The sequence below is a fragment of the Bos mutus genome, chromosome 13 (genome assembly GCF_027580195.1).
Source record: "Bos mutus isolate GX-2022 chromosome 13, NWIPB_WYAK_1.1, whole genome shotgun sequence".
In the NCBI taxonomy this organism is placed as follows: Eukaryota; Metazoa; Chordata; class Mammalia; order Artiodactyla; family Bovidae; genus Bos; species Bos mutus.
In genome coordinates this window covers 46,776,426-46,917,960 of record NC_091629.1, presented here as the reverse complement: position 1 = coordinate 46,917,960, position 141,535 = coordinate 46,776,426, and the positions used below count along the sequence as shown (strand labels likewise).

The window sequence follows — 141,535 nt, the reverse complement described above, 5'->3', positions numbered from 1 at the left end:
AGTGGATGGCTCCTCTGCTACTTGAAGGACTCCTGATGGCTCCAGCCTGCCAGTTGCTCCCACTGAGAAAGCCGGGGCTAACCACACCATCACTGCCAAGCACCTGGCCAGGCTTGAGAAGGAGACCCCCACTTCTACTGCCTGCTGGGACAGACACATGGGTGAGTCCAAGACCTCCCCTTCCCCCATAGAGATGTAGGACTATGGCGCTCAGCTCAGAACCCATTCTGTGGCCACAACTAGGAACCAGGATAAGGATCACCCTCGTCAAACAGAGATTCAACTTCTTGCTAGTTTATTTTTTTTGTTTTTTTCCTGCACGACACTGCTTGGGGGATCATCAGTGATGGAACCCATGCCCTTGGCAGTGAGAGCACGGAATCCTACCAACTGGACCACCAGGGAATTCCCTCACGAGGTATTTTTGAGCACTTGACCCAGGAGGCAGTGACAACTGAGATACAAGGTGACCACATTTGGGCCACCTATGGTGGAAGCGAGAAAGTGATGAGACTGAGGATAAGTGCTGCGGCCTCATAGGGTGTAGCTATTTAGTGGTTGACAGCTGCCTAGATCTTAGTGTTAGGATCCCGGGAGATCCAAGGGACTTCTAAACTCTGAAATCAGCGGATGCCATCTCTCCCCTTTTTATAAATCAATTTTCTTTTTGCTAACTACTGTGTAGGGAAGGTTGCTGTTTCTTGCAGCCTAACAGTGTGCTGTGCTGTACTCGGTCGCTTCAGTCATGTCCAACTCTTTGCAACCCTATGGACTGTAGCCTGCCAGGCTCCTCTGCCCATGGGATTCTCAGGCAAGAATACTGGAGTGGGTTGCCATGCCCTCCTTCAGGGGACCTTCCCGACCCAGGGATTGAACCCATGTCTCCTGCTCTCTTGCATTGCAGTGGGTTCTTTACCCACCAAGCCACCCAGGAAGCCCACAACCAAACAATCCCTAAAGACAAAACTTGGCACAAGAAGTGAGGTTCCGGATAAGAAGACTTCAGAGACAACATGGACCAGGCTGTGGTCTTGAGGCATACGAGGGATTTCCAAAGAGCCCTTCGCTAAAGATTGGGAACTACAAGCCCATGAGGTGTGGTTTCAAAGCAACTGTTAAACTTTCACTTGCAATCTCATGGGACTTAGATCATCAGAGATTAAAGCTAGAAAGATTTACTTGGGAACTAAGTATAAGAATAGGAGATTATGGTGAAAGGGTGAATTAGGAGTTTGGGATTAAAAGATACACTCTAAATAAAATAAACAACAAGGACCTACCGTATAGCACAGGAAACTGTAATCAATACCTTATGATAACATACAATGGAAAAGAACCTGAAAATATACATATACATAACTGAACCACTTTGCAGTACTCTTGAAACATTGTCACTCAACTATAATTTTAAAAACAAAAGAAGACTATGTGAGACAGCAGACAGGTGACATGTGGTTTGTATTAAATATATATTCTAGACCCCCAAAGGTGATCTGAAAGGGATTAGGCACCTCTGGGGAAGGCAGTGGGCTTCCAAGTGCCTCCTGTATCACTTTGCAAATCTAAGAACCTCTAAGGAACTGACTTGGTGGCAGGTGCTAGCTTGTCCAACAGAGGTGAGTTTGTTTCTTCTGGAATCTCCTTGGAAGGAGCTCCGAGGAAGGATGGGATGACTTACCTGTTTGGGAACTGGAGCCTCCAAACTGAGCAAGATTGGTACTAAGCAGGGAGCAAGGGAGGAGGAGAGCCTGCAGAAACATTCCCATGATCGCTCTAGGCTCCTATGGAAGCAATGGTTGGTCAATAGGACACCACTGATCTGGGATCCAGGAGCCTGGCCATCTCATCCAATCTTCACCATCACTTTCATTTGGGGCTTAATCAAGCCACTCAATTTCTCTGAGCCTCCATTTCTTTATTTGTAAAGCTGAAAATTTTACTTGCCCTACCTCTTGAGAGGGAAACATGACCTTAGAGAAGCACTTTTGAATGTGCAGTAAATTCTTTGGCACACGTGAATCTAATAACAGTTGGCATTTACCAAGCTTGTTATGTGCAAAATATTGTGCTAAGGACTTTGTCTGCATCACCGTATTCATCTTCACGAGAACCTTATAAGTTCTATTATTATGCCTTTTTTTATGGTTGATAGTTCTATTTTATTTACCTGATTAATAGCTAGTTCTTCCACTGAGCAGGCTTGCACACATAATGTTTCATATTTGCCTGTTTAATGCAGGGTGGGGTAAATGAGGTGCAGAGAAGTAAAATGACTTGCTCTGGACCACACAGCTGGTAGATGGCAGTCAGAGTTCAGACTCTGGCGGGCTGGCCCGGAGCCCACACTATGGCGTGATGCTTCAGCTGGTCAACGTGGTGGAGGCAGTCACCGTTTACATTTACATGTGCCAGGCCCCATGCTGGGTGATTTCCATTCACCATTTCGCATAATCGGATCCTCAGAACAATACTGAGAGGCACACAGTATTAACTCCAATTTGCAGATGAAGAAATGGAAGGGAAAGGATTTGCTCAAAATCACTTGGTTGGTAATGATAGCAAGAATTGTGAGAGATGGTTATTGCTTGAATCCACTCTCTAATACTTGGGCTAGGGGATGAGGAAGACAGCATTTTCCAAAGATAGCCACAACTATACATTTATCTCATCTTACGTGTTATTACAATACTCTGGCCAACTGATGTGAAGAGCTGACTCACTGGAAAAAACCCTGATGCCGGGAAAGATTGAAGGTAGAAGGAGAAGGGGACGGCAGAGGATGAGATAGTTGGATAGTATCACCGACTCAATGGACATGAGTTTGAGCAAACTGCGGGAGATAGTGACAGACCAGGAAGCCTGGGGTGCTGCAGTCCCTGGGGTCACAAAGAGCTGGACGCAACTTAGCAACTGAACAGCAACGTATTATTACACCTGGGCTTCCAGGTGGCACCAGTGGTAAAGAATCTACCTGACAATGCAGGAGATGTAAGAGATAAAGGTCCAATCTCTGGGTGGGGAAGATCCCCTGGAGAAAGAAATGACAACCCATTCCAGTATTCTTGCCTGGAGAAGCCCATGGACAGAGGAGCCTGGTGGGCTACAGTCCATGGGGTCGAAAAGATTCGGACATGACTGAGCGACAGTATACACATGCTATTACAATATTACTGATACTCTCCCCACTGAGAGGTGGAGTTATCTTTCCTCTCCTTGGATGGAGGGTGGGGGCTGCGATAGGGAGAGGCTGGTGACTGCTAAAATGAATGCAGCACTACTGAAGTGATGCCCTGTGACTTCTGAGTGAGTGAAAGTCGATAAGTCATGTCTGAATCTTTGGGACTACATGGATTGTACAGTCCATGGAATTCTCCAGGCCCAAATACTAGAGTGGGTAGCCCTTCCCTTCTCCAGCGGATCTTCCCAACCGAGGGATCAAACCCAGGTCTCCCGCATTGCAGGCAGATTCTTTGCCAGCTGAGCCACAAGGGAAGCCCCTGTGACTTCTGAAGCTAAGTCATTAAAGAGACAGAACTACTCACTCTCTGCAGGCACTTGCCCTCGAACCTAAGTCCCTGTATTGTGAGGAAGCCCAGGCCAAACACAGAGCCCATGTATAGGAGCTCCAGCTGATGGCAGCAACTCCCTCACTGGAGTTGCCTGCCTGGCTCCCAAAGGCATTTAGATATTTTTCAAAATAGACTTTGTGGAACACACACACTGTGGATCCATCCTCAGGACTGCCGGTTGAGAAGTCAAGGCCAGACCTGTGACTAAACTGAGCTGGATGGAGGGGAAAGGGACACAGGGTCAGTATCAGAGGGCAGTGGGTGAGGGCGGACCTCGTTCACCCTGGGGGAGGGGGGAAACAGATATGGGATGGTGGGCCTGAGCTCTCCCATGATGGTTGCTCATGACGTCTGGAACATCAGTGAAGGATTCCAGAAAGAATGGGCTGCTGCGCTTCTCCAGGCCTTGGGCTGATCCTGGTGGAGGCACAAGTAGGTCCCCCTGGAGCCATGCCACAGGGCGGCATGCACAGCCATTGCCCAGGAAAGGGGACTTGTTTGGGGGCTGAGTGCACTCCGGGGGTAGGGGAGGCAGATGAGAGGAGAAGCTTGGGTTCCTGGGGGATTTAATTTGATTTAGAGAAATAGAGAAAGCTGATAAATATCACATGGGTGGATCTCACAAACACTACTTTCAGTAAAAGAAGGCAGTCTGATTCTGCTTACATGAAGTTCAAAAGCAGATGAGACTTACCTAAGGTGACAGAGGTCAGAAGACTGGTCACCTCTGGAGGGCAGTACTGAGCAGGGTAGGGCATAAGGGAAACTTTTGGGTGGAAATGTCTTGTCTCTGAGCTGGGTGTGGTTACAGGTAGATACACATACGTAAAGAATCATCAAGCTGCATTCTTTACTGCATGTAACGTAAACCTCAATTAAAAACATGAAATTAGAACTTTCCTGGCAGTTTAGTGGTTGGGACTCTGCACTTCTAATGCAGGGTTCAATCCCTGGTCAGGGAACTAAGAATCCACATGCCATGTGGTGGGGCCAAAAAATAATAAAATAAATTAAAAAAAATTTTTTTTAATATGTGAAGTAAAGAAAGATGGTGGGTAGGCAGGAGGGGTGATCTTTGCTCCCTGAGGGCTTTGCTGCGATGCTTCCTGGGCTCTGGGGCATTAGTTTGTCCCTCTGACTCTCTCTGAAGTCAGGGCACATCTGACATTGTGTTTTCTTTCTTGGTAGCACCTAGGAGGGGGTTGTCTCATACAGCCAATGCACCTTCACTAGCAGGCCGCAGGTGAAGGAGGCAGGAATTATTCCTCATAAGTAGAACAAATGGAATAAGACAGCTAGGACTATCATTGCTGTTTGCAGACACTCAGTGTAACAATCCTCACCCAGCCCCTCCCCTCGGCATCCAGCTGGCAGGAGCTCCATCCTCCTTCTCACCTGGGACAGGTATGAAGCAGCCCAAGCAGCCCTGGGAGGTGGAGCACCTGTTCTCTTTGGGGCAAACAGTGGGGTCCATGGAACAGCTGGGCCACGTACTGGGCACCTCCTGAGAGCCAGGCCCTGCTCAGCACCCACCTCAAGTCATTTCCAGTGTCCCCTCCTCCCAGGTGGAGGATGTTCTGTGTCCTTAATATTTACCACACATGAGCAAAACAAACACAGAATGTCCATGAGCTGACAGATCTTTGGTCTCTGGACAAGTGGGCTTTGAGTTCCCTCAGGCATGATGTTGGCTGTTTCACAGGCATGATATATTAAAGGTTGAAGGAAAACATCTAAGGAAAAATGTCTATTCAGGTCTTCTCAGTTTTTAATTGGATTACTTCTTTTTTGGTAATAAATTGTGTGAGCTGTTGTATATTTTGGATATTAACCCCTTATCAGTCATATGATTTGCAAATATTTTCTCCCATTCGGTAGATCGTCTTTTTGTTTTGTTAATGGTTTCCTTTGCTGTGTAAAAGCTTTTAGTTTGGTTTGGCCTCATTTGCTTATTTTTGCTTTTATCTTTTTTGTCTAAAGGGATAGATCCAAAAAGTTACTGCTATGATTTATGTCAAAGAGAGGTCTCCCTATGTAAGTTATGAAGGCAACCTAAGTGTCCATAAATAAGTGAATAGATAGAGGATGTCACACACCCACACATACACACACACACACACACGTATATATGAATATTACTCAGCCTTAAAAAGAATGGAATAATGCCATTCTTAGTGAAACAGACTGGAGAAGGCAATGGCACCCCACTCCAGTACTCTTGCCTGGAAAATCCCATGGATGGAGAAGCCTGGTGGGCTACAGTCCCTGGGGTTGCTAAGAGTCAGACACAACTGAGCGACTTCACTTTCACTTTTCACTTTCCTGCACTGGAAAAGGAAATGGCAACCCACTCCAGTATTCTTACCTGGAGAATCCCAGGGACGGGGGAGCCTGGTGGGCTGCCGTCTATGGGGTCGCACAGAGTCAGATAGGACTGAAGCGACTTAGCAGCAGCAGCAGTGAAATAGACAGAGAAAGACAGATGCTCTGTTATCCCTTGTATGTGGAATCTAAAAAAATAAAACAAAGGCATGTATATAACAAAAGGGAAACAGATTCGCAGACACAAAGAACACACTAGTGGTCACCAGTGGGAAGCAGCAAGAGAGGGGTAAGGTAAGGATATGAGATTAAGGATTAAGATATACAAACCACTATGCATAAAATAGATAAGCAACAAAGATATATTGTACAGAGAAGAGAAATAGCCATTATTCCGTAATAACTTTACATGGAATACAACCTATGAAGTTCTGAATCACTACGTTGTACACCTGAAACTAATATTATAAATCAACTATACTTCAATTAAAAAAAAAAAAAGGTTGAGGGTTCCCATTTTGCAGACCTAGAAACTGAGGCAGAGAAGGCAATGGCACCCCACTCCAGTACTCTTGCCTGGAAAATCCCATGGATGGAGGAGCCTGGTAGGCTGCAGTCCATGGGGTCGCTAAGAGTCGGACACGACTGAGCGACTTCACTTTCACTTTTCACTTTCATGCATTGGAGAAGGAAATGGCAACCCACTCCAGTGTTCTTGCCTGGAGAATCCCAGGGACAGGGGAACCTGTTGGGCTGCCGTCTATGGGGTCACATAGAGTCAGACACGACTGAAGCGACTTAGCAGCAGCAGCAGCAGCAGAAACTGAGGCCTTAGGGTCGCCTGGCAGGTCAGTGATGGAACCAAGACCTGAAGCTGGGTTCCAGCTCCTTCCTTACCTCCACCTGGCTGCTCTCCGGGCTTCTGAGTGTGGGGACTGCAGCACCCTTAGCTGGGAAGTGGCTCCGGTCACCCAGGACCTGTGGGCCTCCTCTGCTTGATCACAAAGTGAGAGCCAGGAGTGGAGATGAGCTTAAGTAGTACGAGGGCCAAGGGGTGGGCCAGGGATGGAGGGGGTGGGCAGATGGCCTGAGGAACCTGGGCAGGGCTCTGGGGAGGACTGGCCACTTCTGGTTAATACCAGAATAGGGAGGGAGATGGTGCAGAGCCATGGCTCTACCCTGGAGGCCTGAGGAGGATAAGGCCAGGAGACTGTCCACACCAGCAACCTGGATGGGAGTTGTGACTTCCTGAAAACACCACAAACCCATACGTGTATGTGCCTACACACCTGTGTGTGTGCTCTGGGTGTGTGTACACTGTGTGTGTATGTGTCTACAGACTTGTCTGTGTGTGCACTGTGTCTGAGTATGTGAACATGTGTGTGCACCTCTGTGTGTGTGTATGTGTGGTGGGGCTCTCTGGTGTGCTCATGTCTCCAAGGGCACATCCACTAAGTTCTGGGAAGAAACCACAGCTTTCACCTGATTCCCCAAGGCAACCTTCGCCCCCTGGGAATTTGCTCCTTACTCCAAGGCCACTCTCATGAAGTCTCAGTTTTCTTGGAGAGAAAAAATCGCTGACTTGGGGAATACTATCAGCCCTTCTGTGAGTGTCCCATGGTTCCTCAGAGAAATCTCAGAATTCCTAATGGGAACTGAGGAGACACTCCAAATTCTTGAGGGATGCTAACCTCTCCATGTGAAATCTCCCTATTTCTATAAAATAGAGGTCTTTTATTTCCTTCTAAACAGAATTCTCAGTGTTTCCTGACAACTGGGTGTTTCCTCAGAAATACCATTGTTCCATAAGCATGTCAGAAATAACAAACGCTAGAGAGGGTGTGGAGGAAAGGAAATCCTCCTACACTGTTTGTGGGAGTGTAAATTGGTGCAGCTACTATGGAGAACAGTATGGAGGTTCCTCAGAAAACTAAAAATAGAGTTGCCATATGATCCAGTAACCCCACTCCTGGGCATATATGTGGACAAAAGATACACATACTCCAATGTTCACAGTAGCACTGTTTACAATAGCCAAGGTGTGGAAGCATCCCCAATGTCCACTGACAGACGAGTGGATAAAGAAGACGTGCGCCACTTCTTTGCAACACCACTGACTGTAGCCCGCCAGGCTCCTCTGTCCATGGGATTCTCCAGGCAAGTACATTGGGGCGGGTTGCCATGCCCTCCTCCAGGGGAGTATTCCTGAACCAGGAACTGAAACCTGCATCTCTTACATCTCCTGTATTAGCAGGTAGGTTCTTTACCACTAGCGATACCTGGGCAGCCCCCACAATGGAATATTACTCAGCCATAAAGAAGAATGATGGACCTAGAGATTATCATACTAAGTGAAGTCAGTCAGAAATAGATGAATACCATGTGGTATCACTTTTATATGGGATGTAAAATATGATGCAAATGAACTTGTGTACAAAACAGAAACAGACTCACGGACGTAGAAAGCAAGTTTATGGTCACCAGTGGGGGAGGGGTAAACTAGGAGCTGGGGACTAACAGATACACAGGACTGTATATGAAATAAACAACATGGACCTACTGGATAACACAGCACAGGGAGCTATATCAATATCCTGGAATAAGCCTTAATGGAAAAGAAGATGAAAATGAATATATATTTTATATATAAAACTGAATTACTTTGCTGTTCACCAGAAAGTTAACACAACATTGTAAATCGACTATACTTCAGTTTAGGAAAAGATGCATGGGCGAAAAGAAAGAAAAAGAATGTCAGTGTCTCTGAAGAAGCCATACAAATCCTGTGGGAATTCCAGGGAACTTGTCAATGTTCTAAGGAATCTAGATGTACCTGGGAAATTCTGGTTCTAGCTGAGGGAAGAACTACAATTTCTCTGGACATAGTAGTCATGCCAGCTCCCAAGGGGGCACTGAGGGAATCTGGGAGCCCACAGGCTGCACCTGGCGTCTACACCAGGATCTGAGGGTCCCCTGGGCTAGGAGCAGGACCTTGAGTGTATCCCTTTCTCATTTCTGGGTCTCAGGTTCCCACTAGGTACTGGCTTTAGTGGTGCCTCCCTGATGGACAGGGTGGGTAACTTGCGAACTGCAAAGGGTGGTACCCCCTGAAGGGGCTGTTGTGACCACGAGGATGGATGTCTCTGTTACTGTTCACTCCTCTTCACTGGGGGTCTCCCGGGGCCCATGCCCGGTGGAGAGGAATCAGAGGCAAGGCAAGTCAGAGGCCCCTGACCCCCATGGGCCTCTCCTCAGCCCATTTTCTTATCCCTCCCAGGCATCCAGGCTGTCCCCAGTGCTCTCAGGTGCCACTGCTGTGGGAGCCTGGAGTCGGTCACAAGGACACGTGGGCTAGGCGGGCTGCCAGGAGAGGACTGGCTGATCTGCGAGCTGCCTGCAGGCTCTTGGCCCATTTCACACCTCATGCAGCAGAAGGAAGACAAACAGCCCCACCAGGGTGGAATGATGCCAGGCCTGAGGGGTGAGACAGCGTGACCAGGATGAGTCAGGGGTGAGTGCACACAGAGGAGCTAGGCAGGCCCCTGGCTGAGCCCCTTCCACCTTGGACGCTGCAGTTTGCACCGTCTGTAAGAGACGCATCAGGGGCTGGAGACGGCCATCTGGGAGGGTTATCCACTGACAGTGGAGCAAAGCAGCCTGGCCACCTGCCACCCCCACCTGCAGTCTGTTCATGCCCAGGGTCCAGATGCACCACTGGGAAGAGGAGGGGGGCTCCCTTTCCCTTTCTGGGGGACTTATGTGGGGCATCACTCTACAGCCTTGGAAGACACACTGTGCTTTTTAATCAGACCAAGAGTAAACTCCACAATTCTTTTTGTTTGTACTGAGTCATAGAATTTTTAAAAACCGTGTACTTCTCACACCCTTGAAGCAGAGCATACAGATAAGTGCACACAGAGAAGCAGAGAGCTGCGGGACTTGGTGTAAAGTGAACCTTCCCACGTGCTGTGGACTGAATTGTGACCACACCACCCCTCAACTGATATGGTGATGTCTTTGCTCCTGTGCTCAGAACATGACTGTATTTGCAAGCAGGGTCTTTAAAGAGATGATTAAGTTCAATGATGTCATGAGGATCGGCCCTAACCCAGTAAGAGGGGCATCCTTGTGGAGCCAGGGTGCTCCATTCAGTACTCTGCGATGACCTGTATGGGAAAAGAATCTAAAGCCAAAGTGGATATGTATACATCCAACTGGTTCACTCTGCCTTACAGCAGAACATAAAACAGCATTGTAAATCGACTATGCTCCAATAAAAATTAAGGAGAAAAAAAGACTGGTGTCCTTGTAAGAAGAAGAGGTTGGTGCTAAGAGAAAGTCAAGGCAGGGAACATGAAGGGTTGACAGGAAGGGAGAGAAATTTTAGACACAGAAGTCAGAGAAGGCCTCACTGAGAAACTGACTTAGACAAGACAGCACAGGGTAAGAGAAGCAGCTATAGTTATATCTAGAAGGATGAACAATCTGGGCAGAGGGACAGCAGTTGCAAAGGTCCTGGGGTGGGAAAGGTGCTGGTGTGTTCGAGGGATAGTTGGGAGGCCAGCAAAGCTGTCTTGATGCTGACAAGTGGGAAAAGAACAGAGGATGAGGTCGAATAGTCAAGGAGAGAGACGTACTTCTTTGCATCCACAATATGATCCACAATGAGAAAAAAATTTTCAAATCTCCCTTGAATTTAAGGCACTAAATATTTAAAATAATCTTTTAGGGACTTCCCTGAAGGTCCAATGCACGGGTGCTGGTTCAATCCCTGGTCAGGGAGCCAAGACTCCACATGCCTGGCAGCCAAAAAATCAAAATATATAACAGAAGCAATATAGCAATATTGTAACAAATTTAATAAAGACTTTAAAATGGTCCACATCAAAAAGTAAAATAATCTTTTAGATTATTATTGTAGAAGAGGAAAACATTTTTCTCTACACTTCTAGATTCTTTTGATTGGTCTATTAATTAAACTGAAATAAAGTAGATTAACAGAAGAAAAATGAATTTAATTATGTCTGTGTGGGAGTTCCATAAAAATATGAGAAGGAAAAGGTGAAAGTCGCTCAGTCATGTCTGACTCTTTGCAACCCCATGGAATACAGTGGAATTCTCCAGGCCAGGATTCTGGAGTGGGTAGCTGTTCCCTTCTCCAGGGAATCTTCCCAACCCAGGTCTCCCTCATTACAGGCGGATTCTTGACCAGCTGAGCCACCAGGCAAGTCCAATACTGGAATGGGTAATCTATCCCTTCTCCAGCGGATCTTCCCAACCCAGGAATCGAACCGGGGTCTCCTGCATTGCAGGCAGATTCTTTACCAGCTGAGCTACCAGGGAAGCCCAAAAATATGAGAATCAAGGCCAAATACAGCAGCTGACACCTCTGTGCCATCCTGAACTAAGGAACTGGATACTGGCCTGGGGTCCAAAGTGGAGGAGAGTAATTCGCAGGACAATAAGGAGAGGAGATGTTTGCTAGTTAGATGTATACCCTGCCATAGAGTTAGGTCATTCGGATAGAAGTTATCTCTGTGGGACTTCCCTGGTTGATCTAGTGGCTAGGACTTTGTGCTCCCAATGCAGTGGGCCCGGGTTCGATCCCTAATCAGGGAACTGAATGCCACACGCCACAACTAAAAGTTTGCATGCTGCAACTAAGAAAAAAATAGATCCCGTTTGCTGCAATGAAAATCAAAGATCCTGTGTGCAGCAACTAAGACTTGGCATAGCCAAACAAATAAATTAATTAATTAAAAAAATAATAGTAGATACTATTTTTTTTTTTTATTTATCTCTGATAATAGCTCTCTCCTTGAGCCAGGCCCCCTATTTAAAATAATTAAGGGAGAGGTGAAAGTTTTTCTTGAGTCTGTCTGGTGGACTTGATTGTCTTCAGCTCAAAATAATCTACACGCCAAAATGGGTTATTTGAGGGTCACATATTCTGCTCCCCTTTGAGCTTCGCTGGTGGCTCAGTGGTAAAGAATCTGCCTGCAGTGCAGGAGACCTGGGTTCAATCCCTGGGTTGGGAAGATCCTCTATAAGAGGAAATGGCAACCCACTCCAGTATTCTTGCCTGGAGAATCCCATGGACAGAGGAGCCTGGCAGGTTACAGTCCATAAGTTTGCAGAATTGGACATGACTGAGTGACTAAAATACTATAATCTGTTAAATTTTTAAATGACAATTTAACACAAAGTAATATTGATTGAGAAATGGATGTTTTAATGAAGTGGATGGCTTTTTCCCAATTAGCTGTTTTACTTGTGAATTAATTTACTCATTGCTAGAAAGCAAGGTTCAGCACCCATCAAAGACCCAATTTGCATCTTCAGAGAGCTAAGTGCCACGAACAATTCTGTATACTTTTTCAGCAAATAAACAGAGAGGCATGAAAGGAGTTTTATTAAAATTGTGTTGCTCAATTCTTTGAACTGCTTTCAATGTATATGACAAAAATCATGAGGGGATGTATTATCAAAAAATGTTTCTCAATAACTCCAAGTAGGTTAAGACTAGGAGCAATAATAACACTCCTCTTTTGTTAAAAGCAAATTGAAAACCACTTGGCTTGTTACCTGGACATTCCAGGATCACTCACAGCCCATTTATTCCAAGCCCTGGAGGTGATGTTCCAAGGCAAAGCTCTTGAGTAGGAACTGGGGCAAAGAGAAAAATGTTTTATAATGAAGTTCCAAAGAGTCTGGGCCAGGACTCAGCCTGGGCAAGGGTTTCCAGGCTCCAACTTGGCTCCCCAAGCAGTAGAGCTGCCTAAATTCAAGGGATGGGAGGGAGGGGAGGCTGTCCTACTCATGCACCCTGGAATATAGCAACTGCTTGGAAAATGATTGTTATATAAAGGATCAGATGTGTGGCTCCATACAGGGTTCAGCTCAGTTCAATTCAGTCGTTCAGTCGTGTCCGACTCTTTGCAACCCCATGAATCACAGCACGCCAGGCCTCCCTGTCCATCACCATCTCCCAGAGTTCACTCAAACTCACATCCATTGAGTCAATGAGGGTAGGGAAACCATTTACCACAGATTGGGACTTGAATCCACATGCTGGCATTTGAACTCAGTCAAAACCCTGCTTGGGACTTGAACCCACATGGATGGGACTCAAACCCAGCCAAAACCCACAGTACCCAGTTTCAGAACCTAATGAAGCTCAGGTTTTTGATGTCTCATCACAGAAAGAATTCAGTGAGCGACAAAGTGGTAGATAAGAAGTGGATTTATTCAGATACAGAGAGAAGCACACTCCACAGACAGTGTGAGCCATTGCAGAAGGCGAGTGCAGCAGCTGCGAAATGTGGCATGGTTAGTTTTTTTTATAGGCTGGATAATTTCATATGCTAATGAGTGGGAGGACTATTCCAACTATTTTGGGGGAGGGGCGGAGATTTCCAGGATTTGGGCCACAGCCCACTCCTTGGTCTTAACAGTGCCTTGTAACTGTCATGGGACTTGAACCCACGTGCTGGCACTCGAGCCCAGCCAAAACCTCCGAGTGTGTCATTTCACGTGCTGATTCAGGATCAAGGTCTAATCTTGGCTGCCATCTTCGTCCCATTTGCTTCTAATCAGTTTATGTTGTGCCCTCAGGCTATGTCTTTCAAAGTTGTGCCCTGCCCCTTTCTCTCCTGTTATGGTAGTGTCAGGAGCTGGGAGACTTTTCTTGGTCCAGAAACCAGGGAACAAAGACTGAACTTGCATAGGGACAACAGAACAGTTTGAATGATCCCAGCAACTCGGAGGGGGTGGGTGGAGCGAGACTGAGATGGAGGAAGAAGGCAAGTAAAGGAAGAAGAGAGAGCTCTGACAATGGTGCAGTCTGAGCAACTAGGGGAAAGATGCAGAATTCCCCAGAGGAAGATAAATGGTCAGCTAACAGCAGAGATGGCAGCATTCAGGTTGGAGGTAGGGTGGGGCGTGGGGTCAGCTCAGGGCTCAGAGCAAAAGCTCTTTATCACTGACCCCACAGATACCTAAGGCAACTGCCTGGTTTGTTCTTATCAAGCCCAGGCCATGCCGGCTTCTGTATTTGCTCTTTGCAGAGTCACCTCTTGCCTGGAAAGTGACTGGGGCTGGGAGTTGAAGGCTGGCCAACTCTATCATATTTGGTTCATTCCTTGATGCAGGAGAGAGGGACAGACTTAATGCCTTGGGGGGGGATCTCTTGGAACACCCTACAAAGAGGTCAAGCCCAACCGAGTCCAAGCCTAACCCTGGCACCTGCTTGCTCTTTCCCGCCTCAGTGTCCCTGACTGCCCAATGGGGATGATAAACGAAAGCAATATTCCTCAAAGTCTTTCTGGCAGCCTGTCTGAAGCGTGTTATATTCAGACTCCAGTCCCCCATCCCGAAGCTACTGAGTCAGAAGCTCTGGGGAGTGGGAGGCCTGGGAGCCTGCATCTGTACACACTGCCAGGGTATTCTGTGCTCACCAGGATTTGAGCTGCAGTGATGATAGAGAAATAGCTTTGACATGGACTCAGAAGACGTGGTCCCAACCCTGCCACGCTACTCCCAGCGTGTGGCCCTGGGCTAGTCCCTTTGCCTCTCTGGGCCTCAGTTTCCCCAGATCCAAAGTAGCATCTCTTAAAATCTGCCAGAGGGGTGGGGTTGCATTTCTTGAGCACCTGCACCCACACCTGGGTTTTTAAGTTGACTGTGACATTGAATCACAGACACTGAGTCTACTCCAGAAATCATCTTCAAAATGGGAAGTTTAATCATTTGAGAGGGAGACTGGACAACACTGGTGGAGTGCCTACATCCAGTCAGGGAGCCTCGGGGCCTGGCAGGAAGGAGGTGGTGACTGAGAGCACCGGTTGGCGTTCTGTGCCTAAGCTTAGACCTCGGGGCTCAGTATTGGGAAACCTCAGGAGATCAGATTGGGTGGACATCCTCTTCACAGAGGGAAGTCCTGGGAAAAAGAAATGCCAATATCCAGGTGACCAGGCCTCTCTGAGTGGCCTCCTCTCTTTCTCCAAGCCCCTGATTGAGGCTCCAGCCTTTCCTACTGTGGCCTGCCTTGTCCGCTTCGGTGTGTCCAACACCAGCACCAGGTTCCTCCCCTTCCTCAAGAACCTTCTACAGCTCCCCACCTGCCAAACTCTTTGGCCAGCCTTCCACGCCCCCATCTCCTGCTGCTTACCTGCTTCTATCAGACCTTTTTCTCTTCTCCAAACCCTCTGGGCTTCCTTACTTCTGTGCCTCTGCTCACTGCGGTGCAATGGAAGAGAGCCAGTGAATTTCAGAGGTGGTAGGGCCACTTTCAAGGCTCTGTGACACTGTGACATTTTGATGAAACTGGAAGGACTCTTGTGAGTGATTTGACTAAATGAGTCGAACAGAAATGACACCATGTGACTTCCAAAACTGGATAATAAAAACATTACTCAGTTTCCATTCTGTGCCTTTGAATCCGGAATGGGGACAGGCTGTCCACATGCAGGTGTTCTGGCCAACAGCCACTGTCAACTGCCAGACAGGTGAATGAAGAACACTTCAGGTGAGTCCATCCCCCAGATATCAAGTCACCCAGCCATTATTCCCAGTTGAGGGCTCACACCTTGGAACAGAGATGAGCTGCCCTGATCCACAGAATTTATGTGGTAACTAAAACTCTAATATCACTTTGCTGACTTGTAGTCAAAGCTATGGTTTTTCCAGTAGTCATATATGGATGTGAGAGCTGGACCATAAAGAAGGCTGAGTGCTGAAGAATTGAAGCTTTCGAACCATGGTGCTGGAGAAGACTCTTGAGAGCCCCTTGGACAGCAAGGAGATCAAACCAGTCCATCTTAAAGGCAATCAACCCTGAATATTCATTGGAAGGACTGATGTTAAAGCTGAAGCTCCAATACTTTGGCCACCTGATTCGAAGAGCCAACTCACTGGAAAAGACCCTGGTGCTGGGAAAGATTGAGGGCAAGAAGAGAAGGGGGTAACAGAGAATGAGATGGTTGGATGGCATCACTAGCTAAATGGTCGTGAGTTTGAACAAGCAACAGAGAGATAGTGAAGGACAGGGAAGCCTGGTGCTGCAGTTCATGGGGTCACAAAGAGCTGGACACAACTTAGCAACTGTACAACAACAACAACTAAAATTGTGCTTTATGACACAAAGTTTTGATGTGGTTTGTTACTCAAGATTAGTAGCAGAAACATCTATTAAGCAAGCTCTTTGAGCGGGACACCTCATGGAGTTAACTGAGAAGTCTCATTGCATGTCCTGCCATGAAATCTTCTGCCTGCTCCCCAGTGCTTCAGGGAGCCTTCTCACTCCCATGCATAAAGCTGGAATCCCTGTAATTTTGAGGAGCATCCTCGGTTTATCAGGGAACCCTCAGAATCATCCCAAACTGGTGAAGATGCTTAATAAAGCCTCTTCACACTTTTAAATTTAAAATAACAGTTTATTTGGCTTTTGCCATTGTCAACTCAGGATGCATTGATGGTTTGGTCCATCTACCGTGAGCAGAAGGAAGGGGCAATGTGATCTGAGGCCTGAACAGTCAGGCCAGGTGTTGAAGATCCTCTCTTGAGTCAGCAGGGCTAAGCCCACCAAGCCTCACTCCTCTGTTATATACCTGTCACTGACCCAGAAGTCCCAGTGTTCTAGACCACCCATTATCATTTGGACGATCCACCCCAAGCTTCTCTGCCCAAATTCTCATCTGATCCAACCTTATCTCCTTTTCCTTCCCTCATCTTCCAAACCTTTCCAACTTCTCACTTTGAAAGAATGTCTGAGCATATCCTTTGACTTCTGAGAAATCACAGCCAATAGGAAATGAAATGAGTTGCTTATGACCCCCAAATGTACCCACCTACAAACAGTTCAATTCTTCCAAAAATTAAATAGCAGAAAAACAAACTTGTTGAAGGATGTGGGTGTTCTAATGTCTGAGAAAGATGTGAGGGACATATGGACGGCTTCACTGCCCCTTCACCTGCACAGGACCAGCTGTGGGGCTGGAGAAGGGGGTTGGGGGCAGACCCTGCAGGACCTTGTGAGCAGTGGTGAGGGGTCTGTATTTCGCTCTGGGTAGTACAAAAAGTCCATAGATGAGCTTGAAGCAGAGAAGGTAGGTGATTGGCCGTGCAATTTAAAAGACCCAACCCTCTGGCGGCTGAGTGGAGAATGGTGCAAGATTGGAAGGAGGGAGACCAGTGAGGAGGCCAGAGCAGGGGTTCATAGGAAAGATAATGGGAGGGGAACCAAGGTGGAGGTAGAACTAGAAACAATGGATGAATTCATAAGGATTTATAGGAGGTGGTTCTAACACTGGAAGTAGGAACAGAGCAGCCTTAGCCACTGGCCTGGGAACCAACTTCTGGTCACCCTCTTGAGGCACTGCCCTTTAAGGTGGGACTTCCTCCCCTCTAACCCTTCCCAAGGCAGGCTGGACAGGAAGTTCCACCCTACTTCTTTCTGAGCGCACCTCCCAGGAGCTAAGGTTTGGGTGTTTCCAAGAGACCAGGAGAGAAAGAGACCCTGGATCCTGGGGAAGGTAATAGATTGTGAAGGTCCCTAGAGGGGTCTCTGATGATGCTTCCTCCTCAGACAGGCCTTCTCTGACCACGCAAAGGTGCGTCACCCTCTCTCTTCCCTCCTTGATATGTATCCATGTTTATCTTTTTAACCCTCAAGACCATCTCAAAATAGCCTTTTTGTTTGTTAATTTACTTATTCTTGTTTTCTTAGAATTTATTGTTAAAGATCTGTCTTGTGGAGTAAGACTGAAGCTCCAGGAAGGCAGAATTGGTAGCCACTTAGTGAATGAATGAATGATGCAGTCAGGAATAAACCTAATACATTGGGTTACAATAGACTAAATAATAAATATAAACTAAATAATTTAACTCTCTGACATTTAAGTGAAAGAGAAAATAAGACATGGAGGGAAAGTTCTTTTTAAAAATCACTGGGAGGAAGATACAAAAGGACTTAAAAAGGACTTCAATACTTCTTTGCCCCTCAAGGCGATAAGCTGGCATCAAATAACTGCTAAAACTGCTCTAAATGTCCTCTGTGGCTCTAATGGAGCTGTTTGGAGGAAAAACTCCTGCCTTCCTCTAGGAAGAATCCCTTAGGCATCTCTTGCTAGCAATGCCAAGTACCCTTCCTTGTTCTCAGTTTAGCTGATCAGAGGTGCACAAATTAAACAGAAACTTCAGTAGAGTTGGGAGGCCAGAATGGGGAATTCTCACATCCCATGACAATAGGAAGAAGAAAGACTCCTCTTCTCTCCTGGCAAGGACTCAGCCAATGAAAAACCATGGACCCTTTGTTTACTACAGCCCTTGCAACTTCTTTTCCCCCTCTATAAAAGTGTTCTCCTTCTCTTGCCATGGGGGGACATGCACACAGGTCACCATGGTTGCAGACCCCAAGTTACACTTTTCTGCTTGTCCTGAATAAGCTCATCTTTGCTGAAGAAATAACTGGCAGTCTTTTAGTTCTAGGTCAACAGAGGCAAGAGGGTCCCAAAGGCTCACACTCTAGAAATTCTAACCACAGCAAGCAGAAATTAAACACTTACTGTGTGCCAGCCTTGGTGCTAATAAGCACCTCAGAAAACAAAAAATGATCTCATTTAAATAGCCTCACACTCATTTTAAGGTATTATTATTATTATCCATTTTACATATAACAAAGTGCTAGTCACTCAGTCACAGCTGACTCTTTGCAACCCCATGGACAGTAGCCTGCCAGGCTCCTCCATCCATGGAATTCTTGAGGCAAGAATACTGGAGTGGGTTGCCATTCCCTTCTCCAGGGGATCTTCCCAACCCAGGGATCGAACCCGGGTCTCCCTCATTACAGGCAGATTATTTATCATCTGAGCCACCAGCGAAGCCCACTGATAAGAAAACTCAAGATTAGAAGGCTAAAGGGCCTCACTAAGTCAACCAGTGACAGTGATGGAATGTGAACCCCATTCTCCTGACTCCAAAAGTCTTGCTCTTTAATGACCTCCTGATGCCAGAGTTGAGGCTGGTGATGTATAAAGCTGTCCTGTGGCAGGGAAACCTCTCTGTAGAATGCTGTCTGATTGTTTTCAACATGAAGAGATTGGCCGTTTTCCTCACTGTCTGGCAGAGAAGGAGCTTTGGGGTGGGGCTTGGGGAGCAGTTGCTCTGAGCAGACCGTACATGGCCAGAGTCTAAGTTTCAACGGACATACAGTCATTGGGCTTTATTTCTAGAAAAAGAGTTTGTTTGTAAAGAACCCATCTGGGAGCTTCCTTGCTCATTTTGTGGGCTGCTGCTGCATCCGTGCCTCCTCAGCTTGGACCTGAAGACATGAGATGCCTAGTATTTCTGCAGAATCTCTATGGCAACAGGAGCCTCACTGCCCCTCAGCTCTAACCACAGATAAGACCTGTGGTTAGACATAGAAGACCTTACCATGCTCAGGCATATACCTGGTTTCCCCTTCCTCCTGATCATACTTCCCTACCCCTTGAAGTCAAGCTAGATCATGTGACCTGCTTTGGCCAATGAAGTGTGAGTGAAAGCGATGCTTCCTGGTGGAAGCCTGGAAGTGCTGGTGCTTGACTCCCTCCTTATGCTTTCTTTGCTCTGGGGACTGTGCAGATGTGGGGACAAATTCAGCCCAGGGCTTCCCCCCTGCAGCTTATGAACAGAGACAGTGTGGTAAGTGGAGAGGGCTTGAGCCTTGCAGTTAAATCATCAGGTTTAAACCCCAGCTCTGTCATTTTGCAGCTGTGCAACCTTGGGCAAGTCATTGCAATTCTTGATGCCTCAGTTTCCCCACCTGCAAAATAGGAACTATCCTGATATCTACCTCATGGTGCTCTCATGAGGTTAAATGAGATCAAATCCCAAAGTCTCAGTGCCAGGCTCAGCAGGTAGCAAGCACTCCATAAACATCTCTCAGGAGGATGAGGCAGGAGGATATCTTATTTTTGCCTCTTTCATCTCTCCCCTGGGACCTGAGATACACCCATCCACCACCCTTCTGGCTGGTGGTGGATGGGTGTAAATCACATGCTGGGAACACAGAGAAGATGGGGAGGGGAGAGGGCAGGTGAAAGCTGAGAAAGGAGTGGAGACCTTTGTCATCTTGGCGAATGGGAGTTAGGCCAGAGGGCAGCCCTCCGGCAGTGTGCAGTCAGTCTAATGACTTTGAACTTGCTACTTCTGAGTGCTGACCCTCCCCGTGCGCTGTGGAGTTGGGGTGGGGGAATTGAGGAATGAGAGATCAGCCAAGCTGAGAGCTGAAGAAGGCAGTGAGAACTGAATTAAGGTCCCCCCTTGCCCATCCACAGGGTCCTCAGAGGTGTCTGGCATTTTTCAGTAATGGACTGAACCATCTTTCATGAGGCTGTAGCTACATCTGCCAGATGCCCCCCGTGAAGTCTCGAACAAGGAAAGAAACACCCAGACCCTGAGGGAGGGTCCTTTGGGGAGACTCGCCCCAACTGCAGGGAAAGAGGAATCTTTTATTGAAAGCATAAAGTTCTCAGCTTGGGGTCTGGCGTGGAGTCTGAGAGGCCTCGGTCTTCTAGGAGAACTCTATGCCCCTGCCGGGGGCTGACCATGGATGGGATTGTTCGTCAATGGGGGCAGTGGTTGGAGGGATGGAGAGGGACCTGTTGAGGAGCTGAAGAGACTTGGAGCTGGGGACCGTGTCAGGCCAAGGCTTTCCAGGACTGGTTCCAGCTTCTCCCCAGGCTGTAGCAGCATCTCTGCCTCTGTCATTCAGGTGCTCAGCACCAGAAGGTCCTTGGAGAGCAGAACACAGAGCTGGTTAGTGAATGGGGCGGCTTCTGGCTACAGCTCAGCAGACAGCCGCCTGCCTTAGGGTCAGGCCAGTCGCATTTCTCGGCAGCAGTAACTCTGAACAGTGGAGACAGCTGGGGTCAAAGGGGCCTGAGAATCACCCTGGCTGTGTCCATTAGCTTGCTGTGAGCAGGGGATCTTGGGCAAGACACTTCCCACCCTACCCCTCATTTCCTTCTTTTCCAAATAAAGAGAAGCAGGCCTGAGCCCCTCTCCAAACTCTTCCAAACTCCAGTTTTCATAATTAAAAAGATCTACAACAATAATAAAAGCAACAGACTTAATTCATAGCACAAATGAATACCCATGTGTCCATACTGGTATAAGTAATTGAGTAAATAAATAAATGAGGGAGAAGGGGTAACTTTTCTTTACAGCAGAACACCAACTAGTAAGTGTGAAAGGAATTGAAGAGATAAAAAAAATCACCATTCAGGCAAACAGCACAGCAATACTGTTGAAGGCAAAAATCATTAATGAATGACAAAAGTAGTGGGAAAAGTGTGGTGAGAAACAGGATATTTGCATAGTGTTGAAGTTTAGGCCCCATGCGATATTGATTAGTTATAAAGGGAGAATGTAGCAACTTGGTGGAGAAACCTGGCAGGATCCACCTTAACCACAAGAGCAAAGCTGAACACTTCCGGGAAGGAGATGCTGACGTCACGGGCCCTGACTTGGTACCCTGACAAGGGCACAGCATTGTTTGGCAGCATTCTTGCCAAAAATACATAACCTCATCTAATTATGAGAAACTATCAGTCAAATCCAAATTGAGAGACATCCCACAAATCCAGCCCAGCTCATCAGAAATGTCAAGGTCACAAAACACAAGGAAAATTGAGGAACCGTCCCAGATTGAAGGGCGCTAAGGAGGTGTGACCACCAACTGTGAAGTGGAAGCCCGGATCCTGAGCCAGACGAAGGACATTCGTGGGAAAGCTGGCAGGTGAGGCCTGTGGATCTGTACTAATGTTAACTTCCTGGCTGTGATCGTTGTACTTGGACTACAGCAGATGCTGACACTGGAGGAAGATAGGTGAAGAGTGTTCTGGAACTCTCTCTGAACTATTTTTGCAACTTTTCTATAAGTCTAAAATTATTTTAAAATAAAAAGTTAAAATAAATGGCTAGACCCATTTAGTAGTAGTAATAAGAAGAAGGACTTCCCTGGTGGCTCAGACAGTAAAGCGTCTATCTACAATGCGGGAGACCCAGGTTCGAACCCTGGGTTGGGAAGATCCCCTGGAGAAGGAAATGGCAATCCACTCCAGTACTATTGCCTGGAAAATCCCATGGACAGAGGAGCCTGGTAGGCTACAGTCTATGGGGTCGCAAAGAGTCAGACACGACTGAGGGATTTCACTTTCACTTTCCTTTCCTAATAATAATAAGAAGAATAGCTACCATTTACAGAGGGCCTATAAGACTCTTGAGAGTCCCTTGGACTGCAAGGAGATCAAACCAGTCCATCCTAAAGGAAATCAATCCTGAATATTCATCGGAAGGACTGATGTTCAAGCTGAAGCTCCAATATTTTGGACACCTGATACAAAGAGCTGACTCATGAGAAAAGACCCTGATGATGGGAAAGATTGAGGGCAGGAGGAGAAGGGAATGACAGAGGATGAGATGGTTGGATGGCATTATCAGCTCAATGGACATGAGTTTGAGCAAGCTCTGGGAGATGGTGAAGGACAGGGAAGCCTGGTGTGCTGCAGTCCATGGGGTCAAAAAGAGTTGGACACAATTGAGCCACTGAACAACAGAGAGCCTACAAGAGCCTCTGAGTCTTTCTCTTTTTTTCTGAATCTTTCTTTAAACCAGTGATTTTTCACCTTTCAGACCCAACACCCATTTTTCATTTGATTATAGGACTTCATTACTTCCTTTACTCTGAAATGAATCTCATAGATTACATAATTTACTGATACATATATTTTAAAAGCCAGTATAATTCTTTTACTGGAATATACAGAAGAAATAAAAGATAAGTAATTTATAACAAAATAATAGGTATTGAGTCAGCCAAAACATTAGTTTGGGTTATTCCATAAGATGTTACGGAAAAACCCAAATGAACTTTTTGGCCAACCCAATTATTTTGATATAAAATGCTCAAGCGTGATTATTCAGGAAAGAAAATTCATCCCTACACATTTTAAAATTCCCTTCAGGTTGGGGAGGTGGGTTGCAATACAATCTCGGGTGAAAACCCCTGGTCTGAGCTATCTCTGTTACTTCAGTGCAAATCCTGCCTCTCACTAGCTGAGTGACCTTGGGCAAGTGGCCTACCCTCTCTGATACGCAGGTCCTTTACCTACGACATGAGGCCAACATTGACCGGAGCCCTAAGACAGTGCAGGGCGCACCACATGTGCTCAGTAAATGGTAGAAATGATGACTGTGGTGACGATGGGGACGTAAATTTCTGCCAGTCCTGTTCACATTTCCTAACCCATTTTTAACAAGTGAATGATGACCGTTAACACTGAAATGCTGTGTCTCATTTAATCTCTCACTGTCAACTCCGTGAAGTGGGTGGTGGTGTTCCTCATTTCAGATGAGGAAACTGAGGCTCAGAGTAGTGCTGAGGTCCTGCAGGCGCTCAAGAGAAGGGACGACGACTGGCACCCCTAAGGACACCCCAGAGCCGGCGTCTGACCCACATTGCCCATTCAAGGTCACTGCCACCTCTCTTGACTCTTCCCCAAAGGTGGGGGTGGGGTGGGCTGTCCCCTGGTCTGAGGCCCAAGCCTGGCATGAGTGTGAGGAGCTGGGCTCTCAGCACACAGCTGGTGGCTATGCAAATAGGTGCTACCTTTTGAAAAGGACTTCGTCAATCTGGGATCATGTTCGGGGATCATGTTCTAAAGAACTGAATCCTGGAGTCAGAACCAGTTTGTGCACCAGGATGTACACTGCACCTTCTTTATTACAGTGATGCTGATAATGACAGACACTTCTAGAATGCTGACTCTGCGCCAGGGGCTGTACAAGGCCCCTTATGTGCAGAACCTCTTTTATCCTAAATGCAGCCCGGTAGATACACACTATGATTAGCTCCTTTGTATAGAGGAGATAACTGAGGCCCAGGGCCACCCAGCTGGAAACTGTCAAAGTCAGGATTTAAACCCAGGCCAGTGGACGCCAGGACCCTTATTCTTCAACTCCAGTGCTCTACTGACCGACCCCCTGGTCAAGCCATGTTTAAAAATAAAATTCCAGAGAGATTGGAATGAAAAATAACAAAATGTTCTAAGGGATAATTTCTGGGTTGCAAATATATCTAGGAAGATAAACATGTGTTTGTTTCATCTTTTTTGTATTTTTTGAATTTCAGATATTGAACTTATGTGTATTTTGGAAGTGGTAACAAGATCCCCTCCATAGCACCTGCCATGATTCCAATTAACAATTATTCAGGAATATTTTCCCAAAGGCCCATCTACCCACTGGTTGAAGCTTTGCAAGGGCCAGGGTTTTTGTTCACTACTGTTTCCTCAGCCCCTTGGGCATTGTCTGGCACATATTAGGTGCTCAATAAAAAAATTTCTGATGAACTATGTCACACTTTCACTTTGGGCAAGCCCTTTACTGCTCTGAGCCTCAGTATTCCCATCTGTGAGATGGGGGCAGTGATGAGAGCTTCATTTAAGGCTCCTAGCAGCTTTGTTTCTTATTCCCTCAGCCCCATCCTTTGAAGGTAGAGGCTGCTATTGTCCTGCCCTTCCCTTCCCTTCTCTTCTTCCTCCCAATTCCTGGGTTTGCAGAGGAAGGCAGAACAGAGCTCTATCTCCCCTTACCTCCAAGATGTCAATGTCTGCGTTGCTGAAGTCGATGTTGAGGATTTTGGGAAGAGGGACACCGGAGCCCAGCACAGCTGTGGGGGAAAAAAATGATCAGGTACAATCAGCGTGGCCAAGAGGCAGCAACCTTCCCGAAGCCTCCAGTATTACGTCTTTCATGCCTCCAGGACTTTGTCCTTGCCCGTCCTTGTGCTGGGAGCACACAGCCTCAGCCTTGCCTGCCTGCTGAGTTCTGAGCCTTCCCCGAAATTCTGTTTCGATGCCACCTCTGTGAGGTCTCCTACCCACCAGCCTGAGCAACCCTGTGCTCCTGCCACTCTTCCCGAACAACTGCATTTCGGAAACCACAGCATACTAATGCCCTGTCTTCGCATCTGTCACCACCACTAGATTGTGAGTTTCTTCCGGCAAGGACTGTGTCCCCAGCATCACCCAGACCTGGGTGGAGCACAGAGGAGGAGACAGAGGTTTGCTGAATGAAGGCATGGAAGGAAATACATGGGACCCCAACAAGTGACCTCCGTGGAGGTCTAGATCGTCAGAGCCTAAGCAGACCTGCTGATTAACATTCTAGAAAGAAAGAAGGAAGGGAGCCAGGAAAGGGGGTGAAGCAGGTGGGAAACACGGGACTTAGTCCTCTGACTCCAGCAGGATTTTTCAGAGGACTAAGGACATTGTGAATCTACCCCCGAGGGACCTATGCAGTATTTCCCAAACTTGCTTGGTCATGGAACCCTTTTCTCAGAGTATCTTGTGGGACTGATTTTCTACAGAACCCTTTTTGGGAATCATAGATCTAACCCAACCTCTCACTTTTGAGAATGGTAAATCGCAGTATAGTGAGATTGAGGGAATTGCTGTCAAGTTCACAGCACCTCCTAGTGGTGAAGCCCAGGAGAGCCTCTCCATCTATTGGCTCCCAGGTCAGCCCAGCCCCATCCATCTCCTGACATCATCCTCTCCTACCAGGGAATGAGCATGGGCCTGGTGACCAGCGCTTTTCTGTGGTTCTGATTCAGTCTCCTCTGGTGACAGTCCCCTGAAAAAAGGTCTGATTGACATCAAGAGTTCTCCAAATGAACTGAGCTGGTACAGTTGATGCCACCCCTCTTCATTCCATCTTCCAGGATGCAGAAGTGGGGAGACAGAGGTTGGGGTCCAGCAGCAATGAGACAAGATGGGACCTGGGGTCCTTTGCTGCAGTTCTTGCACCTGGACACACCTCTCCTCAAGCAAGAAAATACAAAGAAACTGTATGGGACTAAAAATAAGAGTTGGGGCAAATTCTGGACAAAAGATACAAATAAACCGAAAACCTGCTGCTGCTACTGCTAAGTCACGTCAGTCGTGTCCGACTCTGTGTGACCCCATAGACGGCAGCCCACAGGCTCCCCATCCCTGGGATTCTCCAGGCAAGAACACTGGAGTGGGTTGCCATTTCCTTCTCCAACGCATGAAAGTGAAAAGGGAAAGTGAAGTCCCTCAGTCGTGTCCGACCTCTAGCGACCCCATGGACTGCAGCTCACCAGGCTCCTCTGTCCATGGGATTTTCCAGGCAAGAGTACTGGAGTGGGGTGCCATTGCCTTCTCCCCAAACCGAAAACCTAACTGCCATCTTTAAAGAACTGCCAGCTTTAAAGAGCCTGGACCAAAGAAGAGGAGGTCAGGAACAGAAGCAGGATACTGCACATGCCCTGTACACACAATACCACCTAAGGGGTGGAAAAACCACTTAGGTCACCCCTCCAGCCTGACCACTGGACCACCCTTACCCTCACCACATATAAGAAGCAAGCTTGCCCCACTCAGGGAGACAGTAAGCAAGGGAACCTGTTGTTTGTTCTTGCTCCCCCCCTTGCTGCAGCAGGGACCCCAGTAAAGCCTTGCTTGCATTTCTTGTCTGGCCTCTGATCAATTTCTATTGATTAAGGGGGCCAAGAACCCTGGTTGATAACAGCTTGAGGGCTGTGGTTCTTGATGGAGCAGCTGAGCCAGCCTCCAGTGGCCCCAGGGCTCAACAAGGAGCCACAGAGATGACGCACCAGGCTGTTTGATCTATTTATAAATTCGGGCAAGAAAACCCTCTAACTGACTATGTAACTGTCTAGGGGGTTAGGAGGCTGGGAATATTGGTAACAGCAACTTTAGTTCTGTCTGAACTGATCGAACTTTTTACATTAATAAAATACACATGTGGTCCCTGCGCAAGTAAAAATAAATACACAATTAAAGATAAGTCAGAAAAAATAAGTCAGGAACACAGCCATGTGAATTAAGTTAAAAATGGCTAGGAAGGCAAATTTTATGTTTATATATGTATATGTATCTATCTATATATATAGATATATGTATATATATCTTACCACAGCTGAAAAGAAACCCAATGAAAATAAATATAAAAATGTTAAAAACCAAAAAAGAGGAGTTTAGAAGGAAGTGTACCCAGATATTGGGATTAATTGCCTTTGGGAGGTGAGATTTTGTTTTCTAACCTCTCTGGACTTTCTAAAATGTACACACACATAATTTTCACATATAATCAGAAGTTCACATAGATAATCAGAGAAATCAGTCAAATAAGGCGGGGCAGGGAAAGAATACAACAAAAGCAGCAAATAAAGAAGTTGATGGAATCTTGGGGCAATATTTGCATTTAGAGGCTGAGATAAATAAGCTTAGAGTGAAGGTCTCGGGAATGCTATTGAGGTGGAACAGCTGTGCATCAAATATGCCCAACAAACCAGTAACCCCCTGATCCACAGGCCGCGCACCCCTGGGGCACCCTCTCTCACCATTCATTGCAGGCATGAACGCCAGGTCAAAAATCTTCCCGACCAGCACCTCCAAGAGGCCAACCTGCAGAGGAAGAATGAAAAGGCAGAGATTCGCTCAGGTCTAAAGGGATCTTTGAGCCCCCACCCCCACCCCAGCCCTGTGGCTGGAGAGGAAGCCGAAGAGCATCTCCAGAAGAATCTGGGAGCTGCAGCCAGAGCCCCTGTGATTCCAGCACCACCAACCCCAAGGCACATCTGGTCCACCTGCTCCTTGTACAGATGCGAAGGCTGAGGTCCAATTGCCGGCAAGTTCTGGCCCAAGGCTCATGGTGAGGCAGAGACCGAGGGAGATCAGGTCCTCCCAAGGGGCAAAGAGCACGGGGCCTTTGGTAGCTTGGAAGGCCCTTGCGCTTTGTGACCAGCACTGCAGGTCCCCACCCCAGCTCAGCTTCCATGGACTTCCAGGCAGCTTCCCTCACCTCTCTGACCCCCAGTTTCCTCAGCTGTAAAATGGGCCAGCAAGTCCGGCTTGCAAGGAAGCAGTGAGGATTAGGAGCAGATCATGTAAAACGCTTGGCCTTGAGCCTTTTCATATAGCGTGTGTACATGCTATAGTTGTGCCCAGCTCTTTGCAAGCCCATGGACTGCAGCTCGCCAGGCTCCTCCGTCCATTCTCCAGGCATGAATACTGGAGTGAGTTGCCATGCCCTGCTCCAGGGAATCTTCCTGACCCAGGGATCGAACCCATGGTTCCTGCTCTGCAGGCAGATACTTCACCTCTGAGTCACCAGGGAAGCCCTTTTTCATATAGAACTGCTCTTCACTTCTCTAAACCTTGCTTTCTACATCTGAAAATGTGAGTGGGCAATCTTTACCTCAGGGAGTACTTGTCCAAACCAAACATAAGCTCTTCTGTGTAGAATACCTGCCACGGCATGGTGCCACGTGATACCATGGTGACAGAGCATGGGACTCAAGTCCCAGCACTGCCTCTTACCTGGTGGCTCTGTTGCTAAAGAGTCTGCCTGTAGTTCAGGAGACCCGGGTTCAATCCCTGGGTCAGGAAGATCCCCTGGAGAAGGGAATGGCTACCCACTCCAGTATTCTTGCCTGGAGAATCCCCATGGACAGATGAGCCTGGAGGGCTACAGTCCATGGGGTCATAAAGAGTTGGACACGACTGAATGACTAACACACTGCCTCTTACCAGCTCTGTGACCTTGGGAGGGTCGCTTAACTTCTCTGTGTTTGACTCTCTTATTTGGAAAGTGGGCCAATAATTGCACCCACATCATAAGTTTGATTTGAGAATCAATGGAGAAAGGCTTGATTTCAAAATAAATAAGTAAATAAAAGGTTAAGGTAGTGCCTGATGTCAATTTCTATTGCTCCAGAAATATTTATTAAATATCCAATTAAGTATTGGTGTCTTTTTCCATTTGGCGTCCAGAGATTTCCATTCTAGTCTGAGCTCTGCCCCAACCAGCTGTAAAGCACGTCACTGCCCCTATCTGGGTACCAATCTCTCCATCTATAAAATGAAGCTGATGATACCAATCCTATGAGTTGTTTGGACAAGAAAAGCTCCATGACTGTCTCTGCATAAGTGGAAATCTCACCCAAACTTGCCCCAGAAAGCAAGCATCAATTTCATTGTCAATTTATAAAATCAGTCGGTTCAGTTCAGTCACTCAGTCGTGTCCAACTCTTTGCAACGCCAAATGGGCATTTTCAAAGTCTTAGGTGGAGTGGGGGACACAAGAATGAAAAAACTGATGAAACAGGACCAAATTCTCAGCCATTAAAAAGAATACATTTGAATCAGTTCTAATGAGGTGGATGAAACTGGAGCCTATTATACAGAGTGAAGTAAGCCAGAAAGAAAAACACCAATACAGTATACTAACGCATATATATGGAATTTAGAAAGATGGTAACAATAACTCTGTATACGAGACAGCAAAAGAGACACTGATGTATAGAACAGTCCTTTGGACTCTGTGGAAGAGGGAGAGGGTGGGATGATTTGGGAGAATGGCATTGAAACATGTATAATATCATGTATGAAACGAGTCGCCAGTCCAGGTTCGATGTATGATACTGGATGCTTGGAGCTGGTGCACTGGGATGACCCAGAGGGATGGTATGGGGAGGGAGGGGGGTTCAGGATGGGGAACACATGTATACCTGTGGCGGATTCATGTTGATATATGGCAAAACCAATACAATATTGTAAAGTTGAAAAATAAAATAAAATAAATTTAATTAAAAAAAAAAACAAGAAAAAAAAAAAATTCTAGAATATAAGTGTCTCAGATTCATGGATCTTTAGAAAGGCAGAATTCTAGAACGTGGAGGTTTCAAAAGAAGTTCAAACCTGTTTGCCTTACAGACAAGGAAATAGGCTGAGTGGGTAGGTATAGCTAAGGTCACACAAGAGTCAGTGGCAAAGCTGAATCCCCCAATCCATGAAGGAAGAGGTCCCAAAGGTCATGGCTGCCCCAACTGCCACCCACCCTGGGGTGGAGGATTTGGGCCAAGTGATCCCCATGGGGGCAGTTAGAATGGGACGCCACAGGCATGGTAGAAGGAGCTGTGAATCAGGACCATGCCCCTCACTTGCCTTGTGGGCCTCAAGTTTTCCCATCTGTAAAACGAGGCCTGACAGCCTATCAATGCTTTGGAATTCACCGACATCCCAGTCCCCAGCCAGCCTCACAGGGTGCCATTCCCAGACTTGACTCTGGGGCCTGAGCTTGGTACTTACATCAAAATTGCCCACGTTTGAGGTTCTGAGGTTGAGGCTGGTCCTGCAGATGAAGAAAACAGCTCGTTAGAAGGAGCTATTGGGACTTCCCTGGTGACTCAGAGACTCTGAGCTCCTGATGCAGGGGGCCCGGTTTCAGTCCCTGGTCAGGGAACTAGATCCCACATGCCTCAGCTAGGAGTCTGTATGCTGCAACCAAGAGTTCGCAGTGGACGGCAACAAAGACCCAGTGCAGCCAAATAAAGAAAGAAAGAAGTAGCAATTGCCGAGAATCATAAGAGGCTCACATTTCAGTGTAAGGAGACCGTCCACCAACATCCTCAGGGAGCCCCTCTGGATCTGGGGGAGTTAATATGAGTAGGGCTGGTCTCCATTACAGAGTATTAACTATGTGCCAGACACGGTGACATGCGCATAAGGCTCGTATCACAGCTATGTGTCCTTGGCAAAGTACTTAAGTTGCCCATGCTTCAGTTTCCTCCTCTGCAGAGTGGGTGTCTATAAGCACTAAATAGGGTAATTCAAGTAAATCCCATAGAATCACCCCTGGTACCCGGTGAGTGCTATGCCTGCATGAGCATCATCACTACCTGGCAAGATCCTTTAGGAATTCCACGAAGGAGGAACCAAAGGCTCCCACGAAACCAGCCAAGGCCACAGAGCTGGGAGAGGGAGCCCTGGACTCATGCCCTGAGCAGCATTCATGGTTGCTGTGCTGTTCTGAGCAGGGAGGCCCGAGCCTGGGTTCAAGGTCTTTCTCTGCATTGTGAGGGCTTCAGTCTCGCTGCACCTGAATCTCACATGCAAAGCAGCAGTCCCACCTGAGAGAGGCTGGACCAGATCTGCTCATGGGCAGAGAGACATTGGAGCCACTAGCCTCTAGGTGGGAGACAAACCAATGTGAAACAATAGAGGCTTCTCAGGAGAGAAGACTCTGCTTCAGAACGTAGGAGTCCTTCTCAACTTCTCCTCCTATCCCTCCTTCTTTCATGACTGCTCCATCCAGGACACCCAAGCTCTTTCCTGCCCCTGGAAGTTTGCCGGCTCTGCTCTCGATGACTGGAACCCCCAGCTCTCCCCACGGCTGCCCCCTGCTCCCCTTCCAGGCCTCAGTCTCAGACCTCGTTAGATACTCCTGAATGGCTCCAATTAGCATCACAGTAGGAGTAGCTCTCACTGTTGAGGTTGATAAATATTTGTTGTAAAAGACAAAAACCTTACAATGAACTAGGCACACGCTGCAAGTGTTACATACACTCTCATCTGTCTTGAAGTGGGACCCTTGAAGACAATAATAACAATGATAATAACCCTTGCAGCCATAGGCTGATGTCAAGAATTAAATGAATGAAGACACCTTGAAGGCTTAGCTCAATGCCTGGCACATAGAAAGCATCCAATAAATAACAGCTATTATCATGAGTCCTATAAGGTGGAGACAACGATGCCCATTTTAAGATGAGAAAACTGAGTTTCAGAGAGGCAAGGTCACTTGGCTTACATCACACAGCCAGTCGGGGGTCATGGAAGGATCTGAACCCATACTGCTGGCTCCACAGCTGGTGCTTGTAACCATTCGACACAGCTCCAAATCAGACAGACGTGGGTTGGCTCACAGCCGCCCCCCGCAAACGCTCTGTTCTCATATTGTGCCTTCCTTGAGTAAATAAATCCACCTCTCTGAGTCTTAGTTTTCTCCTCTTTAAAATGGGAAGATAATAGCCCTGCTTCTGCAAGGCTGAATGGCATTAGACACAGAAGCAGCCAGCACAGAGCCCGGCTAACCACCAGCAGCTGGTGCAGTAGCAGCTGCAGTATCGTTACCGCCCATGCTGTTGTTGGCAGCAGGTCCTTCCGTGAGGCTCTCGGCTCCACCCTCCTTGCCCTGCTCACGCCAGTGGTTTTGGCAGTTACGGCCCATTTTCCCCTGTGCCATCCCTTGGATTTACCCAGCAGCCAAGTCCAGAGACCTCTAAGCCCTCCCTGTGAATTGGCACCAGACATAAGAATGCCAAAGAAGTCTTTATGAGAAGCGAGAACCCTCAGCAGCAAACCCTCTTACTTGTCCAGCTTGGCGTCAATCATAAGCTTATCATTCTCCACGGAAAACATGGCCAAGAGTTCTGTGTCCTGGAGGAAAGGGAAGGTGAATGGAATGTCACTGCCATCATACAGCAGTCATTGCTCGCTGGGGGCTCCCTGTGAGACCCCCAATAACACCCAATGTAATGGATTTTCCCCACCTCTGGAGGGAAGGAGTTGGGAATCATAAATTGCCTGCATTAACTGTTGTTCACAAGTAAGTCACAGCAAAGGCTGGAGGAACATTCTTCAAAAAGACAACAATCATAGGAAGCCAATGATTGGCACGGGAGTCGGGGATGTTTACTGAGTTTCTCTGAGCTGTCTCAGAGGAGGCGGGCATGGCCTGCAGCCTAAGAGACCTGCTTCAGAACAGTTGTTGTAAATGCAATTGGATATCATCACTGTCAGTCATAACTGCCCCCCCCGCCCCCGCCAAGAGAGAGCATAAAAGGTCCAGACTCATCCCCTTCTCTAAGCAGAAGCCTTGTTGTCAGAAGATCCCTCTTTTCTTCTTGGCCCTCCCCTCCCCCCAAAATAAAATAAAACAATTTTGTCTTGTGAGGAAAGGGAAGCTCCCAGCAATTTCAGGTGATGCTATTAGTAAAAACAATAATTAGGATGATGGAGAAGAAGCAGGAGCACTGGATTATATGGCAGAGACCTATCCAGGTATGGGAAATCCTCCTGGGGAAATGGCACTTGAGCTGAGGCCTGAAGGGTACGTATGAATTGGCCAGATGGAAAAGAGGGTGTGAGAATGATCCAGGCAGTGAGAAGGGCGTGTGCATTAGAGCTAGGGCAGGAAAGGGGTTGGCAGAGGGACAGAGAGAAAACCAGAGTGTGAGGAGGGAGGGGACTCCTGGAGGCTGGAGTTGGGGTGGGGCCAGACCAGGCAGGGCAACATAGGCTGGAGAGGAATCAGGGCTGATCCAGCGGGCAGTGGGGTCACGGCAGGGTTCTGAGCTGGATCAAATGTGTGGGCTATTGATGAAAAAAAATTCCCACAAGGTAGGGACAAATCAACAGGGGACTGGATGAGGGGCAGCCATCTCCACTCCTGGGTGAGAATCAGCCCTTTCAATTTCTCATCTGACAATGCCCAGTGTGGATTCCATGTGTGCTCCAGCTGAGAACACCCACCTCCCAGACTAGAGGTGGCTCACCACGTCTCCAGCCCTGGGAGGAGAGACTGGGAAGATACAGCAGACAGGACAGAACCCTAAGTGCCTGAGCCTGAAACTTTCACCAAGGAGGGGGAAATAGCACTCAACACAACTGAGCACATTCCTTCCACAAATATCTACCAAACACCTGCTGTGTACCAGATTCTGCGCCTGGCCCTGGGGATCCTACAGTGAATAAAATGGTCTGTGTCTCTGCCCAGTAATAAACTAACCAATGAATTCATTTAATAATATCACATTAAGGCTATGAGCAACGTAAAGCAAGGGAGACAGAGAGAGAGATGGGAGTGGTGGGAGCATTTGAGACAGGTGGTCTGGGAAGACCTCTCGGAGGAGGTGACATTAGATCAGATGGAAGCCAGGCTGTGAACCACACAGATGTCTGGGAGAAGAGCATTCAAGACAGAGGCAACAGCATGTGCAAAGGCTCCAGGTGGGACTGTGCCTGGCATGTTGGAGGAACACCGAGGAGCTAAAAGGTGACCAGAGGATGCTCAGGAAGGACTTTATGAACGATAGAGGATGGGCTGTGTTTAAATTTCGATCAAAGGAGTAACATCATTTTAAGAGGATTCTCCTCTATGAAATAATTTTGGAAGTTGTTGTATTTGTATCTTTTCCCTTCTGGGTACCAGGGACAAGAAAGCCAGAACCATCCGTCGTGTTCCCCTTTCTTCAGCTTCTAGTAGAAAACATAACACATAGTAAGTGAAGTCACTCAGTCGTGTCCGACTCTTTGCGACCCCATGGACTGTAGCCTACCAGGCTCCTCTGTCCATGGGATTTTCCAGGCAATAGTACTGGAGTGGATTGACATTTCCTTCTCCATAGGTGCTCAATAAATATTGCTGAATGACTGACTGAGGACTGCTTTGCCATAGGGTGTGGTACACAACCTTTGGGAATAATACCAGCCAGCACTTTGGCTTCCTTCTGGTGTTTCTGGTACTTCTCTGAGCATCTCATTAACACCCTGCTGCTACTGCCATGGGGGAAAAAAATCAAGCCAAAGGTCACACAGCTATAAGTGCCCTTAAAGCTTGGATTTGAATCAGGTCATCTGGCCCCCAAATCCAACTCATAGTCACTGTGGTGGGAACCATGGGAAGGTGTCTGCAGACTCCCGGAGACCGCCCACCCCCACTTACCACATCGATGAGGCAGATGGTGGTCTCGACATCATTGGGCTGGGAGACCATGACCTCAGAGGTGGCAAACACCTTCACCAGCGCCTGGTCCTTCTGCAGCGTCACCAAAGGTGGGTTTGGCACCTGGATCCTGATGGTGAGGGGGCGGGACTCGGGGTACTGCTGGAACACCTGTGGACAGACACCAGGTGGGGTGAGCAGGGCCATCCACGGTGGAGGGGGACTCGGGGGTCATCAGCCAACCTCTAAGCACACAGCAGAGGGTCCCACACTGGATCCCTTCAGAATCTGCAATATTGCTTGAGTCCTACAAACCACATGCAAAGCCTCCATCCACTGTGGGGTTTGGCCAGGGGCTGTCTTCTCCAAGCCTCTCACAAAGAGATATCGTGAGAATTCAATGTAATGCCAGCAAAGCTTCAAACCCAATACCTGACACAGATACTGTGGAAATGCTCAAAACCTGGTCCTTAGGGAGGTGGGGTCCTGGGGGGCTGGGGAGGTGGGATTGGGAGAGGACACTGAGCTTGGTGCTGGACATTCATGATTTCATTGACTCATCACAACTCCATACGTTGCTTTTCTTCTCCGTGTTACAGATGAGAAAACTGAGGCTCAGAGGGGGAACATCAAGCAAATTGTCGAAGGCCAACAGGAGAGCTGAAATTCTAGGCCAGGTATGTGTGACTCGGGAGCCCAGGGCCTCTCTCCCTTCCTACTGACTCCGGATGCCCCACCTAGAATGAGAAAGTCTACAATTCCACGTGCCTCGCAGTGAAATTCCCAGAGCAAGGCACAGCCTGCCCCACCCACCTGGATTTGCTGGGGCCTCTGGAGACACACGGTGGGAGGGATCAGAGCCTGTTCGCTGCTCACTGATTCCTCCAAATTGGCTAAAGGAACCAGTCATCAAAAGACCAGCCCGATTAGCAAGCGGGGGCTGGGCAGGGAGGCGCGGCGCGGGCTGCATCGCTGAGAGTAAGAATCTGGCCTGAATACCCTGAGCACTATCTGAGCGAAATAATTTGGGCTAGCAAACCAGACTGTGGGATATCTACCATGCGAAAAGCCAGCCCTAACCTAAGACACCGCCAGCCCGCGCACGGAACAAAGGACTAAACAGAGGTAGCCGGCTGCAAACCTTCCCCCTCCGGTGACAGGCAGCCAGAGCCGGAAGGGGGCAATCGCAGCCCCAGAGAGACATTATCTATAAAACTGGCTTCTTTGCTAACTAAAACTTATTGGGGGTCTGGACTGTCAACATCTGCCTGAGAAGGTGCGCCGGTTTTACACTCAGATAACCAAGTGGCGGGGAGGCGATAAGTCGCAGCATTGGCGCTCGCCAAACACCTCATCACCTGAGCTGCTCGGACCTGGGAAGAGCACAAAACGCAGCCCCAACTGAGTCTGCGCCTCTGAGGACTACCTGAGTGCCTGAACCTGAGCGGCTTGGACCTAGGAGGTGCATGCAACCCAGGGCCAGCCTCGGATTGTTCCCGGCGGAACAACCTAGAGCCTGAGCAGTGTGGGCAGGGAGGCTACACGCGCCGTGAGCGGGGGCAGACCCAGTGTGGCTGAGGCACTGCACGCCAGTGTCATTTGTTTGCAGCATCCCTCCCTCCCTCCCCATAGCGCGACTGAACAAAGAGAAGAAATACAGCTCCACCCACCAGAACACCGACACAAGCTTCCCTAACCAGGAAACCTTGACAAGCCACCTCTACATACCCATACACAGCGAGGAAATGCCACAATAAAGAGAACTCCACAAACTGCCAGAATACAGAAAGGACTCCCAAACTCAGCAATTTAAACAAGATGAAGAGACAGAGGAATACCCAGCAGATAAAGGAACAGGATAAATGCCCACCAAACCAAACAAAAGAGGAAGAGATAGGGAATCTACCTGACAAAGAATTCCAAATAATGATAGTGAAATTGATCCAAAATCTTGAAATTAAAATGGAATCACAGATAAATAGCCTGGAGACAAGGATTGAGAAGATGCAAGAAAGGTTTAACAAGGACCTAGAAGAAATAAAAAAGAGTCAATATATAATGAATAATGCAATAAATGAAATTAAAAACAGTCTGGAGCCAACAAACAGTAGAATAACAGAGGCAGAAGATAGGATTAGTGAATTAGAAGATAGAATGGTAGAAATAAATGAATCAGAGAGGATAAAAGAAAAACGAATTAAAAGAAATGAGGACAATCTCAGAGACCTCCAGGACAATATTAAACGCTACAACATTGAATCATAGGGGTTCCAGAAGAAGAAGACAAAAAGAAAGACCATGAGAAAATACTTGAGGAGATAATAGTTGAAAACTTCCTAAAATGGGGAAGGAAATAATCACCCAAGTCCAAGAAACCCAGAGAGTCCCAAACAGGATAAACCCAAGGAGAAACACCCCAAGACACATATTAATCAAATTAACAAAGATCAAACACAAAGAACAAATATTAAAAGCAGCAAGGGAAAAACAACAAATAACACACAAGGGAATTCCCATAAGGATAACAGCTGATCTTTCAATAGAAACTCTTCAAGCCAGGAGGGAATGGCAAGACATACTTAAAGTGATGAAAGAAAACAACCTACAGCCCAGATTATTGTACCCAGCAAGGATCTCATTCAAATATGAAGGAGAAATCAAAAGCTTCTCAGACAAGCAAAAGCTGAGAGAATTCAGCACCACCAAACCAGCTCTCCAACAAATACTAAACGATATTCTCTAGACAGGTAACACAAAAATGGTGTATAAACTCGAACCCAAAACAATAAAGTAAATGGCAATGGGATCATACTTATTAGTAATTACCTTAAACGTAAATGGGTTGAATGCCCCAACCAAAAGACAAAGACTGGCTGAATGGATACAAAAACAAGACCCCTACATATGTTGTCTACAAGAGACCCACCTCAAAACAGGGGACACATACAGACTGAAAGTGAAGGGCTGGAAAAAGATTTTCCATGCAAATTGGGACCAAAAGAAAGCAGGAGTCACAATACTTGTATCAGATAAATTAGACTTTAAAACAAAGGCTGTGAAAAGAGACAAAGAAGGTCACTACATAATGATCAAAGGATCAATCCAAGAAGAAGATATAACAATTATAAATATATATCCACCCAACATGGGAGCACCGCAGTATGTAAGACAAATCCTAACAAGTATGAAAGGAGAAATTAACAATAACACAATAATAGTGGGAGACTTTAATACCCCACTCACACTTATGGATAGATCAACTAAACAGAAAATTAACAAGGAAAAAAAAAAACATGTATCTATAAAGTTCACTAAAGCAAAGCACAGTAAAACGAGGGATTGCAAATTTTTATCCTCTACACTGTGAGAACAAAAATCTTCCAGAGCAAAGCTTCAGAAAAAAAAAAAAAAAAAAAGACCAGCCCTCATATTTACTAAATAACTGCTTTACCAAAAAAGTTTAAGGAAGATTTTTCTTAAATATGTTAAGTGAACATAAATATATGGAAAAAGTCCCAAAGTTACTTTAAAAATAAACCAATCTAAACATCAGCTTTTCTATATCCAGTGCAGCAGGGTATGTCCTGATCCTAAGAAGGCGTTCATTTTCCTGACCACATTCAGGTGAAACTCTCCTGGAAAACTCTTGATCTAACAGCTAATCTAATAAATATAACCAATTGACCACTCAGTGGACTCACCTTTGGGCAAATTGCCTCTCAACAAATTGATAATTAGGCGCATTGGCTTTTCACAAAAGGGTTTTCAGGATATTTCCACAGAGGGGCCTGGTGTCCCAACCACCTCCACCCCAACATGCAGAATCTCCAAGAATTCACAACTCTCCATTCTCAGGAACCCTGAGAGGTTACCCTGAATTCTCTCCACAGCAGCAGAAAGCTCAGGATACCTATCCTGGCTCTGGTCAAGCGTCTCCTGGTAACTCCAGGAGACATTCCTCTGTGTCTAGCCTCATTCCCTCCCTGCTACAGGCCCAGCGCCATAGGATGGCCTGAGTCTTTGCTTCACTGAGCTCAGCTGGGCTGCCGCCACATGGTGTGGCCTCTCTGAGCTGGTTTCCCCACCTGTAAACTGGGTTTCTCTTCCCTTCTGGTCCCATGGATGGGGGGAGGATTAAAACCACATGAAACTGTGGATTCTTAACAACTTTCACGAACCATAAAGTGCAGTGCACGTAAGAAGTGGTCCAATAAATGAAGGTCCAGTTGATTGAGGGGCCCGCCTGCCTCCTGGCAATGCCACGGTTTGTGCCATTAATGGTGCCCTGCCATTCAGCTTTCAACCACACGAGGGCGATAGTGACCATTTGTTGAGCGCAGTTTCCTTTCCTTTGAATTCCACCCAGAACAGGATGGGACAGGTAGACAGGAGATGAAAAATGTCTAAAATGGCTGTCAATTACAGAAATCCCTGGCAACTGTATAACACCATGTAAGAAGCTCTTTGCTGCCAGGTGCAGGGTAGCAGGCCTGGAACCAGAGCTAGGAAGAGAACTGGAATCAGAAAAGCCTTTGTTCCAACTGGGTATGGCAGCTGATCCAAGACTGCATTTGCATCTGCTCTTTTTAAAAAATAATAATAATAAGTTAACAAGAACGATCATAGTTAACATTTATCAAATGCCTACTCTGGGCCTAGATTCAAATCCCAGAGCTGCGGTCACCTTGTCGGGTTGGCATTTTTGCCCGTTTTTCCAGGTGAAAAAACCGAGGCTCAGAGAGAAGTCATTTGCCTAAGGAAGCATGGCTGGGATGTGCTGAGCTGTAATAAAATTCATGTCTGTCTGCTCCAAAGATGTGGCTCTTTCCCTCTAGGCCTCCATGCTCTCCAACCCCCACCCCAAGCTCGGTATCAGTATCTTTATGTGCATCATCTCCTTTACCCTCCTGGATGAACCTGTGTAATAGCTATTAGCATCCTCCTTTGACTGAAGAGGAAACTAAGGCTCAGAGATATTAAGACTCTTGCCCAAAGACACACAGCAAGGAAGTGACCAGGCTGGGATTAGATCTGGGCAGGCCTGTCCACAGCTAGAGCTCAGATGTTTTCCACTTCAGCCTCTGCGCCCACACACCCCCGGGGGTCTGGTCTCCAAGCCTTTCTCACTGTACTTTCAAGGCGCAGGGAGAAGGTTGGAACACCCACCCTAGTGCTGAGTGTCTTCCCTTCCTGCCCAGCTCCTGGGACAGTGAAAGGGAACGTGGGGCTGAAGGCGAGGGGAGGCACCACCCATACGTACCTTGGGAATCAGGGCTCCCAGTGTGGACGTGGTGAGTGGAGGAAGCTCTTCAAACTGCAGGGAAAGAAGAAGGGTTGTGTGGGTCCCCGAGGCTATGGAGACAGACAGGAGTTGCCACCACAGTGATTAAACCTCTGCCCCTCTCAGACAACCAGTGGGGGCATGTCCTCTCCCTTCAAGGCCTCTGGGGAGGCCCCACAGGTCCAATAAGGGCTACCATGCAGAGTGAGGTAGCCGTTTGGGGGTTAAGTGGATGGGGCAGCCGCTGAAGCTTCCACAGACAGGACTTCTCAGGGCAGGAGGCAAGATCTGAACCTTTCTCCTCTAAAAATGTGAGTCTTTATGAAAACAAGATGGACATCAGCGGGTCCAGGTGTGAAACCCAGTGTCCATCAAGTGCATGATGCCGCCATATCCCCGAACTACCTGTGCTATTATTTAGCTAATATCTTCCTTAAATGACTAACTTTTAAAAATTATCAAATACTAAGAAATGGAAAGCCAGTACCACTTGACAGAAGGTGATGGCATCTGTAAAACTAAATGCAATAAAAACAAAACAATGACCTCACTGTGCGTGGATACCATTGTCTGTAGAGGGGGGAGTTCTGTTCTCCCTGAGTTAAAAGAGGACACCCAAAAGTTTAAGAGAGGGTCACATCATACTGGCACCAAACGGAGACTTTCCTCTTGGTAGAGTCAAGGTTGACATAAGGCACATGATGGGGTTATTTTGAGAAACTCTTGTTCTTAAGAGATACACACTGAATTTTATGGAACAAAATGTGATAACTCCAAACACTCAAGCTGTTCAACAGCAGATAGAGGATACGTAGATAGACAGATAGATAGATTGACAGACAGATAAAGATAGGTGGATGGATGGATATGAAGCAAATGTGGCAAAATATTAACTGGTGAATCTAGGTGAAGGATATTATGACATTAATTGTATTATTTTGCAGCTTTGATGAAGGCTTGAAATGTTTTAAAAGAAAAGATTTGGAGAGAAAATGACTCTGGAACATACCTAAAGGTGATATTTTATTCTTATGTCTCTTAGTTATGCACTATCAATGTTTACCAAGCAAAAGGATTCAAAACACTTGTACTGAGATACAGACATATGGATTTATATTATGCTTTTTTTTAAGGTTTGGAATAAAATTATGTAGAGTTGGATAGGGAGCAACGTTTCGACGTTGTTTAGTGTCATGAGTTAAGGGGTGAACTGTCCATAGTCCTTGCTTTCAAGCCATTTCCCAGGACACTGGGGACTAGAGAGAATCAACAGTGGGCTGTGCGCTGCCCAGCCGCCCCTTCCTGGGGGCCATGACTCACTCACCATGCCATCGGTGATGTCAATATCTAGGGCCCCTTGCTTCTGCAGGAGAGTCAGAACCGAGCCCAGAAAGTTGGCAGAAATGGCCAGTTGGGAGTTGGTGTTGTCGCCCATGGGGGGCAATTCTGGCATCTTCTGCCTGGGAGACAAGGCTGGCCGCCCCAGTGGGTAGTCGATAAGATCTCCTCCAGCTTCTCCAACCAAAGTCTGGGGAAGTAGAGAAGAAAGAGGTCATGGGGGGCGGGGTGCAGAGAGAAGAGTGGAGGACAGGGGCTGAAGGCTGGAATGAATCCCTGCATCTGCCTACAGGCAGCCTTCCTTGGTTAAACCCACTGGGTCTGAGTGACTTTCATGTATGGTCCCAAAAATTCAATTTGTGATGGAATAGCATCTCTTGATGAGATGGTTAATGAGCATCACCAACTGGATGGACATGAATTTGAGCAAACTTCAGGAGACAGTGGAAGACAGAGGAATCTCATGTGCTGCGGTCCATGGGGTCACAGAGTCGGACACGACTTAGTGACTGAACAACAAGCATCTCTTGCAGTTCCTGCTCTATGACCAGTTATAACTAAGCCATGGTTCAGTGCCATATATTTGAAACAGAAGAATGAGAGCCCTCCACTAGCAATGCAGCAAGTTGATGCACCTGTACCATATACACCAGAGTATCTACTCTTTAAAGGCCAGACTACTCTCCATAGCATAAAAGCTGTTGTGTGGTCTGCCTCATCTGGAGTCACTCTGCCTCTCTCACCCGCTTCCTCGATGCAGCCACCAGGGTCTTGTCTATCTGTACCTCCACCTCAGCCCCCCTACCATCTGTAGGTGCTTCCTGCCTGCTGTTTCCTCCCACACTCTCTTCTTTTGTTCTGTCCCACTCCTTCGGCTGGTCTTCAGCTCAAGTATCACCTCCTCCAGGGAGTCCTCTGTGACCTCCCTGGGTAAATCATATCCCCTGCTTTAGGCTCTGATAGACCAGGAATCCCTTTCGCAGAGCTCAAAGTCTCTAATCGTTTGAGTGATTCTTAGATGGCCCATCCACTCCGGTAGATGGTCACCTCCCTCAAGTCAGGGATCTTGTTATGTTCACCACCAGTCCCAGTCCAGAGTCTGGCACGCAGCAGCTGATAAACATCTCCTGAATCCTCTGTGCCTGTGGATATACTCCGTGTGCACATATACGTGTGCACAGGTGTGCTGTGTCTTTGAGGGCATGGGTGTGCATGCTCTGTGTCTGATGCAGGAAGTGGAAGGCACTTGTCTGTGTGCAGCCCAGGGTAAGTGTGTGTGTGTGTGCATGCGCGTGCACAGTTACGGGCCTGATTGAGCGGTGTGCTTGAGCTAGTTCACATCAGCTCACAAGAGCCAATTCCAGGCATGTCTTTCCAACCCTGTGTTTAGTGAGTCATGTTAGTAGCCTGAAATTGGTCAGGGTAGGGGTACTTACACCATGGAAATCAGCAAACATTACAAATTAGGACTTTTTTAAACAACTATGAAGAATCAGGTGTTAATATTTACCAGCACACAAATAGCCAGATTCACTCCTCCAACAAACCCAAGCCCATAGCAGCAGCTCCCACAGCTAGAAGCCAGACTGCCTGCTTCAAAGCCCAGGTTCACATTTATTAGCTGTGTGACCTTTGGCAGGTGGCTTAACCTCTCTGTGTCTTACTTTCCTCAGTAAGAGTGCCTGCTTCGGGGTTAATCTACATAAAGTTCCAGGAATGTGCCTGGCACACAGCAAGCACTAGGTGAGTGTTGGCTGTGACTGAATTTCCCAACACAGCTTCTTGAAGGTCCTCATCCAAGCAGGAAAAGGTCTTGCTCAAATGCTGCCTCCCAGGCATTCAGTAGCAGCCCTGATGGTGGGGGGTGGGGTGGGGGGGCTCCGGGGGGTGAGGGATCAGGGGAGGTGGGGTCCTCGCTCACACTTCGGCCTGTATGGAGAAGGCCACCTCCCCCACCCGAGCCCAGGCACTTACGTTGAGGTCCAGCTCCAGGAATTCCCCAGTCACGAGCGGGAGGCTGGAGAAGGTGTACTGGACACTTCCCAGTATCCCCAGAGGAATCAGAGCTGCAGGCAAAGGTGGGGTCACAGGAAGCTCCCCACCCACCCAGACACCTTCTTTGTGACCTGAGGGGAGTGGGCAGCAAGGTTCTGGCTCCAGACACCATGGAAAGAGCAAGCATTCTGGGTTCAAACCCCAGCTCTGCCTCTTCCTTGCTGTGTGATCTTGGTCAAGACACTGCACCTCTCTGAATCTCCATTTCCTCCCCTGTAAAATAAGCTTAATAGAACTCCTCAGACAATATTGGTGGTTGGGGGTGGGCAATGAGATTCTACATACTGATAAGCTTTGTAAGCTGTGAAGTGCTGTACTGGGAAGAAATTATGGGGCTCCACAACGTGGCGCTTAATTGAGTTTGGCATTTCTCTGACTGCTTGTGATAAACGGCCCTAACTTCTAGGCTCTTCCAACCCTGTACGGTGGTAGAGACTGTGCACTGCCCAACAGGTGCTACCATTATGCTGTGATCTATCTGGATGGAGGACCCTGGAATCATGGAGTGCACGACCTGGACAACCGCATGGGGCAGACTTGCCTTCAGGAATGTTTACTCTGAAATCCTGGATCAAGGGTGAGTGTCACAGCCTGAATCTGAAGACCTGGACAGTCTCCACAGCATCTGTCACTCCCTAACCTAGTGATAGTCACTCCAGTCTCTCTAGGGCTTGAGACCAACTCCCTGATTTTAGAGATGAGGGAACTGGGAAGAGCTTCTCCAAGTCCACACGCTGCCTGGGGGCTGGAAACCCAGCGTCCCAACACCATCCAGAGCCGCAGCGCCTGGGGGTCCAAGCAGGAAGCTCCTCCCTCTGGGGCTTGCGGGGGGGGTGGGGTGTCCAGGGACAAGAGGAAGGGCCAGGCAGCCCCTCTCCCCTGGCGTCAGACGCACAGCACAGCGTGCACCACACAGGGCCCTCCTCCCAGACGTTGCTGTGTCCCCGGTCCCTTCCGAGGGCTGGGCCCAGATCAGGTGCTAGAAGATGCTGGTTGAATGAAGCAACAAAGGAAGGACTTACAGTCCACGAGACCCAGCTGGTCGTTGACAAGGCCCAGCACCACGTCCACGATGGGGCAGAGCTGCAGGGGAGAAAGGGCATGGAATCCTGGTGACCGCTCAGGGCGTGGGGGATGGTGCACAAGTGAGAACAATGATAATAGCGACTGTACTGACTGCTTTTCTGTGCGTGGCCCTGTCCTCCCTGCAGCCCTGTGGGGAAGGCTTTCTCATGATCCCCATTTTACAGATGGGAAAACTGAGGCTCAGAGAGGTGATGTGACTGCCACCCAGCTTGGAAGTGCTGGAGCTGGGTTTCCAACCAAGGACTGTATATATCTCAAGCCTCACCTCTTTATCCCCTCACCAATCTGTCCCTCCGCATTCCTTAGGGCCCTTTTCAGACCCCCAGGGACGCGTCCCAGCCCCCTGGGTCCCTCTCTCCTTCTGGGTCACCTGTGTGCCTCCAGGAATGGAGGCTGCACGGGCCCCTCACTCTGGGGAAAGTTTGTACTTCCTGCTCCTGGTCCCGGGATGGGTTCTTACCAAGTCAGGGAGGACATTGGCCAGGACTCGGTTTACTAAGTTGTCCACAAGGTTGGGGAGTAGCCTGAAGAGAGAGCAAATCAATGACAGTTCAACCAAACGGTGGAATATTACACAACCATGTAAAGGTAAGCAAAAGGAAACTCTTCGTGTTTGGCACAGAAGATTCTCCCAAGAGACCAATGATGAGAGAAAAGCACAAAGCAGTGTTTCCAGTATGTGCTCACTTGTGTTAAAAGGACAGAGGGGATGAAATTGACATTCATGCTTGCTTCATTTGTTTAAAAAAATTGGATGGAGAATCAAGAAACAAATAACCAAGGAGAGCTCTCTGGGAAGGGGGAAGATGGGAGATGGAGAGGCAGGGGCCCATGCCTTTTGATCATTTTATATTTTGAACAATGTACCACCAGATATTTTTCCTTGTGAAAATGTGAATTAAAAATCTGTGAAGTTTCTGGGTATCCTTCCCCCTCCTCAACTCACCAGAACACCAGGGGCTGATTTTTTTCTGCCTCCACCCACCCTGGAGCAGAAAGGCTCAGAGAAGCCCACATGAATAGGAAATTTGGGGCTCAAATGCAAATTTGCCTGTCCCTTCATCAGTGAATTTCTCTGATCCCACAGTCTAGATAACATGAGGGCTGGATAAGAAAGAAACTGATGAGACAGGAGAGGAAGGATTAGGGGGCTTCAGAGAGACCAAGAACAAGGATCTCTCAAGATGAGGGCCAGGGAATGAAAAGAAAGGAACTCAGTTCTGAATAGCCCTGATGTGCCCTCATCAGAGACCATCATCAGGGGGCAGCGTACCAGCCAATATCCAGACACTTGAAAACCCCTCTGGACACAAGGTGTGCACTCTGCCAGTTTGTGAGTAGAGTGTAATAGAAAAAACTCAACATCTGATTAAGATCACAGGAACAGCATCAACTGGGAAATTTCACTGTGAGTTGGAGCACCATTGAACACAATACCCATGTTATTCAAGTAACATAAACTCTTAAAATGTGCCAGATTTTCACTAGGTGTTTTACACTCACCATCTTAATTCCAAAGGGGAAAAAATGACCCCCATTTCACAGATAAAAAAAGTGGAGCTCAGAGAGAGCAACAGAGCTATCCAAGGTCACACAGCAAGCAATAGTGAAGCTGAAGAGGTTTGAACCCCAGCCTGCTTCCAGAGCCTCTGCTCTAAACTATGATTGGCCAAAGACAGATCACTCTACCATCTGCCAAGGCACTCCACAGCCCACTGGTACTCACCCTCGCAGCAGCCTGACTTTGATACCTCCCAGGAGGGTATCACATCGCTCAACGACCAGCCTTGGGTAACCCGTGCGGTCCATGGTCAGCCGGACTTTGGCCGTGATGTTCACCTCCACTGCGATGTCCAGGAACCCAATAAGACTAGAGGAGAGGAGACCATGGTACCAGGGAGACAGTGAGTCAACGCCCAACCACCACATTGCACCTTGGCCTTTGCCCTGGCGGTTCCTGCCATCTACTATGCTGCTGGTTCACGTCTGGGGTCCCAAACCAGAAGGCTTCCCTGGACCCTCAAGTCATCTGTGAACAAATCTATCCCCACTTATGAGAGCTTCAAAGGCTGGGAACAGAGGCCAATAAATGAACCTATGTCCAAATTTTGGTTTCCAAGGTGACCACCCCATCATATTGCTTTGTAGGTATGACTTCCTCCCATGGGGATAAATCAGTGCAAAGGTCCACCACCTGAGGTCCTCTAATGAGCACCAACTACTTGGCAGACACTATTCAGGGAGACCATCTGTCACAGTGGCTGCAGCCACCTGGGAAAGGATAAGTCTTATTGTGCCCATTGCAGGTGAAGACATTATGGCTCAGTGATATTAGAACTGGCCTGACTTCACACGGGTTAAAAGAGAGTCAGGATTTGAACCCAAGGGGCCCCCAGACTCCAACCTCCCAGGATCTTAACCTCTGCATAGGCTGCCTTCACTGCTTGCTGCTCAGGAGATGACCTGAGCCCAAAGGTATAAGCCACGTGCGTGCTGATGACACCTCAGGTCTTTTAGTCCCCACATTATGGACAAAAAGGAGAAATAACCTGCCCCAGATCTCCCAGCCAGGATGTAGGGTGGCAGGGACCCCTCTGGAACCAAGGACACACACCTCTTCCCGTTGATGGCCACGCGGGTGTACAAGCTCAGGTAGACGCCCACGCCAGGCAGGAGCCGCACAGACACCCGAGGGAGAGTCAACTCCACAATGCGTAACCTGCGGGGGACCAAGAGCAGTGAGAGGGCTGCCATCTCCAGTGCCCGGCACCCCACTCCCAGGGACCGTCCTCCCCGTACCCCCCTCCTCTGCGCCCCATTCATTCTTCTCAGCTCTAGAAAGACCTACGATTCATGGATAGAGTTTGGAAAACACAGAAAAATTAAAGGCAAAAAATATGCCATGACCCAGTCTCCCACTGCCTGGAGGTCTATTGTTTATATTTCCATGTATTTGCTTGGATCTTTTTTTTTTTTTTTTCTCCCAGTAAAAATGCTACTCCTTCTGCCTGTCCCTGCCCGGCTTTGCCTGATTTCTTCCCACACATTCTTTAGATTTCAGCTCTAGGTTTTCTTCCTCCGGGAAGCCTCCCCTGATCTCTCCACTATACACCTCCTCACTTCTTCATGAACTTCTTAGCACTGTAAGTGTATAATTGTTTCCAGGCTTCTTCATTGATGCCATATAACCCACCAGCCTGCAAGCTCCATCAGGACAAGAGATGTGTCTTGTCTTGGCTCACCATGAGGTCGTGCCCCTGGGGACAATAGAGCACCCTGCATGTAGTTGGTACTCTAAATATTGGTCAAATTAAATAGTGAATATGAGGAGGAGGCTGAGCATAGTTGAAATTATAATATGTATGCGCAATCTTGGGTGTTTTCCACCTCGACTATATTACTATGACCATTCTACAGAGGAGGAAAATGAGACTCAGAGAGAGGAAAAGAATGGCCCAAAGTCACAGGCTAATCTAAAAGGCTGAGCTGGGACTCAAACTCAGGACTTTTAACAGCAAGATCCCAAATCATACAAGACTCAAGACGTCCAGTCCCGAGGCCAGGTCCTAAAGTGTATGAGACACTGAAGACCATCCTAATTCCAACTCCAGGCCCCTGGGGGTGATTATTCTTGTTCAGAGTTCATTAGGGAGCTTGACAGGGAGACCCCAGCCTCTCCTTACCCGGTGATGCCCTGCACGGTGCTGATGATGCCGCCCTCGCCAAGTACGCCCAGGACGCCCCCTCCTCCAAGAAGTCCTCCGTCTCCAAGGAGACCACCTCCGCCGAGCAGCCCACCTTGGCCTGCTAGGATGCCGTCAGCTGCCAGCATGCCCCCCGTGCCCAGCAAACCGCCTGGGCCCAGTGCCCCAGTGGCTACACCAGGCGGGATCTCTCCAGGCCTCAACTCTCGCCGGTGAAGTCTGCCCACGGGCGCCGCGCCTTCAGCAGACCTGTACCGCCCGTGGTCCCTGTGGCTGCCGTGTGCATTCTCAGCATTGCGGTAGTTGCTGGTTCGGAGGTCCCTGACGCTTCCATCGGACTCAAGGATCTCACCATATCGGTATTTGCCCCCCAACTGAGCGGTGTTGTCACTGGCCTCGACGTGACCATACTTGTAATTACCGCCCAGCTGGTGGCCATTGGTATACTTTGGGGGCGGTTCTCGGACGTGAAAGTCATTGTAGGGAACACCACCGACACCTCGGGGGAATTCAGCGCGTCTGTAGTCATCGTAACGATGTCGGCCACCACCCAAAAGACCACCACTGCCACCCAAGAGCCCACCACTGCCACCCAAGAGCCCTCCACCACTGTGGCCTCCACCACCCAGCAGCCCCCCACCACTGCCACCCAGCAGCCCCCCACCACCGTGGCCTCCACCACCCAGCAGCCCACCATCACCACTGCTACTCCCACCACCAAAAAGCCCCCCATCACTGCCACCCAGGAGCCCTCCACCACTGCTGCTACCGCCACCCAATAAGCCTCCTCCAACTCCGCCCAACAGGTCACCACCCCCTCCACCCCCGCCACCGAGCAGGCCCCCCAGAAGACCACCTCCCCCACCACCTCCACTTCCACCAAGCAGACCCCCCAGGAGAGGCCCACCACCATCACCACCAGCTTTACCCATGGGCACCTCTCTCAGGGCTGAGCGAAGAGCATCACTTTGCTGCAAGGTGCCCGAGATGGCTGCGGAGAAGCAAAGGTCTCATTCAGAGGCTCGTTCCCCCTCCGGTCCCCAGCACTGCTCGTTCCCTAGTCCCCTTTCCCACTGGTAAACTCCTGAGGTCGAATGGTAAGGCTCCTCTGACCAGCCCTGACATCCCCGTGAGCTCATTAGCTGCTGGCTTTGACCTCTCACACATTAACCGGATTTCAACATTGTTCAGCCAAACCTGGGTAGATTTTCTTCATGATCCTTCCTTCCAAGCACTCCACACTTTACAGTGTAAAAAACAACAACAACAACAAAAAAACCCTACTTCTTTGTGCATTATTCAAATTTATTCCTGGAAAACAGTCAAGGCCAGAATTATTGTCCCCATTTGATGGATAAAGAAACTGAGGCCTGTGACACTGAGGAAATGACCCCATTTTTTTCATTCTATGACAACTTTGGACAGGAATGAGGGCAGGGGACATGTCCTCATTTTCCAGATGACAAAAGAGAGACCCCCAAGAACTGAAGGCAGGATCAACGACAGCTCCCACTTTTGAGTGTTTTCTATGAACCAGGAACTGTGCTAAGTTTTCAAAAGGTCATTCATCTCATTAGATTCTTGTATCAGTCCTCCAGGATGGGGACCATAATGACACCCTCTTCACAGATGAGAAAACTGAGGCTCAGAGAACTCAAGTCATGGACTTAAGGTCATATAGCCAATATCTGAACTCTAGGAAGGCTGACTCCAAGACGCAAGCTCTTAATCGCTGCTTTCTACTGCCTCAAGCATACACTCCCCAGCATGGTGCCTGGCCCCTAGCAAGTGCTGAGGAAGTGTGAGCTCACGGAAAAGATGAAACTAAGGCCCAGAGAGAAGCCACCCATCCTTCTGATGTAGAACCTGCCAGTGAACAAGAGAGTGCTTGGGAATTTCAGAGTTGGCTGGACTTCCCTACCCACCGCCTGCCACCATTCACTCTCTGCAGGACTGGACTCACCGTTGCTCAGCACGTCTTTGGTAACCCTGAGGACGGTGTTTGTATCTTGGCGGACACCACACACAGCCGCCACTGACAGAGCAGCCACACACCACGCCGTCCACATGCTGGCACTGCTTCTCTGCTAAGGAGACAGTGGGTCATAGGGCCATGGCTGGGTGTTACCACCCTGCCCAGCAGCTGGAGTTAGCACCACCCCTTCAGCCCACCAAGAGTCACATCAAGACCCTGAGGCCCAGAAACAGGGGAAATCACCCAAGGGCATAGAATAAGGCAGGCCCAGAGTTCCTGATGCCACCTTCTGAGCTTTTCAAATTGCAGTCAATCTGGACATATCATTAACTGAACTGTTCCATAACATAGATGTTTCATTAATATCTCCCCAGATGAAAATTTACAAATGGAGCTTCAGGAATAGAGAAAAAATACTCTACTGGGGATTCCAATCAAAATAGCAAATTAGTAGAAGGCAGACTCTGGGGAAATTTCTCCAGAGATTTCTAGAGAAATCTACTCATCTGTTTACCCAACCACCCATCCATCCATCCTTCCATTCCCCCATCCACCCATCCATTCACCCACTCATCAACCATCCATTCCCCCTCTTATTCATCCATCCATCCATCTATCCATCCTTCTTCCCATCTATCCATCCCACTATACATGACCCAACCAACCAGCAAGCTGATCTTATATCCATCCACCTATCCTTTCTTCCTTCCTTCCTTTCATACATCCATCACCCATACATCCTTCCATCAGTCCATCCACCTGTCAACACATTCACCTAGCCACACTTGCATGCATCCAGCCAGCTAGCAAATACCCCTTCCTATCTCTTTGGAGGAGACTGTTCCATCATCATGTCATTAAGATGAAGGGCTCTAGATCAAACCTCTCTGGATTCTAATCCTTAGAAAAGAGATTTGACCTTTTGAATTACAGCTTCCTAGTCACAATCATGGCTTCCCAGGTGGTACCAGGGGTAAAGAACCCACCTGCCAATGCAGTATATATAAGAGGTGTGGGTTCGACCCATGGGTTGGAAAGATCCCCTGGAGGAGGGCATGGCAACCCACTCCAGTATTCTTGCCTGGAGAATCCCATGGACAGAGGAGCCTGATGGGCTGCAGTCCATAGGGTCGCAAAGAGACAACTGAAGTGACTTAGCACGCACATACATGCAGTCACCAGCACATCATATCTGGTACATAGCAGACACTCAATAAACAGTAGCTATTTTGGGGGGACTATTATTTCACACCCCTAAGAAGTGGATGTGAAGTATTATGAGATTGGAGGGGTGAAGCATGCATTTGGGGATGAGCAGGTCAACCCCTAGAAAATTTTATTTTGCTGCCTTCATGTCTAATAAACTTCTATTACTCCACCAAACCAGTCTACCCATTCACCAGCCTCAGAGAATCAGAGCAGGACATGGTTCCTTCCAGGCCAAACTATGAAATTGTTGGCCTCAACCCCCTCCACATATGCACCCTCTTCCCTTTCTCCTGTCTCCTACATCCCCTGAAGTTCACACAGCCCCTCCATTCTTTCCCTGCTCCCCTAGGAAGAATTTCATGGGAACTCATTCATAGTAGAATATTATGGTATCATATATTTAAGAATTTTTTCCCCCTGGCTTCCTCACCTCATCCTAACCCCACTGCCCAGAGAATTCTCTGTTCAAAGAGGGATCACCACCTTCAGTTAAAAAGATGGGCATCAAAGGAGGGATTTCTGGCATCAGCAAACAGCTAATGAGTGTCAGGGAGGTAGCAAAGGTCCCGGGTACCCAACCCCAACATTCCTGGGGAAGATGAGTGCAGCTCTGCTCACCCATGTCATTCAAGGGACTCAGGCCCTTCTGTTGATCCCTGAGAGGTCTCCTGCCTATGCCCATGTTGCAGACAAGATCACTGAGGTTCAGAAAAGGGTCACCCAGGCAGGTATCCAGTCTGGGACACACTTCATTGCCTCCCCAGACCTCGGGCTCCCCCTGCCCAGACTCTGAAGAGGGAAGGGGGCACCTCCTTACCCCCCGGGAGGTCCCTGCAGCTCGGTCTTGAGAGGTCCTGTTCACTGGGCCCTCTGCTTCAGCTGAATCTGGTCGCAGGCTGGCCTTATATAGCAGCCAGAGTCTGATCCCTGACCCAGGGAGGGAAACACCATGTAATTATGAGAGACCGGAATCTAGATTTGCTCCTCACATTGGGCACTGAGACTCAAAACCACAAGGGTTTGCGGTTTGTGGCTAATTCTGAGAACTTGTTCAACTCCACATGGTGTCACAGGAGCTGGGGTTTATCGGCCCCTGGCCGTTTGTAGCTAATTCTGAGAACTTGCAACTCTGGATGGTGTCACATGAGCTGGGGTTTATCGGCCCCTGCTCTGGGCACATTCCTAGAGACCCTAGCAAGGACCCCAGATGGGGGAAGTGGAAGCACCCCCAGAGGCATCTAGTTTTCAGCTCAAAAGCAGGCACTGCCCACTCCAGCTGGCCAGGGCAGAGAACCATACCCAGACTCAGCATCAAGCTGACCCTGGTTCAGCTTCACTCGACCCAGAACTCGCTGTGTGACCTTAGGTCAGCCACTCCCCTGTTCTCTGCCTCTCATCACATATTTCCATCTGTTAAGTAGGTAGAATATCTGCCTCACAGGACTGATTTGAGGATTCGAGGAGATAAACTTGGACCTGACTCTTCAAACTTGGGGCAAGTGTGAAGAGAACAAGCAGACTGGCTTCTGTTGATCTGCAGAAGTTTTTCTCCCAACATTTCATTATGAAATGTCCACACATCCAGTGAAGTTGAAAAAATTGTGCAGTGAGCACCCATATACTTGTCAGATTCTACCCACCGGCTACATCGACCATTAGTATTTTCTTGTACTCTTGCCTGGAAAGTCCCATGGACGGAGGAGCCTGGTAGGCTGCAGTCCATGGAGTCTCTAAGAGTCGGACACGACTGAGCGACTTCACTTTCACTTTTCACTTTCTTGCATTGGAGAAGGAAATGGCAACCCACTCCAGTGTTCTTGCCTGGAGAATCCCAGGGACGGGGGAGCCTGGTGGGCTGCTGTCTATGGGGTCGCACAGAGTGAGACATGACTGAAGCGACTTAGCATAGCATACTTACTTTACTATGTATCTATTCATCCATTAATCCATCTTAAAAAAAAAAAACATATTTCAAGGATTTCTCTGGTGGTCCAGTGGCCAAGACTCTGCACTCCCAATGCAGGGGCCCTGGGTTCGATCCCTGGTCAGGGAACTGGATCCCACATGCCACAGCTAAGAGTTCGCATGCCACGTCTAAAGATCCCGCATGCCATGACTAAGACCCGGTGCAGCCAAATAAGTAAAAATAAATAAATATTTTTAAAATGTATTTCAAAGAAAGTTGCAGTTAACAATATATTTTCCTCTAAACACTTTAACATGCATGCCATAACGATCATCTTCTTTAGATGTAGAATTTACATACAGTGAAATTCATAAATATCAAGTGTTTATTTAAATAGTGACAATGTTATACAGTATGTCGCTTGCACCCCTATCTTAACATATTTTCATCACCCCAGAATTTTCCCTCCTGTTCCTTCTCAGTCAGTGCCTGCTCCCACCCCTCAGAGGCAGCCACTGCCCGCTCCAAGACCTGCTAGGACACAGACCAGACCTCTCCCTTGGCACTGAAGGTGGATCTGCCTTCCACACCGAGTGGCACCCATTCCTCTCACCACCACCGCCCCCAGCCTCCCTGTCTCCCGGCCTCTGCACGTGCCCTCTCTGCCAAAGAACACCCTTCCCCAGATTCTGCTAGTCACACCAGTGCAGAAATGCCAGCTGCTCTAGAATGCTGTGACAACCCCCAACTCGGATGCTCCCTCTGGACGCCCAAGGCCCTCTGCCACCCCACTGAGATGGCCTTGCTCTGGGCAAACCAGGCCTGTGCCCCACTGCCAGCCCAGCACAGGCACAGATGCCAGTGTAGCAAATGAATGAATGAATGAACGAATGCTTTCAATCACTGCACACAACCTGGGGAGCAATCTGAGTCCTCCTTGCTTCCTGCCCCCAGGCCAGGCCTAGGTCCTACCTTCGTGTTTCTTTTTTTACGTACTAGCCACACCCCATGGCACATGGGGTCTTAGTTGTCTGACCAGGGGCGAACCCATGCCCCTGCATTCAAAGTGCGGAGTCTTAACCACTGGACCACCAGGGAAGACCCCCTACCTCAGTGCTTAATTGATGACATCTCCTCCTTCCCCATGAAGCCCACCTGAGGAGCTCTCCTGGGTGAGGGGGCATTTCTCTCCCCCACCGAGGTCTGCTCTCAAGCCAGGCTGAGCATAAACAGGCGTTCCCCTGAACTCTGCAGGGAGATGCGTCCTCCCTGCTGTCTGAGGGCTGTGGGGCCTCTGAAGGCAGGCATCCTGCCAACCTCGCCAGTGGCACCACTGGAGCCTGAGCCAGCGCCTCTCTGGGACTCACTTTCCCATCTGCAGCGGGTGCTTTAATGGAAAACAGACTTGGAGCCAGAGGCTCGGTTTGAATTCTGCTGTCTGTTTTCTCCAAGCCTGTTTCTTTGGTGTCAAGATGGTGACCAGAGTGACTCGGCCTCAAAAGAATGTCGTAAAGGTCGAGTTTAATCTTGCAAAGTGGTGAGAACAAGGCCCAGCACCCAGTAGGTGCTCAGTAGGTGGTATTTTTACTCTCATCATCCTGGGTCCCTGTTGGCGCCACAAGGCAGAAAGTTGGTAAAACCCACAGGAGTGTGAGCGGGTGCCTGAACCCAGGCCCTGGACCAACTGATCACCTGTAAGGGCTAGGAGGGTTCCAGGGCAGAGACCCCAAGAACCACACACGCCTGTGTTCCCAGATCCCATTTGGCCTCTCAGCTCCGGACAATCCCTTCTTCTCTGGGCCCTCAGTTTGGGCATCTGAGAAATGGGCAGAATACCACACTTCTTCAGCAGGGTTTCCAGGATTGCGGAGGAAATGTCTGGAACATGCCTGGAGCTTTGTGGGGCAAAGAGGGCAACCGCGCCTTTCTCCACCTGCCCGTCCCTCCCGCCAGAGAGCAAGGATCAACGCCTACTGTGAACTGTAGAGGGCAGTGCACACATGGAGGTCAATGCTGTCTTCAGCCCGGAGACCAGCCAGGTCCTGGTGGTCATGAGGCCAGCCTTCCCCCCAGGGCCCCGAGAGGATTAGTGTAGCTCTGGCGCCGAGGAGATCACCTGGGCTTAGCAGCCAAAGGGCACCTTTGTCTGGAGCCGGTGGGACCAGGCCCTGGGAGGCGATTCATCCTGAAGGTGACTCAGCCTGCAGGGGGCCTTGTGGGGGCTTCATGAAGTGGGGAGTTGGGACCAGGAAACAGACCCAGCCTCACTACCAATCCCTCCAACTCAACCCTTGTTCCCCTTATGAACTGTCGGTTCGCTGCTGACCGAGGGACTTCCTGCACATCTGGCTAGTTTCATTGCCCAGCCTAAATGTGGCAGTTCAGAACCTGGGCTCTGGAGTCAGGGGCCTGGGCTCAAGTGCTGACCCTCATCACTTCCTGGCTGTGTGGCCTTGGGCAAGTCTCTTAACTTCTCTGGGCCTCAGTTTCCTCAACTCTAGATCAGATCAGATCAGATCAGTCGCTCAGTCGTGTCCGACTCTTTGCGACCCCATGAATCGCAGCACGCCAGGCCTCCCTGTCCATCACCAACTCCCGGAGTTCACTCAGACTCACGTCCATCGAGTCAGTGATGCCATCCAGCCATCTCATCCTCTGTCGTCCCCTTCTCCTCCTGCCCCCAATCCCTCCCAGCATCAGAGTCTTTTCCAATGAGTCAACTCTTCGCATGAGGTGGCCAAAGTACTGGAGTTTCAGCTTTAGCATCATTCCTTCCAAAGAAATCCCAGGGCCGATCTCCTTCAGAATGGACTGGTTGGATCTCCTTGCAGTCCAAGGGACTCTCAAGAGTCTTCTCCAACACCACAGTTCAAAAGCAGCAATTCTTCGGTGCTCAGCCTTCTTCACAGTCCAACTCTCACATCCATACATGACCACAGGAAAAACCATAGCCTTGACTAGACGAACCTTTGTTGGCAAAGTAATGTCTCTGCTTTTGAATATGCTATCTAGGTTGGTCATAACTTTCCTTCCAAGGAGTAAGCGTCTTTTAATTTCATGGCTGCAGTCACTGTCTGCAGTGATTTTGGAGCCCAGAAAAATAAAGTCTGACACTGTCTCCACTGTCTCCCCATCTATTTCCCATGAAGTGATGGGACCGGATGCCATGATCTTTGTTTTCTGAATGTTGAGCTTTAAGCCAACTTTTTCACTCTCCTCTTTCACTTTCATCAAGAGGCTTTTTAGTTCCTCTTCACTTTCTGCCATAAGGGTGGTGTCATCTGCATATCTGAGGTTATTGATATTTCTCCCCACAATCTTGATTCCAGTTTGTGTTTCTTCCAGTCCAGCGTTTCTTATGATGTACTCTGCATATAAGTTAAATAAACAGGGTGACAGCTCTAGAGTGAACGTAAAAACAGTTCTGAGAAAGAAGGGTTGATTCAAGGAGATGATGACAAAAGTATCAAAAGTCCTTAAGACAGTGTCTGCAGTTAGGAAGCATACAATAAACACAGCAAGTATTATTTTTATAGCACAGTCATGAAAAGCCCAGGCTTTGGATTAAGGGGAAGAAGGATCTGGTTCAAACCCTGGCTCTGCCACTTAGGAGCTGTCCAATTCCATTTCTCTGAGCCTGTTTGCTCATTTTTAAAATAGGGCGATAACACCCATTGATTAGGGTCACTATGAAACCTAACTGAGCAAAGGGTCATCAGCGTCTAACACAGAGGCTGGTATACAGTAAGCGCTCGGTAGAGGTTGGCTGTTTTCATTGCTACTCTGTGCAACCACAGGACTCACCAGGGTGAACAAAGACCCTCCCTCACCTTGACCTTGGGGAGCTCTTGGTCAAGCGGGAGAACAAGGTGAGGCAGGGACAATCCAGGACGGCGAATACAATAACAGAGCCTGCCTAGGGTCTGTGAGGCTGGGGGCACTCTTCTCTGTATTCTGGGAGGACTATCTCATTTCATCCTCAAACGACCCATGAGTGAGTCCTACAGACATGATTCCCATTTCACAGACGAGGAGCCCGAGGCACAGAACCAGCTCTGCTTCCTCTTCATGCTCCAGGAGGATCGGCTGAGGCCACAGGCAGCCTTGACGCCAAACCTGGGAGCCTGGATGGTTTTCTGCTGGCCCAGAGAACCCAGCCATGGAAAGTCTGTCAGTGGAGGTGAGAGATGGTCAGACGAGGTCAAGGAAGGGCTGAAGGAGGACAGGATGGAAGAGAGGAGAGTGTGAAGAACAGGACAGGAGGTGCAGTCCCCATGAGAGAGGAGGAAGGTGTGCTGGGGTCTGGGTGGAGAGGCAGGAGCAGATGAAGGCAGGATGAGAAGGTAGAATAATGTGGCAGTAACATGAGCTAACAGGAACTGATGGGTGAGTCAACATCCTGAGTGCTGGTTAACCCTCAAAACCAAATTAACCGTCATCCCCAAGTTACTGATGAAGAAGTTGAGAGTCAGAGAGAGTCAATGACTTGCCTGAGGCCACATGGCAGCTGGGATGGGATGTGAACCTGTGTGCGTGTGTGCTAAGTCACCTCAGTCGTGTCCGACTCTTTGTGACTCTGTGGACTATAGACCACCAGGCGCCTCATTCCATGGGATTCTCCAGGCAAGAATACTGGAGTGGGTTGACACGCCCTCTTCCAGGGTATCTGCTCAACCCAGAGATGGAACCCATGTCTCTTATGTCTCTGCATTGGCAGATGGGTTCTTTACCACTAGCACCACCTAGGAAGCCCTGGGATTTGAACACAGGCAGCAAAAATTCAAGCTACTCATATAATCACTGTATTGTCCTGGATGGGAGTCAGGAGACACTGGAGGTGAGAAAGGAGACAAGCATAAATCCCACATGCCACTCAGCACTGGGTCCGGCACGTAGTCCAAACCAATAACTGCAGGTGGGTGGAGGGGAGGTAAAGAGAAAAGAAGGGAACCGGGAGGAAGAAAGGGTAGAACAGTGGATGGATGGACAGATTGGAGGATGAATAGATGTGTGAATGGATGGGTGGGTAGATGGGTGGGTGGTGGGTGGATGGATGGGTGAGTGGTGGATAAATATAGATGGAAGGGTGAATGGGTCGGTGGATGAATGGATGGATGGATGGGTAGATGGATGAGAGGATGGTCATTCCCATTGGTGCATAAACCTCTAGACGGGTTCCAACTCTCCTTGGTTCCCCACTGCACCCCCTAGATCCACTAATCCAGTTCCCAAAACTTAACTGGCACCTTTTCACTCAGGTCCACCCATTTGTACCAACTTGGGGCCATTCTCCAGAACCAAGGAGGCCCATCTTGAGCAGCGGAGAGGAGTCCCGGCAAGAGAATCAGGATCCCCAGTTTCCCATCCCAGCTCTGCTCCTGTGCAGCCTCGGCCAGCCAGGCTCCTCTCTGGAGTCAGTTTCTCCACCCACACTATGAGCATTCAGCGTACTTTGTCCTGAAGTCTGTCCTGAGGTGTGTCAATGGCAGGTGTGCAGCTGTTAAGTGACCCCTCCAGGGCAACACCTTCCAGGAGTCTCACCCATCTCTGCTTCCTGGAGTACTCCCTGGAAAACTCTTACTCAGCCTTCAAAATTCAACTCGGACATCGTTTCTGAGAAGTGTCCCAAAATCAGAGAGACCGAAACAGACAGACACAAACTCAGACAGGCTCAGAGAGACAGGGTGAAAGATGGAGGCGTTTAGAAAAATACAGAGAGGACGGGACTTCCTGGTGGTCCAATGGATAAGACTCCATGCTCCCAATACAGGGAGGGGGCACGAGTTCGATCCCTGATCAGGGAACTAAGATTCCACATGGCACGCGTGGCATGGCCAATAAAAAATAAGAAGAAAAGAAAAGAAATAGACGGGAAGGAAGTGGGGAGGGGGACACAGAGAACGCCACACAGAGGCGGAGGAAGGCAGGACAAGACACAGAGGTTGCCAAGGTCAACCAGTTATGTTTGGGACATGAAGCTACAATGACTAGGCCCCAGGTCCCTTCACCTCCCAGGAGCCCTGCTTGAAGCTGGGGAGAGCACCAGAGGCAGAGGCCAAGGCAGCCCCAGTGTGACTGGAGAACAAACCAGCCAGGAGGTGCTGAGACGAGCCATTTATTGAAAGCTCAGGACATGCCAAGGAGGCCCTAGATCTTTCTCCAAAGCAGAGTCTTGTGGCTAGCCCTGCAGTCCCCACTCCAGACTGGGGACAGAGCTGCAGGGCCAGAGCACCTGGGGGGCCCTGGGTGGATAAGGGACACTTATACTGTCACAGACACAGGCTAGAGCCTGGGAGGAAAACTGAGGCAGATGGGCAGGTGGGCAGGATTCTGGCGGTCAACACAGAGGGATGGCAGCCCTCTGTCAGCCTCAGGATGGCACGGTCAGCACCACGGCATTCTGCAAAGAGCAATGGCTCTAGGTTAGGTCCTCTGAGCCCTTGTGCCCAACATCCCGCTACACCTCCCACCCCTGCAGCCACTCTGCGTCCCCCACCCCCAACACCAACCCCGTGCCCTGGGGTGAGCACTGTACTGGGAACACAACTTGCACTTACTAAGTGAACGAGTGAACAAATGAATGAACGATGAATAAATGACCTTCAGTGTGGGAGAGGGCACTGATTTTAGAGACTTTAGTTCAAGTGTCATTTTTCCTGTGAATTTATTGTGTGACCTTGGACCAGAAACTGGGCCTCCTACAGCCTTGGTCCTTATCTGAGAAGTAGGTCCAGGATTCCCTGATCTGCCCACCTCCCAGAGCTGTTCCAAGACTCAAAGGCGTACTGGACTGAAGAGGATTGTGAGACCATGTCCATACTCAGCAGGAAAAAACGCCCTGATCTGTCAGAGAAGGCTGCCACAGGCACAGCGCAGGGGAGAGACAGAAAGTGTACTTGCTACCCCTGGACGAGGGGAACTGTGATTCTGTGAGGAAACCTGAGATCCCATCCCACAGGCCAGTCCTGTGTCTGAATTCAACAAGAAAGAGCTCTGTGACTGCTTGCCAACATCCGCCTTGGGCAAGTAAGGAAGGAGCGCTAGAATGTATGTCATGTATTTGCCATTCCCAAGTTAGGTAGTTTATAATCCCTGAGCAACCTAGAAAATGGGCAGCGACAGACCTTGTCAAAGGCAGAGCAGTCCCCTCTCCAGAGACAAGCTTTAGGCCCATCAAGGCTTACCCTCCCCACCATGGGAAACTCACCTCTATGATTGCCAGGGCCGCATTGGTAAAATTGACATTGAGAACCTTAGGCAGGGGGATCCCAACATCTAGGTTCACTGTGAAAAGGATGTGGTTGAAAGCAAAGATATGTGAGGGGCCAAGGCGGGACCTGCTGACCCTATTCCACCACTTTGAGCTAGCCAATTCTCTTCTTCGAGACTCAGGTTCCCGTGAAACTCCTACTCATCCTACTAAACCCAAACAAAAATGCCCCTTTTCTCTATTGTCTTAAGGGGTTCCCTCAGCAGAGCCTCCTTGAGGTTCTCTCAGTCTCTTGCACAATCTGGGTCATTTATATTCTATTCATTTGTTTATACAACTATTTCCATCTGGATTGTGAGCCTGAAGACACGATCCACATCAGATAGCTCTTGACACTCAGAGTTGGGCATGATGCAGGAGCAATCCATATTGTTTGATTGGAAACAATCCTAGTTTCTGTATCTTAGAAAGGGGGATCAAGCCCTCTCCAATCTCAGTGTCTATTAAGAACAGTAGAGAATGATCAAATCACTTTGCTGTACACTTGAAACTAACACAACATTATAAATTAACTATACTTAAATTTTTTAACAAAAGAGCAATGGAGAGAGGCAATGGATTTGGCAATCCTGAGTTCAGACACTCCGTGTCCAAGAAGACACTTAAGGCTTCGCTTACCATTGAGCTTTGGCACGTAAGCTAGCCGGACCACACTGCTGAGCCATTCTTCTAAACGGGATGCCTGCAACAGAGCATGCAGAGAGGCTGGAAGGGGTGGCTTTGCAGGGAGCAGTACCACCCTTCCCGGGAAGAAAACTCCAGAGGTCCAGCTGCCCCAGCCTCCCCACAAGCCTGACGACATAGCTCCTAGTGGGCACAGGAACTGCTGGGGTGGGCAGTTCAAGAGTGACTCCAAGGGGACTCTGATTTAGGCAGGCTTCACTCTGGGCCCCGTGAGCTTGAAAGGGCTGCTCTCCTGGAGGAAGGATCTGGGGGGCCTGGTGGGGGCCTGTGTCTGAGAAAGAGGGAGGAAATGAGCACAGCTCCAGTAATTCTGTGTGGTCTGACCTTAGATTCCTAGGAGTTGAGAAACACTTAGAATGATCTAGAATCTGAAACCATCATGAAATTCTAGAACCTTGGGACTTTATAAGAAGCAGGAAACTAAGGGCTCTGTGAGTCTCTGAAATGTTAGAACCTTCTGAGTTCAAGGACCTTATTACTTGTGTGAAGTTCCAGAATTTTGAGCCCTTGTGAGGTTCTACACATTTACAACTTTGTAAGGTTCCAAGACTGAAAGATCATGAGATTCCCTTTCCTAAGACAATGACTGTTTGACAAGTGAGTGCACGTGTGTGCATGCACACACAGAGACACACACCAGCCGGGATGTTTGTCCACTCCGTCTTTTGGGGGCAGAGCCCAGACTGGGACCAGCTCAGTCATACAGCCTGACTCATCCTGCTTCCTTTCCACCCCACCTGTAGACCCTCACCACCGCCAAACTGCCCAGCCTCCCAGAACTTACATCGAAGGTATGGGCAGAGGAGGACACCAGCTGGACGCTGAGCCTGGCAGAGAGAAGAGAGATGTTGAGAGGCCCCAGCACCCACCAAACCCCAGCCTACCCCATCCCTAGCTCTCCAGGATCAGGAAACAGGGTTACAGGCTCAACTCTGCCTCCATTCAGCCTTGACTCAGGGTCTCAGTTTACCCACCTGTAAAATGGGCTTGGAGGGAGCTAACCTCCTTCTGAAATGTCATGACTGCCACCTCCAACTCCACGGCCCTGGAACCTTGATCTGACTCCCACTTGTTTGACTGACGCTCTCTGAGGAGTAGCCCTCCCATAGACTGAGCCCTGGATACAGGGTGCTCTGCACCCGACAGCTGCTCACTAACAGCAATAAACCACCAGTGGATCACAGCTGGCCCACATAAAGGTCCAGGGCCAGAGCCCGGACACACATCTCTTCTCCTGCAGAGCTGAGGCTTCAACAGCCACCAGGAAGGGGAGGTGAACCCTGGCAGTGGGTGAGGTCTTTGTCAAGTATAGAAATGGAGTGGCGGTGGAGCCTTGTGGGGAGGGGGAGTGGGAGCGGGGGCAGCTGCAGCCTGAGGGGCCGGCAGGGATCAGGTGAGCACCGGGTGCCTATGGCCCAGGGCAAGCAGATCTCAGAGTCCCCTGGGAATACTCCTGCATCCTGCATCCAGGGGTGGGACAGAGAGGCCCCAGGCCCCAGGCCAAGGTGAGAGTGCTGGGCCTGGAGGACGGAGGCCTAGACAGAGCCTGGCTTCCAGGGACAATGCACTTTTGGAGGCTGGGCTTTGCAAACTGTCAAGTGCTGTGCATGCATAAGGAAGGATTGTCATCAACCTCACTATCTCGGTTAGTATGATTATCATGAGGCCTAGTTACCAGAGGTGGATAGAAACTAGAGAAATAGCTGCTGCTGCTGCTGCTGCTAATTCGCTTCAGTCGTGTCCGACTCTGTGTAACCCCATAGACGGCAGCCCACCAGGCTCCGCCTTCTCTGGGATCCTCCAGGCAAGAACACTGGAGTGGGTTGCCATTTCCTTCTCCAATGCATGAAAGTGAAAAGTGAAAGTGAAGTCGCTCAGTCATGTCCGACTCTTAGCGACCCCATGGACTGCAGCCCAGCAGGCTCCTTCGTCCATATAGCTAGTCCACGTGAATAACAAAGCATCTGACCACATTCAAGGGCAGGTATCTCCATGGCCTGCCTCTAGGGCTGAAACTCAGAAGTCTGGACTCCTCTGCAGCAGGTTTATCTCCAGGGCCAGGTTTTGAGCAGGTGCAGTGGAAGATGCCCTCTCTGGAGGCGATTCTCTGAGCCCTAGTTGCCTCATCTGTAAAATGGGCCAAGACCACCCCTTCCCAGTAGGTTCCAGAGGCAAGGAAGACTCTGGCAAAACAAACACCTGCAACTCAGTTGCCTCTCAATAAATGATGGGGTTTCTGCTAGTCCCTAATTCTTTTTTTAAGTCTTTATTGAATTTGTTACAACACTGCTTCTGTTTTACGTTCTGGCTTTTGGGCAGTGAGGCATGTGGGATCTTAGTGACTCAAACAGGGATCAAACCCACATCCCCTGCATTGAAAGGTGAAGTCTTAACCACTGGACCACTAGTGAAGTCCCCCTAATTCTTGTTCATAAAGACAACACCCAGGATCCCACGTTACCGTTCCAGGGATAGCGAGATGTGCAGCTTGGTAGCCGAGGGAGCCAGCTGGGCATTTAAAGTCATCACCTACGTGAGAAGAGCAGGCAGAAATTATACCAATTCGGCAAAAGGAGCCTGAAGACAGGTAGGTCTGCCTTGGCCAACAGGTGACTCTCCACCATTCATTTCCTCCACTACCCCTTGCTGATGTGTTAGTGTCCATGCTGGGCTACGAGGAAGTCACGTGAAGGTTCTGGTGCTCAGAAACCAGAGTACTAAGGGCTGTCAGTGTTGGATGTGAGGGAGTCCTGGGGTGGCAGGAGCTTGGACAGACCCTCAATCCTGCCTGCAGTGGGTGAGGGAAGGCATCACCCACGAGGTGACCCCTGTGCTGAATCCTGGAAGACAAGGAGTTAGCCAAAGGAAGGGGAGAAACGTGGTGGTCTCTGCACAAACAAGGGCAAGGTGGGGGAACCTGGCAGCCCTGAGTAACTGGCTTAGGGCACAAGGCTGGGAAAGCAGGAGAGTGAGGCCGGGGGTGGGGGACGCAGCAAGGAGTGGTATGTGGCCGTGTGGGGCCAGGGCAGAGTGAGCAGGGTAGGGACTGCCTCTGCCCAGATGTATGGTTGGGGAAACTAGCAGAGGTGGGGTGGAGGAGAGCAGAATGGAGGTGGGGGGCCGGGGAGAGCTGGAGGGTCATCCAAGAGGTATCTGAGCACAGGGTGGCTAGGGGGCGGGGCCAATTCCTGAGATCCTGCGGAAGCACCCAGGACACGTGTGATGAGGGAGCAGGCAGGAGTCCGAACAGTCAGGTTGACAGTGGGTGAGGGCTTCCTGCACGGTGCCCTATGGGATCCCCCACCCTGAGATCCACAGCCTGGAGCGGGTCAGGCCTACTCAGAACCCCAGTGCCTGCTCCCACCCCTCAGCCGCTCACCCCATTCAGCTGGAACAAGGCTTCATGGGCCCCCTGAGGGAAGTAGGACAGCACATGGATGGTAGTTGGGATGGAGACCGTGGCCTTGTGGTTCTGAAGCGTGACTGTGGGCGCTTCCTTCACCCGCAAGGAGAGCAGGAGCTGCTGGCCTGGAGGCAGCTTCCGCAGGGCCTGGAGAGAAGCAAGGGCAGAGCAGGGGGCATGGGGGCATCTTAGATGCCCCACTAATAGAATCAGCCGGTCAGTCAGTCAACAAACACTCACTGAGCACCTAGTGGGTACCGGTACTGAGCTGGGAACTGTGGTAACAGCCTGAATAGGTCTGGTCTCGGCCCCCTGGAGGCTGACATTATGGAACAGCCCAATCAGAGTCAAAATCGCCCCTAGGACACACTTCATTAGACAACGTAAAAAAAGAAAAGAAAACAAAAAACCTTCCTATGCCCACAGTCCCACATGATCCATCTTCTGCCCTTGTGTCTAGCCTCCCACCACTGGCCCCTATTCTCTTCTCTCTTAGACTCACTGACCACTCTGCTGTTCCTCCAAGCTGCCAGGCACACTCCTACCTCAGGGCCTTTGCACTCGCTGTTCCCTCTGCCAGAAATGTCTTCTCCAGACACCTTCACCGTTCCCTCCCTCCCCTCTTTCAGCCTTCAGCTCACATATCACCTCCCCAGTGAGGCCTTTGCGAGGTACCCTCCTCCACCTTCTGACATTGTATATATTCTGCTTATTCATTTGTTCAATGTCTGTCCCTCCCATCACAATGGCAGCTCCTGGAACACAGAGACTTTTATCTACTTTTCACTGTCTGCCCCTTGCACATGCCCAGCACCTGGCACAGGGCTGCTAAATAATTCAGATTCCCACAGCTGGAAAGAAGCTGTTCAGCCCCAGTTGGAGGAATGGTAAAGCTGAGGGCCAGGCCCTGTAGCCACGTACTGACTGATGCCCACTAGTCAAATCTCCCTGAATCTTCTCCTTTCTCTTACTTTTCCAAGGTCACTGCCCTGAGTCTTCTCTCTGGGGACAAGAACACTGAGACTAAGATGAAGTAAGGCAGTTGGCCGAAGAATTGATGCTTTTGAACTGCAGTGTTGGAGAAGACTGTTGAGAGTCCCTTGGACTACAAGGAGATCCAACCAGTCCATCCTAAAGGAGATCAGTCCTGGGTGTTCATTGGAGGAACTGATGCTGAAGCTGAAACTCCAATACTTTGGCCACCTGATGAAGAGAACTGACTCATTTGAAAAGACCCTGATGCTGGGAAAGATTGAAGGCGACAGAGGATGAGATGGTTGGATGGCATCACTGACACAATGGCCATAGGTTTGGGCGGACTCCGGGAGTTGGTGATGGACAGGGAGGCCTGGCATGCTGCGGTTCATGAGGTCACAAAGAGCTGGACACAACTGAGCAACTGAACTGAACTGAAGGCAGTTGGAGGGAGGGGGCTAAAGTCATTTGGAAAGAAACTCCTGTCCTCTGCTTGACAGAGGAGCAACAGGCCGAGGACAAATGCCCAGTTGACTTCTGGTGCAGTTAAACCCTGATCCTTTTCTCTCTAAGCAAAATCTACTATCAGGAAAGGATATGGTGTTAGTCAATCACACTTCAGTGTGAATTTGAACTCAACATTCAATTGTGACTATCTGTAGAGCTGTATTGAGAAAGATTCTGGAGTCCATTCAGGGTCATCAGGAAAGACCTACCATGAATAAAGTCCATGAGAGGGTCACTCACCTCAGGGACCAAAGCTGCCAGATCTGTAGTTGTCAGTGGGACATTGCTGGGAACCTGGACCGGAGACCAAATGGGAAGGGGGGTAAACACAGAGCCGAGATAGGGATCCCTCAGCACCAACAGTAGCTTCCTCCCACCCAGCTACATACATGCGTCTCCACAGACACTCATGTTCCTTCTAGTAACCAATGATGAGTGCTTACTACATGCCAGACTCATGCTAAGGGCTTTCTGAGCCTTCACTCATTCCACCTTTATAACTGCTCCAGGAAGTAGGTGCTATAATTACTCCCATTTTACAGATGAAAAACCTGAGGTTCCTGTCCAGGCTCATAAGCTGGTTAATGGTGGCACCAGGCTTTGACCTTTTAAACTTCCCTCCCAATTTGAAAGCCCAGGAATCTGACCCCACATATTTTTGCTTTTTACCCCAAAATATTCTCAAATACTATAAATTTGTTTCTATCATTTACAAATTAGGACATTTCATATAAATTTGCAGTTTCTAACTTAAAAAATTGGAAAATCTGGTCACATCTGGCTCCCAGCTCAAGGCCCTATTCCAACCACCCCACAGGCCTTCAGCATGCTCTTTGGACCCCACATATAGGAAGTGAATGATCAACCCCTGCTCCCTTAGGCTGAGCTGCAGATGAAGGGCCCAGGTGGCTCAGAGTTTACTGCCTTTGGACAGGGCTGAGACCAAGAATGCCACTGGGTAAGACTTCTGGGCTGGGGCTTCCAGACATCTGTGAGGGTGTGAGAGGGGCCAGAAGGGAAACAGACATCTCTGAAACTTCAGAATAAATGTCCAATGTCCAAATGTCGTGAAGAGCATAGTCGGTGACATCATTGACTTCCCTAAGCCCCAAAACTCCATCAGGGTGCCGCCCAAGGAGGACCACACATCCCAGGTGACCGCACCTCTGTACCTCTTTAACGGTGTTTGGGCTCTGTATACCTTTGGTATAGTCCAAACTGAGTTTTCTTCTCTTCAACTCAAATATGCTCTCGAGAAAGTAGTAGGAATGTTAGCCATTCACACTTTAGTAAAAATTGAGCATTGACTACAAGAGCTCATCTGGTGCGGGGAGAGAAAACTGGCTACATTTCACACACCAATTTTGACCAATTCAAAGTAACTTCCTGAGTGTCATGTTGAGAAAGACTCAGAAGTCCCACTCAGGTTTAGCCAAGTAGAGGCCATTATCAATTAGTAAGTAATGTCATACTTGTCTACAAGGACAAGCATGGACATGTACCTGCTATAAAACTGTCCAAGTCTCTCTGATTATAAGAAGAAGGCTCATCAGGGCTGAACAGTGATGAGGTTCAGCTAGGTTACAACTAGCATCGCTAAGACCCAGCAGGGCAGGTTGCCACACTTACCAGCTCGGAGGTGATGTCCAGGTCAAGGGCACCACTGGTCTGAAGGAGCCCAAACACGGTGTTAAAGAGGAACAGAGGCACGGTCACCTGGGATGTGTGGTCCTCCTTGGGCGGCACCTTGACGGGGTTGCGGGGCTTGGGGAAGTCAATGACGTCACCAGCTACGCTCTTCACGATGGGCTGCAGAGGTGAGAGACAGTGCGGCAGGATCTCAGGGCAGCTCACTCACCTGACTCTGAGTCAGCATCCCCTTCCTGGCCTCCACTGGGACCTCACCCACCCCCAGTGGTGGGCAGGGCCTTGGTGGGCACTTACATTGACATCCAGCTCTATGTACTGGTTGGAGATGAGAGGCAGTGTGGCCAGAGTGAATTCCACAGACCCAAGAGCCCCGAGGGGCACCAGGCCTGGATGAGGAGGGGAGGAAGAAGAAAGGCCCCCATGAGCCCAGGCCCTACTTCTATTTACTGAGCGCCTGCTGAATGCCTAGCACTCTACTGAGTATTCACCTGGGTGCTACTGTCATCCCCATTTTACAGATATGGAAACTGAGGCTTTAACAGAGGAAGTCACTAGCCCCAAGCCACACAAGCCACAGAATAGCAAAGCCAAGGCTCCTGTTTTCCAGCACTGGTTCCACTAACCACGTCATTGCCCTGCCTCTCTCATTTAACACCACATACAGAGATACATCTGCCCCCAGGTTTTCTATCCTAATCCTAGTTAAGCATTTTTATACTTTTTTCAAGGCCCATTTGTGAATACAAAAGGCATCCATGTCTCCATAAGGCTCAGAGAGGCCGGGGGCCACTGTGGCTGAGGGGCCCTGGGTTCCTTATGTAAGCTCTGGACCTCAGTCATCTTGTCTGTCCAGATAATAATAATATCTGCCTCACACTTCTGACAGTGCCAGACACCCCACTGGTGATCAGCGAGTGGCCTGAAGCCCCGATAGATGGAGACCTGGATGGCTCCACGTGTCCTCACCCCGTTGAACTGGCCTCAGCCCAGAACTCCACCATTAGGCCTCCTCATCATGGCGGCCTCGTCAGTCTGAGGAAGACGTGAAAGGGCCCAGAATTCTGCCCCGTCCTCTTCGCTAGTACCCCACCCATTGGGGTAATGGGGTGGAGAGGTAAGAGCAGGTGCAGAGGAGGAGCAGGGCAGACCCCAGCTTACCCAGCACGGCCCCCAGGAGCTCATTCACCACGCTCAGCACACTGTCCACCACGGGGCACAGCTGTGTCCAGAGGAGATGGGGGTTAACAGGAGCATAAGAGTGGGCCCCAGCCTGGTGCAAGGAATGACTGCATTTTCTTTAAATTATTTGCTTTGGGGTCCCGAGGGCCCCAAACAGGGCAGACAATGGAGATGGATAGGGGGTCACACAGGTGGGAGGCATGGATGGGCTGGAACTTGAAGTGTCAGAGGGCAGAGTGGGTGGTGCAGAGGGCCAGCTACATGGGCCCCCTCAGAACACCTTGGAGGATGCTGGGGGGACATGGGGACACATTCCAGAGGCTCGCTGGGGCGTGGGGACAAGGCCTTCCCCAGAGGAAACAAATGGCTATTTTCTCCAAGGTCTCAGGACCCTCCTGCCATCCAGGTGGACGCCCGGAGACCTACAATCCGGATCCCACAGAACGGCATCTCCTACCCTCCATGCAGAGTCAGGCCTGGCCCGGGGCATCTACTATAACACCATCCTGAGTTTCCCGGAAAACCCCTGGGCTGTGACAACAGGGAGCAAGCGGTTTGGATTCCAGAATCTTATCACGGAATCCGAGTCCACCGCAGCAGAACCCCAAAGGTGGCCCAGCCCAGCCCCTTCTCTCACTCAGCCCCTTCATTCTGCAGCTGGGGCCAGAGGAGACAGGCGACCTACCCAAGATCACAGCTGTTCTCAGAAAGACAAGAGGAGGCTGTCTTTTCATTTAAACATGGAATCCCTAACTCCAGGGCTTCTGGGGTCAGGCACATCACAGAAAGGAGAGGAGACCAGAGGGGCTGTGATGGGAGAGGGTGAGCAGCCCCTTGGAGACCAGCTGTGTGCCGACTGCAGGAAGGAGGTACGGGCAGCCAGGATGGCTGACGGCACAAGAGAAGCCAGAAATCAGATTGCTGAGAGAAGCCTCCAGTCTCTAAGTGTCAGTAATTAACTCTTATTTTTAAAACCTCTTTGAGTCACATAAATCCTATCTTGCAGCCAATTGTCCAGAGACCCCAGTTACTGGCTGTGACTTAAATGTAGCTACTTCCCTTGTTGAAATCGACTTGAGATGGGCCTGGGCTGCTGGGAGCGTCTCTTCTCCCCCTGAGCTGCTTTTCTGATTGGATTCTTGAAGCCCAGGGCAGTTTTGTCAACGTCAGTCTCCGATACCCTTGCCACCTCCACAGCTGTTCTTAACAAGGACTCATAAGAGAGGTCCAGCCAGGATTGGCGACCAGAAAGCCTGACTACTCTTTGCTGGCTGTCAGCAAGCCGCTCCCCTCTCCATCCTTAACAAAATGGAGCTTTGGCCAGACCAGCTTAAGTGTGGTTCAAGGGATGGCAGGGGCAGGCAGGAGCATCCTGGAGCAGTTTCATCATATTGTGTTTAATGTCACATGATGTCAATATATGGGCTTTCCTGGTGGCTCAGCAGTAAAGAATCTGCCTGCAATGCAGGAGATGTGGGTTCAATCCCTGGGGTGGGAAGATCCCCTGGAGGAGGAAATGGCAACCCACTCCAGCATTCTTGCCTGGAAAATTCCATGGACATAGGAGCCTGGCAGGCTATAGTCCATGGAATCACAAAGAGTCGGACCTGACTGAATGACTGAACACACACACACACACACACACACACACATGTCTTAATATACATATATGTGATCTTCTTAGACGTGTTTGCTAAGCACAGGGCTTTTTTTAAAATCATTGAGTGACCCAATTTTAATTCAAATCTAGTTTACAGGAAAATATAAAGTCAATAACAATACAGGTGGCAAAGACAAAGCAGGGGGTAAGAAAAAGACTTGGATTGGAGAGCAGGTCACCGGAAGCTGTAAATATAGGGTTCAGAGGTCTGAGGACAGACTGTGCCAGCCCACCTACAGACTGGCAGGCGGCACCTGGGACGCCCATGGGCAGGCCAGGATGGGATTACCTGATGGGCGTGGAAGGAAAGACCAGCCTAATCCTGCCTGGCGCCCAGATTAACTCAAAGCTGGGGAGGAGGGGCACAGCCCAGGGGAGGGGTGTGCCTGGTCTCTGGCCCCACACTCACCAATTCTGGCAGCACCTTGAAGAGTGTCTGTTCCACGACCCCAAAGAGTGGTGCAGGTAGCAACCTGGGCAGAATGAGATGCGTGAAGGTGTGGCCACCACACAGGGACAGCGCCAACTCGGATGACGGGGCAGCGTGGGCACTTGGGACTCAGGACATCACCCATCTCCTCTCCTGGTGGGCTTGACTGGGACTTAGGGATCTGGGTTTAAATCTTGGCTCTGCCTCACCACGGGCCCAGAGAAGGATTTCAGTTTCCCCATCCATACAGTGCCTGCTTTAGAGAGAGCTGCTGCCACTGAGATCAAATGGGAGCGTACACGTGTCTAGTGCTCAATAAAAGTCTGTTCCCTTCATTTCCCCCAATAAGTATAGACAAGTGACATTTGGGTCAACAACAGCACCTGGCTTAGGCTGAGGGTTCAGTAAGTATTTGTTGAATGAATGTCTGAGGGGGTGGCCTGAGGATGTGCATGCAGACAGACTTAGGTCTGTTTGGAGACTATGGGGGTACAGAGGGAGGGTGACAACCACAGAACCGCAAGCACAGGACACCAGCACCCTCCTGAGCTCCAGCCCCTCCATGCCACCTCTAGCCCAGAGGAGCAGGATGGAGCCACTGGGATTTAAGGAGCCCAAGAGCCTGCCTGGAAGCCCCTTTTTAAGGCTCTTCTGCAGACAGAACCAACCCTGGTTCACCCTATTCTTGGAAACTAACAGAGCTGTCTGATCACCCATCACTGCGCAGGGGCCACCCAGCAAAGGTGGGGTGTGGGTGTGAGATTTGGTCTGGAATGGAGAGACTAACAGAGGCTGACTCAAAGTTGGAAAGGGTGGGGGCGGACAGCAGACGACAGTAGGGGCAGGTGCAGAGTGCTGCAAGAAAGCCTCGGATCTGAGTCCAGAGACCAGTTTATCTCTACACTTGCTGCAATGTGGGTGTGTGACCTTGGGCAAATCCCAAGCTCTCTTTGGGCTTCAGTTGCCCCGTGGGTGGAAGGGTCACTGTGTCCTAAACACCTGGAGTAAGAGATGGTTATAACGGTGCCAGAGACTTTGGGATCAATAAATTTAGGTGCTCATTATACAGATAGGGACACGGAAGCCCAGACAAGGGACGGGGATCCCCTGGGGTCACACAGCAAGTCAGAGGCTGAGCTGGGTCTCTGACATGCTACAAGCAGAAACTCAATTCCCCGCAGATGGAGGGACCCCCATTGGCCCTTGTTCTATCTGGAAGAAGGGAGGCAGGATCTCAGGGGCTGGAGAAGTGGGACGCTCAGGAGCGGGAGTTGCAAGCTGGGGGCTGGACCAGAGTCCTTGTCCGTGGTGGGCCTCAGTCCACAAGTCCGTGCAATGGGCTGATGCGGTGAGAGGGGCAGAGGCAGGGTGAACTCAAGCCCCGCCCAGCTGGTCAAGGAGACCGCGAGGAGTCCCATCAGGTCTGGACGCGGGGAGCCGCCCAACTAGGGCTCCAGCCCGCGGACTCACCCAGTGAGCAGGCTGATGTGTCCCAGGAGCGTGCTGCAGCGCTTGAGGATAAGGATGGGCGTACCCCGCGCGCTCACGCCCAGCGCCACCCGCGACGACACGTTCACCTCGGCGGCCAGCTGCAGGACGCTCCCGAGGGGGCTGCGAGACCAGAAACTGGGGGCGTGACCAGGCAGCCGAGGCCCCACCCGCCAGGGCCGCCTCGGCCGCGCCCATCCCGGGGCAGCAGACCAGGGCTCTGATGGGCAGCGGATGGGGTAGCCTTGCGAGGGGTCTAGTCCCCACCCCTCCTCTCTCCCCAGCCTTCCTGTCCTTTCTCACGCCCATGCGCCCCCTTCCTCACCCCTACCAGTGACCTCCCTCAGGGAGAGAGACGGAAGTCCCTGGACGTCCGTGGGATGGAGATCCCTGGAGAGGGGTAGTGAGGTAGGATCCAGGGAGGGAATAGGAAAGCAGGAGTCCCTGGGAAGGAAGTAGGGTGGGAGGAAATAGGGGTTGAGGGGGTGAGCCTGCAATAGGGTAGGGAGTCCCCAGTGGGGTGGGGTGGGGAACCCTAGGGTAGAGGCCCAGGGGCATACTCACCCAGAGCCGTGCAGGCCCACCTTGGTGTGCAGGTTCAGCTGCACCCCAAACCCTGGCAGCAGCTTCACAGACACCTTTGGCAGTGTGACTTCCTCCACCTTCAGCCTGCGGGGAGGACAGGGCCACTGACATCCCCCCCACCAGTCCCTTAGTGCCTGGACCCACCCAGACCACGCTGGTCAGGACAGAGGTCTTTGGAGCAGACACTTAAAGAAGAGGAAGGAGGGAGCCCTGAAGATACTTGGATTAGCCTAGAGAGACTGAGAAACTTGCCCCAGATCACACACTCACACAGTTATTGAAACTGATCCCACAGCTGGAACCCTCAACCACAGGGACGTGCTGCCTGACATTCAGACATTATTTTCTGACTCAGTTTCTAGGACTCCCTCTCTAAGGCTCCCCATGATATTCCCACTGCCTTCCAACAAATTAAAAAAGTCAACCTCTTCTCTATTCCCTGAAGCAAAGAAAAGACCAGGCTACCTGAACAGCACGCAGGAGGTAGGCAGTCATGCGGCCACATTGTAAGACTCACCCAGAAAGCTCCTCAACAACGCCAAAAACCCCTCCGTAGCTCAGCAAGCCACCTCCTCCAAGCAGGCCCCCGGAGCCCAGGAGGCCCTGGTTCACAGACGTGACTGTTCCCAGCACGTTCTGTAGAATGGGCCCACCGACCAGCGAGTTCTGGATGGCTGCAAAGAGGGCAGGAGGGAGGTGGGGAGGGGAGGCCAAGGGGAGGGGAGGGGGAAGGAAGTTTCATATTACAGATGAGGAAACTAGGGCCCAGAGAGGAGCAAAGTCACACAGCAAATCGGATTTGGGGCCAACAGTATGACTAGGACTCCTGGACACTGGACCACCCGGTAGATTGAAAGGGGGGAACAAAAGTAAAGGAGGGAGCACCCAGTCACCAGAGCTTGAGCAAAAGGGAGGAGGCAACCCCTCCTGGGCACGACTGGCCTGACTCTATGTGGATTGTGAGAAGGGCAAGATGGAAAGCACCGCCTCGTGGAGGTTGGGACAATGAGGGGAGCTTCCAGGAAGCATTTCCTCTTCACAGCCATGGTCACTCTGGGCCGTTGAGCCCCTGAGGCCCCAAATGCTTAGTAGAATTCCGCTACCCCAGAAATGGGGGGGCAGAGATGCTGGCTCAGCCAGCACCCACCCCCGGACCTCCTCAACCCTGCCCACCCCCATCCCTGAGGGAGACTCAAACCCTACTTGCTCATCCAGTCCAGTTCCCCTCTCAGAAGAGAGTGAACCACTCATTGGAGCCTGCACACCAAACATTAAGCCCCTGAACTCTACACAGTTGGGAATCAAACCCTGTTCTCGTCTACCCCCCGAAGCATAAGCATGTAAGTCTATCTATGAGACAGTTTACACTGCGGCTGGATCCTCACACCCTGCCCACCTTGGGCTCACCTTTGCCGAGTTCGTCCTTGTCGATCCTAGCGAGGGTGCCCACCGTCTCAAGCAGCCCCTGGCACGGAGTCACCAGACCCCAGAGGAGAAGCGGGGACCACATGCCCAACATTGTCAGTGTCACACCTACCAAGAATGGAAGCAGAAACCTGGGGCCATCCTTGTGCCCAGGGCTTCTCTTCCCTGTGCCCCTTCACCAGCCTGGGGCCCTCCTACCCGCCTGGCAACGCTCAAGTCCAGTTTCACTCCCAGGAAAGCCCTCTCCCTCCAATTTGAGCAGCAGCTAACACATCTGAATTTAAAGTCTTAGGCGTCTGTGGTCCCAGGGAGCCTGGACCTGGCTCTCAGAGAAAGCCGTAGAGGGCCTTCCTTTCCAGAACAGCAGGACAGGATCTCCGTTTCCTGGACCACTTTCCCATTGGCTCAGGGGGCCGTTTCAGAAGGTGTGGCTGATTGGAGACGTTCAGCAGATAGATTTGACAAGTCCTGTTTCTCTCCTGCCTCCCTTACCTCTTGGACTGCAAGGAAATCAAACCAATCAATCCTAAAGGAAATCAACCCTGAATATTCATTGGAAGGACTGTTACTGAAGCTCCAATATGTTGGCCACCTGATGCGAAAAGCTGACTCACTGTAAAAGACTCTGATGAAGGGAAAGAATGAGGGCAGGAGGAGAAGGGGGAGATAAATGGTTGATGGCATCACTGACTCAATGAACATGAGTTTGAGTAAACTCCAGGAGATAGCGAAGGACAGAGGAGCCTGACACGCTGCAGTCCTTGGGGTCACAGAGTCGGACACGATTTAGCGACTGAATGGTAATAGTAAACCCTGCGTCTATCCTGGACTGATGTTGAAAGGAACAAGATAGGAAGTGACAGCATAGCTAACGTTAGTTTCATAGGTTGGGATTTTTCTGTATGAAGTTCAACACCTGCCAGCCCAGTTACATACCCATCATCACCCCTGTTTAAACTCTTCAGTGGTTCCCCACTGCCCTGGGTATAAAACCCAGGCTCCTTACTGTTACTCACAAGGACTCTACCTGCCTCTTTACCTTCTCTGTCTTAACCTTGACAAGCTCCTTCCACCTCAGGGCCTTTGCACATGCTATTCTTTCTGTTAGGGATGTTCTTCCTTTGGACTGACTCCTCACTTTTCAGGTTCTGAATAAATGTCACCTACTTGGAGAGGCCGCCCTCCTTCACTTTGTCTAAAGAAGCCTGTCTGTCACCAAACACCACCCAGAATATATACTTGAAGGCAGTTTGCGACCATGCATCGTGTTTATGTTCTCATGTGCCATTTCTGTGAGTTCCCTGGGGGCAGGGACTGTTTCTAGAGTCTCAGTGCATAATTGTGTGTTGGAGCAGGTGCTGGCTGAGGGGCCAAGAGTAGATGGAAATCCAGCCCCACTGTATTCGCCAACTCTTTGCTCTGGCGTAGGCTCTGTCTCCCCAAGAGGACACCTTTTCCTCTCGCACAGAGGTGCATAAGGGCTCTGTAGGGACCAGCTGGTATCAGCAGGACTGGTCCCAGAGTGGCTCCCTGTAACCTTGACTCTCTCATAGAAGGAAATATTCCCACAACGGGAAATCAGTCAGAATTAGTGGTTCAGAGAAAAATGGGCATCTCTTGAGCCTAGGAAAATTTTGCCCTCAGCCCATGAATCCCTGCCTTTGCCCCCTCACGGAGTCCCTGTTTTCCCATCTGCAAAATGGACTTTTTCTCCCAACATCTTCCAGGTACCCACAGTGTTCTCCTAGGGAGAATTCTTTCTGGGCCCATTATTCAGATGGGACAGCAGGATGGTTACAGGGCCAACAACTGGGGATCTGGATAAAGTTGGGGCTCCGCAGGCTGTCTTACCCTCTCCTGCAGCTCCACAAGGAATAGACGGGGGCTCCTGGCCTCCTGTTAGCTCCTCCACCCACTCAGGCCCGGGGGCTGCCTTTATATGCCCACAGTGCCTCTGGGGACACAAAGGGGGCGCAGCCGCCAGAAACCTGTCAATGTGTCATGTCAGAAGCAAATTGTGGTTTTCCCTGCGGGCCTGGGCTAAGCCTTCCTTCTGGGGGTAGAGTGAAAGGGGAGGACTGGGGTCAGTGCCCAGGGGCGGGAATGAAAGCCTGGGGGCTGCAAAGGCAGCCACCTCCTCCTAGACCTGGGGGTGGAGTAGGGCATTCAGCCCACCTATGGGATCTCCCTTCAGGGTTCCCTAATGGCCACATGTGCCCTGATGGCACAGAATCCACCCTGCCTCCCCACCTACCCCACCTGAGACCCAGGGAGAGAAGGAAGGAGATTAAAGCTGCAGGGTCTTCTGTCCCTCTGCCCACCCCGACCCCAGGTCTGGCATGGAGACAGCCATGGGCCCTGGAGAGAGGAACTCTGTGTAGTCCTGGGGAGGGCCACTAACTCCACCCCTATCTGCCAAGACCCAGTGTCTGCTGGGGTTCCACAGCAGTATTCCCCTCCTAAGTCTGGTGCAGGTGACGATAGAGAGAAATTCATCCATCCATTCATTATTTCTTGTGCAGGCACTTGTGCAGCACCTACTGTCTGCTAGGTGCTGGGGATAAGACCTGTAAACAAAAGAAACAAACCACCTCCCCTGATGACCAATAGAAATACAGTGCAATGAACATTTTTTCCAGTAGCCACATTTTTTATTTTTTATTGAAGGATAATTGCTTTATAGAATTCTGTTGTTTTCTGTCAAACCTCAACATGAATCAGCCATAGGTATACATATATCCCCTCCTTTTTGAACCTCCCTCTCATCTCCCTCCCCATCCCACCCCTCTAGATTGATACAGAGCCCCTGTTTGAGTTTCCTGAGCCATACAACAAATTCCCATTGGCTATCTATTTTACATATGGTAATGTAAGTTTCCATGTTATTCTTTCTATATATCTCACCCTCTCCTCCCCTCTCCCCATGTCCCTACGTCTATTCTCTGTGTCTGTTTCTCCTTTTGCTGCCCTGTAAATAAATTCTTCAGTACCATTTTTCTAGAATCAGTATGTATGCATTAGAATATGAAATTTTTCTTTCTCTTTCTGACTTGCTTCACTCTGTATAATAGGTTCTAGGTTCACCCACCTCCTTAGAACTAACTCAAATGCATTCCTTTTTATGGCCGAGTAATATTCCATTGTGTATACGTACCACAACTTCTTTATCCATTCATCTGTCAATGGACATCCAGGTTGCTTCCATGTTCTAGCTTCCAATAGCCACATTTTTTTAAGTGAATTTTAATAGTATAGTTTAAATTGTCCATGAAGCATATATGGCTATTTACTATTGCTATACTTTCAGCTCCTCTGTGAGTGAATGAGTGAAGTCACTCAGTCATGTCCAACTCTTTGTGACCCCATGGACTGTAGCCTACCAGGCTCCTCCATCCATGGGATTCTCCAGGCAAGAATACTGGAGTGGGTCGCCATTTCCTTCTCCAGGAGATCTTTCCGACCCAGGGATTGAACCCGGGTCTCCCTCCTTGTAGGCAGACAATTTACCATCTAAGCCAACAGGGAAGTCCCTCCTCTGTAGATTTGAGAACTTTCAAAACCCAAAATGGAAAAAATAACTTAAAAATTTGTGTAGCTTATTTAACCCAGTATGTCCAAAATATTATCATTTAACATTCAATCAATATAAAATTCTCAATAGACACCCTACACTTGTTTTCTCATACTAAGTCTGCACACCAAATTTGGATTCGCCACCTTTCAAGTGTTCAATCAATCTCCTTGTATGGCTGTTGGCTGTTGGCCATTGTACTGATCAGCATACCTCTGGGGAGAACAGATAAGCACATGATGAAGTAAGTCAGAGGCTGATGATAAAAATAAATAAGGGAAGGGGGTCCAGTTCCAGTATGGTGGTCGGGGAGGCCTCATGTGTGACTCAGCTGGTAAAGAATCCACCTACAGTGCAGGAGACCTGGGTTTGATCCCTGGATTGGGAAGATCCCCAAGAGCTTCCCTTGTGGCTCAGATGGTAGAGTCTGCCTGCAATGCAGGAGACCCGGGTTTGATCCCTGGGTTGGGAAGACCCCCTGGAGAAGGAAATAGCAACCCACTCCTGGAAAATCCCATGGATGGAGGTGCCTGGCAGGTACTGTCCACAGGGTCGCAGAGTCAGACATGACTGAGTGACTTCACTTTCACTTTTCATATTTGAACAAGTGTGACTTTTGACCTGCAGGAGGAGAAGGAGTGAGCCAGATGGTTACCTGCGGAAGAGCCCATCAGACGGAGGGAAGTTCAGTTCAGTCATTCAATTGTGTCCAACTCTTTGTGACCCCCATGGACTGCAGAACGCCAGGTTTCCCTGTACATCACCCAACTCCTGGAGCTTGCTCAAACTCATGTCCATAGAGTCGGTGATGCCATCCAACCAACTCATCCCTTCTCCTCCTGCCTTCAATCTTTCCCAGCATCAGGGTCTTTTCCAATGAGTCAGTTCTTCACATCAGGTGGTCAAAGTATTGGAGTTTCAGCTTCAGCCTCAGTTCTTCCAATGAATATTCAGGACTGATTTCCTTTAGGATTGACTGGTTGGATCTCCTTGCAGTCCAAGGGACTGTCAAGAGTCTTCTCCAACACCACAGTTGAAAAGCATCAATTCTTCAGCACTCAGCTTTCTTTATAGTCCAACTCTCACATCCATACATGACTGCTGGAAAAACCATAGCTTTGACCAGATGGACCTTTGTTGGCAAAGTAATGTCTCTGCTTTTTAACATGCTTTCTAGGTTGGTCATAGCTTTTCTTCCAAGGAGCAAGTGTCTTTTAATTTCATGGCTGCAGTCACCATCTATAATGATTTTGGAATCCCAAAAAATAAAGTCTCACACTGTTTCCATTGTTTCCCCATCTGTTTGCCATGAGGTGATGGGACTGGACGCCATGATCTTAGTTTTCTGAATGTTGAGTTTTAAGCCAGTTTTTCAACTCTCCTCTTAGACAGAGGGAAGAACCCCATGGATGGAGGGAAGGGCAAGTTCAAAGGCCTGAGGTGGTATGTTCTAGGAACACAAAGAGGGCTGTGCAGTTGGAGGGGTGTGGGGGCCACGGGGTCAATCAGGTGACGCGGCCCTGCAGGTTACTGTACAGACTTACAGACTTTGGCTTTTGTTTGCAGTTCTTCAGCAGGTCCGGGCTCAGGCATTCCCTCCTCTAGCAAGCCCTCTTGACTCCCAAGCTGGCTGTGACCCCACAGCCTCCTGGAATCTCCTCTGTCAGAATCCGTGACATGCAGGGTTGTAACCATGTTTCTGGGTACTCGTGGGTCTGTCTCTTGCATGGGGCTCTGAGACTCAATCTGGCCTGATTCACCTCATAACCCCTGAACCCCTAGCCGTACAATATTCATCCTATGACTTTAGACACTGAGCCAAGTTACCCAACCACACCACTTTTAAATAAATAAATAAATCTTTTCTTGAAATATAAAGTCCAAACCCTAAGTGTACAGCTTGATGAACTTTTACAAAATTCTTTTATTTCAGAAGCCCTGTTTTGTCCCTCAGTCTTGACCTCTAACACAATGATGAGCTCAGTCTGCTCTTGAGGGTACTATAAATGGGATTGCGCAAGTGCACTCTTTTGTGTATAGATCCTTCACACCTGTGTCTATGCAGTCCAGTCATGTTGTGAGAGGCAATGATTTTTTCCTCTTTGCCTTATGCTATTTCATTATGTGACCACACCCAGATTGCTTATCCATACTCCTGTCTAGAGGCACCCAGGCCTTCGGGTCAAAAGCTGCTCTGAGCATTCTTGTTAAGTCTTTTTGTGGACGTGCATTTATTGTTCATTTCTCTTGTGTGGCCAACTAGGAGAGGGATTGCTGGGTCCTAGTAGTGCCTGTGGGGCTTCCCTGGTGGCTCGGTGGTAAAGAATCCATCTACCAATGCAGGAGATGCAGATTTGATCCCTGGATTGGGAAGATTCCCTGGGGAAGGAAGTGGCAACCCACTTCGGTATTCTTGCCTGGGAAATCCCATGGACAGTGGAGCCTGTGGGGCTACAGTCCACGGGGTCGAGAAAGAGTCGTACCTGACTCAGTGACTATGCAGCAACAAAATGAAGTAGCACATGTCCACAGTGAATTTTCTTAAGTTTTTTTACAGGGCTCTCCCAGTGCTACTGCTCATATTCTTGCACACTGGGTACTGCCAGTATTCTTAAGACTCCATTAGAGGGAGGAGGAGGGAAAGCTAGCACCTAGCTTTCATTGAGCAGTTATTGTCTGCAAGGCACTGATGTGTACAAATCGGTCCAGTCATCATGATGACCAGGAAGGTCAGCATATCATAGCTCCTGTCTTACCCTCAAGGAGCCAGGGCTCTCTCTCCAAGGAGAAGCCACCGGCCCAAGGTCACACAAGAGTCCAGCCGACCTGTCTGACTCTGATACTCACCATCCCCCTCCCCCTTTAATTTTAACACAGTAGATTTACAATGTTTTGTTAGGGACACTCATCCTCTTAACCACGGCCCAGGCCAGCCCTTCTCAAGGGAAGAAAAGGCTACCTACTTTCTGGTCTGCCTTATCTTCCCCAATTCCTTCCAGATCCCACCCCAGTGGAGACCCCTACAACCTCCCCCCACCCCCACCCAGCTCCCTAGGCACCTGCAAGCCACCTCAAGCACCAAGACCCAGTCAGGGATTGCGCCTGTCGATGGTAAAGATGAATGAAAATGCATATCTCCAGGCCTTACACTGCAGCCCTGACTCAATAGGTCTGGGGTGGAGGGCTCAGGAACTGGCATGTTTAACTTCAATCTGACGTGTAGCCCTTGGAGAACCCTGGGTGATGTGGAGCCGCGGAAGGCACTAGAGCAGGGGAGGGGCTGAATGGCAAAGAGTACCCCTGGGCATTAGGACCTAGAGGGAAGCCCCTGTAGCCAGAATTACTGAATCCAATTCCTGACTCTGATCATTACCATCTCAGAGCCATAGTTTCCCCAACCTGCAAAAGGGCTGATGTTAATTAAAATTGTCCACTCTCACCTGACTGGTCTGGCTGTGGGTACAGGTGTCCAGGAAATAGGCCTTAGAGCATTAAGGAAAGGCTGCCAAAGGTGCCTGAGAAATTCAGATGATGGCAAGATCCCTGGGAGGCCTTCTTGAAGTTACTGCAGCTGAGAGTGGGCTGGGAAGGGAGAAGGCAGGCTGGGTGGTGACTGGTGTGGACACAAATCTGGGGCATTGGTGGGTGGTCTTCAGTTCCCCCAGGGGGCTGCATGGCAGGCTTTGGGGGTCGATAGTCATGAGTCCAGGATCAAAGACCTGGCTCTCCTCCCTCCTTGCTCTGTGACCTTGAGCTGACCACATACCCTCTCTGGGCCCCAGTTCTTTAAATAATGGTGATGCATCTTGTTGCTGAACGTGGTGTGAAGAAGCAATGAGACTTGGACTCAGGCAGACAGGGTTCAAGCCCATCCCCACATGCAAGTGTGCCCTTGGGCGCTGGCTTCATCTCTCTGAGCCTCCACTTCCTCATCCAGGGTTGGGAGTCTTGGAAGTTGAGCAGTGCCCATGGGCAGAAAACCCCCATTATTGCCTCTCTAGAAGCTGGGGTCACAGCACAGGGCTCCCCTTGCCAGCCCAGCCCTCATTTTCTGCCCAGAGTAAATCCAGGGTAACTGATCATTCAAAGAAGGTCGCAATGAGATTAGAGGTCAAAGTACTCAACCCCTTTCCTATTTCCCAGATGGGAAAACTGAGGTCCGGGGAGGAGCTATGGTTTGTCCAAGGCCACGTAGTGTGCCCCTGGTTGTGCCAAGGCAAGAACCTGGTCCTCCTGACTCAGCCTTTCTGCCTTGGTTTCTCCATCTGTGCACTGGGCTGGGGAGGGGAGCAGTGAGTGTACTGTGTGAACATCTAAGGACAGGATTAGGGGAGTGGAGGAGCCCAGGCACGCCTAGGATCAGGCATCAGCCACCCACAGATTACCCAGGCATCTGTTTGTGCCAGCCAGTCTCAAGGCCACCATTGTCCCAGAGCCAGGAGATGATGGGTGTTGAGATTAAGGTCGACTCTGAGGGAAAAGGGGACAGCCCAGGCACCCAGGCCAAGGCAAGGGAGGGGCCCTCCTTCCTCGGTGACATGGCTCTGGGCCAGGCTGGTACACAGACCCACCCATGGAGACAGAGACCTTCTGACAGACGCAAACAGCAACACATGGACCATGGACACGTACGTGGGACCACCATCTCAATAATTCCCAGGGCTGGAGCAACAGCCAATCAGAGGGGCTCTGAAGTACCTTATTTTTTTTCAAAGTTACAGGTTTTGGGGTTTTTTTTTTTTTCAACATTCTAGTAAATGATACTGATTTTGAGAATCCACTTAGAATGCACTTATTTTAGATTGTGTTTTTAACTTTGTTATATATAAAAATACATTCACTTTAAAGAAGGGTCAGTTTGAAGAACAGCGTCAGTAGGTGGCCCAGATGGTAAAGAATTTGCCTGCAATGCAGGAGACCCAGGTTCAATCCCTGGTCGGGAAGATCCCCTGGAGAAGGGAATGGCAGCCCACTCCAGTATTTTTGTCTGGGAAATCCCATGAACAGAGGAGCTTGGTGGACTATAGTCCATGGGATCACAAAGAGCCAGACATGACTGAGTGATTGAGCACACACACACACACACACACACACACACAGTGGGGATGGTCACCCTCCCCTTATAGGGTTACTGCATAGATTAAATGAGATGGTACAAGTAAAGCTCTGAGCATGGCATTCAGCAGGTACTCAATATATGCTCAAGCCTGCCCCTCAGACCCAAGCTGCTCTTAGATCCCAAAACCCATTGAAGAGGAAGAAAAAACACACATCAATTTTCTACAAATAAAGAGGTCAAAACATCAAATGTTCGTTAGGGCCTTTCTCCTGTTTATTGCCAAGTCCCCAGCCCCGTCCTGCCCTGCTCACTCCTCATCAGCCCCAGTGGAAGGGGGCCAGGCCCACCCAGTTCCAATCAGGCTCCTCTGCTGGGTGTAACTAGTGGACGGTGTGCAGGCAGCTGGCAGGCAAATCCTGTCCCAGTCAGTCCAGCTTCAAGTTCAGCACCAGGGCATTCTGGCAGGAGAAAAAGGGCCAGGAGCAGGTGTGGGGAACAATGAGGGGCCACCCAGACACAGACTGGGATGGACAGGGGTGTGGTCAGGAATGAAATCAGCTCAGTGTTTAAGAACGAAGGATGGACTCTGTGGGGAACGGGTGGTGATTTGGGAGAATGTCATTGAAACATGTATAATATCATATAAGAAATGAATCGCCAGTCCAGGTTTGATACAGGATACAGGATACTTGGATCTGGTGCACTGGGATGACCCAGAGGGATGGTATGGGGAGGGAGGTGGAAGTGGGGTTCAAGATTGGGAACACGTGTACACCCGTGGCAGATTCATGTTGATGTATGGCAAAACCAATACAATATTGTAAAGTAATTAGCCTCTAATTAAAATAAAATAAATTTAAATTAAAAAAAAAAAGAAGAACGAAGGATGGGGCACCCCTGGTGGCTCAGTGCTTAAAAAAAAAAAAAATCTGCCTGTCAATACAGGAGACACAGGTTCGATCTCTGGTCCAGGTAGATCCCACATGCCACAGGGAAGCTAAGCCCATGTGCCACAACTACTGAGCCTTTGCTCTATAGCCCAGGAGACATAACTACTGAAGCTTGTGTACTCTAGAGCCTGTGCTCTGCAACCAGAGAAGACACTTCAGTGAGAAGCCTGTGCACTGCAATTAGAGAGTAGCCTCTGCTTGCTGCAATTAGAGAAAAGCCTGTGCAGCAATGAAGACCCAGAACAGCCAAAAATAAATAAAGAAATGTTTCAAAAAGGAAGACTGGCCTTAAGACCCTTCATCTCTCTGAACCTTGAGTTTCTCAACAATCAAGTGAGGAGAAGCACCCCTACCTCCCGGAGTAGAGAGATCAAATGAGAAAAAGGTCCATTTAATGCTCCAAGTGCAGTGCTTGGTGTGCAAGGCAAAGCTAATATTTATGGAGCACTTACTGTATGCCTTTAAGTGAATTATCTCCATAAATCATCACAACAGCTCTCCAGAGTGGATGCTATATTATTCTCTCTATTTGAGATGACAGAAAAATAGAAGCACCGAGAAAGAGGAAGCAATTCGTCCAAGGTGGCAGAGGAGGACAGTAGCAGAATTCATGTTTCCTTCAGGGGATCCCTGGCTAAGGGCAGCCTCCAGATTCTGAGGGGCAGGGTCTTGCTCAGGGGATTGGCAAGACTGTACTGATGGCCGCTGCCCTCCTTAGTCCAATGCCCTCCAAGTTGAGAATGGCAGGCTCTTGCTCATTGGCCAGAAACATTGGCTGAACTAGCCTTTCCCACCTCCTTTCCTCACCTCAGTTACATCCAGCTCTGCCAGGTTGTAGTTCATGTCCAGAAGGTCAGGCAGTGGGAACCCGACTTGGAGTACATCTGAGAAATATAGGAAGAGTTATTTCAGCCTACCTGCTCTGCAAGTAAGTGGCTGCCTGGAGCAGCATAGTGGGAAATAGTGCAGTGATTGATTGATGATGTCTGCCAGTTGCACAGGCCTAGACACCATCAGCGAGATCACCACGGACTTGCATCCTACGGCGGAGTCAAGATCTGACTTCCGGTATCGGGTCAAAGGTCAGAGTCCAAGTTGTTGAAGGGGCCCTCGTCCCCAGGCAAGTGATATTAACATGACTTTAGCCTCAAAGATTCAGTATTGACTATCTACTCCCTTTTAGGTTTCCTCATTTGGGACCAGTGGAGGGCCTTTGAGACCACCCTTGTGACATCCTTTCCTGCTCAGAGTGCTTCTTGGCACCAGCAAAACCCTCACCATTGATGACTGGGATGTAGGCTTCTTGGAGAAAATCAGTGATGAAGCCAGTCAATTTCTTCTCCTGGCGAGACAGAGAGAAAGAGAAGATACCCTCATCCCATCGTTCCATTAATTCAACAGATTTTTTTTTCAGCTCTTAGTCCAGCTGAGTCCAAGGACCACAGGAACGAATTTTAGAGACATCAAATCACATCAAAACTGCATCTGACTGTTACACTGTAGACTGATGCCCTTCATTTCTGCTTAGCTCCTGTTCAGTCCATGGGGTCGCAAAGAATCAGGTAACGACTGAGCGACTGAGCACACACTACTCCTAACTACATCAGGTTCTGTGTTGGGCCCTGAGACTACAGAAACTAATAAAAATAGCACCTGGGCTGGGCAAACAAGCTCAGGTTGCTGCTATGCACAACAATGCTTTTAAAATCAATCTAGGGAGATGTCCAGATTCTATCCAGAAAAGAGAACAAAGACTCAGAGAAGCAAAGCAATTTTCCCAAGGTCACACGGTCAGTCAGGAGCCCCAAACCCCACAATGACCTACTCTATTCACTCTGCCTCCATTTCAGAGCTCTACCCTGAAATCCCAAGGTGAATAGGCCCAGTTTTTTGCTTTTAAGCCAGACCAGGCAGAAGTACTTGGGATACTTACCTTGAAGGGGCCAATCGATGAGGACTTCCGGGACATGCTCAGTAATCTGCAGAAGAGAGGGAACCAGGGAGGAGGAAGGGCAGTCAGAGCACTGGAGAAAAGGCATCTCAAATACCCCCGGCTCCTCTCTGATGGGGAAGTCCCCTTATAGCCTTCACACTAGGCACTCCTAAGTCTGTTTACATGCTACCTGTGATGGGGCACTCACCACTTTTTCTTACAGCCCATGTTGTTTCCCACAGCTCAAACCACTGACTTCTCTCATTGGTCCTGACTCCTCTCTTTGGGACCCAAGCTCTGTCTATTGCACCTGCCCAAGGCCAGATATGCAGAGGTTTGCAGCTCAGTTAACCCGTTGCAGACTTCCGCAGCACACAGAGCTGGGGTCCTTCACAGGGTCCCTCCTCTGCACAGCTTCTGGTGGCACTAATGCATCTTGGCACCAGAACAGGCCATATGACCATCATCTGCTGGTTCTATCTTCCCAACATCTATTCTTTACTCCAGTAACAGAGTTTCCATTTCCTGAGCCTCTCTATCCAAGGCATTACAGTGGGGTGAGCACATCACCCAGACCTGGCCAATCAGAGCATTCGCTCTCTAGAGTCATCAGTTCAGTTCAGTTCAGTTGCTCAGTCATGTCTGACTCTTTGCGACCCCATGGACTGCAGCACACAAGGCTTCCCTGTCCTTCACCAACTCCCGGAGCTTGCTCAAACTCATGTCCATTGAGTCAGTGATGCCATCCAACCATCTCATCCTCTGCCATCCCCTTCTCCTCCCGCCTTCAATCTTTCCCAGCATCAGGGTCTTTTCCAATGAGTCAGTTCTTCGCATCAGGTGGCCAAAGTATTGGAGCTTCAGCTTCAGCATCAGTCCTTTCAATGAATATTCAGGACTAATTTCCTTTAGGATTGATTGGTTGGATCTCCTTGCAGTCCACAGGACTCTCAAGAGTCTTCTCCAACACCACAGTTTAAAGGTGCTTCAATTCTTCAGTGCTCAGCTTTCTTTATAGTCCAACACTCACATCCATACATGACTACTGGAAAAACCATAGCTTTGACCAGATTGACTTTTATTGGCAAAGTAATGTCTCTGCTTTTTAATATGCTGTGTAGGTTGGTCATAGCTTTTCTTCCAAGAAGCAAGCGTCTTTTAATTTCATGGCTACAGCCACCATTTGCTTTTGTGATTTTGGAGCCCAAGAAAATTAATTCTCACACTGTTTCCATTGTTTCCCCATCTATTTGCCATGAAGGATGGGACCAGGTGCCATGATCTTAGTTTTTTGAATGTTAAGTTTTAAGCCAACTTTTCACTCTCCTCTCTTTCACTTTCATCAAGAGGCTCTTTAGTTCTTCACTTTCTGCCATAAGTGTGGTGTCATCTGCCAGGAGGTTATTGAAATTTCTCCTGGAAATCTTGATTCCAGCTTGTGCTTCATCTAGCCCAGCATTTCACATGATGTACTCTGCATATAAGTTAAATAAGTAGGGTGACAATATACAGCCTTGATGTACTCCGCTCCCAATTTGGAAGCAGTCTGTTGTTCCATGTCCAGTTCTAATTGTTGCTTCTTGACCTGCATGCAGATTTCTCAAGAAGAAGGTCAGGTGGTCTGGTATTCCTGTCTCTTTAAGAATTTTCCATAGTTTGTTGTGATCCACCCAGTCAAAGGCTTAGTCAATATAGCAGAAGTAGATGTTTTTCTGGAACTCTCTTGCCTTCTGAATGATCCAATGGATATTGGCATTTTGATCTCTGCTCCTCTGCCTTTTCTAAATCCAGCTTGAACATCTGGAAGTTCACAGTTCATGTACTGTTGAAGCCTGGCTTGGAGAATTTTGACCATTATTTTGCTAGCATGTGAGATGAGTGCAGTTGTGCAGTAGTTTGAACATTCTTTGGCATTGCCTTTCTTTGGGATTGGAATGAAAACTGACCTTTTCCAGTCTTATGGCCACTGCTGAGTTTTCCAAATTTGGTGGCATATTAAGTGCAGCACTTTCACAGCATCATCTTTTAGTATTTGAAATACCTCAACTGGAATTCCATCACCTCCACTAGCTTTGTTCATAGTGATGCTTCCTGAGGCCCACTTGACTTCACATTTCAGGATGTCTTGCTCTAGGTGAGTGATCACACCATCATGGTTATCTGGGTCATGAAGATCTTTTTTGTACAGTTCTTCTGTGTATTCTTGCCACCTCTTCTTAATATCTTCTGCTTCTGTTAGGTCCATACCATTTCTGTTCCTCTACTGAGCCCATCTTTGCATGAAATGTTCCCTTGGTATCTCTTATTTTCTTGACGAGATCTCTAGTCTTTCCCATTCTATTGTTTTCCTCTATTTCTTTTCATTGATCACTGAGGAAGGCTTTCTTATCTCTCCTTGCTATTCTTTGGAACTCTGCATTCACGTGGGTATATCTTTCCTTTTCTCCTTTGCCCTTCACTTCTCTTCTTTTCTCAGCTATTTGTAAGGCTTCCTCAGACAACCATTTTGCCTTTTTGCATTTCCTTTTCTTGGGGATGGTCTTGATCACTGTCTGCTGTACAATGTCATGAACCTCCATCCATAGTTTTTCAGGCACTTTGTCTATCAGATCTAGTCCCTTGAATCTATTTCTCACTTCCACTGTATAATCATAATAGATTTGATTTAGGTCATACCTAAATGGTCTAGTGGTTTTCCCTACTTTCTTCAATTTCAGTCTGAATTTTGCAATAAAGAGTCATAGTGATTAGCTTAGAGTTGGTCATGTGATCCACACTAGACCAATGAAAACAGCCTTTGAGACTTTGTTAGAACTGTTAAATAAGAGGTCTCTCTTCTTATTGGGGTCACTTTGCCACCAATTGGGGAGCAGCTGCCTGAGAATGTCCAACAAAGTAGACAGCAAAAACCAAGGGAAGAGAGGGATAAACTTTGAGAATTTTTGTGCACCTAGATCCAGCCATGCCTGAAAGGGGAGAACTACTGCTAGAGATTTTAATTATATGACTCAAAAGTCCCTTTTGGGCTTAAGCAAGTTAAAGTCAGAATTGTCTCTTACAACCAATAGAATCTTGGCACCCAACACATCAGACAAGAAATTATAACAAACACAAAAATTATTCAGCAATTGAATACAAAACTAGACCTCACACATAGATAGAGCTCTATAATTGTTGACTGTTATCAGTATAAAGAAGGTGTTCCTAGAGAAGGTCATATTTGAGGTGGGCACTGACTAGCAGGTGGCATTTGGATGACATGGGTAAAAGCCTGTTCATGAAAAAGGGAACATGATCACATGATCAGACTCACTGTGCAAGAGCCTAGTGGAATAGTGGGAACGGTGGTGGGAGAATTTCAGAAGGGCCTTGAAGGCCAGGCTAAGATTTGACAAAAGATCATGCACACAATGGGGAGCCATTGAGAGTTCTAGCAGGCATAGAGACCAGAGAAGCCTGGCAGTGTGGGCTGTGCTGGCTGGGTCAGAGGAAGGCCCTGGAGCAGGAAACCAAGTGGTCTTGGTGGTGCCTAGGCAGGGGTACAGGGATGCCAACCTGGGCAGCAGACTCCTACCTGTCCAGAGAGGTGGTCATCTGCAGCCGGTCTTCATGAACTGAGTACTGGATTTTCAGGTTGAAGTGCTGACACAGAGTAGGGGGAAAGCAGGAAGAAGGCAGTGGGTCCCCCATCAGGGCTGGTAAAACCAAGGGCTCTACGACCTTCCCAGAACCACCACCACTGCCAAGACAGAGCAAGTGTCTTCCTCTCTGCCCACCCCACCCTCAGGACCTGAAGCCAGCAGTCTCCCCATTCCCCTAGCCCAGGATCCTCATCCTCCCTGTACCCAGCCCACGACAGCACTATCAGAAATCCCGGCATGATTGTGGGTCCCTGAACATACCATGTTATTGCTCCAGGCCACATCCTGTTACTCTGTCTGGAGTACCCTCCATCACCAACCTCAACCCTTTCCCTGGCCAGATCCTGTTCAACTTTCAAAACATAGCTCAGGCATCACCTTCTCTAGGAAGTCCTCTGTGATTTCCTCAAAATAGATTTGCAATCTCTTTAGGTTCCTATAATTCCCTGAGTGAGACTTCACTGCCCTTATAGATGCTAATGAATGTCGGAGGGTGGGAAGTTGAACAGGAAAGAGAGGGAGGGAAGGAGGGAAGAGAAACAAATATCTTTCTAGTCATTTGGAGGTTCAATTATAGAGCCCAAAATCAGACAGTAGGTGACAGTGCCCAGAAGGTTATGACCAAATAATCAAGATTAACTAAGAGCCCTTCAATCCATTACTTGACTATGAGCTAAAAGCCCACCCTCCAGCTTCAAATATCCATGAGTTGGGCTTAGCTGGGAAAAAGTCCACTCACAGTTTCCAGGACAAAGAGGGATACAGGCGGCTTGTCCCGCCGCCGTGCAGCAAACATCTCCAGGGTGCCGTGGAGGTGCAGCAGGCTCTTGCCTGTCTTCATGGTGACCTTGGGGGGCTTGTTTATCCTGATCTGGGTCACCAGGGGTTTCGGCTTGGGATAGGCTTCAGCCACCTACAGAAACCAGGAAACTCCCCTCAGGGCCAATCCTCAGACTGGTGGTTTCCATTGAAACTAGGAGTCTGACATGAAATAGGTGATTTCTGCCTTGGAAGTACTATATGCAAAGGCTGGAATATGTCTATCAGGAAATAAAGGGAACAAAACAGAAAATCTGACTATTTCTATATTGGACATAGAAAGTACAATGCACAAAACCTGGGTGTTCCTGTGGGGGCCCAAAGACTACTTTACGGAGAAGTTGGGATGATTCCACACTGGACAAGGGAGACATGGTATTGAAAATCCATTTGCCTGGATGGAGAACAGAGCAGGTGATTGCGGTGATTATGGATAGCTGGGGCACTTACTTTAGGGATGAAGCCAGCCAGTGTCACAGTGGTTTGGGGGGGCAGCTCACCGATCTACAAAATAATAGTCAAGGTTAGGATTACTGAAGGCTTCCCTGAGTCATCCTAACAAACCTCTCCTCTGACTTAAAAAGGCATGCCCTCTGAGGTCCTTCATCAAAATAGTTATCACTCTTTGATTAAGTAGATAATGAGCGCCTGGAGAGCCCAGACTGTGGCTCACACATTCCAATGCCCATAGCTCTGAGTACAAGATCATGCACTAAGAAAATTTTGTTTGATGAAAAAGTAGACAGAGAGATGGGAGAATGGGTAGATGCAATGGATCAGAGGATGTGGGTGAAGGGATTCATAGATGGATAGGTGGATGGAGAAAAAGTATAAACATATAAGTGGGTGAATGGATGGGTGGATTGATGGATAGGTGTTTGTGTAGGAGAATGAATAATAGATAGCAGGTGGATGGCTGCATGGAGGCATGAAAGGAATAATGGAGAAGGGAGGATGGGTGGGTGGGAAAATGGTGGAATCATCTGATAAATGGATGGGAGAATGGATGATGAATGGATTGATGGGTGGAGGGATGAATAGAAAGGTCCACAAATGGATGGGGGGTGCATGGATGCAAGGATGAATAAAGGGATCAGTGGGGATGAATGAATGAATGGATGGATTGATGGCTGGCTGGCTGGATCAGTAAATGAGTAGGAGAATGGATAATGGAGAACTGGATGAGTAGATGGGTGGGCATCTGGGTGTTTAGGCGGTAAACGGCAGATACATAGATTCATTCATTCAGTAGTATCAGCCCCTGTTCTAGGTATGGATGGTATGGAGGGTTGGGTGGATTCTAGCTAAAAGGATAGAGTCTAGGACATGACTACATAGTAACAAGACAGACTGGAAAAAAAGCAGGTAGATGGATGGACAATGCAGAAGAGTTGTACGTTGGTGGATAAATACCTGGTGTGTGGACAGTTGAATGGATAAATGAATACACAGTGGCTACATGGACAGAGAGATGACAGATGGTGGGGTGAAATGATGACAGAAATCCGTCCTGGCCCCTCCCAGTCCTAGCATTACTCACAACCCCAGGATAATTCTCAGTCTGGCAGGGACTGTCATTACAGGGGGCAGATGCAGATATCGGGGGTGTGGCCACTGGGCAGCTCACCATCGTATCCTTGACTTTTACATTAAAGGACTTCTGCAGAAGAGCAAGCTCTGCTGTGAGGAAGGCGGCCGAGAGCAGCAGCTGTGAGGAGCCTTCAGCATAGTCCTCAGGGAACTCAGCCCCTCCGGCATCCGCAAGCTGGATGGTGTTGCCCTTTTGCTGCTGCACCACAGGCTATGGGACAGCCAGGGGAGAGACCCTCAGCCTTGACCATGGGCAAGTCTCAGTCCTCCAAACAAATGGTGCTCAAACCAGCCTAGTGTTAATTACTTAGTCATTTGACTCTTTGTGACCCCATGGACTGTAGCCCACCAAGCTCCTCTATCCATGGGATTTTCCAGGCAAGGATGCTGGAGTGGGTTTCCTTCTCCAGGGGATCTTCCTGACCCGGGGATCGAACCCAGGTCTCCTGCACTGCAGGCAGACTCTTTACCATCTGAGCCAACAGGGAAGTCTGTGGTGCCCAAGTCAGCAAGTCATGAGATGGTTGAGCCAGAGCAGTGTGCAGTGGCTCAACTCTCCCAGCATACAGATGGGTAGACTGAGACCCACAAGGATAATGGAGTCAATCACTGAACCATTGGCAGCTCCTCATAGGATTGTGTAAGTAACATCAGTTAATCTGACTCTAACTGATTAGAGCCCTCGTTTACTATTTTAACCTCAAGAGAACGAGGTAAACGGAAGACAACATGCAGCCTGTAAGAGTCCCACTGGAGGAAGACTTCACAGGGAGATGACCACTTGGGATTCTTCTTTCCATTCCTGGGAGATGCAGTCACCTGGTCACCAGGGTTCTGGAGTCCTGGGTGAGGCCCTAGCCAAATCCTGCCTGCCTGCTAAGCTGGGTGCTCTCTTCTATACAACGACAGTGGGCAAGCCACTCACTGGGAGAAGCAGGGAGCCTCAGGGGTGTGGGTGTGGAGTTGGCCATCCAGAAATTAGCTCAGGATTTGGGGTTCGTACTGAGAGCAGAAAGAGAAAGAGGCCCTTTCCACCCTCCGCAACCCCAGCCCATCCACCGGCCTTGGCAGAAGCAGCCCCCACCACTCAAGCCAGTGAGACCTCTGCCGGCTGATGCCCTTTGGTGCTTACACTGAAGTCCACTTGAATGTAGCTGGGTGTTGTGGTCGGTACGGACGTCAGGACATATTGGACAGTGCCCATCTGGCCCACAGGCATGGGGGCTGTGCAAAGATGAAGATTCACTCAGAGAGACACCAGCCCAAGGACAGCCTGGAGAAGCCAGCACCAGCCAGCTGCCACCTGAACCTGGCCTGGATGCCAGGACCCCGGCCCTCTCTGTGACACAAGGCAAACTGCTTAGCATCTCTGGGCCTCAGTAGTTTCATCTGCAGAATGGAGGCAATGGTGCCTGATCTAGAAAATCATGCAACCTCATATCACCCTGCAGATACAGAGCTTGAGCATTTACCAAGGGTTGTCCAGCTCAGTTCTCACAACAGATTGGTGGGGTCAGGATTATTGATTCTATTTTACAGATGCACAGATTGAGAATTGGAGGAGTGAAATAATGTCCCAGGCCACTCTGCTGGGCACATGAACCAGTTTTCCTCAGTCTCAGCCATTGGGGTTTCTCCTCCTGGTCTTGGGGAACCCTGTGGACCCCACAGTGATAAAGGTTCCCTTAGCAAAGGGAAGGGTGGGGTTACTACTGGAATTGCTCTTCGTGGTACAAGGTTTGTGGATGAGCTATTGTGAACAAAGGCTGCTGTCCTTGGAGTCTGGGAAGGTAATAGATGGAACACTGGGTGGAGGGCTGAGAGGTAAGGACCCCAGAGCCCCTCAGGGCCTAAGGCTCCCCATCTGGGCATTTCAGGGAGGAGTGGACTCCATGACCTCAGACCTCCTGTAGTCCCAAGGCCAGGCCAGGAGCAGGTACTTGAATGGGGAGTGGGACATCCAAAAATTCTAGCCATCCTGCTGACCCCATGTGGGAGCAAGGCATGGCTAGGGCTACATACCGTTCAGGCTGGCCCACTTCTTGTTCACATACACCAGGACTGCATCAATGGCAGGGCACATCTGGAAGAAGAGAAAGCGCTGGGCTGAAGGGGGCCCTGAGTGGAGGGCCCCATTCTCACAGCTGAATGTTACTCCATGGGGAGTCTCAAGGGCCCTGGTGGGATAGAGACTGGAGGGGAACCAAAGCCACAAGTCATACAGAAAGTCAATGGCAGAGCCCCAGGGACTGGTACACTCAGCAGGGTTGGCAAGCTGTGTGATACCAGCTGCTGTTTTCTCCTCCTCTGCTTATGGCAGACATCACTAGCTGATCACGGTACTTCCTCTCACTGAGCCAGCCACAGCCTCAGGAGCCTCCTCAGCCGCCAACAGTTGATCGAGATCAGCAGCCGAGATGAAACGCGCTTGCCAGCCCTGGTCTAAGCAGTGCCGGGGATGAGGGGCGGAGGCTCACTCTGGGCACTCACCAGACCAGGAAGAACTTTGTGTAGGGTGCTGTCCAGGAACTTGTTGACCATTTTGGGCAGCATGCTGGACACAGAGGATGGGGCAGAGGCATAGATGGCACGAAGTTAGACACAGGACATGGCTAAGGAGTTCAGTGGCTCAGGAAGTGGGATGCTGGGTCGGGCTGGCAAGGTGGACCGCCTTCCTCCCCAACCACAAAGAACCTCACTTGCTAGGCAGGTTTGTCTTCACGCTGACCAGGATGACCTCACAGCCCTCGCTCTTGAACATGGGGAGGCCCGTCTCCTCGTCCTGCAGAAGCCAGTTGGTGGCTGTGATGTTCAGGACCACGATGATCTCCATGTTCCCACCCATGAAGCTGGAGGGGGGGCAGGCAGGCATCAGGGCACCACTGCCACTGTGGCCAGAATCTCAGCCTCTCTGAGAGGGGGAAAGGGTGGGAGACCATGCCATGGGACAGAAAGAGAGATGGGACCTGCCCAAGTTCACACAACCAGCCTTTCCTCTCCTCTCTTGCTTTGGTGAACTCCTACACATCCTTCAAAACTCTGCTCTGCTGTCATCATCTCCCCAAAGCCTTTTCTAATCCCCAGCCCCTACACCCTGTCAATATTTCTTCTGTCCCAGGCCAATCTATCAATCTGTGATCATCTGTGCTCAGGTCTGGTTCCCATCAAAGGTAGGAACCAACTTTGCATTATCTCAGACCACAGCATGGTACACAGTAGGTACTCAATCAATGGGCATATAAGAGTGAGACAAAGAGGCCATTGTCCTTTCCCTCTCACCTCCGTGCCATACTCACCTTTTGCCGGTGATGGTCATGCCCGTGGACACACACTGGAAGATGCCCACCCCGGGCATGAAGTTCATTGTGATGACAGGCACCAGCACATCCTTCACTTTCAGACTGGGAGGGGCACACATTTGAGCAGTGAGAACTGGACAGATGAGATCCCTCAACGCACTCCTCCACCACTTTGCTGGGAGGCCTTGGGTAAATCCCCCGTCCCGTGTCATAGGGATAAACCTATCTCTGAATCAGTCTGTACACAGAAAGCTCTCATTGTGGGTGAGATGACATGTGGCTTAATTTGTGACCCTGGGCTGCTCCCTTCCCTGATGTAGGCCTCGGTTTCCCCACTGACAAAAAGAGGAGGTTTGCTTAGATCTGAGTTTCTCATCACTGATGCTACGGACATTTGGGGCAAGACTATCCTGTGCTGTGGGCTGTCCTGTGCATTGTAGGATGTTTCATAGAAATCTTGGCTTCTGCTCACCACAGGGACTAGATGCACCCCCCTCCCCCACTATACAAGTTGGGACAATTAGAAATGTCTCCAGACATAGCCAGATGTCCCCCGGAGGCAAAAATCACTCCTGGCTGAGAACCACCAGTCAAGATCCGGGATAACAAAGTTGTGGCACATTTACTTCCCCTGCCCACCCAGAGCTCTTGGCAGACATTGCTAATCAATCACACTGCTATTTCCTGCTAAGTCCAGAAAGTGTCTCAGAACCCTCCCCAGTACATCATTCCACACAGCCCCTACTAATCAATCCCGTATGATGCAAGCAACGAAACTAGTTTGCACCTATCCTTAGATGATCGTTTCCATTCAGCCACTGGAGGATTTTTCATTCAATTTCACCTACATTCAGCAAGCTACTGCTGGAGTTTGACTTTTCAACTTCACTTCCTCCTCCCAATGGCCCTGCTCACAACAGGACTAGAATTGTCCCTAGTGGGTGACTGAGGGGACTGAGGTCCAGGCAAGAGCAGTGACCTGCCCAAGGTCACACAGCAAGCCAGCAGCAAAGCCAGAAAGAGGCCCCATGTCCTGTATCAACTCTTTCACTCAGGTCCTGGGCATAGCATTACCCACCACCCTCTGCCCTAACCACCACCCCCTTCCCCCGGCCCATGAAGCTCCTCCCCTGCTCACTCAGTGATGCCCTTGATAGGCTTCATCCCTGGGTGATTTTGGCCTGCCTCAGCTGCCATCTTCTCCAGGATATGACTCTCATCCATGGCATTCTGGACCTCTGGAAAGGAGAAGAGTCAGATAGACCCTCGCCTGGGCTCTTTACTGCTTCCTTCCCTCACCATTCTCTCAGGCATCCCAGAAACAAGTCGTGTGCAGACCCTGCCCTCTTCCAGCCTCATGGGGGAGACAGAGTCACCAACAATAACAGTAAAGAGTGATGAGAGGAAGGAGAGGGTGGGACGAATTGGGAGTGCAGCATTGACATACAGATGCTACTATGGTAAAACAGAGAGCTAGTGGGAACTCTCCCCCGGAGAATGCCATGGACAGAGGAGCCTGACAGGCCACAGTCCATGGGGTCGCAAAGAGCTGGACATGTCTGTGCAACTAACTTTCACTTTGTTCAGTGGGAAGCTGCTATATAACACTGGGAGCTCAGCTCCATGCTCTGAGATGACTTAGACAGGTGGGATGGGGAGAGGGCGTGGGAGAGAGGTCCAAGGGTGGGGGGGTGCATATAGGTATACTCATAGCTGATTCATGTTGTTGTACAGTAGAAACTAGCATAACATTGTATACTCCAATTAAAAATACAATAAACAATACAGTGAATTCTACTGGAAAATATTTTGGCAGAATCTATGAAAGCTGAAGATATACATATTCTATAACTGTGAAATTCCTCTACTAATTACATACCCAACAGAAACATGCTTGTGTTCAACAAAATGTGTATTTTGGAATTAGACATTGTAAAATAGCTGTGTTTTTGAGTACCACATAAAAATTCATCATTAAAAGAAGAAAAGGTGATGAGAGCCAGTACTGCCAGTACTGTGGTTACGACTCCACGTTCCATCGCAGGGAGCGCAGACTCAATCCTTGGTCAGGGAACTGAAGTCCCACATGCCGTGGAGTGCAGTCAAAATTTTTTTTTAAAAAGCAAAAAAGAAATATATTGTAAATAAAAGTGATGAGAGCCATAAAAAGTACACACAGCTAGAAGAACCACATGACAGGTTTGGGCCGGTAAAGAAAGAGCTGGGGAAGGCTTTCCAGGAGGAGGTAAGCTGTCAATTGGTCCTTAAAGGAAGAATAGGATTTTCACCAGGAAACAAAGGGGTAAAGGAGGTGGCTCAGGGCAGAGGATGCACCAAGGGCAGAGGCGGAGAGAGGGGAAGGAGGTGGCGTGGCGAGGGAGGAGAGAGGAACACGGGGTGGCTGGAGTGGGGAGGGCAGGACTAGACTCTGGAGCAGTTTCCAGGGCACATCATGGAGGCCTTGAACCGCGAGTGAGAGGGCCGACTTTATGCTGTAGCCCAGACACTCTCAAACCGGGGTGGTTAGGGAATTCAACTTGGAGCTTGTTAAAGTCGAGATACTGTGCCTGAAGCCAAGACATTCTGATTCCCCAAGCCTGGGGGCCCCCACCCCAAATGATACTGTGCCAGAAACACCCTATAATAGTCACAGGCTAGTTCCCAGAGGGGGACAAATCCTGAGCTGACGAAATCGTTAGCTCTTTGGGCCTGGATGTGACTTCCCTGAGGGTCACAGAGCTGGGGGTGGAAAATACCTTTGAGTAAAGAACCCTCAGAGCCTTTTCATCTCAATTTCATCTGAAGTGTGTTAGTTTCTGAGTCGTGTCCGACTCTCTGCGACCCCATGGACTGTAGGCAGATTCTTTACCATCGGAGCCACGGGGAGTTTGTATCACAATTTCATTTGATCCTGCCCCAAAAGGACAGTTTACCATTTTACATTTTTTTAAGTATAGTTTTTATTTATTTGGCTGCACTGACTCTCAGTTGCAGTGTGCAGGATATGTAGTTACAGCAGGCAAACTCTGAGTTGTAGCCCCTGGGATCCAGGTCCCTGACCAGGGATGGAACCCAGGCTGCCGGCACGGGGAGCTCGGAGTGGCCTCTGGACCACCAGGGAAGTCCCGCTAATTTGCCTTTCTTTACATTTTACATTCTCTGAGGAGCACACTGGCAGCACAGAGAGGGTGACTGACTTGCCTGAGGCCACAGAGTCAACTGTTGGCAGAGCTGGGATTTGGCTCATGTCTGTCACCCCGATGACCTGCTTGTGGACACCAACCCCTGCCATCAGGGCCAAGGAGAGGCTACAGGAGGCAGAATTTAAAGCTCTGCCTTCAACTTGTTGGGGGACCTTGGGAAGGTCACCCTATTTTCTCTGGGTCTCAGTTTCCTCTCCTCTCTGTAAAATGGGAGAATAACACATTGCCTATAAGTTTACTTTGAGGATCACAGAGCACTCAAGTCTATGTAAACACGAGCAGTCGCTACCTAACCCCAGTCACACACCTCCCACACCCTCTGCCAACATCCAGCGCCAGCTCACCGCGATTCAGGACGTCCATGCCCAGCCGCAGCAGTGCCCCAGGGTCTGCTCGCGTGGGAGTCAGCAGGCTGCAGAGCGCCAGACACAGGATCCACAGCATGGCCCCGCCTGTGCCGTAGGGCCTGAATTGGGTGCAGCTCAACAAGCCCTGGTTCTCCCGGGAGCCTCTCATGCTCCAGAGCAGACGGAGCCCCCTGGGTGATCTCGGAAGTCTAGGAGCCTTTGGACTCCAGCCAGTTCAGAGAACCTCATGCCTGCCTTCTCCCAAAGGGCCCAAGGGTGTCCGGATGAAACACCAGGCCTTCTGGAGTCACCCCAAGCAGGTCACTTCCCTCTCTAAGCCTCAGCTTCCTCATCTGTGGGCCTGATGCATTCTGATCAGCCTGCCTGATGGGGTTGGTGGGAGGTTTAGCTGCAATTTTTCACGTTTTCAGGTGTGGCTCAGAGAGCAGTGCTGGGGCCGCAGAAGGAATTCCCTCCTGGTCCTGATCCAGGAACTCCCCATGCAGTGCAGCGTGGGAATGGGGGAACCCTCTGCTTCCCTAGCCCTCCGACAGCCCGGGGCATCCCCCACCTCCCCCAGCTCAGCCTCCCTTCCAGGAATCTCAGTTCACAGCCCCTTAAGGCCCCTGGAGACAATGCCTCACCAATAGGGAAATCAAGGCATAGTTTGAACCAGCGCCAAGATCTCACAGTCAGTGAGTAGAGAATCAAATGATGACCTCTGACCTCAGATCCTTCAAAACTCCCAGGAAACCCCCTTCCCATCTCTGGGCTCCCAGACAACCTTTCTTCCTGTAGACTACTTACCAAGACCTGAAATTCTTCCAACCAGAGGCAGAGTGTTTATTTCAGGTTTGAGCTGTGGCTGAAAAGAATCAAGGTGGGGCAGCTACTGAGGCTGGTCTGTGTCACCAAAGAGGAAGAGTTCCCAATGGACTCCAGCCTTTATGAGCCTTTATGGGACAGCCGGCTCAGTCACTGACCCATAAACAGTCGTTCATTCAACTCACATTTACTGAGTCCCCACTACGTGTCAAGCAGGCCGGGCTACAGGGTACACACAGCAGAGACAGTCCTGCTTGTCCTGAATCTTAGAGAGAATCAATCGAATGGGATACAATGTGTATGAGGGATTAGGGAGTTGGGGTGGGCATCAGGGAAGGACTCTCTAAGGAGGAGATGTTTAGGCTGAGGCCAGATGCCAGTACATAAAAAAAACAAGGAGACCATCGAGCCTACAATCAACATTTGCTAAGTGAAACCGTGTTCTATTTGTCTCTTGTCCCATTCAATTTTTAGATATCTATCTGAGCTTGAAAATAATCAATCATGGTGTTTCTTCTACCCCTGTGAACAAGCCTAGTGCCAGATCACTGAAGTTCATCCTGTGGGTGACTATGGAGTTCAGCACCTGGCAGCAGAGCTTGAAGGGGCTGGGTAAAGGTCTTCTCTAGCCCTGCCCTACCCCCAAGGTGGGGAGACTGAGCCTCAAGACTGAGTGCCACCCCAGTCCCCCGATTCCCAGACCAGAACTGATGTCAGGTGTCAAGGCCACTCAGAGCAGGGATTTTTGCCCTCTTAGAATAATAAGTGGCTTGAGGAACACCCTCTCCAGTATTCTTGCCTGGAGAATTCCACAACAGAGGAGCCTGGTGGGCTACAGTCCATGGGGTCACACAGAGTTGGACACGACTGAGCAACTATCACTCACTGAGGAACACAGTGTGTTTCTGGGGCAAAGGGTCAATGCCAGGGTTTTGTTTCTGGCTGTGTTGTGCTTTTGCCTAAGCCGTCCCTCCCTCAAACAACACCTGCCTCCTCCTTGCTTATCCCTCAAGTCCTAATTTCAGCCCCTGCCTCCTCCACCAGGAAGCCTCCCCCAACCTCCAGCTCCCTCCAGTCTTGAAGACCGTAGTTGGAACCTGAGCATGTATGTATCTGATCCATCCCCCCAAGATGAGTGTTTCCTGCTGCCCAGCCCCATCTTCTACTCACACTATTTCCTCCGTCTGGAGTCCTTCCTCACTTTCTACTTGCCAAATGCTCCCAGGTGCCCCCTACCATAACTGTCCCCCCACCCCCTGCTGCCTCAGCTCAGCTCTGAGCTCCTGCAAAGCAGAGCCTCCCTTGTCTCCCACTGGCCTCAGATGGAACCCAAACAGGCACCCCAGATCTGCTGTCTCCTTGATCTTGCCCAGGTCCTACAGCATCTGAGGTTTGTGAATGTCTGGTGGCTTCCTGTCAGGTTCAGAGCACTGGGTGGGAGTCAGGACACAGATCCAAGCCCTGGTCCTGCCACCCGGTTACTGTGTGACCTCAGGCAAGTCTCTTGCCCTCCCTGAGCCTCAGTGTTTTCATCTGTAAAATGACAGGGCTGAAAAAAACACTGTCTGGGGAGAGGCCCACAGGTAGAGCCTATCCTTACCTTGCCTGGGGATGTCCTGCTGATGACTGGCCCCTGGCTCCCCACCCTGGGATGAGGAAGCCCTTATATTTGGGAGCCTGATTAGCTGCTTGGATAATTAAGGGTTTAATAAGGCCCAGATAATTATCTAGAGGCCCAGAGAACAGGAGCCCCAGTGCTCACGTGACGATTCAGCCTGTTCCAACATAAATAGCACAGAGGACATGGATGGCTGCCCCAGGGCGGGCACTGGGGAGGGGATGCGGTCGCCAGAGAGGCCATCGGGGCTCACACTGCCCCTCCCTGAGACTCAGTGCCTCCCACAAGGCTGGACACACTGTTGGCACTCATTCCGTTCATGTTTACCTAGGACCCACTGTGTGCCAGGCCTGTGCGGGGGCGAGAGATGCCACACCAAGCAAAGGAGCTGCGTTTCCGATCCTAAGGGGGCTCCTGGAGCCCAGGGGGACAGGTCATCTGCAAGTGGACAGCACAGAGCCAGGTCAGTCCTGGGGAGCTGAGGGTGGTGGAAGCCAGTGAACTGGAGGGTGGGACAGGGAGAAAAGAGGGGGTTATTCCACAACAGAAGAGCCCTGAAGCAGAGGGTGTTGGAGCTGATACCTGAGGGGCAAGCAGAGCCAGTGCTGCAAGGCAGGGGAAGGTGTTTCAGGCAAGGAATCAGTGGGTGCAAAGACCTGGGACATGTGGGCTAGACCATCATGACTGGGCCCCCTGACACTCACAGGGGGCAAAGAGCTATGGCCCAGTGGTGTGTCTTCAAGGGAGACCCTCTTGGAGGAGATGCCAGGAGGTGGTAAATGCTGGCATGAAGGCTTTCTCCAAATCTGGAAGGCAATGAAGGCAAGTTGACCCCAGGGCCACAAGACTAGCTGGCCACAGAGCTGGCGTTAGACCTGGGGCCTCAGGGTGCCCAGCCTCTGCTCTGCTCCTGGCGAGACCCTTGAGGGGCATGGCTGGGGGCACCTTGAAGGTGATAAAGAGTCCCAGGGGGCTGCTGGAGAAATGGGGTTTTCGTCCTCCAACCTAAAGGGAGCTCACAGGTGTGGAAGATCGAGGAAGCTTCTGTGCCCATTGTGCACAGAGGGCTGCTGAGGCCAGAGAGGGGTGAAGGCCTGCCTGAAGTCCACGGGCCAAACCAGATTGGAGTGAGGGAGAGAAGGACCCAGGTCAGCATAGCCAGTCTCCATCCTGATGTGGGCCCTGCGCTGGAGGAGCCAAACTACAGATAGCATCACTTTATCCCTGCAGATCCACCCTCTACAGACAGAGGCACCAGCAGGCTCCGCCTCCTCCTTGCATGTAAATCCACTTGGGTGTGCCTCTGATCACCCAGCCCTCCCTGCCTCCCCCAGGGTGGTCCTGGGTATTAGGGGGAAGGTGGAGGCAGGAAAGACATGGGATGGTTGGGGTGGGGGAGGCTGAAGAAACCCCTTTGCATGGGTTTGGGGATCTGGGCCTCAGTCCCAGCCTCTGCGCTCACAAGTTGTGTGTCCTTGGGTAGCACCCTCAGCCTCCCTAGGCCACAGTTTTATCCTCTTTATAATGTGGGGGCACAAATAACGAAAGCATTGCTCAGAGGGAAAAGGACAGTCATGCCATCCCCTCTTTCTCTAAGTTCAAAGTGGCCAGAGAGGAGGCAATATCCCTAAAAATAAATTCCTTTAGGGACACACTGAATCTTTCCTGGGGCCCTGGGTCATCACATGGCTTCAGTGTCCCCGGGGAAGCCTGGTTCAGCCAACCTGTAGCTAGAGCCTCTGGAAGCACCTCCGACTCAGCTCTCATGATGGTGATAGTAATAGTAACAAGAGGGCCCCTTTATTGTGCACCTGACCTGTGCCAGACAGAGTGCTGATGTTCGATATGCACTAGTCCACTTAAGGCAATGGCACCCTACTCCAGTACTCTTGCCTGGAAAATCCCATGGGTGGAGGAGCCCGGTAGGCTGCAGTCCACGGGTCTCGAAGAGTCGGACATGACTGAGCAACTTCACTTTCACTTTCCACTTTCATGCATTGGAGAAGGAAATGGCAACCCACTCCAGCATTCTTGCCTGAAGAATCCCAGGGATCGGGGAGCCTGGTGGGCTGCTGTCTATGGGGTCACACAGAGTCGGACATGACTGAAGCAACTTAACAGCAGCAGCAGTCCACTTAATCCTGAGGACTACCCTATGAGGTGGGCACTCTGACAATTTTTGCCATTTTACAGACAGAAACAGAGGCTCAGAGAGATCAAGCCACCTGCCCAAGTTACAGCAAGTGATGGCAGAGCCAGGAGCTCCAGAGCCCAGGCCAGACATGCTAAGGCATACCCAAGGGAGCACTGCCTACCTGCTGACCTCCTTTCCCTGCCCCATGCCCCTGCATCGCCCTGCCTGGTCCCTACCAAAGCTCCAAATCCTGCCATCCTTCCAGGACCAGCTGCGGCTTCTTCCTCCAGGGAAGAAGCCCCTTCCTCTCCCACCTCCCCCCCACCCACACCCCTCAGATACTGGAGACCAGGCCAATCCTGAAGATCAGCAAGGGTGACTCCCAGTTCAGACACCCAGCCTACAGGGCCTGGACTCCACGCGGCTTCCCAAGCTCAGGGCTGGGTAAGCCTGGGCCAGAGCCGGCATAAACACAGAACAAGCATCTCACTCACCACATGCTTATTACGCACTTGCTGTATGCAGGGCTCTGGAAAGGTCAGAGAGGGGTGGTGGGGAGAGAAGCCGCAGACACTAGCCACGGTCGTCAGAAACTGAAGGGCATCAGAGTCACCAGGGCAGAGGGGTTTGCTCATGGCCAAGGAGACCGCCTGTGAGCTGATGGGCAGGGTAAACCAGGGCAGGTTAAGGTGGCCCAGGCAGAGCATAGAGCCCGAGGCCTAGAGCGAAAGTGTGCAAGGTGCAGGGTCGAGGTGAAAGGTGGGCCTCGAGAAGGTTCGTGAAGGAGCCAGACCTGAGAACGCACCCTTCAGTACAGGTCTGTATACAGGACTCAATTCTGAATTCTTTTCAGCACGTCTCCTTTAGCATGAAGCTAACCAGAGGGCACATGGCGGGGAGGCATGAGAGAGGAAGGGGCTTCCTGTGATTTCCGGTGGGGTTGAGGTGAGCCGTGGGGGAGACCATCCAGCAAAGCTCGTCTCAGCCACCCGCCCAGACTCGACCCCTCTGGCTCAGCCTGGGGGCAGCTTTTCTGCAGCCCTTTCCAAATAAGCCAAGGCCCTCCCCAAACCCGCACCCTCCCGCTGTCCACTCACTCTGAGGGCCACTGGCCTATGACAGTGCCCACAGCCCTCAGGCAGCTGCTCTGTGTGTGGCTGCCACGTCTGCAACTCACAACCACTACCTCTCCTCGCATACCCTCCCCTCCCCCGTGCGGCTTGCCCCAGGGGCCTCTGGAGGTCTTTGTGACCACGCCACAGCTTGTGGGATCTTAGTTCCCCGACGAGGGATTGAACCCAGGTCCTTGGTAGTGAGAGCATGGAGTCCTAACCACAGAACCGCCAGGGAATTCCTCGAGGTCTTCGTTGCCATTGTTTGCCCAGCAACCCCAGGCCAGCTCCGACCTGGTAGCGAACCCCCCTGCTACCCAGTACACTGAACAGCACCCTCCCCATCGAGGTCTGAGCCCTTCCAAGTCTTTCCTTCCGGGCACTCTCCCTCAGCCCCAGCGGACTGCATAGTTTCCTTCAGCTTGCAGTTACTCTTCTACCATAGTTAATAGCCCTTCAGAGTGAGAGTCCCCTGTTTTAGATATTATGCGGTTTCTACCTTCTGATTGGACCCAGGTTGCCGTGCTCATCTGTGTCCCCCAGTAGCCAGGGCCCAGTGGGCTCCTTACTGAAAGGCTGAATGGGGTCCCTCAGGGACTAGGCCGGTTCTCTTCAGACAGACCACGGCTTCCTTCTGGGCAGAGAGCTTGACTCAGCTGTTTCATCCCCCTCGTCTTAAAAGAATGTATATTATTGAACCAGGAGCATCATGGGTACAAATAAGATCTAGACCACATCACTGGATAAACGGGTAGATGTGTGGATGACAGGATGGATGGATGGATGGACAGATGGGTGGGTGGAAGGAAGGAAGAACAGGAGGAAGAAAGGAATAATAGCTGGACCTCTGGACTGATGGCTTAATGAATAGATCTCACATATTGATCTTTTTCTAGGTGTTAAATTTATGGGCTGAGTCTGTGTCTCAAAATTTTTGTCTCTCCCATATTCCATACCACCTAGCCTTGGGCTGAGCCTGTGTAAAGACCTGCTAAAGTAGGATTCGTGAATTAATTCACCAGACAACCAGATGAAATAAAAGCCATGCTGTTGAGAGAGTCAGTTCCTAGGCAGGTTGATAAGGAGTCTAGGGGTCCCCAAGGAGAGAGGGGTCTGGAATTCTCAAGGAGGAAGAAAGGACAAACTTTTTTTTTCTCCACATTCCTTAGGGTTATATAACAATAATGTATCCTGCCTAAGGACAGTCTTTGGATTCAACCTTCTATTATCTTAAAATGTAAATTATGGGAGTAGGTCTGATGAGGTCTTTACAACCTCCAGACATTCTTTGGAGTATATAACTTCATTGTTAACACTAGCAAGCGGGTACTCTTTCTGCCCCCTTCTGATGCCTATGTCAGAAGCTTTCTCTATCTCCTTTATACTTTAATAAAACTTCATTACATAAAAGCTCTGAGCGATCAAGCCTCGTCTCTGGCCCCGGATTGAATTCCTCTCCTCCGGGGGCCAAGAATCCCGGTGTATTCGCATGATTCAACAACAACCTTTCACTGTCCTGGGCGAAATCATGAGGTGGAATTTTATAGCTTGGCCCTTTCCAGCTTTCAGGACCACCCCCACCTCCTCCCACTAACACTCCGGGCTTGTTCCAGGCCCCTCGGCCTGTCACTCAGGGCCTTTAGGGTTGAACTTATAACCATTACAGGGGGAAGGTTAGTGTACCGCTGTCCCAAGGGCTTTGCTTACTGATGCTGGAAATCTGGACACCCTTACTCCCCAGAGAAACATAAACATAACCTGAATCCAGTGTATCTGGGAAGGAAGGAATATGATCTCTGGCTAAAAGATTAGCTTATCAGAAAGAGAAAAATCACATGGCTTCATCCTGCCAGCGTTTGCACCCCTCAGCCTCCCCTAAGTCATCTTGTCACCTGTGACCCACTGGGGTTGAAGAGGTTTCACAGCAAAAAGGAATAAGACATGGTCAGTGTCTGACACAGGCCCAGGAAGCAGATCCTGCCTCCCTTGAACAAAGACTCGCCTGTGAGCCGCATAAACCGAGATGGAGAAGCTGTTGGAGAAGACAGTGAGTGTCTGTCACCTGAGGCTCATGACCTAAAGTCCAACCCCAGGTGGGAATGCTGGTGATGGAAGAGAGGACTGGGCATCTAGGTCTGAATCCTAGGAAGGTGGCAGTCCTGGGCATCTGCCATCCCCCAGCTCGGAGACTCGGGGCACACTCCCATCCTCGCTGGGCCTAATCTCTGCCTCTGTGAGATGGGACTGCATGCTCTGCCCACAGAACTCTCAGGGCTCATGAGGTTCTAGGAGAAGGATGGGATGTGATTCTGAGAGAAGAAATGCTGCCAGGTGAGGGCACACGCCTGAAGTGCCATTGTGGCATTCGCAACTTCAGCTCGTCCACGTTGCTCCCCTGGGCTAGGAGGTGATGCTGTCAACAGATATGGTCAGCAGGGACATGGCCACATCCTCTCTCTTTCCCAGGCCAGCTTTGGGGGCTCCAGGGACAGACAGGACCAGGCCCTGCATGTAGGGAACTGGCCTGCAGTATGCAAAGAGTTTGCCAAGCCTGGCTGGAAGTTGCAGCTCAAGAGAAGGTGTTTAATGCAAGATCTATACAGCCTGGAGGAGCTATCTGCTCCCCATAAGGACGGGATGAAGGAAGGAAGGGGGTATGGAGGGAAGGGGGCAGCATGGGATGTAGCAGCCCAGCTGGGCCAACCAACTTGGTGGTGATGACTAAGTGTGGTGATGAAAGTGTGGCTTTGACTCAGTTTCCCAAGAGGCTTGAGGCCAAAGTGTCCCCAGAGCAGCTCTCCCAGTGGTCCCACATCAGCGCTGGTACAAGAGTCCACTGGACACCACGACATAGCCCTGAAAGACAGACACAGCCATGGGCCAGGTGAGAAGCCGCTCGGGGGAGGTAGGGCCCCAGTTGCCCAGCAGCCTGGCTCTAGCTCAGGCTCTGCCGCTCTTGCTGCGTGTCCCGAGCGCAGCCACTGCCTCTCCAGCCTCGGTTTCCTGCTGACTCTCGTGGACGGTAAAGCATCCACTTTGCAAGGCTGCTACTGATAGATGGATGCAGCCAGATCACACAGGCAGAGCACTCAGTGTGGAGCTGAGCTTGATTCAGGCTTCATACGTGGTCAGGACCACCTCTGTTTTATGACCTGGAGTTCAGACCACTGAGTATCTTCTCCAAGTCCAAGCCTCTCTAGCAAAATCAGGCATATCCCCCCCCGACCAAATGTCCCCTACTGTCTACACTGCACTGCAGAAACTTCCTGGGGGCCTACTGATCTTTTCCTTCCTTCCTTCCTTCCTTCGCCCTCCCTCCCTTCTTTTTTCTTCCTTCCTCTTCCTCTTTCTCTTTCTTTCTTCAATCTTCATTGAGCCTCTACTACGACCCAAGCCCTGTGCCGGGTGTTGGGAACCCAGCAGAAAAATAACCAGAACCAGTCCTTGTCTTTGTGTAACTTGTACATGGTCCAATAGGGTAGCCATTAACACCTGACTAATTACAGTTACCCCCTCTTATCCACGGTTTCATTTACCCAAGTATAACTATGGTCCAAAAATATCAAATGGAAAATTCTAGAAATAAATAATTCATAGGCTTTAAATTCCATGCCATTCTGAGTCACATAATGAAATCCCATGCCATCCTACTCATCCCATCCTGGATGTGAGTCATCCCTTGGCCCAGTGGATCTACGCTGTGTGTGATTCCCACCCATTAGTACTATCTATCCGCAGTTTCAGGCATCCACTGGGCATCTTGGAATGTGTCTCCCTCTAGATAGGTGAGACTACTGTACACTTACAAAGTAAAATTAAGTAAGATTTAGAATTCACCTTCTCAGTTACACTGGTCATATGTTGAGGGCCCAAAAGTCACCTGTGCCCAGTGGCTGACAGTGGCCACTGCCTTGGATGGTGCAGACCTCTATCCTTGTAGGAAGTTCTATTGGGCAGTGCTGGTCTAGGGACCTTTGACTTCAGTCCCAAGTGGCTGGATTTGGGAATGCCAAGGTGAGTCAGCCACTGACCTTGCCTGATAAAGGAAGTCTTGGGGGAAATTCCCACTAAAAGCCCTGCTCCCCTGTGTGCTGATGGTTAATTCTTGGGGAGCAAGTTATTACCTGCCAATTGCCTTGGGACCATAGTTCTCAAGCAAGGAGGCCATCCTCCCTGAAAGCCCTTAGCCAGTCCCTCTTAGGGAGTGTAAATGACACAGATGTTGGGCTTGAAGGACCTTGGTTACATTTTCTGCCCCATGCACGTCTTATTTAATGAATTAGGAAGAATGTTGCCCTTTTGTAGCTCAGGTGAAGCAGAAAGAAATGGTAGGATGTCACCCTGGGCCCACAATGTCTGATCCCAACATTGGATCATTTTAGAAGGGTCAGGATCCCCTCGTACCATCTGGCCTGTGGAGGTTTGTGTACAACCCTGGAAAGACTCCCTCTCTCATCCTTCCCCAGACTCCAGAGGGGTTGTGCCTATCCCAGGGCACAGAGTCACGGCACAGTTGGTCTGAATCCACTGAGTGTGACCTGGTGTGATATTTAATGAGGGTGAGTGAAACCTTTGCTCCAATGTCTCCTTACATTTAGAATTTTCCATCTCATTGCAGCTGATTCATGGCATGGTCTGGGCCGGGGGGCATTCCTAGGCCTGGCTGACCCTGGACCCCACTGTGTGCTCTAGTAGGAAGAGAGGGAGAGGAGTGACCCCCAACCTCCCCAAGCCCAGCCTCCCTCCAAAGATGAAGGAGGCCCCTCTGGTCACACTGAAAGGCTCTCACCTCCTGGATAAAAATCTCAGGGTTGACGTACTGGAGATTGACCACGTGGGGGAGGGCAATCCCCATGCCCAAGAGAGCTGCAGGAGAGAAAAGAGGAATCAAGGTCAGCCAGTAATGAAGTGCCACCTGAAGACAGCCCTGCGCTGAGGTCTTCACATGCATCATGACACTGAGGTCCACAGATACTCAGGAGGTGGGAACTGCTGTTACTATACCCACTTTATAGAAGGGAAAACTGAGGTTAGGGGAGGAAACAGAACTTAACTAAGATCACACAGCTGCTAAACAGCCAAGCTAAGATGTACACACAGGCAGCAGGACTCTCAAAGCCACCCTCTTAGCCTCTGAGCCTGGGATGTAGGAAGGGGCCGAGATAGAGCCTGGAGCAGCATGCGGGTGGAAGGGGCCAGAGGGGCACATGGGGCAGAGGGCAGAGCTCACCATTGAGGTGGTCCAGCAAGGGCTTCTCAAACACTTCGCCCATGAGTGTCTGGACATGGTTGGTCTGCAGCCATGAAGCCAGGGAGATGGGGACCATGGGCCCGTCCCGGCAAGGGGCCAGGAGAGACACGTGAACACAGAGACAGATCAACCAACAGAGGTTTAGCAGGAGGGATGAGGGCAAGTCACCCTAGTCCGGGCTTCAGGCAGAGCCCAGCTGCTCCCAGGATCGTGTCAGCATCAGGCCCCCAGGAACTGCTGGCCTGAGAAACATGGGCACACACTCCCCTTCCCCGGGCTCAGGGCCTGCCCCACCCAGCGAGGGGGTCTCTGGAGACCCCAGCCCCATACTCACATCAATGAAGCCCAGATTGGAGGAGGCAACGGTGAGCTGGACATTCCTGAAAGGGAAGCCAGAGGGGAGGGGTGGGAATGGGGCCTCTCACCTGTTTAACACACCAGCTGCGTCCCAAGCTCCCCTGACTGACACTCTGACAGGCCATTGCAGGCCCATTGCTCAGAGGAGCATACTGAGGCTGCTGGGTCCAAGAGGCCTCACTTACCCCAGCACAGATGTGGTCCCCCGAAGCCTCACCTTGGACACAGAAAGCTGGAGGCTCAGGTTCACTGCCTGGGCACATGGGGAGAGCAGGGTCAAAGGGCACAGAACCATGTGGGAGCTCTCAGCTGGCCACCGGATATCCCAGTCTCCCACCCACACCCATCCATTCAGGTGTTTGTGGAACACAGGCCGCTGGGGAGGTGAACAACAACCAAAGAAATCAGATAAGATCCTTTCAGAGAGTGCTGGGTGTCACAAAGGCAGAGTGGCATGTGGAGGGATGGGGGATCTAGCAGCCTGCCTGGAGGAAGACTGCAGCATTCAAGCTGAGATCTGAACGGTGAGGAGAAGCTAGACTTGCCAAGAGTAAGGGGAAGTGTGTCCTAGGCACAGGGTACAGCATGTGCAAAGGTCCTGAGGCAGGAAAGTCTTGGCACATTGACGGAACAGCAAGGACACCAGTGTGGATAAAAAGCGAAGCGTGTGGGAGGAAGTGAGGCCTCCGTGAGAGTCGCCCATCTCCTGGCCAGCGCCATCCAGCCCACCTCACTCACCACATTGAGGGAGAAGAGGTACTGGAAAGCTGAGTTGGAGGCCGGGGCCAGGACTTCCACAAAGGGCTGCAGCTGCAGCGTGGCGTTGTTGGTGCGGAACGTGACTGTGGGCGTGGCACCCAGCCTCACCTTGAGCAGCAGGGGCATGGGCTCGGGGAATTGACGGGCCACCTGGGGAGCAGAGGGGCGAGAGGGAGGAGGGCACATGGGGGCAAAGACTGGGTGGGCTCTTCACTCATCATTCCTTAGATCCTGATCAAGCTACCGCTGTGCTGTAAGTGCCCAGACCATAGAAGTGGGTCCACCCCTGACTCCCGCCCTCGGGGACACCCAGCTGATGGGTGGCCACATGAAGACAGTCACAACCTGTGATCTGTGCCAGGAGGGTAGCTCAAGGACATGGGAGCACAAGGAGGCTCCCGGACCAGACAAGGGGTCTAGTCCTCCCATGGGAGGTAGCCCCGAGCTTGGACTTGGATGGATCGGGGGAAGGAAGCAGAGGAGACAGTGTAGGCACTTCTTGCCTGCTGCACGGAGAGGAGGAAATGGTGTGATGCCTGGGCCGAAGGAGGGGCCACCCCAAGACAGAGGATGTGCAGATGGAAAGGCAGATGCTGAACCCCACTAGGAGCAGATATGAGCCAGCCGAGACGCTAGAGCCCAGAGAACCTCCCACCGCGATCCCAGGTCTCAGCCCCTGGAATGACCAGAAACATCACCCACCTCGGGGATGAACTGGCCCAGCACAGAGGTGTTCAGCGGGTTGTTACTCGAATTCTGAAATCAACTCCCAACACACGACAGGTTTTAGAACAGTCACTCCCCAAGCCAGACCACCTCTTGTCTCTCGATCCCAACTCCTCTGTCTAATCCCCACCCTACCCCTCTGTCTAACCCTTACAATAGCCACCCTGTGGCCCCAAAGCTTCAACTGCCCCACCCACTCAGGATTTGGCCTCAGCAGGGTCTCCCCAAGCTGGGCAACAGGGCACTCCTGCCCCACGTGCCCAGGGCGGAAGGACCAGCTCTCACCAGCTGCGCTGTGACGTCCAGGTTGAGTGCACCAGCCTTCTGCAGCAGCATGATGACAGAGTCAAACAGGTCCTGGGAGAGGCCCACGGTTGCCATGGCACCCTTGGTGCCCATGTGCTGTGGCAGCACGAAGGGAGTAGTATCCACAGGCAGGACGATGGGTCTGCCCAGCAGGAAGAGAACAGCCTGTCGAGTTGAGGGTGAGGAAGAGAACAGAAGCGGAGCCTCAGTAGGCAGGCGGCTCCATGGCAGATCCTGGGCTGTGAGGTGCACCCACCCCCAAGATGCCACGCATGCTGTCAGCCTCACCCTTTGCCTACATGCCATGCTCCCTCCTGGAATGCCATCCCAGCTCCTCTCCCCTCAACTCTCCTGCTGCTTTAGGAATCTTGCAGAACACCAAGGACTCCAGAGGTAACAAGGCCCCAGCTCTGAGTGGAGTAGGAGGCACTTACATTGATATCCAAGGAAATGTAGTCGTTGGTGATGGTAGGGGTGTCAATCATGGAGTAGCGGACCTGGGATTCTGGACCCACAGGGCTGAGGCCTGAAGGAAACCAGGGTGCAGAATAAAAGATGGCATACTCAGCATTATCCACCAATGCCTCATTTAGCTGGGCTTCCCAGGTGGCACTATTGGTAAAGAACCTACCTGCAAACGCAGGAGACGTAAGAGATATAGGTTTGATCCCTAGGTTGGGAAGATGCCCTGGAGAAGGGAATGGCTACCCACTTTAGTATTCTATTTTTTAATATTTATTTATGTTTAATTGAATGATGATTGCTTTACAATATTGGTTTGATTTCTATCATACATCAACATGAATTAACCATAGGTATACATATGCTCCCTCCCTCTTGAATCTCCCTCCCAAGTCCCACCCATTCCCACTCCTCTAGGTTAGAGCCCCAGTTTGCGTTCTCTGAGTCATACAGCAAATTCTCATTGGCTATCTGTTTACATATGTTAGTATATATCCATCAACAGATGAATGGATTAAGAAGTTGTGGTGCATATATACAATGGAATACTGCTGCTGCTAAGTCGCTTCAGTCGTGTTCGACTCTGTGCGACCCCATAGACGGCAGCCCACCAGGCTCCCCCGTCCCTGGGATTCTCCAGGCAAGAACACTGGAGTGGGTTGCCATTTCCTTCTCCAATGCAGGAAAGTGAAAAGTGAAAGTGAAGTAGCTCAGTTGTGTCCAACTCTTGGCGACCCCATGGACTGTAGCCCACCAGGCTTCTCCATCCATGGGATTTTCCAGGCAAGAGTACTGGAGTGGGGTGCCACTGCCTTCTCCGACAATGGAACACTACTCAGCCATAAAAAGGAATGCATTTGAGTCAGTTCTAATGAGGTGGATGAACCTAGAGCCTATTATTCAGAATGAAGTAAGTCAGAAAGAAAAGTGAATATCGTATATTAACACATGTGTGTGGGATCTAGAAGGATGTTACTGATGAACCTGTTTGCAGAGCAGCAGTGGAGGCACAAACATAGAGAACAGACTTATGGACAAGGTGGAGGCAAAGAGGGAGAGGATGAGATGAATGGAGAGAGCAGCTCTCCAGTATTCTCGCCTGAAGAATCCCATGGACAGAGGAACCTAGCAGGCTCCTCTGCCATGGGGTCCATGGGGTCACGAAGAGTCAGACATGACTGAAGTGACTGAGCACACACATGCCCGCACACCTCATTTAGCCAGACCCAGACCAAGAAAAGAGGCATGAAAAGGCCCATGAGTAAGCAAATTTAAGTTGCAAAATGCACACCCAAGAGTCAGCTGCTCACAACCTGCTGATTCTAAGACACCATTCTAACAGTTTGGGTTTCTACTTTCCCAATCGGCAGAAGACTAAAGACCCTAAATCAGAAAGGAGAAGGGTCATTCCAGGCACAAACATCCCCTGACCAAGGCAAGATGGAAGCAAAGACCAGGGCGAGAGCTGATCTTTGGTATGAACCCGGGTCCAAGGCATCTTGATGAAGACAGTCCCTCTGAAGGGAGAAGGGAGAGACTAAGGCTTATTGAGTTTATTGCATACCAGGCACCTAACCTGTGCTGTCTTGTATGATAGCAACACATTGGAAAAGTAGAAATTTTGATTCTTATTTTTGGATGGAATGATTAAGCCCAGAGAGATGGAGTGACTTCCCTAAGGTCACACAGCAAGTGAGCCAGAATTCATACTCATATCCTTTGATTCCAAGTCCATTTTCCTTGGCCTCTCAGTACCTCCTGTTAAGGTAATATTGGGGTTGGGGTCATGAGGAGAGTGGAGGAGTTCAAGAAATGTTCCCCAGACTTCTAGCTGGGCTGTGAAGTGTGGACAGGACAATAGGTGGATGTGTGAGGAGGAGAAACTCCAGGTGAGCTGATTCACACAGGGTGCTGGTACCATGCTGAGACTTTAAACTCAGAGCTTCTGATTTTCCATCTACAAACTGGAGATAACGACGCAGCCTCGTAAAATTTGCCCAAGAAAACCAAAGAGCTACCCTGATATAAAAACATTCACTGAAGAAGTCACTACAGATAAACGTGGACCCTGCCCAACATCCTTCCTGGCTTAACGCCAGTACGTCGCCCTGCACACCTGTCCCAGGCTCTGTAAGGAGTTAGATACAACCCCCAACTCAAAGGCAGAACCAACCAATGGCCTAGGGCAGCTGCCATTGACAGACAGCTCTGGATTTCGAAAAGTCAGTGATGGCAACACAGGAGAAACTCCAGAGTCCCAGGCAAAGAAAGTCCTCAGGTACAAGAAGGTGCACTTCAAACAGAAGCAGCTTTAAAAACGGGTTTGTGAAAAAAGAGAGGATGCCCTGGATTTACTCGGGGCTCACTGCGCACAGATTTCCTCCCGAGTCACAAGAGGGTGCATTCTATGATCAGTCTGGGAATGGGTGAGTAATTACCAATGGTTCTTCAATACTGATAAATACCACTAAAAAGATGAAGCTGACCTACTTCTGTCGCTTTTAGTTACATATTGTAAATTGAAGACCTGTCAGGGGCTTGTTTCTGGAGAATGAAATGGCAACTCACATCAGTATTCTTGCCTGGAAAATTCCATGGACAGAGGAGCCTGGTGGGCTACAGTCCATGGGTCGTAAAGAGTCGGACACCATGGAAGTGACTTAGGGCACGCGCATGTGTGCACGTGCACACACACACACACACATACACACACACACATACACAAAATATTCAAAGACTTGGTTCTACAATTTGGAGACTTCCAAATTCCACCAATAATTGTCCAGACATCCTATGATTGATCTCCCAGAAGTCACCTCTGATGCAAAGGAGGGGTCTTTGAAGGGTCATGGGGATCTCAGAGGATTTCAGAGGCCCCAGCCCCCTCCCCAGGCTCCCAGGTCTTACCAATTAAAGTGCCCAGGTGGACATTGAGGCCTTGCACCAGGTTGGAGATTCTCAGGCACAGCTGCAGAAAGACAGAGGCGGCTCTCAAGGTTGGAGAGGGTGAGGCTGGGAGGGTCTAGAGGCCCTGGCTGGAAGACTCTCCCAACCTGGACACCAAGGCCTGGGAGCCCTTCCTTCCACCACCAGCCAGTGGGCCTCTTCCAGCACCTCCTCTGGGCCCTGGGGACTCAGGGCACTGAGGAAAGAGCAGGGCTGTGGGGTCCAGCGGGAGTGGCCACAACCAGGCCCAGGAAACGGAGGCAGGCAGCCTGCTGCATACCAGCCCAGAGGCCCAGCTGATGGGACGATGCTCCCTGCAGAGGACGCGGGCTGCGGTCAGCAAGCCGGGCCAGGGAGGCTGGAGTCCTCCCAGCCCAGTGGGCCACCAGAAGTGGATTAAGCTGAGGCCACTGTGACAGAAGGTGGGGCAGAGAAGAGACTGCAAGGCCGGGGGTGGTCATAGCTGATCCAGGGAGGACTTGGTGAGGCGAGGCCAAGAGGCAGTTCAGTTCAGTTCAGTCGCTCAGTTGTGTCCGACTCTTTGCAACCCTATGGACTGCAACACGCCAGCCTTCCCTGTCCATCACCAACTCCTGGAGCTTGCTCAAACTCATGTCCATCAAGTCAGTGATGCCATCCAACCATTTCATCCTCTGTCATCCCCTTCTCCTCCTGCTTTCAATCTTTCCCAGCATCAGGGTCTTTTCCAATGAGTCAGTTCTTCACACCAGGTGGCTAAAGTATTGAAGCTTCAGCTTCAGCATCAGTCCTTCCAAAGAATATTCAGGACTGATTTCCTTCAGGATTGACTGGTTTGATCTCCTTGTAGTCCAAGGGACTCTCAAGAGTCTTCTCCAACACCACAGTTGAAAAGCATCAATTTTTCAGTGCTCAGCCTTTTATATGGCCCAGCCCTCACATCCACGCTTGACTACTGGAGCAGAGAGGAATATACTGGCTTCTGCCTTCCGGCCTCAGTGTTCTCATCTGTAGCGTGGGGGTCCTGAGGCCTGCCTCTTGAGGGTGTGAAATGGCACACAGTGGGTTGACTTGGTCTCCATTACTGCCACTACTGGAGGTAGGGTGGGTGGGAAGGGGCAGGGAGGGAGAGTAGGGCCCTGGCCCCTGGGACACTGTTGCTCACCAAGTTGGCCACCCGCAATGACAGGAGCTAACATAGCAGCCTTCACAGCAATGCTCACTCTCCCCAAACTGCTGTAAACTGCACAGGTGGTAATGCACTCAGCCCCACAGCCTGCCCACCAGGGGCTGGATAGGGACAGTGGTTCTCTCTCCTTACAGATGTGGAAGGAGTGGCAGACGGGGGCCAGGCGACTTGTCCAAGGTCCCAGCTGGGAAGGAGGGGATCAGGATCACATCCACCCCTGGTGCCCAGGCCCTCATCCACTCCCATTGTGTTCTCTTTTCAGAAGCTACGTGGCCCTGAAAGCACTCCACTCCACATGGCACTGGGGTGGTCTGAGTGGAGGAGCCTCCCTCCCCTGCAGCCCCACAACCGCCAGGTCATTGCACTAGACCGTCAGCCCCGCCTCCTCCCCACCCTTCTGGGGAAAGTGGAGGAGCCACAGGAGGAGCACTAACAATCCCTGCCTGCGACCCCCCTCTTCACTCGCTGCTGCCCCCCCATCCTGCAGGCTCTGGCAGGTCCTTTACCTTGCTCTTCAGCACAGCTGTGATGTGACTCTGCAGCGGGGCCAGCATCGCGGGTGCTGTGCTGAGGAGGAGACCAGAAAGGGCCCCTGAGCCCAGGTCAGCACCATAGGGGCCTGTCTCTCCCCAAAGCCAAGGGTGCCAGAGAAAAGTCTGTGCCCACGCCACACCCTGCCACATGCCAGGCATGGAACCAGCATGACTGACCCCACAGTGGAAGACACCGAGCCACCAAGAAGGGGCCATTGGTCCCAAGATTTGGAAGTGGCCAAGAATGAGGCCAAGTGGAGTGGGGAGACGGAGGGTGTTGTGAAGGCTGGACTTGACTACATCCAGCTGGCTTCAGGGCCACTGAGCCCAGTGAGGCGGGGCTGTGGCTGGCGGGACCCAGGTCTGCTCCCTGCATGGGCCCCATTTCTCTGTGGCAAACCTACTACAATCCCTTCCTCACTGAGCCGGGGGGCTGAGTCAATGTTTCAGAATGGGGATCCATGAGAAGTCACCGTTCCTTGGTTCCCTAACACGCTGACATGAGGCATGGCCCAGCTTTGCTGAATGGCCTCTTGGGGAGGCAGGAGAAAGGCACCAATGTTCTCAGCGGCATCAAACTCTGGGCTTCTGTTTTCCCATCAATAAACCATGAGCAGCCCCTGCCCACAAGGACTGTGAGGGACCGTGGGGGATCATGAGTTACACAGGCTAAGCAGGGGGCCCAAGTGGGAATAGATTTATACCCAAGCCTTGTCTGAGGAAAACGTCCAGTCTTTGGGTAAATGTTGCTCCCTTTTAAGATGCTAAAATATTCAACCACCTCGAAGTGAGCCCCCATAGCAGAGGAACTCGTAGCAGTGGGGTCAATCAGGCTGCCGAGTTTGAACCCATGTGCTAGCTGGGTGACCTCAGGCAAGTCACTTAACCACTCTGTGCCTCCACTTGCTCTCTTGCAAAATGAGGGAAATGCCTCCACCGACCTGGTAGGACTGTGAGATGACTCACAGAAAGGGCCCAGAACGTGTCCAGCACACACTGGTGCTCGGGAGGTGGAGTGGCCGTTAGCCTTAGATGCCAAAACAGGAGCAGCCACCTGACTCACGGGGAGAGCTTGGCGGGTCCCAGCCCCTCCCTGGGCCTCAGACTCCTCATCTCCTCAGGGCGGGGCAGCCCTCTGGGGGTCCCGACTGTGGCTGCCAGCCCAGAGTCCCTCTCCAAATAGGACGTTAATGGCCAGTGTGCATAGTCACATGGTGCGGAGCAGAGGTAGAGCCACGGGCTCTGGCCACACACTCGCTGTGTGACCTTGGGCATGTCCCTTCCCTTATCTGAACTTAAGTGTCTTCAGCCATTAAATAGGTATGATGCTGGTGGCAACGGGGCAGGGCAGGTGCAGGGCCGGCCCTCGGATCCATCATCGGGATTGGATGAAGTAGGAAGTTCAAGAAACAGCACCACAGCCTCCGTGTCCGGGTTCCAGCAGCCCAGCCTCCAGTACCCACCTGTTGCGGCCATCAAACACGATGGCTTTGTCGAAGATGGAAAAGCAGCTGGAGATGCTGACCACGGGGGTCCCGATGGAGCCCTGCTCCACGGAGGTGTCAGCCAGCAGTGCTATGGGGAGCAGCAGGTGCAGGGGCTCCGGGTCACTGTGGGGACACCAGTCCTGAGTCCAGGTGGCACTGCCTAGCAAGCCTACAGTGACAGATGCAAGACCCCCTCCCCCACTCAGGGGTCTGCACCTGCCAGCCCAGAGTCCCTCTCCAAATAGGACGTTAATGGCCAGTGTGCGTTGTCACATGGTGCGGAGCAGTGGTGGAACCACGGGCTCTGGCCACACACTCACTGTGTGACCTTGGGCATGTCCTTTCCCTTCTCTGAACTTCAGTGCCTTCAGCCATAAAATAGGTATGATGCTGACCCCTTAACACAGGTGGGGACCCTACTCAGCATGAGATGGTCCCCCCCGGGTCAGGCTGGGCACACCACCAAACTCCACTCAGGGTCACAGACATAGCATCAGATGGCCATGAGCTCTGGCTCCCTGTACCCTCTTATGTGAGACCCTGGGCCAGTCATTCCCATACTGAGCCTTAGATTCTTCTTCTGTAAAAATGGACATCAGATTGGTGGTTCCTATCTCACAAGGCTGCTATGCTGAATTTTCTAGAAAACAATCATGTGAAAACATCCTACTTGAAGGCTGGCCCACTAGCACTCATAAACCGGTAGTATCAGGAGAGAGGAGTTAAAATAAGAACACTCAGCCCCCAGTTTGAAAATTAAATGCATATATAGTGACTGATGCACAGAAACAAGTCTAGTATTTTATTGAGCACCAGGTGCCTTGCACACGAAAGGGATAATATAATTTTAATCATAAAAGTGAATCCATCCACTCAAACCTCCATTGCTTGCTAAGTCGCTTCTGTCGTGTCTGACTCTTTGCGACCCTATGGACTGTAACCCACCAGGCTCCTCTGTCCATGGGATTCTCCAGGCAGGGATACTGGAGTGGGTTGCCATTTCCTTCTCCAGGGGATCTTCCCAACCCAGGGATCGAACCTGTGTCTCTTATATCTCCTGCACTGGCAGGCAGGTTCTTTACTGCTAGTGCCACCTGGGAAGCCCTCAAACCTCCATAGACATGCTTGTTTTCTTATGCTTGGGTTTTTTATAAAGGACGAAACAGGGTCAGAGAAGTGAAATGACTCTCTCCATTTGCATAACTGTTGAGCAGGGTCTGGATTCTCAGAAATTCTCTCACTGTCTCACTCCCCGCCCCCCATGGAGGATGGGAGAGAAGGCATTGGAGAGAGAGAGTGCTGAACAGAGTTAGAAGGTCTGCGTTGGGATCTTGAATTTGCTAAATCCCCTTCCTCCATTTTACCTTCAGAGAGTCCTTGAAAATCCTTCCACTCCCAACAAGGAGACTGACTCACCGGAAGATCTTGAAAGTAAAATTGGTGGCTGCCAACAAGCGTATTCCGAAATCGGCAACAAATGTCAGCTGGAGGTGGGACACATCGACATTCCGAATCTGAATCCTGCAGGGTAGGAGTCAAAGTGACAGGGCAGTCCCCGTTAAACCATGGCATCAGCTCTGGGTGTGTGCGGAGCCTATCCACACTGTTGGTATTTATAAAGGACCTCTGACAACTAAAACTATGGGATGAGGAAGAGGTAGTGAGTTCACCATCATAGGGGGCATGCAAGCAAGGTTAACCAACCTGCCAGTAGGGAAAAGATGCAAAGGGCACCCCAGCATTAGGCATGAATTAAGTGAGATGATGATTACTCAGGTCTTGGAGGGATTTTAGTTTCTGATGGAGATCTGGAAAACTGGGAAGGTAGGGAAAGAAAAAACTATGGGATCCACAGAAGGCAGAAATCCCCCTCTAGTCAGCAGCTTTGGCTTGTAGCACTTTAGCAATGGAAAACTCAACTCCTTTCAAAGCTGCTTGTTCCGATTGCTCAGCACTGTCCAGCTAACCTATGATTTCTTTTTTCCTGAATAAAAGTCTTCTTTTTTTCTCTCTCTCTCCAGCACAGTAGCTAGTTGTGGGAGGTGGGGCACTACAAAGTGGTAGAAATGTTAAAGTGAATGTGTTAGTCACTCGGTTGTGTCCGACTCTTTTCGACCCATGGACTGTAGCCCACCAGCCTCCTCTGTCCGTGGAATTCTCCAGGCAAATGTTAAAAGTCACATCAAAGCACTCTCTGTTAGCACTTGGGTGACATCTTTCCATGACTCTCCTTAGGACACAAGCTGACCTAGAGCCTGCTTCTTTTCACTTGACAACCATTCTGGATGTGTTCCCACATCTACAAACAAGGACTCCTGGCGCTGTTTTCCAACAATCGCGTGATTGAGCCTCTGTGTGGCCAGACTGCAAATCATTTAGGGATCCTCGACCTCGGGACACTGATGCTCCTGGGCCCGACATCATCAGCCCAGCCCTACCCCAGGGTCTCAAACTGGGGGCTTCCCCACCGGCTGCATTTTCACCCGCCCAGTGTTTGCAAGTTTTAAACATTTTTAAAAAGAGTTGCCGTCATTCAAAACTTGGTTGATTTTTATATACACAGGTATGGTTCTGGGCTCTCCTGTGACAATGCACAGAGCGATGGAGCCTGCCATGCTTAGCACTATTTAAAGATCGGAGCAGAAGGAAAGTCCACCGGGAGCAACTGAGAGAACCCTTCAGCAGCCCATGGCATGGGACGTTTAGCTTTCACTCCTTCCCAAGTAAATCCTTTACTAAATATTTGAGTTTGTGTGTTGTTTCTAAATCTCTTCACTGGGGAGGATGGGGGGTGGAGAGGGAGGTTCAAGAGGGAGGGGATATATGTATACATACAGCTGATCCACTTTGTTGTTCAGCAGAAATTGACACAACACTGTGACGCCACTATACTCCAATTTTTAAAAATGAATTAAAAATAATAACAAATGTAAAAATAAAATCAGAAGAAAAAAAGCAAAACTAAATAAATCTCTTCATCAATTGTCTCAACACCCCAGATCAGGTTTAATTATCTCTAAGAAGTTGTTATTAAGCTCTTTTTAATGGCTTCAACTTTGTATCAGCATACCACATTTATACACTTTGTACATAGACAGAGAGTGTAGCACCCATTTTCACAACGCAACATACACAGAAGGAAGAAAGTACCTGTTTGTTGTTGATGACGATGATGACGGTGATGAAGAAATAAACTGCTGCTAGCAACAGTCAAAAAATGTACATGGCTTTTTGTAAGAATATACGTATGTACATACATTATGAGTTCCTATACATGTATAGTATATATACATGATATACATGTGGATTTTCTTGGAAGTCCAGAGTCTTGGCTATAGTGAGTCTGTTTCCCACTGGGTGGGGACAATTAGCCCAGTTCCTAAAAGCATCTGAGTCTGAGGTGCTCCCACCTGCCTCTGCCTTTGAGTCTCTGCTTTATGGAGAGGGGTATATTAGACTCACATGTGTGTCTAGATTCAGTGTTAGGCTTTTGGAAGAAGTATCCAAGGCCCTGTCAGCCCTGGGGACCTAGGAGCCAGAGTCTTAGGCTCTGTACATAGAAATCTACTAATTAAGAGGCATCAGACCCCCTTGGCTGGTCCCAGCTCCTGTAGCCTCTTGTGCCCACTCACCTGGCAGGTGGGAGTATCTAATTTGGTGAGGGAAACACTCATCTAGCTGGTGGGGGGGAAGCACTCACCTGGTGGGCTGGAAGACCCCTCCACTCTCGTCCAGGAAAAGCGGCACTGTGACCTGCAGGGCATTCTGGAGCGGGGCTTTCCCGGCTTCAGCCGCTGAGGGGCCAGAGCAGGGTGAGGTCAGGCCGTCCTCAGGAGCCGCCAAGAGAGACCGCACCGCCCACCATCTGCCCCACACCTTGGGCGAGGAGAACTCAGAGATTGGAAGGGGCGGGCTTGTCCACAGGCGCACAGGGGGCCACCTGGGGGGCACAACCCCACCAGGCCCTACCAGACATGTCTTTCCTCTTTGCCCTTCCAAATCCCACGTATCTACTCTCTCCTCAAAAACAGTAACACCCTTTGCCCTTTTGCAAGGCCTTGATCAGTTTCCACCTCCTTGGGAGCTTCTACAAGGCCTTCTACAGGCAGAAGGAGCAGTTCCCAGCCCTGCGGGGAGAGGGTGGAAGCAGTCTCTCTTGCAGGCTGAGGGCTCAGGAGCCCCTCAAAATCTAGGTGCAAATCCACCTCTGCTACTCACTACCTGTGCGGCTTCCCCGTGCCTCAGTTTCCTTGCAAATCAATCTACAATGCTTAGAATGGTAGCTGTCAGCTTTCTCAGGATCTGGCACCTCCCCGCCCCCTGCACTTTCTCCAGAGCTTGACTTGGGCAACTGTGATGTATGCTGGAGTCACCATGGATCTGTTGCCAGCCTAGGTCACTGCTCCCCATATCCTTTCTTTAGCCCTACCAGGTACCTACTGGGAGCCCATAACACTGAGTATCTAGGGAACCAGCTGCTCAGCTTTTATCTCAGGCACCAGTCAAGAGCTATATTGGCCCAAGACACACACGGAAGTGCACTAGACTCCTGAAGAGGACAGTTTCTTAACTCCATTGGCAGCCAGAAAGTTTTCCTTGGCACCTAGCAAGTTCCAGGGTTTGACATCACACTATGAATTGCTACTTCCAAGTCCCTGAAGGATTGCTGTTGTGGGTCAATCGCTTAGTCGTGTCCGACTCTTTGCGACCCCATGGTCTGCAGCACGCCAGGCTACCCCGTCCTTCACTATCTCCCGGAGCTTGCTCAGATTCATGTCCATTGAGTTGGTGAGGTCATCCAACCATTTCATCTTCTGCTGCCGCCTTCTCTTTTTGCCTTCAATCTTTCCCAGCATCAGGGTCTTTTCTAGAGAGTGCATCCCCAGTGAAACACCCCTGTGACCCTTGCAACAACAGGGAGCCAATGCTCTGCCATCTCCATTAAGATCTCTGGATCTCTGCCCTCATGATGGGGTGGTTCTTCTTGGACCTTCATCTCAGCCTTAGGGGTACTGGTATTCCCTTATATCTATTACTCTTGTGTTCTTTGTTCACTAACTCAAGGGACATGAGTTTGAGCAAGCTCTGGGAGATGGTGAAGGACAGGGAAGTCTGGCATGCTGCAGTCCATGGAGTTGCCAAGAGTCTGACACGACTGAGCGACTGAACAACAACAGCTTGTGTTCTTTAAATTCTTCTTAACTCTTACTAGCCAACTCCCTGTTACTCCAGTTTGCTCTCAATATAGATTAAACTTTCCTTGTTCAAATCACACACTCAAAAAAAACAACAAAAAAAACGATGCCTGTCACATGGGGTCCTTGGAAAGACCCACTCAGTTCACAATAAATATTAGCTCACGTGGCTATTTGTAATTATAATGGCTAGCACTCCTATCATGCTCCCTTTGTCCCAGGCATTGTTCTGAGTGCTTTCGCTTTCCTCAAAATTCTGTGATGTCAGTGCGATATTATACCCAGTTTACCAAGAGGTTGAGGACCCAGGCAAGAAGAAGCTGGATCTGGGTCAAGATACCCAGCCCTCAAGGCCCTGGACTTTCTCCCACACCTGGGCTGCTGGGCTGACAGAGGTGCTAATTCAACAGTCAAACCTGAGTAGAATTAAAAGGAGAGGTTGGGGTGCAGCAAGGATGCATCAGAGGAGGAGCCCAGTCTGAACTTCCCTCTGAATTGGCAGAGGACCTGGGGAGCCCCTGTGTCCCTCGAGGCCTCGGTTTCCACAGACCCTGGAGCATAAAGGTGCTCCGAGGCCCCTCTCCAGCCTGACTGCGGCTGAACTGGACTCACACCCGGGCTTCTGGACTCCGTCCATAGTGCTGCCCTGATGTGGGCTTGAACCCTGGGGCTTGCAAGAGGGGATGGGGAGGATGTCACAGTATTATGAAAAAGCCTCCAGCCTTGCCATGCAGGAGGTGTGTAGCAGTGTGTTCTTGGCTATTTGTTTCCACCGAGAACGAACAGGCAGCTGCAGCTGGGAGGGCTGTCTGGGGACAAAGGAGGCTCACACAGCACGGGGAGGGGAGCGGGCCTGCGGTCATCCTCATGCCACTCTGACACGGATCACTGACCACTTTCACTGTCTGCCCATCTGTCCGGATACAATGTTCCGGAAAGCTTCATGCGCCCCAGGGGGGACCCTGCTGCTTCCCTGAGCTACCTGCCTCCACAACCATTTGTGTTCCAGAATCCTTGAAAGTCCCCTTCACTGTCTGACCTGAGTTCCTCATGTTGTTATCCTAGTGTGGTCTGGCCTTGGGGTAAAGAGCTTCTGATCTTTCACCTGTGACCTCTCACCAACCTTGGTGGCATCCCAAAAGCCTCCCCAGGGGCAGTTGCAGGGCAGTTTTTGTCTCACCCTGGCCTGGATGTCCTTATTTTGGCCCCCTCTCCAGGATCACATGGGACTTGGAAGGAGGGAACAGAGACATGGGGTAGACGCCTTGCCAAGAAGGGCCCAGAGAGCGGCTGCTGCTTCTCCCTGGGAGCCCAGCAGGGAGGGCCCAGCTCCTGGACGTTCCCGAGTGCAATGCTAGGTGTGCATCTCCCCAGCACACGTGTGCACACAGCCCCCCACACACATCCCAGGATGCAGGCCCACAGAGCTACACACCCCAAGGCGTGTGCCGTGGCCTTGCGCACGTGCCAGTGGTTAGGCACCCTCCCGACCCTCAAGTATGCAGGTGGGCACATCATATCTCCATGGATTTTCAAACTCACACCAGACACATATAAGCAAAAGGAGCCATTCAAACTGACCCATCCTCACATCGCTTGGGCACGGCAGCCACGTGCACGCGGGCATGGCATGTACCTCCGCTCATGCAGCCACTGAATAAACATTTGTTGAGCAGCGCTTTCTGGGGCCCAGGGACACAATGGCAGAAGAGAAATCCAGGTCCCCATGGGGTTTGAGTTCATAGATACACAGGTACATTTAGGATTGTACACACACCTACAGGCATGGACGCCCAAGCTCACCCTCTCGCACACACACATGGCCAACAGCCTGACAGCACACCTCTTACCATAGCTCAGCACTTCCTTGTTGAGTCTGAACACGGTGCCTGGCCTGGAGGCACTGACCACGGGCAGCAGCATCAGTGCCAGCAGCAGGCCCAGCCCACACGCCCCAGGCATGGTGGCCCTGGCCCCTTCCCCCCAGGATCTGTGGGCTGGAGTGGGGACAAGCATCAGGGAACTGGTCCAGAATGGCCCCACCCGGGGTGGCTAACCCCATCCCAACCTGGAGGTCGCAAACCGTGAGCGGCGATCCCAGCCCTGCCCGTGACCCCTCACCCCAACACATTAGGTTTTGCATCTCTGCTCTGAGAAGAATCCCCATCCCAGCCTGCTTCTTCAGCAACCATGGTGGCATCTGGTCTGGACATGGTCCCAAGCCCCAGAGAAGACATGGCCTTGCCTAGGACCATGCAGCAAATTGGGAGCAGGTGCAGGACCCAAGTTGTGCCAGAGGAGGATGGGGGGATGCCCAGATGGGGAGACTGAGGGCAGCGTCCCGTCCCCAGGAGGGAGCCTAGGCCCAGTGCCCCAAGGCCAGCGCTGTGTTGCCTGATGCCAGGGATCCAGCCTGGCCTTGTGTCCGAAGCCTCCAGGGAAGGATCCGGGGTGCTTCCCATCCTCCTCTTATCCTGTGCCAGGTGAAGAAATGTCCTAAGCGTAGGCCTCTCACACGGTCCCCAGCCCCTCCCCACTCAGCCCAGCTCAGCGGACTTAGGGAGGAGGAGTCAGGTGGGACCAGGGTGGGGGGCTGCTGCTCAGATAGACAACTAAGGCCCAATGAGGTGGCACTTGCCCAGGGTCCCATAGCAAGATAAGGGATGGACCCTTCTGCAAAAGGCTTTTGGAAGTAGCATCCCCATTGAACAGATGGAAAAATCGAGGCTCCTCCCTGGAAGAGCACCAGCCCCATCTCTGTTCCTACCTCAGGCGGTTCCCAGGGCAGATAGACTCTCAGCCCCCAGCCAAGCCCTCTGCAGCCCCAAGCAGATGTGGAAACTGCTTTATGAGGCTCCCCAGTGCACAGGGTCCACCAGGGAACGACCCAGGGAGGGGCAGGTTTGCTTGTGGTTGCAAGTGTTTTCCCTGCAAACACGACTTTTGCCAAAGTATCTCACCTTACGTGTGCAGGGGGGTTGCCACGTAGCAAGCTTGCTGCCAGCCGCTGTTAGACCCTGGGGCTGGGCAGCTTTGGAACCTCAAAGACCAGCAGACTTATAGAAGGATGTCTGCCCCAGGAGGCAGGCCCAGGAGGAAGGAGGTGCCCAGAATCAAGGAGATAATCACTTATAGGTGGAATCTAAAATAAATAAACTTTTATTTCCAATATTCTGGGAGGTGGGTCATAGAGGATCCTGCTGTGATGTATGTCGGAGAGTGTTTTGCCTATGTTCTCCTCTAGGAGTTTTATAGTTTCTGGTCTTACGTTTAGATCTTTAATCCATTTTTAGTTTATTTTTGTGTATGGTGTTAGAAAGTGCTCTAGTTTCATTCTTTCACAAGTGGTTGACCAGTTTTCCCAGCACCACTTGTTAAAGAGATTGTCTTTAATCCATTGTATAGTCTTGCCTCCTTTGTCAAAGATAAGGTGTCCATATGTGCATGGATTTATCTCTGGGCTTTCTATTTTGTTCCATTGATCTATATTTCTGTCTTTGTGCCAGTACCATACTGTCTTGATGACTGTGGCTTTGTAGTAGGGCCTGAAGTCAAGTAGGTTGATTCCTCCAGTTCCATTCTTCTTTCTCAAGATAGCTTTGGCTATTCGAGGTTTTTTGTATTTCCATACAAATTGTGAAATTATTTGTTCTAGCTCTGTGAAGAATACCATTGGTAGCTTGATAGGGATTGCATTGAATCTATAAATTGCTTTGGGTAGTATACTCATTTTCACTATATTGATTCTTCCAATCCATGAACATGGTATATTTCTCCATCTATTAGTGTCCTCTTTGATTTCTTTCACCAGTGTTTTATAGTTTTCTATATATATGTCTTTAGTTTCTTTAGGTAGATATATTCCTGAGTATTTTATTCTTTCCATTGCAATGGTGAATGGAATTGTTTCCTTAATTTCTCTTTCTGTTTTCTCATTATTAGTGTATAGGAATGCAAGGGATTTCTGTGTGTTGATTTTATTTTATTTTTTTTTTCATGTACACATCATTTGCAGCAAAGCAAAATTTATTTCCCAGCAACATGCAAGACTGAGGGAAGGGAAATTCAGAAGTTTCTTGCAAACAAGGGAGAATCACCAGGGGCAGTAGTACCCATTATTAGTAGTTTAAAGTATTTAAGGTGGAGTTTCTGTTTTCATTATGTAGAGCGTTGACTTTTTATTTTATTTTATTTTAAAAATATGGAACGCTTCACGAATTTGCGTGTCATCCTTGCGCAGGGGCCATGTTAATCTTCTCTGTATCATTCCAATTTTAGTGTATGTGCTGCCGAAGCAAGCACTGTGTGTTGATTTTATATCCTGCAACTTTACTATAATCATTGATTAGTTTTAGTAATTTTCTGGTAGAGTCTTTAGGGTTTTCTATGTAAAGGATCATGTCATATGCAAACAGTGAGAGTTAAAAGCAAAAATAAACAAATGGGACTTAATTAAACTTAAAAGCTTCTGCACAACAAAGGAAACTATAAGCAAGGTGAAAAGACAGCCTTCAGAATGGGAGAAAATAATAGCAAATGAAGCAACTGACAAACAACTAATCTCAAAAATACGCAAGCAACTCCTACAGCACAATTCCAGAAAAATAAATGACCCAATCAAAAAATGGGCCAAAGAACTAAATAGACATTTCTCCAAAGAAGACATACAGATGGCTAATAAACACATGAAAAGATGCTCAACATCACTCATTATCAGAGAAATGCAAATCAAAACCACTATGAGGTACCATTTCACGCCAGTCAGAATGTCTGCGATCCAAAAGTCTACAAGCAATAAATGCTGGAGAGGGTGTGGAGAAAAGGGAACCCTTTTACACTGTTTGTGGGAATGCAAACTAGTACAGCCACTATGGAGAACAGTGTGGAGAGTCCTTAAAAAACTGGAAATAGAACTGCCTTATGATCCAGCAATCCCACTGCTGGGCATACACACTGAGGAAACCAGAATTGAAAGAGACACGTGTACCCCAATGTTCATTGCAGCACTGTTTATAATAGCCAGGACATGGAAGCAACCTAGATGTCCATCAGCAGATGAATGGATAAGAAAGCAGTGGTACATATACACAATGGAGTATTACTCAGACATTAAAAAGAATACATTTGAATCAGTTCTAATGAGGTGGATGAAACTGGAGCCTATTATACAGAGTGAAGTAAGCCAGAAAGAAAAACACCAATACAGTATACTAACGCATATATATGGAATTTAGAAAGATGGTAACAATAACCCTGTATATGAGCCAGCAAAAGAGACACTGATGTATAGAACAGTCTTTTGGACTCTGTGGGAGAGGGAGAGGGTGGGATGATTTGGGAGAATGGCATTGAAATACGTATAATATCATATATAGAACGACTCACCAGTCCAGGTTCGATGCACGGTACTGGATGCTTGGGGCTGGTGCACTGGGACAACCCAGAGGGATGGTATGGGGAGGGAGGAGAGAGGAGGGTTCAGGATGGGGAACACATGTATACCTGTGGCAGATTCATTTTGACGTTTGGCAAAACAATATTGTAAAGTTTAAAAATAAAATAAAATTTAAAAAATAATAAAATAAAATAAATAAACTTATCTATGAAGCAGAAACAGACTCACAGAGGGAACAGACTTGTGGTTGCCAAGGCAGTAGGGAGGGAAGGAGGGACTGGGAGTTTGGGGTTGGTAGATGCAAACTAGTACATTTAGAATGGACAAGCAACAAGGTTCTAATGTACAGCACCAGGAACCACCTTCCCCATCCTGTGATAAACCATAATGGGAAAGAATATTTACAAAGAATGTATAATATGTCAGTCCCAATCTCCGATTCTTCCCTCCCCGTTATGTCCACACGTTCGTTCTCTACATCTGTGTCTCTATTCCTGCCTTGGAAACAGATTCATCTGTACCATTTTTCTAGATTCCACATATATGCATTAATATATGATATTTGTTTTTCTTTTTCTAACTTACTTCACTCTGTATGACAGATTGAGTGGGAAGCTGCTATAAAGTTCTGTGATGATCTGGGGGTGGGGGGGAGCTGAGGTGGTGGGGTGGGAGGCAGTTCCAAGAGGGAAGGGATATATGCATATATATAGCTGATTCACTTCATCGTACAGTGGAAACTAACATCACATCATAAAGCAGTTATATTCCAATTAAAAAAAAATGTTTATATTGAGGCTTTCCTGATGGCTCAGACAGTGAAGAATCTGCCTGCAGTGCAGGAGACCCAGGTTTGATCCCTGGGTCAAGACGATCCCCTGGAGGAGGAAATGAAAACCCACTCCAGTATTCTTGCCTGGGAAATCCCATGGGACAGAGGAGCCTGGCAGGCTACAGACCATGGGGTCACAAAGAGTCAGACACAATTGAGCAACTAACACACACACATATTTCAGGAGCACACACATATGTGTATAACTGAGTAAGTTTGCTGTACGGCAAACATGGTAAGCCAACTACGTTTCTATAAAAAGATACAAACAGAAGCAAAGACGTAGGTCAGGAGGATGGCTGACCTCCCGCCTGTACCTCCACGTGGAAACACGGCTCTTCTAGTAGGAGCAGGAGGCGATCTGAGTCCCATCCCCATCATCAGCTGAGCCCCGTTCCTGGTCACATACTTCCCCCTCATCATACATGGAGCCAAAACTCAAAAGGCAGCAGAGAAGAGGGTGTGGAGGACCCAGTCCTGCTACTTAACACTCAGCTTCTCTCCAAAGGTGCATCCCACTCATGGAGGACTGAGCCCGTCAGCAGTGTCCACATTACAAACTACAGCGTCCGCCTTGGCTGTACGGGCCCCGAAGACCTGAGTGCTCCTGAAGGGGTTTGTCTATACGTGCGTGTCTCAGGGGTATATGTGTGCTTATATGTGTGCGTGTTTGTGTGTGTAGTCATGCATACACACTGCACTAGGTCATAATTACTGATGTCAGAGGCAAGTGTGTGTTTGTGTGTGGGTGTGCACATGAAGCGAGGGTGTTGCCATCTTGGTTTGTGGTGTCACTTGCCTGTTAATATGAACCTACATGAGTGCAGGTGTGGGGAGTTCTGTGTCCAATATGTTTAAGTAGACTTAGTATAGTGAGTGTGTCTGTGAGGCTGAACATGTATGTGTAGGTGGATCTGGTGGTCTGTGTCCTGACATTAGGGGTGTGCATATGTGTTTGTGTGTCCATGCATGTGTGCACAGAAGGTGATGGCAGAACTACAGGGAAGTCTCCTCCGTTCCTCTGCATGGCTCTCCTGGGGTATAGGCACAAAGGGCCCAGGGCCTTCCCCAACTCCAGAGTTCTCCATGGTTCCCACTGACTCCACACCAGCCCTTATTTCAGGCCCAGAGGCCAGGCCTACCTGTACTGGGTCCTCCCCTAGGGTCCACAGAGCAGACAGGAAATGTAGAAACTATCAGGCCCTTCCCTCAGAGGCCAGAGTTCCCCTGGACCAGTCCTGCCTTTGAGCCCATGCTCCCCCGCCTCATTCTTGAGGCACAAAGGAATGAGAGGAGCTGGCTGCATGCTCCCTAACATCCTTCTCCTGGCCCCCACTTACCCACTAATGCATAAGACCAGCCCTCCTGGTCCTCACAGGAGCTGAGCCAGAGATCAGATTCAGCGGACAATGGCACAAATATTGACCAAAGCCACTCTCAGTGTTTGCTCTCCTCATGAACACTTCCTCTTCCTCCACATTTCAAGCACCAGGGGGCATTGGGTGACGGCCAGTAGACGCAAAGGAGGGGGGTTCTCACCAGCCCCTCCTCCATGCAGTGCCACTCTGTGAGCACCCACTACATGGAGGCTGGTCTGCAGCCACATCGCCCTCCACCCCAGGGATAAAAGCTGGTTCTGCTCACACCTGTGCTTAATAAATACTGGTGTTTCATAAAAACTTGTTCAATGGATAAAGAATGTACCATTGAATGGCCCCTGTAATAATGACTGGCAGCATTTCAGAGCCGCTCCTTCACTGAATATTCTTCTGGGCACTGTCTTAGCTTCCTATCACTGCTATAACAAATTACCACCAACTTAGTGACTGGCAAACACAAATTTATTATCTTAACCACTTTGGATGTCGGAAGTCCAAGATGGATCTCCCTGGGCTAAAATCAAGGTACTGGCAGGACTTTGTTCCCTTCTAGAAACTATAGAAGAGAATCCACTTCCTGGCCTTCATTCCTTGGCTCATGATCCCTTCTTCCATCTTCAGAACCAATAAATTAGGATCATTATGCTGCCATCTCTCTCCTGGTCTGCCTCCTTCTTACACTTTTAAGGACCTCTATCATTAAGGGCCCACCTGGGCCCACCTGGATAATCTAGCATATTCTCTGATTTCAAGGTCAGCTGATTAGCAACCTCAATCTCATTTGCAAGTGTTAGTTCCCCTTTGTTACGTTATCTGATGTGAAGAACTGACTCATTGGAAAACAGCCTGATACTGGGAAAGATTGAAGGCAGGAGGAGAAAGCGACGACAGAGGACGAGATGGTTGGATGGCATCACCAACTCGATGGATATGAGTTTGAGCAACCTCCGGGAGTTGGTGATGGACAGGGAAGCCTGGCGTGCTACAGTCCATAGGGGTCGCAAAGAGCCAGACGCAACTGAGTGACAGAACTGAACTCTTACATTACCTAACATATCTTCACGTTCAGGTTTTAGCACATGAGCCTCTTTAGAGGACAGTTACTCTGTTTACAAGTACTGAGCCTGCAATTTGAGCAACTGCCATGTCCATGTGAAGTCACTCAGTCGTGTCCAACTCTTTGCGACCCCGTAGACTATAACCTACCAGGCTCCTCTGTCCATGGGATTTTACAGGCAAGAGTACTGGAGTGGGTTGCCATTCCCTTCACCAGGGCATCTTCCCGACCCAGGGATCGAACCCAGGTCTCGTGCGTTGCAGGCAGACGCTTTACCGTCTAGGCCACCAGGGAAGCCAACTGCCACCAGGGGGCAAAAGTGAATTCATTTTAGTTCCACAATCCAAGTAGAAAAACCATAACCAGACATTCCCACTCTGCATGCTTTTATTTTTCACCGGTAAAATGTAGAACTTTACTAAGACAACAACACACAAACATTGTTTTGTATTATGTCAAACATCCACCAGTGAGAAGCTTGGCATTACAGAATAAATCTGTATATAGCCTAAGAAGGTAAGGAAGCCTGGGGCAGAAAGGGTCTGAGAGCAAGAAAAAGCATGGCCTGGATCTTGGAGCCCCAAGTCTTGCCCCTGTCCAGCCCCTGAGTGCCTGGCATGGCCCTTCAAGGCCATCTTAAAAGTGGAAAGTTGGACAGAATGAGTTCCTCTGAGGGGGAAGTTCCAGAGCCAAACTGGAGACTGGGAAGACCACCTGCACCTGCTCTGTGAGGTCACAGTGCCAACAGTTCCACTTGACCCAGGAAAGCTTCCACACGGCACCTTTCAGGGCACACTAGGTGGGAGCAGCAGCATCAGCCACTTCCTCCTCACAGACTCCCAGAGATCCCCACCATCAATCCCCTGTCCTAGAGAAGGACATCGATGCCCCGGTCCTCAAGGAGCCCCGAGGACTCGTGTGACCAACCCGAAAATGTGGCCCACGTCTCCAGGGAGGTCAGGCCCAGGAGGTGAGAACGGCAGCCCCTCCCTCTGCACAGCCCTTACGAAACACCACCCCTCAGCCCTTTCTTGGAAGCCAGCTGGCGTTAGCAGCTGCGCCTACAGACGCAGCACCTGAAGTCAGAGAGATGACAGTGGCTTTCAGCCAGGGAGCGGAGGAGCGGTCGTCCATTGAGCCCGTGTTTATTGAGCACCTGCTGTGTGCCAGCACTGGGCAGAGTGCTGGGACGGTGGTGTTGCACCAGATGGCCGTGCTCCCTGCCCCCGTGGAGCTCACGTGAAGGAGACAGATCGTAAACGAGAAAGCACGCCTCTCTGCCGTGTTTATCTGTAGGAGGCCTCTGCTTGCGGGTGGTAGCAGTTCCAACTCAAAACAGTGCCTAACTCTGGGCCCCAGAACAGCTGTCTATCCCTAGAGGAGGGCATACAGAATAACCATACGGGGTAAGGAGAATGCTATTATAACTTCAGTATGTATTTTCTTTAGCTCATCCTCTTTTAATTTATATTCCTCAGGAAGGTGTGAATAAAGCCTATACATTTGATAGGGTAAATAATATATTCGTCCACATGGAGAAATATATATACATATATATACACACATATATAAAATGTTGGGAGTATAAAAGTTTAGAAACCATTGACATGGACATGACGTGAAAGTCACTTAGTCATGTCTGACTCTTTGTGACCCCATGGACTATAGTCCATGGGGTTCTCCAGGCCAGAATACTGGAGTAGGTAGCCTTTCCCTTCTCCAGGCGATCTTCCCAACCCCGGGGTCGAGCCCAGGTCTCCCACATTACAGGAGAATTCTTTACCAGCTGAGCCACAAGGGAAGCCCAAGAATACTGGAGCGGGTAGCCTATCCCTTCTCTAGCGGATCTTCCTGACCCAGGGATCAAACCAGGGTCTCCTGCATTCCAGTCAGGTTCTTTACCAAATGGGCTATTAGAGACCATACCTTAGAAATAAAGAAAAATGTACATGGCAGGGAATATAGCTAATATTTTATAATAACTATAAATGGAATATAACATTTAAAGTTATTAATCACTATATCATATACCTGTAACATAAAATATTGTACAACTATACTTCAATTTAAAAAAATTTTTTAATTAAAGAAAATTTATCTTACATGCCAAAAGATCCCAAGAAATGGATGGCTCCAGAGAATGTTAACTCTGAGGTTCTGCAGTGCCAGCCACTCCCCAGGTTCCTGCCATCTTTTTTGCTCTACCTTTTGGCCTCATCTCACGGTCACAAGGTGGCTACCACCATCCCTGGTGTAGCACAGAAGCATGGCCATATGCGAACAGAGAGGAGGGTGTTGCCTCTTGTGGGTCTCAGTTTAGCAATGAGAAAATCTTCTCCCCAAGTCCCAGACCCCTTTATCTACCCTACAGCTCACCCCTGCAGACTTTCCCATCCTTGAACCAACAGCAAGGGGACGGAGACAGAAACAGTCAGAAACCAACCAGATCCATCTAAATCACTCGGGGGAGAAAGGGACAAGGGACCAAAATCAGTCTTCTGCCAGTAAGAGGAAGGAGTGGCTTTTGGATGACAACCAACCGTGACTGCCACAGCGAACTGAGTCCTTTCCTCTGAAGAGGCGTGCACTGAGGGTCAGCCACACCTCAGTCTATCCCTGATTCTCAGCCTTGTGGTCTTGAGCAAACTTTTCAGCAGTTCAGTTTCTCCATCTGGAACATGGGGACGCCATGCTCCTTGTGAACTGTAAAATACAATTGTGAATCCTGTCGTTGCCAGGATCATCCAACGAGGCCGGAACATCTGCAGGATGACAGAGGCGCCTTTGTCAAACGCAAGTGAGAAGGGAGGGCAGAGGGGAGCCCTGGGGTCTTTGTGGGCAGTGAGCGGCTGAAGCTCAGAGATGTCAAGTGGGCAACCCAGGGTCCCCCAGCAAGGGGCAGGGGGCAGGGGGTAGGGATGCTCCTGCAGTGTCTGCAAGCACCTTGTCCCAGAGGCTGGCAGTGACATGACAGCCCTGTGCTTTCTGCAGGTGATGCCTTCCTGTTGCCTGTCCGCATCAATGCCCCAGGCCTGACCCAGTGCATGCTGGAATGTGTGTGTACGTATACACTGAAGAGCCGCCTTGGCCATCAGCGTGGGCCTGGGAAGAGGGCCCAGCCTCAAGCTGGGCTGCAGGTGGAGCTCTGGAGGTCTTCCCTTCAGAGGCGTCAGGGGTGTCATTCCAGCGAGGAATGAGGGTTGGCAAGAGGGACTGGGAGGGAGATCTGCTTGGAGGAGCAGCTAACTGCCAGCCCTCCCCCACTCTGCCACCGGCCTGGCCCCTGAACTCATGCGAATGGTTCCATGCAACTCACCCTCACTTTGAGGACATGGTTCTGACCACACCCTAAAGATCAGTCTTCTGTGTTCCTCCTGCCACACCTCCACTATTCATCCACTCAGTCATTTATCCAACCATCTGTCTGTTATCCATCTATTGGAATATCCATACACCCTATTAGTTCATCCATCCATCCAAGCCCTTCACTGAGTCATCCATCAATACACCCATACTTTTGTTACCATTCATATCCATTCAGTCATCAACCCATGCACCCTTCCATTCCCCCTCTCATTCTCCCATCCTCTCATCCATCTTTCTAATCACCTCTTTTCCAAGCCATTCTCTTAACCATTCTTCCATGTATCCATGCCTCCTCCCACCTACGCACCCATTCTGAGCCCGTATTTTTTGCCTAGCTTCATGCACTGCAATAGTAGGCACTCAGGAATGAACCAGACAAGCACTCTTCTACTGAGAAGCTTTCAGTGTCTGGGAATAGACATTGGCAGGGACATCTCAAACTTTTCTTGCTCCTGAGTCACTTTTAAGTATTCAGTACCTGCCAGTCACTAGTGGTTTTGTAGTTCTAATACTCAGTCCAAGCTGATGCTTACCTATAAGTAGCTCAAAGAACTGTCCTGGGCTCAACTAGCAAATTGAGAGGGTCTCCCAGCAATAGGGTCTCTCCCTGTGAATTGTCATAGGATAAGAAGGAGGATACAGCTGCTCACTGCTCTCCTGTCTCCTCCACAGCCTGGATCACCTGCCTGGCCTGCTTCCTAAGGACTCGGGCTCACCGGGTTCTGTTCAACACTTGCAGGTGAGCTGGGGCAGGAAGCGGGAGGGTTATGGGGACTGGAACTGTGTGCTGGTGACCATGGCAACTCCATCACTGGCTTAGACCTCTCCTCAGATAATCTATATCAAATCTGGTTTATATCAGACCCCTCACCCCAGAATCCACTGTGGCTCCCCGTCAGTCCAGCACCTCAGCCTATAGCCCTCTGAAATCTTGCCTCACCCTTCCTTTCCCAGCTCCCCTTTTTCTGCTTTCTGCAATAGATCCATTGGGCCAGCATGGCTAGGATTCTCACTCCCTGGACCCACTATACCTCTTTCCACCTGCATAGGTTTGCACAGGCTGTTCTTCCTGCCTGAAATGTCTGCTCCATTCTTTCCCTTTTCATTTTCTGCCCATGCAAAATGCCTCTGAATTCCTGCAGAGTTTCCACCTCATTTGTGCATTTAAAGCTTACATTCTAAGCATTTCTTATTTCTGGCCATGCTGTGTCTTTGCTCTGTGTGTGGGCTTTCTCTAATTGTGGCGAGGGTGGGCTACTCTCTAGTTGGGGTTCATGAGCTTCTCGTTGCACTGGCTTATTTTGTTGCAGAACTTGGGTTTTAGGGCTCACGGCTTTCAGTAGCTGTGGTGCAAGGGCTTAGTTGCCCTGCGGCATGAATCTTCCTGGACTAGGGATCAAACCTGTGTCCCTCGCACTGGACCTCCAGGGAAGTCTGAAACATCTCTATAATGTCTTCTCTGGGCCCAGCCTTGGCTCCACCACACATGAGCTCCCATGTGTGGAGAAGCAGACACCAAATTGTGGAATATTCTTAATGAGATAGGAATACCAGACCACATTCCCTGCTCCTGAGAAACCTGTATGGAGGACAAAAAGCAACAGTTAGAACTGGACATGGAACAACAGACAGGTTCAAAATTGGGAAAGGAATACATCAAGGCTGTATTCCTGCTTATTTAACTTCCATGCAGAATACATCATGCGAAATGCCAGGCTGGATGAATCACAAGCTGAAACCAAGATTGCTGGGAGAAATATCAACAGTTTCAGATGTGCAGATGATACCACTTTAATGGCAGAAAGTGAAGAGGAACTAAAGAGCCTCTTAATGAAGGTGAAAGAAAGGAGTGAAAAAGCTGGCTTTCAAACTCAACATTCAAAAACGAAGATCATGGCATCTGGTCCTATCACTTCATGGCAAATAGATGGGGAAACAGTGGAAACAGTGAGAGAATTCATTTTCTTGGTCTCCAAAATCAGTGCCGATGGTGACTGCAGCCATGAAATTAAAAGGCCCTTGTTCCTTGTAAGAATAGCTATGGCAAACCTCGACAGTATACTAAAAAAGCAGAGATGTCACTTTGCCAACAAAGGTCCATCTAGTCAAAGTCATGAATGGATGTGAGAGTTGGACCGTGAAAAAGCCTGCGCATCAAAGAATTGATGCTTTCAGACTGTGGTGCTAGAGAAGACTCTTGAGAGTTCCTTGGACAGCAAGGAAATCATCCCTGAATATTCATTGGAAGGACTGATGCTGAAGCTGAAACTCCAATACTTTGGCCACCTGATGCGAAGTGCTGACTCCTTGGAAAAGACCCTGATGCTGGGAAAGATTGAAGGCAGGAGGAGAAGGGGGTGACAGAGGATGAGATGGTTGGATGGCATCACCGACTCGATGGACATGAGTTGAGCAAACTCAAGGAGGTAGTGAAGGGCAGAGAAGCCTGGCATGCTGCAGGTCATGGGGTTGCAAAGAGTTAGACACAACTTAGCGACTGTAACAACAGCAACAAAGCTGGGGGTGTTGAGCCTGGAGCTTGTAGGCAGAGGGCACATTTAAACTAAGCCCTGAAGGATGCATTTACTGGGGGAGAAGCTGGAAAGGGGCAAACAGTACGTAAATGGAGGGAGAGAGTGAGGAGGATGTGGGTGAACACTATGAGTTGATCTCTGATGGCCAGAGATACTGGGCTAAGGGCTTTCTTTCCTCAGAGATGCTGTGGAGCCACAGAACATGGCCAGCATCTTGGAGAGAGTGTCATGGCCCAGATAGGAATGTGCTTCTCGGGGTGCGTTCAGGGCAAGGGCCAGGCTGAGACTGTCCAGCCTGTGCAAAGCCCTGCCTCACCTTGACCATCACTTCTCTGTCTTGCAGATACAAGCTGTTCATCCACAAGCTGATAGAAAAAGCAGGCGTTCTGATCCTCTGTGCTTTTGGTACGTGTCCAGGGCCCTGTCCCATTCCAGGTGGAGGTACCTAACCCTGGGCTCGTGCCCATCCTGGGGAGGGAAAGAGCTGTGGCACCAGCTATGTGACACTGTGCCCGACACTGTCCCTCTGGGAACCCCAGTATCCTCATCTGCCTAATGAGTGTTGCTGTGAGGATAAAATGATGTTCAAGGAAAATGTTTGAAAGCTAAGAAAAACTTTGAAAACTGTAAGGTTCTCCCCAAACTGTATTATATAATATTCTTATTCTTCCTCTTCTTCTTTTCCCTCTCCCTCCCTCCCTCTTTCTCCCTCTCTCTTTCTCTCTCAGTTTTTGTGGCTTCCTTCCAGCCAACACCACCACCTCTCACATTACAGCTTTGCTTTCTCAAACAAAGAAATCTCCTCCTTCTACTTAAATACACCACCAGGTGGGGGTTGAGGGAAAGAGAAGGAAGAGAATTTCCTAAGAAATTAGAAATTCCTGGACAACATAATCCAACAGATAAGACTTTTTAAAATAATGCCAAAGGTCAATTGTACAACTGACTTTTGTGTACTGATCTTGTATCCTGCAACCTTGCTGAACTCATGTGTTACTGCTAACACTGGGCAAGACACCCAGTCTTGAATACTTTAAGATTTCTATATGCAACATCATGTCATCTGCCTTTTATTTCTTTTTCTTAACTAATTGACCTGGCTCAAATCCCAAAATAATGTTAAATAGAAATAGCAAGAGCAGGGAATTCTTTGGTGGTCCAGTGGTTAGGACTCGGTGCTTTTGCTGCCAGGGCCTGGGTTCAATCCCTGGTCAGGGAAACTAAGATCCTGCAAGCTTCATAGGATCAAAAAAAAAAAGAAAAGAAATTTTAAGAGCAGACACCTTGTCTTACTCCTGATCTTAGGAAGAAAACCTCCAGTATTTCACCATTAAGCATGATGTTAGCTGTGGCTCATAAACAACTTTTATCAGATTGAGGAAGTTCCATTCTTTTCTTTGAAGTTCCATTCTGTTCTATTTAAAAACAACAAATATATTTTAAAGGTATTTAATAATGACCTGAATAATGAGATTTCAGACAGCACAGAAATCATAAAATGCAAGGGGGACCACCCCTTTTCCTTCTTTTTGCCAATTATCCCCAGTAGGATTAAGACTGGAGAGGAAGAGGAAACATAGATTACTTGGTTTATGTGAGCTGATATGCATATATGATATCATTGGATCATAAAGTGGATTTTACTGTTATTCCCATTTTACAGAGGAGTAAACTAATGCATAGAGGGATTAAGTAACTTCTCCCAAAACTGCACAGTGCTAGGAAGTGGCAAGGCTTAGGTTTGAATCTAGAAGTCTTAACTCCAAAGCCTAAGATGTAAGCTCTTAAGCTTTCATCCTAAATGCTCATTCTTGTTCCCCGACTCCCACAGGATTTTGGATGTTTTCTGTGCACTTACCGTCCAAAATGGACGTCTGGCAGGTAAGTGCGTACTCTCTTCAGGCCCCACCCCTGACTGGCCTCACCCTAACCGGTCAATGTCACCTTCATAAATTCCTTTCCCTCTTACCACTTCTGGACCCTACTCAGTTGCTGACTCATTCCAGATACAAATCTCTGCCTTTGTCTTGTTCCCCACCTGGAACCATCTCTCCTGTCAAAATGTGACTTTCAAGGACCAGATGCATAGTTCCTCCTCCAGGATCCTCTCCTGTCACTGTTTCCCAGAGGTGACCCATCTTTCCTTTATCAAAGCCCCCACCTACAATGGGATGGTGTGGCCAAAGAACACATTTCTCTCTCTACTCAAGGCAGTTAGTTCTTTTGCTCAAATGAGATGAGACCTTTACTTTGTGGTTCCTGGAGAAGAAGGAGGAGAAATCAGTGGCCAGAGCTCCCTGTCTGAGGACAGCAGAGTCTCAGAAGGCCTCGAGAGAAGAGATCTGATGAACCTGTCCTTCCCTCTCTTCTTCTCCCCTTATGAACTCCATCATATGCTTCCCTCTCCTCCAAAAATACCTAAGCAGAGGTGGTCACATTCCCCTCTACTCTTCCACAATTTTCTGTAATCATAATTGCTTTCCCAACTGTATTGAGAGTCCTTGAAGACAGAGTCAGATCTGATTCACTCCAGCAATGTCCACCTCAACACCTGGTACAAGGTGAACATGATCAATTCTGGACATTTAGATGGCCAGATGGGGTGTGATTGGAGGCGGGATGGAAGTGATGGATGTAAGGATGTGGGAAATGGATAGTGGGATAGATGGATGAATGAATGGAAGAAGGTACAGATGAGAGAGTGGATGGATGGGAGGGCAGATGGGATAAGGGTGAGTAAATGGATGGATGGATAGATAGATGAATGGATAGCTGAGTGGGACAGTGGATAGACAGGAGGGTAGATGGATGCATGCATGCATGGACTGATGAAAGGGTCGATGGATAAGGTAAGGTGGATGGATAAGAAAGATTGGATAAATGAAGGAGCAGACTGATGGGAAAGGGGGATGAATAGGATGGTAGATGGGTGGGAGGTTTGATGGAAGTGTATGCAGATGAATGAGCAAAAAGGAGGGTAAATTGGATTTTGAATGGATGGCAGGTGGGAAAAAATAGGAAAGTGGATGAATGGCTGGATTTATGATTGTGGGAGGATGGATTGATGAAATTCTACTGGGCCCAGATTAGGCCATCTGAAGGAGATCCCTTGCTTTCCTCAATATCCCACCAGGAAGACAGCATAGATAGTCCACTGCAGAGCTTGAGGTAAGAAGAATCTGCTAAATAGTCCTAATGTTACCTAAAAACCAGAGCTATAGCCAAGATCTACTGGCTAAAAATATGGGGTCTGCCAGAACAATTTGGGCTTAAATCCCAGCTCCCATACCTCCTACCTGGCTAAACTTATACAAGTCACTTCACTTCTTCTCCTTTATGAAATAAAGCATAACACCCAGCTTGTTCTTGGTAATCATGGATATT

General features: G+C 49.7%; 5 protein-coding genes and 2 non-coding genes across 7 annotated transcripts in view; 2 read left to right on the top strand and 5 right to left on the bottom strand.

Annotated features, from left to right (window-relative positions):
* Positions 1-20,639: 20,639 nt before the first annotated feature.
* BPIFB4 (BPI fold containing family B member 4) lies at positions 20,640-50,020 on the bottom strand. The gene is made up of 16 exons (XM_005887935.2): positions 49,915-50,020; positions 48,880-48,942; positions 47,931-48,450; positions 46,862-46,966; positions 45,974-46,117; positions 44,708-44,771; positions 44,184-44,244; positions 43,081-43,172; positions 41,093-41,296; positions 39,748-39,801; positions 34,488-34,658; positions 32,133-32,200; positions 30,071-30,113; positions 27,322-27,385; positions 24,527-24,603; positions 20,640-20,663 (listed from the first exon to the last, which is right to left on the bottom strand). The coding sequence occupies exons 1-16, from the start codon at positions 50,018-50,020 to the stop codon at positions 20,640-20,642; spliced, it is 1,860 nt and encodes a 619-aa protein (XP_005887997.2).
* Positions 50,021-53,115: 3,095 nt separating this feature from the next.
* TRNAG-CCC (transfer RNA glycine (anticodon CCC)) lies at positions 53,116-53,188 on the top strand. Its single transcript has one exon. It is a non-coding gene; the product is annotated as a tRNA-Gly (tRNA).
* Positions 53,189-59,411: 6,223 nt separating this feature from the next.
* BPIFB3 (BPI fold containing family B member 3) lies at positions 59,412-74,391 on the bottom strand. Its single transcript, XM_070382116.1, has 15 exons — positions 74,280-74,391; positions 73,390-73,546; positions 72,852-72,956; positions 72,270-72,410; positions 70,779-70,842; positions 68,689-68,749; positions 67,825-67,916; positions 67,510-67,689; positions 66,121-66,174; positions 64,375-64,545; positions 63,457-63,524; positions 61,780-61,822; positions 60,930-60,993; positions 60,249-60,325; positions 59,412-59,441 (listed from the first exon to the last, which is right to left on the bottom strand). Exons 1-15 carry the CDS (start codon positions 74,389-74,391, stop codon positions 59,412-59,414), a joined length of 1,419 nt encoding a protein of 472 aa, XP_070238217.1.
* Positions 74,392-83,352: 8,961 nt separating this feature from the next.
* On the bottom strand, positions 83,353-98,806 carry BPIFB6 (BPI fold containing family B member 6). The gene is made up of 15 exons (XM_005887891.2): positions 98,707-98,806; positions 96,298-96,397; positions 95,157-95,261; positions 94,560-94,709; positions 94,351-94,414; positions 93,883-93,943; positions 92,993-93,084; positions 91,898-92,071; positions 90,721-90,774; positions 90,191-90,364; positions 89,385-89,452; positions 85,811-85,856; positions 85,156-85,219; positions 84,685-84,761; positions 83,353-83,385 (listed from the first exon to the last, which is right to left on the bottom strand). Exons 1-15 carry the CDS (start codon positions 98,804-98,806, stop codon positions 83,353-83,355), a joined length of 1,362 nt encoding a protein of 453 aa, XP_005887953.1.
* An 8,234-nt stretch (positions 98,807-107,040) lies between these two features.
* On the bottom strand, positions 107,041-125,575 carry BPIFB2 (BPI fold containing family B member 2). The gene is made up of 15 exons (XM_070382115.1): positions 125,439-125,575; positions 122,094-122,187; positions 119,810-119,914; positions 118,370-118,516; positions 116,880-116,940; positions 115,167-115,227; positions 112,232-112,323; positions 111,777-111,962; positions 111,468-111,521; positions 110,745-110,915; positions 110,192-110,259; positions 109,984-110,029; positions 109,629-109,692; positions 109,188-109,264; positions 107,041-107,254 (listed from the first exon to the last, which is right to left on the bottom strand). The coding sequence occupies exons 1-15, from the start codon at positions 125,548-125,550 to the stop codon at positions 107,213-107,215; spliced, it is 1,380 nt and encodes a 459-aa protein (XP_070238216.1). The 5' UTR covers positions 125,551-125,575; the 3' UTR covers positions 107,041-107,212.
* Positions 125,576-127,783: 2,208 nt separating this feature from the next.
* LOC138990584 (U6 spliceosomal RNA) lies at positions 127,784-127,890 on the bottom strand. The gene has a single exon (XR_011466711.1). It is a non-coding gene; the product is annotated as a U6 spliceosomal RNA (small nuclear RNA).
* Positions 127,891-133,135: 5,245 nt separating this feature from the next.
* The window catches only part of SUN5 (Sad1 and UNC84 domain containing 5), a 20,538-nt gene continuing 12,138 nt past the window's right edge, over positions 133,136-141,535 (top strand). The window contains exons 1-7 of the mRNA XM_005887894.2: positions 133,136-133,221; positions 134,990-135,048; positions 135,243-135,311; positions 136,290-136,356; positions 138,495-138,556; positions 139,983-140,032; positions 141,285-141,319. Of these exons, the coding sequence (XP_005887956.1) occupies positions 133,136-133,221; positions 134,990-135,048; positions 135,243-135,311; positions 136,290-136,356; positions 138,495-138,556; positions 139,983-140,032; positions 141,285-141,319 (428 nt within the window). The remainder of the gene's footprint in view (positions 133,222-134,989; positions 135,049-135,242; positions 135,312-136,289; positions 136,357-138,494; positions 138,557-139,982; positions 140,033-141,284; positions 141,320-141,535) is intronic.

Bases quoted from the DNA above. Each gene is read 5' to 3' on its own strand.
- BPIFB6 (XM_005887891.2), bottom strand. From the start codon at position 98,806: ATGCTGTGGATCCTGTGTCTGGCGCTCTGCAGCCTGCTGACTCCCACG. The intron at 93,944-94,350 runs GTGAGTGCCCAG...CTCTTCTTCCAG, and splicing joins ACAAAGTTCTTCCTGGTCTG to ATGTGCCCTGCCATTGATGC. The intron at 90,775-91,897 runs GTGAGCTGCCCA...ATTATTTTGTAG, and splicing joins TAAAAGTCAAGGATACGATG to ATCGGTGAGCTGCCCCCCCA.
- BPIFB4 (XM_005887935.2), bottom strand. From the start codon at position 50,020: ATGTGGACGGCGTGGTGTGTGGCTGCTCTGTCAGTGGCGGCTGTGTGT. The intron at 41,297-43,080 runs GTAAGTGCCTGG...CTACTTCCCCAG, and splicing joins TCCTGGAGCTGGACCTCAAC to ACTTTGGTTGGAGAAGCTGG. The intron at 20,664-24,526 runs GTAAGGGGAGAT...CTGCTCTCCAAG, and splicing joins CAGACATTGACATCTTGGAG to GACCTTCTGGTGCTGAGCAC.
- BPIFB3 (XM_070382116.1), bottom strand. From the start codon at position 74,391: ATGTTGGGCATGTGGTCCCCGCTTCTCCTCTGGGGTCTGGTGACTCCG. The intron at 64,546-66,120 runs GTGAGTGACCCT...GCTTCTCTCCAG, and splicing joins TGGCAGCTTTGGTCCCTGAG to GCCCTGCGGAAGCTGCCTCC. The intron at 60,994-61,779 runs GTAAGTTCTGGG...GCTCTGTTGCAG, and splicing joins CCTCTGCCCATACCTTCGAT to GCATCCCGTTTAGAAGAATG.
- BPIFB2 (XM_070382115.1), bottom strand. From the start codon at position 125,550: ATGCCTGGGGCGTGTGGGCTGGGCCTGCTGCTGGCACTGATGCTGCTG. The intron at 119,915-122,093 runs GTGAGTGCTTCC...CCTACCCTGCAG, and splicing joins GGGGTCTTCCAGCCCACCAG to GATTCAGATTCGGAATGTCG. The intron at 111,522-111,776 runs GTGAGAGCTGGT...AGTTGATTTCAG, and splicing joins TGGACGTCACAGCGCAGCTG to AATTCGAGTAACAACCCGCT.